This window comes from Pseudophryne corroboree, chromosome 10, assembly GCF_028390025.1.
Source record: "Pseudophryne corroboree isolate aPseCor3 chromosome 10, aPseCor3.hap2, whole genome shotgun sequence".
Taxonomy (NCBI): Eukaryota; Metazoa; Chordata; class Amphibia; order Anura; family Myobatrachidae; genus Pseudophryne; species Pseudophryne corroboree.
Window position 1 is genome coordinate 266410858 of NC_086453.1, and position 144179 is coordinate 266555036.

A 144179-nucleotide genomic window follows, 5' to 3' on the forward strand; every position below is an offset into this window, starting at 1 on the left:
TCGGCCAGCCACTGCCCTGTTTCTCCAGCCACTCCTGCGTTTTTACCTGGCACGCCTGCGTTTTTTAGCACACTCCCTGAAAACGCCATGTTGCCGCCCAGAAACACCCACTTCCTGTCAATCACACTACGATCACTCGAGCGTTGAAAAAAGTCGCTCGAGCTTGTGTAAATCTACTAAGTTTTGTGTTAAATAACCAAGCGCACGCGCGCTGAGTACCATGTGCATGTGCATCTTCCACCTAATCGCTCCGTTGCGAAAAATGGTAACGAGCGAACAACTCAGAATGACCACCTTTGGGAGAGGAGACAGCTCTTTATTCAGAGATAGGTGATAGAGATTAGGGGAAGGTTAAATGCAATATTTAGACAAAAGTGTATTTTTGATTCTTTGTGTTCATTGTTCAGTTAAAACAAACATTTATGGTTAAAACGTATTTCTTTATTGAATTACCAAAAAGAAAAATCAGTGACATGACTGATTTTATTTTTAAAAATCACAACACTGTCTCCATGGCAACAACAGACGTCATTACTTGTTATTGCAGGAAAGAGCATCTGCGAGGACATTGCATTCAGCAGAAAGTGGAAGCTGACAGCCAGGGAAATATAAATAAATTGATTTTTCTTTCTGCAGTTTGTTGTGTGTAGGAAAATTGTCTCAGCTTAGTATATTAGCTTTACATGGCTTGCCCCATCATAAGTCATCTGTGGAGCCTAATCAATAGTGTACAGCACCATAAGACTGACACTGACACAGATTCAGACAGGTCTTATGCTTTTTAGTGTTTAGGAAATTTGATGTTTATTATTCATATTTATTTTCTTTCCATATAAAAAATCTGGTTTACTTCTATGTTATTTAGAGACTCAGCCTGCCAGGCATCTGAATATTTTAAAGCACATCAAAGTGCCCTGCATTAGGTGGTGGGCTGACAATAAGGAATGTTGCAAGAAGCAAGGTGGTCAGGAGGTGATGTCATTTGTGTTTCAGACTTAAGGTGGCTCACCAGTTATGGGTTCAGGTGGAAAGATCCCCAGTTTATGGAGGCTTAAGTCCCAAGTAGGGTTCACATGTTACACTTTATCATTTCAGAAGAGCAAGTGTTTCACCTTTAACAGAGTGTCAAAGTCATCATGTTATTTTTCACTATGCCTGTGCTATGGCCCTCATTCCGAGTTGTTCACTCGCTAGCAGATTTTAGCAGCATTGCACACGCTAGGCCGCCGCCCTCTGGGAGTGTATCTTAGCTTAGCAGAATTGCGAACTAAAGATTAGCAGAACTGCTACTAAATATTTTCTTGCAGTTTCTGAGTAGCTCCAGACCTACTCCTAGATTGCGAACACCTCAGTCCGTTTAGTTCCTGGTTTGACGTCACAAACACGCCCTGCGTTCGGCCAGCCACTCCCCCGTTTCTCCAGCCACTCCTGCATTTTTACCTGGCACGCCTGCGTTTTTTAGCACACTCCCGGAAAACGCTCAGTTACCTCCCAGAAACGCCCCTTTCCTGTCAATCACTCACCGATCAGCAGTGCGACTGAAAAGCGCTGCACGAACAACAGCAAAACTGCTAAGTTTTTAGTTAAATAACTAAGCGCATGCGCGCTGCGTACCATGCGCATGCACATTTAGCAACAAATCGCAGGATAGCGAAAATCGGCAACGAGCGAACAACTCGGAATGACCACCTATGTGCGGGACTGGACAATCAACCAGATATTGTTGTTGGTGATCCAGTCAATTGGCCAGTGCCAGAGGTGAGGCTCATCAAGAACCTCACCAAGACTTTTTCCCCGTTTGCTTTTTGGCATTGGTGAAATTAGTGGGATGGTACCTATGCCACGCCGCTGCTGAATTGCAGGTTTAGAGCTCCTTACTGTTGGGACGACAAGGAGCTGGCTTTATTGCAAGGTTGTGGGGCAGGGGCATTGTTGGTGAAGGTTGATATGGTTGCTTACACTCCACCCTGATTCCTTGTGGTTAATGGGTTGTTGCATCTATGGATAATATTATGTAGATAACTGCCCATAGGCTGTGTGGTATTGTGCATGTTTGAACGAATTTAGAGGGTAATTCATATCTGATCGCTGCTGTGCGTTTTCAGACAGCGGGCGATCAGGTCCAAACTGCACATGCGTATGCACAGCACTGCACAGGCGCGTTGGACAACAACAGCGGGCATCGCGGGTCAGCGACGGGATGGTGCAAAAATGATTGACAGGAGGAGACTGTTTGTTGGTGGCAACTGAGCATTTACAGGGAGTGTCCGGAAAAATGCAGGCATTTCCAAGTGTTTTCAGGGAGGGTGTCTGACGTCAGCTCCGGCCCCGATCAGCTTGGTCTCATCGCGCTGGAGGAGTAAGTCCTGGGCTGCGCACAGACTGCACAAAGTGAGTTTTCGCAGCTCGGCATACACATGCGATCACATACTTGCACAACGAATTTACACTCCCCTTGGAGGCGGCGACTATCTGATCGCAGGACAGCAAAATTAGCAGCCCAGTGATCAGATCTGAATTACTCCCATGGTACTTTCTTGCATTGGTGCATTCAGGTGGGAACAGATAGCCATGGTGTTGCGCGTTATTTGAATGATTTCCTTATCATGGGGCCTGAGGACTGCCCAGTCTGTGGTGAGGTGCTTTTATCAGTACAAGCATTGTTCCATGTCTTACTTGGGCCTTGCTGTCGATTCGGTTGTGGGGTGTTGCCATTTACTGGTGGCAAGATACAGATTGATTGCTGCTTTCAAGCAACGTGACTGTGTATGATACTCATTGCATGATACGTGACATGATACTCATTGCATGATATTCATTGTTTGCATGCAGGGGCAGATTGGGATGGAAAAGCAGCCCAGGAAATGTATGGAAGCCAGTGGCGGTACTTGCCACGGGCAAGCAGGACTTTTGCCCGGGGCGCCGCCTTCCGGAGGGCGCTGGCGCCATCCGGAGGGCGCCGCACCGTGGCAAGATCCGCCACTGCTGCCCGCTGTGTCCCCCGTCCGCCTCCGCTGCCGTCCCCGTCGCCTCCTGTGAAGGGAACTAGACGCTATGCGTCTAGTTTCCCTTCGTGGAGAGTAACTGCTGAGCGGTGCGCGATGACGTCATCGCGCACTGCACAGCAAAGGTCCTCTCCAAGAAGGGAACTAGACGCATAGCGTCTAGTTTCTCTTCGTGGAGAGGACCTTTTGCTGTGCGGTGCGCGATGACGTCATCGCGCACCGCTCAGCATTCAAGCGGCGCTTTCAATGTACAGGGGGCGTGACTCACCACGTCCCCTGTATTAGGCCACGCCCCTTTCCTGCCCGGGGCGCTCTGCGCCCTTGAACCGGCACTGATGGAAGCAGCCTTAATGGGGGTGCAGTCTGATGAGTGGGTGGAGTCATTTGAGAGGGGCGAGGTTTTCCCTTATAGGGATTGTACACAATTGCTGCCTTCTTTGCGTCTTTTGCTGCAGTTGTGTCTGAGACCAGGGACGGATTTGGAACTAAAGGTGGCCCTGTGAAATTTTGTAGAAAAGGCCCGACATGGGCAGCACAAGAGGTATAACATGACAGCATCACTGGATGGCAAAGTTGCTCTACTGCAGAGATGCATGTAATAACAGAATGAATACGGACAATGCAGTGTACTGGGTGCCTAATTCAGCATGGAACGCTGCTGTGGCAGTGTTCGCATGCTTAAGCTCTGTGAAGTGTGCGCCAGGGACGTGCAGTCAGGGGAGGCAGTGCCTCCCCTGCCATTAATGATTAAAATAATATAAAGAAGATACTTATGACACATATTCTGTGTCATAAGTAATTTCTTTATATTATGCTAAGCATTTTTAAACTTTAAATCACTTTGGGAGGCACTGATAGCAGTTGGTCTGAGTAAGAAGCAGTGGCAAATGCAGGATTTCTAGAGCGGGGTTTCCAAACACAAACCACAATTTTCCACTCTGCGGAACAAGGGATTAAGTACAGGAGTCTAGGTGAGTGTTAGAATAACAGGGTTCACTACGCCCGACCGCCGGCTTACCGACAGCTTGGCGAGCGCAAATGAGCCCCTTGCGGGCTCGCTGCGCTCGCCACGCTACGGGCACGGTGGCGCGCTACGCGCGCCACACTATTTTATTCTCCCTCTATGGGGGGTTGTGGACCCCCACAAAGGAAAATAATTGTCGGTATTCCGGCTGTCGGGCTCCCGGCGCCGGTATACTGAGCGCCGGGAGCCCGACCGCCGGCTAACAGAAGACCACCCCGAATAACATAGTAGCGACCCTAAACATTGGTATTTTTATATACTGGAAACTGTACATTATAGGCTGTATCAAACATATTTAAATAATATAAATAAGTGGTCAGGAAAAAGTTAAACATCCCATAATAAATAAATACACAAACATAATAGAACCAGAACTGCACTTTCCAAACACACATTCTCCCACCTCATGGTAAGGCTCCTGTCTCTTATTCCTGGTAGCTACTCTCTGGTCCAGAGCACAGATCTGGTCCACACACACACACAGCAAACTTGGTAGAAGAAGCTGCTACCACTGGGCATGTGCAGCAGTTCTCCTCTGTCCCTTAAACTGCACAATGTGGCAGCAGCACTAGTAACTGTATTATACATCATTGCTATTGTGCTCATAATTTGAGCCACTTGCCAAGAGGAGGGGGGTTTCCGGGCAACCGGAAACCCCCCCTGCGTTTGCCTATGGGAAGTGACTGGGCAGCTCACCCCCAGATCACTTAGACTGCAGCTCACCCCCAGGTGATCTGGGGGTGAGCTGCAGCTCAAGTGATCTGGGGATGAGCTGCAGTCCAAGTGCTCTGGGGATGAGCTGCAGTCCAAGTGCTCTGGAGGTCAGCTGCAGTCCAAGTGCTCTGGGGGTCAGCTGCAGTCCAAGTGATCTGGGCCAGATCACTGAGACTGCAGCTCACCCCCAGATCACTTGGACTGCAGGGACAGGGAAAAATAAATAAAATAAATGTAATTTTTTAAAAATATATTTATATCATAGCCGCCCACCGCTGACTAACGCTCACTGCCGCACGCTGCACCGCCACTGAAAGCTGACCACCGCAGACCAGAACTGGCAGTGGTCAGAGGGACATCGACGCTGCAGCAACGAAGGACAGCTTAGTACCGTCGCATCCCCCACAGACAATGGCCTCCTCCGCCACCGACAACCACAGTCCCATCTGCACCTCCACTGCACATATCAGGTAATGTTCCCCTGCTGTCACTCTCTCTCCCTGTCCCTGAATTGTGTGTCATACCGTGTGCTATAATGTGAATTTCGGCTTATTCTGTGTGCTATAATGTGAATTTCGGCTCATACCGTGTGCTGTAATGTGAATTTCGGCTCATACCGTGTGCTGTAATGTGAATTTCGGCTCATACTGTGTGGTATAAGGTGAAAGGGGCACCAGTACTAGATAGTATAAGGGGTCCTATTACACTGAAGACACGCCCCTGTTTGAGTGGAAACACCCCCTTTTCCGGAGGCGCGCGCAATTGCAACCTTCACTTTTCCATACCCCCACTTCAAACCACTGTGTGTATATATATATATATATATATATATATATATATAGATAGATAGATAGATAGATAGATAGATAGATATAGTATGATTGGTGTGGACCGGCACTCCCACAAATTGGATACAGCAGCTCCGGTGCCCTCTAATAAATAGATGATGTAAGTCAAAATACTGGGTAATAAAGCGGCACTCAAAGACTTGAAGAAATGCAGTGTATTGTAAAAGTTACTCCATGCGTTCCCAGGGAACGCATGGAGTAACTTTTACAATACACTGCATTTCTTCAAGTCTTTGAGTGCCGCTTTATTAGCCAGTAGTTTGACCTATATATATATATATATATATATATATATATATAAAATCTAAGTGCCTCCCCAGCCAATGACCTCACCGCACGTCACTGGTGTGCGCACGCGCATAAGCCGTACTGTGCGTGCGCACACAGTGAGTTGCAACGGCATCTCACTTGTGCGAAAGCCTCTGCATGATTGACAGGCAGAGGCGTTCGCTGGGTGAGCCGCGGCGGCTGTGCGACATCACACGCAGCCGCTGCATATGGAAACATGGTGGGTAGCCATCTGCCTTCAAAGCTAGGCTGCGTGCCAGAGGGCTACCTTAAACATGCAAAAGCATCACCGCTGTGCAATGCTTTCACATGTGTGCGGGGGCTGGATCTGGCATGTGGGATTGACTTGCCCTCTGCTAGGCGTCCCCCTGCATGCTAGAGTAAAGAGTTGTAGATGTACATTTTTTAGCACATCTAGAACACATGCTGAATCAGGATCTGAGTGTGGTGGGCTGCCTGTCATGTGGTGGGTTGGGCCACATGACAACACACAAAACAGGCCCCACAGACACATTCGCCTACCAGGAATCTTCTTGGTGAGCCCAATGGCCAATCCGCCTCTGTTTGCATGTCTAAAGAAATGTGGACAATTGGACTTCACGGTTGTCATTCTTAAGGGTTTTAAATGCCACATGTGCCAGAGGTCTGTGTAGCATACAAACCTTGTCTTCCTTCTATCTGGCATATTATCAAGCTGGCATAGAGGTACTGGCCATGAAGCCCTTGGCTGCATCGACTTGTGGTCCAATTCGGATTAGTTCCTTAGGTCGTGAGCTTGTCATAAAATGCCTAATAGATGCATTTGTTTGGAATTGTTTCCAGAGCAGCTGGACTACATCGTTCTCTGCATTGGTGGCCATTGCTTATTTTTCCAAGCTTTATGGCTGTGGGTATCCCACAAAATCTTTTCTGATTTCTAGGGCAATAAAAGGGTGTGCACAGTTTGTAAAGACAGGCATTTACCCAATGGTCTGAAGCTCTTGAGAGCTTTGATCTGCGTGCTGGTGAAGGCGTCAAATGCTTTTTAAGACTTTTTGTTCTGCGTGACTTTTGTGTTGGCCTTTTTTTGACCGGTTAGGCTTAGTTAGCCTTGCCATAATAACCCTTTAATTTATTTTATTTATTAACAGTTTCTTATATAGCGCAGCATATTCCGTTGCGCTTTACAATTAGAACAACAGTAATAGAACAAAACTGGGTAAAAACAGACAGATAGAGGTAGGAAGGCCCTGCTCGCAAGCCTCCAATCTATAGGGAAATAGGCATAGATACACAAGGATAGATGCTACCTATTGCATAATGGTCCACCAGATTGCTAGGTTCTTAATGGGTTGTATGATGATACCCCACAAAGTTATCCAAGTGTCAGGAGGGTGTGAGACTAAAGAAAGACAAGATATGTGATGTTATGAATACTCTACAGAGGATGTAATTAGATAGGGAAGCAATGAAGGTTATGTGGGTGGGTCTGGAATTTGATAGGCTTGTCTGAAGAGGTGAGTTTTCAGGGAACATTTAAAGGTTTGGAGACTAGAGGCGAGTCTTACTATGCGTGGGAGGGCATTCCACAGAGTGGGTGAAGCCCGGATAAAGTCCTGTAATTTTGAGTGTGAACAGGTAATGCGTGTGGATGAGAGACGTAGATCTTGTGCAGAGCGGAGAGGTCGGGTAGGGAGATATTTTGAGATGAGTGAAGAGATGTATGTTGGTGCAGTTTGGTTAATAGCCTTGTATGTGAGTAAAAGTATTTTATATTTAATACGGTAGAATACCGGTAACCAATGGAGGGACTGACAGAGCGGATCTGCAGACGATGAACGTCTGGCAAGGAAGATTAGCCTCGCAGCTGCATTCAAAATGGATTGTAGTGGTGTGAGCCTATGTTTGGGAAGACCGGTCAGGAGACTATTACAATAATCAATGCGGGAGATAATGAGAGCATGGATTAGAGTTTTTGCTGTGCCTTGTGTAAGATATGGTCGTAGTTTGGATATGTTTCTTAGATGTATGTAACATGATCTTGAGACAGATTGAATGTGGGTAACAAAGGACAGTTCAGAGTCAAGAATGACACCTAGGCAGCGAGCTTGTGGGGTAGGGGTGAGTGCAGAGTTCTCAACAGTGATAGAGATATCAGGTTGGAAACTGCTATTGGCCGGTGGAAATATAATTAATTCTGTTTTGGAAATATTAAGTTTGAGGTGGCGAGATGTCATCCAAGATGAAATGGCAGAAAGGCATTCAGTGACACGGCCCAATACAGATGGTGACAAATCAGGGGAGGATAGGTAGATTTGAGTATCATCCGCATACAGATGGTACTGAAATCCGAAAGAGTTGATTAGTTTGCCAAGAAGAGATGTGGTATAGATAGAGAAAAGCAGAGGACCTAGGACTGAGCCTTGCGGTACTCCAACTGAGAAAGGTAGCGAAGGAGAGGTGGAATCAGAGAAACGAACACTGAAGGAGCGATTAGATAGGTAGGATGAGAACCAAGAAAGGGCTGTGTCCTGAATACCTAGGGATTGTAGTGTTTGTATGAGAAGAGAGTGGTCAACAGTGTCAAAAGCAGCAGAGAGATCAAGGAGAATAAGTAGAGAGTAATGTCCTTTAGATTTAGCAGTGACCAAATCATTCACTACCTTAGTCAGTGCTGTCTCTGTGGAGTGTTGGGCACGAAATCCTGACTGAAGTGGGTCCAGTAGGCTGTGTGAGTTAAGAAAGTGTGTGAGGCGAGTGTAGGCAAGTCTCTCAAGTAGCTTGGAGGGGCATGGGAGCTGAGAGATGGGACGGTAGTTAGAGAGAGAGTTCGGGTCAGAGTTTTTTTTTTTCAGAATGGGAGTATGGGAGTTTAATTCAGGATACCTATAATTTAAACAGGTTCTGTGGCTGCCTAAATTCAAGCCTGCATTTTACCTGGAATAAAGGGATATTGGGCCTGATTCATAGTGATACGCAGATGCGATTTTTGACTCAGAGGATATGCAAATTATGCTAATGTTACAGCTGCTGGGATTTGTAAAGAGACACCCAGCAGAGCCCTCACAGCTGTCCACAATTCCACAATTGCTACTCATTAGCAGCATCGACGCAGATCCAGAAAACATTGACTCCTCAAGTACGTCTATGGTGACTCAGAATGGCCACCACAATTGAGACGCCTGAGACGTGATTCCTTCATATGGCGGCTGATACACATCTCTAAAACGGTACAGACACTAGTGTTTTTGTCACCCCTCCCTCTTACCTCGATCATAACGTCTGCTTCCTGTCAATCACTTGCAAATGAATCCTCACTACGAGGATAAATGCAAATCAGTCGCTGCATGTGCATTGCGCTGTTTACCACTAAGCACTGAATTGCATAAACATCAGCATAGCGTACAACTATGAATCAGGCAAACCTAGGACTAGTGAACTAGTTGGGGCCATTAAGGATTCACTTGTTTCTGGCCTTCTGATTTGTAATTTCCTTGTTAAACCAGAGACTCCTTTACAAATTGGACAAAAGTTGTTGGAGTACACTTTTGGCACAAGTTGTTTCCGATATTTGCCTGGTTGCTTCAGCTACTTCATATCAACAGTACCTAGACCCTTCATGAGGCTCTCAATGGCTGGAGTATGTTGATGGGACCCCACTAACAAAGTTTTGCTGCTGCTAAATGGAATTATGTTTAGAGTTGTCTGCGTAATAGTATAGGACGCTTTGTTTTAGATTGGTGAGGCAATTTCTGCGGATGAGGCTGGTTGCTCTTACTCTACATATATTTGTAGCTCAGAGTTGCATTAGTTGTTGTGCTTACTAAGGGTGGATCACCCAAGACACATTGTGCTTTCTACCGTTGCTGTGGGGGCATAAAGGACATTTACCAAATGTTTCCCACTAAGAGTGCCAAATTGGCCATTGGTCTCCCAGAGCATTTTTAAGACGTTCACCTTCATTTGGGTTACCTGTCCACCCTCCCATTGCTGGCAGTCCTTGCGTTGGCTTACATGGTTGCACTATGACGGTATGATGTGGATTTCCCCAGTGTATCGGTGTGCATTTAGGAGGCACCAAAGTGGGTAAGGAAACATTTATTTGTAACACTCTGACATGGATATCCTATTAACTTGGATTTATGGGGATATATGTGGGATTTATGGGGATATATGTGGCTATATAGGTACCATCACCCATATACTGAAGACAACTTGGGTGAGACACCTAAATTTTCCCTAAAAGGAACCCTCACTTCTCACTAGCCGGCACAGTGCAACCAAAGGACAGCAACCTGTGGAGCACTGGGACCCAGGTGCAGACCTGCAGAGCAGGAGGAATCGAAGCTGCTGATTGGGTGGTGCAGAGCTGGAAGAGTAGGAGGCAGGGTTACCTCCTGAAGTGATTGCTGAGGAGTCTCCTGAGGTGACAAGGAGAGAGACGCTGTGAGGAGTGGTGCTCTGAGGTAACAATGCAGAGAGTGTGATGCTGAGGAGACCGTGATGGGGAGCGCACCCGGTGGAGCAGAGACGCTGCTGAGGAAAGCATAGCAGAGGGTGGGAGCTGAGAGCCACCAACCGGGAGCTGGGACCCAAACGCAGAGTGTCAGCGCTGATCAGGAGAGTGACCGGGGCCGCAGTAGTGCATCGCCCATATCTTAATCTCGGTAAAGGTGCCCCGAAACGACCGCACATGAGCCGGGTAAGAGGCGTGTATCTGCACTGGATTAACCCCAGGAGAGAGAGACTTGTACCAGTAGCTAGGGGCTAATCAGTCACCAGTTACCTGCACCCTAGTAGCGGCTGTTCAGTCACACTAGCCAGCCGGAGACTACCAACCCACCACAGCTTAGCTGACCTCCACAGCCCTAGTACTAATTGGGCATACCTCTGCATTAGAGACGTGAGGAAAGAGGGACAGATAGAGAGACAGTGCAAACAGAACACCCTAATTTCTCTGCGCTGTTTCATTGTCATTTAGATGCTGAGCTCCCTGATAGAGTTGAACATGTTCAGACAGCCCCGGGCAGCATAGCTTTTACTGAGAACTAAGCATCAAGATGGTCCAGCTCTCACCTAGCCAAGAGAGAAACTATTGAACCCTGCCTCACTACAGCTGCCAGTCAGCCTAATCCTTAACTGTTAGGAGCCCAACGCCTATACCTGCAGGAACTTGACTGGAAGGTTTCTATAATTGCTAGGGCCAAGAAAAGTCCCACCCAATCCAAGGAAGCTAATTCCATTTCAGGGCATAGGACAACCTGCTGGCTCATCACAGTCATTGCATGGCTTTACTCTTTATTGCTTGAATTGCTGTCATTTACCACTACGTCTTGCTTATCAGTGTGCTCCTGCTAGAGACTGCTGCTGTTAATGTCACATTTCAGGTAACATCCTACAACCTTTGTTAAGTGTTAGGGAACTGAACTGAGAACCTGCCTTCTATTGATATTTCATAACATGAAACTGCATGCTCTCCTATGCTATTAAGACTAAGCTGCTTGGCCTATTACTGCTGAATGCTTATTGACTGCGTCTCACCTCAGCCTTGTATAGTAAGGTACAGACTGACACCTAGTGTACATGGAAAGCTAGTACTATGTGACACTCCTATGAGTTATTTAGTGTACTGCATATTTCTAGGTTATTCCCAATTCTTATGCATACCCCCATGTGAATATCTTTACTATGAAATGCTTTCGCCATGTGTAGTACATTCGTGTTGTTGCATCCTAATTGATACTGAGCTGCTGATGTGATTATACTTTTATATTGTACTGTCATTGGGAATACTGTCCTAATATTTAACTAAAAGTCAAAGTTACAGTGGTGGTCACTCTTTTGTTCCTGAATAATAAATCTTTATGTCACCGTCCTAATGTGTGGTGACTATTGTGTTGGGTCCTCTGGGGTTCGGGTTCCTCGTTCCTCTGCCTAGGGTTCCAGTAGTGATATCCGGTTCCAGAGGTGATTCCGGGCAAGGGATCCAGGTACGTGGACCGACATCTGCATCTGCATCAACACTCCATAGTACTTACCTGTTACATATTGGTCTCCTATTACACATTAAGGTAGACTTAATGGAGGTCATGGGGTGCTGGGGTCACTTACAGGTCTTGTAGTCTTATATTATCCTGCAACGGGTGTAGAGATGGTCCATTGTGAGGTGGTAATTGTCAAGTTCAGCAGAAACTTAGTGGTACAGCAGTGATAAAAGTGGAGAAGTGAGTCAGTGGAGAAGTTGCCCATGGTAACCAATCAGCTGCTCTTTATACGTTTATAGTAAGCAAATTATAAATGTTACATCAATGCTGATTGGTTGCCATGGGCAACTTCTCCACTGGCTCACTTCTCTACTTTTATCACTGCTTAGTACATAACCCTATCCTTCTGTGGCTCATTTTGTGGTGCAGTGCAGTGGGAAGCTGTTCGTGATCCCCAAATACATTATGATGATGTCCATCTCTATCATTAGTAATTCTAATTATGGTGGCCAATCCCGGGATCAGGATCGGCGGGATCCCGGGATTTAGGGCCAAAAATAGCCAGGATTCAATCCCGGGATTGGAAGCTCCAATCCCGGGGATTAAGGGATCAGCGTTGAACGTCCACAGGACGCTCAGACGCTGCCCGGCTTCCTCCTTCCAGCTCCCCAGCGCAGCGTGATGTCACACTGCGCTGTCAGCCGCTGCTGAGAGCCGTCAGCAGCGATCAGAGGATGTACCCCTCCTGCCCGCCCCTGGTATATGGTGAGTTATATGTGCGGGGCGGATGGGGCGGGGTGGGGTGAGGGGGCAGCCACCTAGCTAAAAGCCAATCCCAGGTATCCCGGGAATCACCATTTTTCAATCCCGATACCCGGGATTGAAAAAATGGCCCGGGATTGGCTTCCCTAATTCTAATTAACATACAATGCATCCGGAAAGTATTCCCAACGCTTCACTTTTTCCACATTTTATGTTAGAGCCTTATTCCAAAATGGAATAAATTCATTTTTTTCCTTCAAAATTCTACACACAATACCACATAATGACAATGTGAAAAAAAGTTTTTCAAGATTTTTGCACATTTTACAGTAAAAAACTAAGAAATCACATGTACATAAGTATTCGCAGCCTTTGCTCAATACTTTGTTGATGCACTTTTGGCAGAAATTACAGCCTCAAGTCTTTTTTGAATATGATGCCACAAGCTTGGCACACCTATCTTTGGGCAGTTTTGCCCATTCTTCTTTGCAGCACTTTTGATGCTTCATCAGGTTGGATGGGTAGCATTGGTGCACATACATTTTCTGATTTCTCCAGAGATGTTCAATCGGATTCAAGTCTGGGCTCTGGCTGGGCCACTCAAGGACATTAACAGAGTTGTCCTGAAGCCACGTCTTTGCTATCTTGGCTGTGTGCTTAGGGTCGTTGTCCTGCCGAAAGATGAAGCGTTGCCCAGTCTGAGGTCAAGAGCGCTCTGGAGCTGGTTTTCATCCAAGATGTCTCTGTACATTGCTGCATTCATCTTTCCCTCTATCCTGACTAGTCTGCCAGTTCCTGCCGCTGAAAAACATCCCCACAGCATGATGCTGCCACTACCATCCTTCACTGTAGGGATGGTATTGGCCTGGTGATGAGCGGTGCCTGGTTTCCTCCAAACATTACGCCTGGCATTCACGCCAAAGAGTTACCATCGGGTTCTTGGTACCTCCCTGACTAGGGCCCTTCTCCCTCGATTGCTCAGTTTAGGTGGCTGGCAAGCTCTAGGAAGAGTCCTGGTGGTTTCGAACTTCTTCCATTTACGGATGATGGAGGCCATTGTGCTCATTGGGACCTTCAAAGCAGCAGATATTTTTCTGTACCCTTCCCCAGATTTGTGCCTAGAGACAAACCTGTCTCAGAGGGCTACAGACAATTTATTTGACTTCATGATTGGTTTATGCTCAGTGTGGGGCCTTATATAGACAGGTGTGTGCCTTTCCAAATCATGTCAGATCAACTAAATTTACCAAAGGTGGACTCCAATTAAGCTGTAGGAACATCTCAAGGATGCTCAGTGAACATCTCAAGGATGCTCATTGGAAACAGGATGCTCCTGAGCTCAATTTTGAGCTTCATGGCAAAGGCTGTGAATACTTATGTACATGTGATTTCTTAGTTTTTTACTTTTAATAAAGTTGTAAAAATATCAAAAAAACTTTTTTCACGTTGTCATTATGGGGTAATGTGTGTGGAATTTTGAGGGGGAAAAATTAGTTTATTCCATTTTGGAATAAGGCTGTAACATAACAAAATGTGGAAAAAGTGAAGCGCTGTGATTACTTTCCGGATGCACTGTATATGCACCTATGAGTACATTTGAGATTCAGTATGAAAGTAGATCTGAAATCACTGAACTGGTCAAACTGTGCTAAATTTAGTCCTGACGGGTAAAAATAGTAATTACCTCTGATTAGCAATGACATTACTTTCTTTTATATGTGGTCATTTATTTATTGTGTGTCCTCCAAAGTCCTGGGGTCTTATTTTGTTACAAACAGAGAGGGCTCTGCGTTGTAATGCCATCATATCTCCTTCTAAATGACAGTTAGTAGTTGAACAACTTCTCCACTTTGGGGTCTATGTACTAAGACTTGGAGAGAGATAAATTGGATGGAGGTAAAGCACCAGCCAATCAGCTCCTAATTCAAACACAGCTTGTAACATGGCAGTTAAGAGTTGATTGGCTGGTACTTTATCTCCGTCCACTTTATCTCTCTCCAAGGATTAGTTTGGAGACCCCAAATCTCTCATCAAGGTTTGATACATCACTATGGGAGAAGTAGCATGCCTTGGAGAGAGACAGAGTAGTTCCCCAAAGCAAACAGCTGTCATTTCAGAGACTGTGCTAGATAAATGACAAAAGCTTATTGGTTGCTTTGGGCAACTTCTCTACTTGATAGATCTCCAGGGGGTGGATTTACTAAAGCTTCTAAAAGAGAAACGTGTGGTGTTGTCCATAGCAACCAACCAGATACAAGCTATCATTTCACTATGGCATGATAGATTAAATATTATAGAAAATGGCAGATGGAATCTGATTGGTTGCCATAGGCAACACCTCCACTTTTCATTTTTAGAAGCTTTAGTAAATTTACCCCCAATTCTTGATACTGTCAATGTCGAAAAATATTGCAGTACACACATCACGTACAAACTACACACAGATGGCCTCCGCGCGTGTACTTGTTATGCCGTGCGTGCACATATCCGCAATTTGCGTATGGTCGCTCCCGCGGTCCTGCGCATTAGCGCGTGGTATGAGTATTTACGGTAGAGTTTGTGAACGCATGGAAAGCTATCAAAACACATTACATATTTAATTCAAATAATGCACAATGTACACATAGTCTCCCTGCACCACATCAGTAAGTTACAACAGTTTAAATGGTAACAGAACAACGGGATTCACCTTTACAGGATAGGAGGGGACAGAACAAGGTTATAAGGTGGTGTTTGGTATCCAGATGTAGGGTATTGTAAGGGTAATATTCCGGTGTTGGTTTGAAGAAGATTGCATGTTCCTGCGAATAGTTATGTGCAGGAGCAGAATATAGATATAAACTGTATTTACTGTACATTAAGTATGCGGCAGGAACCCAGAGGAGACCACCCACAAGTGCATCCTGAACACACATCGCCCACCTATTCAAACCGACCTATGACCTCTCCTGTACCGTAAATGACCATCCCTGTGTCCAATGGACAAAGATATTACAGTGTCCATTGTGTTAAGTTTTGGAAGATTGTATAAAAGATGACTGCTGCAGGCCTGGTCACACAAGACTCACAAAGTTATCTATCTAGATGACCGAGGACCAGACTGGGTAGCGCGGCGAAATCCAAACAAGTATGTATCATTGACTGTAGCCATTACTCTTTTGTATTGTATTGCTTTGTTATTGTAACCTCCTTTCAGTAATAATACGCTGTGGTGTCGGAACCCAGTAGTTTAATCACAATCTGGTGTCGTGTCTTCCTTTCCCTGCTAAGGTTTAAAGTGTATTATTATCGCATTGCATAGCTGTTAAGGGTTCACGGTGTATCATTAGGTGTGTACGCGCTGTGTGTACTTTGTATAGCCAGCACGGCGTTTGTACGCAAAGTCCGTACTCGGTACGGGACTCTGTATGCTAACGGTGTGAAAAGTCCGTAGGTTGCGGATTAAGTATAGGGGCCACAGCGGCTTCATTTAAAGTGTATGAAATGTTTTTTTCAATTGTTTGCTTTTAGTCCTGTATGAAAATCAGCATTCTCAATTGGGGGCATCGTCCGGTTTTCCACATACTCACAGCCTAACAGGTCACAGCAGACTTAATCTATCAGCAAAAGGGCGGACAGAAAGTATCCTACGTAACCTTTTCTTGGTCGATGGATACACTAAAAACCCTACTTGTGTGTTGATTAGATGACGTCTGCTCTGTATGGTTTGTAGAGATGCTGGTAGAACCCGTAAAACAAACAGGAAAAAAGCTATTTAAAAATCTGTGAATTTTTTTTGCCCGCCAAAAGCGTACACAACAAAAGGCACCCATACTTTGTATACCTTCTCACATTGTTGCCATAACACTCAGATTGCTAGATTCATTTAGATCTGTGTGAAACCGAATACATCTGTTGCTATATAGTTAAAACTAAAATAAATGTTTAAGGAAGTAAGTGTAAAGCAAAAACGCAGTCTGGCCTGGTTGTAAAGGTTTATACAGAAAAAAACTGTGTGTTGTGTTAAGTGAGCGATTATAGTTAGTATTGCTCACATTTATAGAAGTTGTGGGATTTGTTTTACTGCGGACGTACGGTTTTGTACACGTGTCTCGGACAAAGTACAGGACTGCGCACGCAGCGTAAGAGACACGCACGGTTGTGTGTTTACGCAAAGTGCATAAGAGTACGGGCGCTAAGTACAAATTACACAATAGTGTCGTTTAGCTAAAAGGTGGGACAGTAGCCATGCTACAATAGCACAAAACTGCCCGGTTTCTAAAGCAGATTAGTATAAAACTTTTGTTTAAAACTGTATTGCCTCTGGGGGTAAAGCTGCCTATCTGAATGAATTAAAATTTTCTGTACAGAAAAACAAAGTGTATTTGAGTGAGCGAACGTAGGAGTGAGTGGATATTCATACCAAGGGAATTCGGGATCCAGTTGTGTGGTACACCGAGTGAGTGGAGTCTTGGTGGTGTGAGGCGGCTGACTCGCGTTAGTATAAGGTTTAATACGTAAGTGGTGAGGAGACTTACACAGGAGCATGGTAGGGAACTGTGAATTGTGTTGTGACCCATATAGTTTTTGATACGCTCCGGCTGAGGTTTCGCAGCTTGTGATTCGATTCCAGTGGTCGTACGGCAGATAAGTAGCAAGTACCTATATGCTGTGCGATTGGACCGCGCGTTTGTGGGTGCGATATATGGCGCAACGTGATATCCTTTTTACAAGCTTTTGCGTAAAATCGCGGTATCATTAGCGCTGTATAGGGCATACGCAAGCGTGATTTGTGTATAATAAAGCGCATAGGGAGTTTTCGCTGGTCTCTCTCAGGAAAATCTCCAACAACAGATACTTTACTGGAAAGGGTAAGTTATTCCTAAAAACTTCCAGTAAAAATAGGTCAATAGGGGCCCTAAGTTGGGTACTGTTAGGCGCAGCGGTCCGTAGCCGGCCGCTGCACCTTCTCCCCTTTCTGCACGGCGCCTGGCAACGCTAGGGACGCCGTGAGCGCTGAGCCGCCGGGTCCCTAGCAACGCTAGGACGCCGTGCGCGCTGAGCCGCTGGGTCCCTAGCAACGCCAGGACGCGTGCGTGCCGAGCCGCCGGGTCCATAGCAACGGGGACGCCACAGGCGGACCGCGTTCCCCGTTGCTGATGTTTAATTAGTATCACACATGTTCTCTGGTCGTGCAGCAAGGCAGCTGCACGACATTTTGTGTAATTAGGCTCTGGACTCTGATTGGAGGGTTCCCTGTTTTAAGCCACCTCAGTGCCTCACACAGACGCCGGTGATAGCTTCCTGCATGCTGCTCATGTTTGGTGAACGTCTGTTCCTGGTCTGCTGTGCCCGGTCTTTCCAGTTCTCTGAGTTCCTGAGTCTTGGAGTAGCCGTCTTATCCTAAGGAGTTCTTCTGGTCCTCGTTTACCTGTGGCAGTCGATAGAGGATCTTGCTTGGTTTCGTGAGTGGCGGCTCCGCCGCGAGTTGCGGCCTAAACCGCTTTATATTGTTTTCTGTTATTGGAGCATTTGCGGAGGTATCCGCTTCCACAGTCCTCTCCGGTACTCGGCGGTGCCGTGTAGGAGAGTGGACAAGTGGATTATTTTGTTGTTCTTTTCCCTGGCCGAAATCCGCGCATACTTTGGTTTCAGCTTTGTTAGTAGCCCCTGGCTTTGTTGTTCAGTTAGAGGGCCCCTTGTTATCACCCTGTCTCGGTTCACTCTTTGTCTCTCATTAAGACCTGAGGGGGCATCAGAGTTGGCCAGACATAATCCGCCCTTCAAACGCGGCTGCCATGGGCCCAAGCAACCATAGTCTTGCAAGAGTGTACTGACAGCACGGGCGAGACAACGGAGATAGGGTGCCAGGGGCTATTCCCTTTCCATTCCCCTTTCCCAGCATTACGTTCTGGTATTCAGGTCCTACCGTATAAGATCACCCCTGACCTCAGTATCAGAATCATAACAGGTACATTGCCTTCGCTATCGACAGTGTATGGTAGTACTTGCCAACGTGGGCGTGAGCGGGTGAAGAGCGCTCGGAGAACTTTCACCATCACCTTATATTGAGTATTTTGATGTTTGTGGGAAAAGGCCCACAATTATGGGAACCAGTTGCTCAAGTAAGGGACGTTTAACCAGGGTTCAGGTTGAAGAGCTGCGGTCCAGGGGGTCAGCGAAGTTCAAAGGAAAAAGTATTATGTGTGGGAAATATAGTCCACACGCTGAAGACTTTTTGTCTGAATGACTGACAAAGATAGGGTACCATTCCCTAGGGTGGGCAGCTTTGAACCAGCGGTACTGCAGAATGTAAGCAGTAAAATATGTCTTCTTAAATCCAGAAAACAAAGGATTAGACATAACGATTGTTTAAAATTATGGCAACAAGAGGGGGAGATGCAAAGGGAACAAACTTGTAAAGCAGGTTCCAAACCTAGCAGGAATGGAGATACAAACACACCATTACCGACACAGGTCGAAGGGAAAAACATGGCTACAATCAATGGTACATCTGTAAATGATAGTAGTATGCAAGAGCAATGTATTAACCCTAACCTTTGCAAGTTGTATCCTGTTTTGAAGTCTATTCAAGGTCATAGGTCACTGGAAGATGAAGGATCCAGCCAAATCACAGCTCTCATTCAGGCAGTCGCTTTGCAGGAAACTAAGGTGGGGCCTGTCCACCCAGTTAGAGCAGTACCAGTGTTCCCCACTGAAAGAACTGGTGAGGTCACAGCTACCGGTAAGTGTGAGACAGTTCATTACACAGAGACAACAACACCTCACAGTAAACAGATTAGGAACGGAATGGTAGAATTACACCCTGTCTTGGAAATAGTAACTCCCAATGGGGGAACTGATAGTCAGGGAGTAGTCCTCACCAGAAATAATGCAATGTATTGCCCGTGGCCCAGAGATGAGCTGCGGTCAATCATTTCAGAATTCCCAGACCCTCGGAAGCATTTAGCCAGATGTCAGAAGTTTATCAGAGATCTGGGTAATGCGTATGAACCGACAAACAAACACTGGCGGATATTTTTGAAAGCGTGCCTACCCCCTAATATTAACACCCAAAAATGTATCACTGATTGTAGATTAGAGTCGGATAGTCGTATGACTGACAAACACAATCAGGAGAACTTAGAGCAAATTAACATGCAACTAGAGTTGTATTTTCCCACAACTGTTAAGTGGAGAAGAATTTTCTCCATAAAACAGAGGGAAAATGAAATGACATCTCAGTATTTCCATCGGGCCCTGCAAATAATGGATAAATACATTGGGGTATCAGATACAGGGAACAATGCGAATTACAGGGAGGTGGCTGTCTCTGTGCTAATGGACGGACTCAATAAGACAGTAAGGGACAGGGTACAAACATATTTGCCTAATTGGAGAGGGGTCACAGTAGCTTGTCTTAGAGAGTGCGCAATTGAACACCACAAGAATATTGTTAGGCGTAGAAAACAACAGGAGGAGAGGCTGAGGATTGAAAGTATACAGGCTCTTATACCAAAGTCTCATCAGCCTAAACCCCAAAACCCTGGTAGTAAGAAAAGGCCAATAATATGTTACACTTGTAAAAATAAAGGACATTTTGCCAGAGATTGTAAGAGTAGTAGAGCACATAGCCAATATAGACCCCTAGACAGAGAAAACAAGCCACGTTATTAAACACATAGACGGGATCAAGGGACATATAGTAAGGAATCACGAGCCATATAGAAAACACAGATTCGGTTAATGGGAAGAACGGAATAAATGCAACTTTACCCTTCTAACAAAATTTACTGGGGTTGAGAAGAGGTCTCTAAACTTTTGCTTCTTTCTCTAGCAGAAGTGACCTCTAATTAACTTAACAGAAGTTTTGTTAGAGATGGTATACATATAGCGTGCTCCCGCCCAGAAAGTACGAATTATGTTGGATACCCACGAAGACTAAAGTTGCATTTCACTGTTTTAGATGCATGTCCATCACAGGTAGAGGAAATTATCTCAAAGATATCGGGTTCCCTATGAACTTAGAATGGACAGGACACTGGATTGATGGCTGGGATAGTCCCAGTAGAGATATAACACACACAGAATTTTTTTTAGGGGAGCAGACTGAGTAGAGAATCATTCCCCCGTAGTGCCCAATCCAGATGTCAAATTTTGTAAAATCTTCTTTGTCTCTACAAACTTATCTGTTACTAAACTCTATGTGATTTGTCTTCAAAGTTTCCTCTTCATCTCTTGCGTTCACCGACAGGATCACAGTTCAGACGCCACATGCCTACTCGGTCTTTCAAAGCTCTGCCCAAATCCAGTATATCTCACCAGCATAAGGACACCAGTATTTATGCAGTGTGCCTGGTCATGCACAAAGGGTGCAGAATGAGAATACTGGTGAAGGGAGACTGTGCACAGACACGGATATGCATGATGGTGTGCCAGCCTGTTGGTGAATGCCAAACCTGACATTTCCAAATCTGACATTTTTCTTTTCTTTATTTACTATATCCCCCTCTCTTCTCTCATACAGAGACGGTTTACTTCACACAACTGATCAACACACAACAATTAATTGAAATGCAAGATTTGTGTTCTTTACAGGAAAAGGCGGTCTGGAGGTCAAAGGGGTATGGCCAGGAATCCTCAGGACTGTGGACAGGTGGACAAGGTAAGCCGGTGGCCCCCAGAGCATATCTTCCAAGCTTAGCTGAGGCGGCACACGGTCCTACTCATCTGGGCAAAGAGGGTATGTGCAAGCTGGTAAGAGCCTACTGGTGTGCGCCAGGATTCTCTTCTCATACAGGTAAGAGAGCAATGACATGCTTTACTTGCTTGAGGAAGAATATTGGAAAGTCAATACCAACAGAGCCATCCCATATCCCTCCGACAGATGGACCTTTTCAGGTAATACAAATCGATTTTATACAGTTACCACCCTGTAGGAATTTAAAATATGTGTTAGTTAGTATTGATGTATTTTCCAACTGGGTAGAAGCGTTCCCTGCTGCCACAAATACTGCTACGTTCACTGCAAAGAAAATTGTGCAGGAATTTGTGTGTAGATATGGTATCCCTAGAATAATTGAAAGTGACAGGGGTAACCCATTTTACAGGTGAAGTCTTTCAGGTCATGTGCAAACTGATGGGAATTAATAGCAAGCTGCATACTCCGTACCGTCCACAGGCGAGTGCAAAGGTGGAGAGAGTGAACAGCACTATTAAGAACAAGCTGAGCAAATTAATGGCTGAAACTGGATTGTCGTGGCCAGAAGCTTTGCCACTAGTGTTGTACAGCATCAGAACCACTCCCAGGTCTCCCCTTAACCTATCACCCTTCGAAATTCTTTTTGGTCGACAACCTCATGTAATGATAGACCCCCAGGATGATTTGAAATGTAATAATGAAGTGACTGTGAAATATTTGGTTGGGATGAGCCGGCAGCTGAGAAACCAACAAAGAAATTTAAAGCTGGTGATTCCTGACCTACCGAACAGTAATTGTCATGACATTGAGCCTGGGGATTATGTGATGATTCAAAATTTCTTACGCTCAGGTTGCCTCATAGACAGGTGGGAAGGACCATACCAAGTCTTGTTAACCAGCACGACAGCATTGAAGGTCGCCGAAAGAGAGACTTGGGTCCACTCGTCCCACTGCAAGAAGGTCGCTGACCCGGAGAGAACTCGTGACAAAGAGCAGAGTGTAGAGAATCTCGTATCACTGGAGTGTCTGTTCCGGGAAAGTTGAGAGGGAGGACTGTTGAAAGGCATTTCAGCACAGAGAGTAACAAGACCTAGAACGGTTGTCGTACCACTTTCTTTTTTCACCTCCCCCTGCATTTTTTCCTCTTTTCTCCTTCTTATTTTCCTCCTTTCCCCTAACGAAATGGATCGATCACAAGAGACTGCGTTTCGGGTTCTGTTAGTAATTCTGGTTTTGATAAGGACAGTTTGTTTTGGTGAGGGTCCCAGAGAGGTCAAGCAGCGATCTGGAATGGGTTCTGATGGCAAGTATGAATTTGTAGGATCTCAGGATCAGCACATCACTTTAGTAAAGGCTGGCATCAGTAAGCGCTCTGGTAGTCATGGAGCTCGGAGGCACTGTGAGGGGTTATTGTCTGATGAATATTGTATTTGTAGGAATTGTGAGAATATAATCGAGGATGGGTGCCTCCAGAGATGTCAGTCCAACCTTAATATCGACATGGACCGTCATCCGTTGAGTGATTACCACTCACTAGTGGGTAAGGTCTTAAACCAGACAGAAGGCTGGGTGTGCTCACAGGTACCTCAAGCTCAGAGCAAGTCAGGATTAGTACCATACCCTTTAGCAATAGATGAGGTACTCAAATTACGGGGTGGGAGACCGGTGGACAAGAAATTCAATATCTCTAGGCCCCCTAGTTTGAAGCTCCACCAGTATCATGTAGACAGGTCCTTATTGTGTTTTAATATTTCCAATTACTGAAAACCGGGAAATTGGGAAGTGACGTGGAATAACCAGACAATGACCTTTTTACACAGAGCTGATAGCATACCCATAGACTCTGAACTTGTACGCCAAATAGCCAAAAGTGAGAGGTATTTCCGGTATAGGTATACTTGTGGAAGCAAGACCATGTGGGTTGGAAAAGTATCGCCAGGGTATTGTGCTCATATCATCCAGCCCGATACTTGTACTGAGCAGATGGGAGAACTAGGGATTGGTTTCTTTACTTGGGAATTTTGTAATATGGTAATGTTATATTTTGTCCCCTATGTTCTCCCAGATGATGCCTATTTCATATGTGGGAGGAAGGCGTACAAGTGACTTGCCCCGAGCTCAGAGGGATTGTGTTATATTGGGAGAGTACTGCCAGAGGTCATGACCATAACCCATGATAAGATGAAAGACATTCAACGCAGTGCTCAGGCTCCTTATACTCGTACTCACTATGAACACATCATCAAGAGACACCTCATAGATAGGGCAGAGCACGCAGCCTCTGATTTGATCCACGAATCCACCGGGATTCAGTTCCTTCTCGCATTAGACATTACCCGTACTGCCAGAGGAACTATAAATTATAGGTATATCCATGCGCTAGAGAACTTGATAGATAATATCACTGAGATGTATGATGACACTTTCAGTTATACGGGAAGGGAGTTACAAGCTTACAAGAAGGAACTGATTCAGCATAGGATGGTCCTTAATTATGTCACAGCCGTGACAGGTGGGTACTGTGTTACTCTGGCAACTCAATATGGTGTGAAGTGCTGTACGTATATTACAAACAGCACTGACGACCCAACGGAGATTATCGATCGAAAGATGGACGATATCTTGCAGTTCAAGTGGGAGTTCAGGAGGAAGCACAACCTTACCTTAGCGACTGTGAGTAATGAACTGACCGGCTGGGTCTCATGGTTGAACCCACGCAAATGGTTCTCAGGTTTAGGAGAGTGGGCTCAGAATGTCATTATGAGTGTGGGGAAGTTTCTCCTTTGTATCCTGAGAGTCGTCATAATTATTGGTTCGATATTTAGGTGTGTTCGAATTCTAATGCGGTGCAAGCACGACACAACTCTGATGAGTCTGTTATAGCAGCAGATTTAATTTATGACCAATCCATAGAGACAGTGTTATGATAAGGATTGCAAATGAATTTCATGGCCTGTTTCTTTCACCCGTTTTTCTTTTGTTTCCCCCTCTGCCCAGATACATACATCCGGAAAAGACGTCAGCCCTACCCAAAATGTTTATGTGAATGTATTTTATATATGTGTCTTATCTTCATCTCTGCAACCTCCAGTTAATGGCACACATAGTCGACAGGTGATATCCACATATACTAGCACTCACATATGTTTCCCCCTCCATGTATCATCAACTAAATGTGCACCCCATTTGTTGGAACAAGAAGCCGAAAAGAGCTCGGTAGTGTTTGTTGGCCCAGTTACAGACCCTTAATACGGGATGAGAAGGATTTAATGAATACTTTGCAATACCTCGAAGCTTATTACATATACGGCACGATGATACATGCCCCTCAGACATGGAGTCATAGATACATGCTTTTTACTATCCCACTAGGTTATATATTTCCCACCTACAACTCTCCCCCGACCATCCAAACTCCTGTAGATATTGTGTAGATATTTTTCTGTTTATTGATTAGACAGTGGCAGTTATTGGTGACTGCCAAAGGGTGGACTGTCAAAGTCTAAAAATATTGCAGTACACAGATCACGTACAAACTACACACAGATGGCCTCCGCGCATGTACTTGTTCTGCCGTGCGTGCACATTTCCGCAATTTGCGTATGGTCGATCCCGCAGTCCTGCGCATTAGCGCGTGGTATGAGTATTTACGGTAGAGTTTGTGAATGCATGGAAAGCTATCAAAACACATTACATATTTAATCCATATAGTGCACAATGTACACATAGTCTCCCTGCACCACATCAGTAAGATACAAAAGTTTAAATGGTAACAGAATAAAGGGATTCACCTTCACAGGATAGGAGGGGACAGAACAAGGTTATAAGGTGGTGTTTGGTATCCAGCTGTAGGGTATTGTTGGGTAATATTCCGGTGTTGGTTTGAAGAAGATCGCATGTTCCTGCGAATAGTTATGTGCAGGAGCAGAATATAGATATAAACTGTATTTAATGTACATTAATTATGCAGCGGGAACCCAGAGGAGACCACCCACAAGTGCATCCTGAACAGACATCGCCCACCTATTCAAACCGACCTATGACCTCTCCTGTACTGTAAATGACCATCCCTGTGTCCAATGGACAAAGAGATTACAGTGACCATTGTGTTAAGTTTTGGAAGATTGGATAAAAGATGCCTGCTGCAGGCCTGGTCACACAAGACTCACAAAGTTATCTATCTAGATGACCGAGGACCAGACTGGGTAGCGCGGCGAAATCCAAACAAGTATGTATCATTGACTGTAGCCATTATTCTTTTGTATTGTATTGCTTTGTTATTGTAACCCCCTTTCAGTAATAATACGCTGTGGTGTCGGAACCCAGTAGTTTAATCACAATCTGGTGTCATGTCTTCCTTTCCCTGCTAAGGTTTAAAGTGTATTATTATCGCATTGCATAGCTGTTAAGGGTTCACGGTGTATCATTGGGTGTGTACGCGCTGTGTGTACTTTGTACAGCCAGTGCGGCGTTTGTACGCAAAGTCCGTACTCGGTACGGGACTCTGTACGCTAACGGTGTAAAAAGTCCGTAGGTTGCGGATTAAGTATAGCGGCCGCAGCGGCTTCATTTAAAGTATATGAAATGTCTTTTTAAAGTGTTTGCTTTTAGTCCTGTATGAAAATCAGCATTCTCAATAAGTAGTGAGTTTTCATAAAATATAATTGTGCAACTAAGGGAGGAATTCAATTGCCCATGGTAAAAGCTCATGGTAAAAGCAGGACTTTACTGCTACTCTTTTTTTTGGGGGGGTGGGGGGGGGAATTCAATTACAGTATATTTTTACCACCCGAAAAATGACCTGTTTTTTTAGGCAAAAACACATAGGATCTGTGATGAGTTCACGAACATATCTGTTTTCACAGCCGTGATCAAAAAAACAGGGCACTTATCAGGGATTTTGTTTGTGACCTTGGGGGATCCCAAAATAAAATCCCTGAAAAGTGCCAGTGTCTGGCTGCCTATGGGGCTAATTGAATAAGCCTGGGGGATCAATTAGCATACGGTAAATTACCGCAGGCAATTGAATTCCCCCCTTAGAGTAAATTGTGCACCCTTTCTATTATCACAGACGTGGGTTTGGACTCAAAAATCTAGGTGGAGGTACTAAAATATAGTTACAAACGTGTGCTTGGGATTAATCAAATGTGCTCATTGTCTGTAGCAGTAAAAATATTATGGGGACTTAACAAGAAGAGAAAATAGGATTTTAATTACCTATCGGTAAACCCTTTTCTCGTAGTCCATAAGGGATATTGGGGAGACTTAGGGGGTCATTCCGAGATGATCGTAGCTGTGCTAAATTTAGCACAGCTACGATTATTCACACTGACATGCGCGGGGACACCCAGCACAGGGCTATCCCGCCCCGCATGTCAGTGCTGCCCTACCCCCCGCAGAAGTGCAAAGGCATCGCACAGCGGCGATGCCTTTGCACTTCAAGAGTAGCTACCGACCAGTGCAGCTTTAGCGTGCTGGCCGGGAGCTACTCATCGCTCCCCGGCCCGCAGCGGCTGCGTGTGACGTCACGCAGCCGCTGCGGCCCGCCCCCCATTCGGTCCGCACACGCCTGCGTTGGTCGGACCGCGCCCATGAAACTGTGGCCAAATGCCGCTGTTCCGCCCACCCCCACCCCCCCTGCCCAGCGACAGCCAGGGACAGTAACATCACCATCTTCTACGTGAGGTACTTGTCTTCTACTGTCATCAAAGGTACAAACCAGGAGGACTGTAGAAATTCCAACACCACATTCATGTCCCAGGGTGCCGTTGGAGGCACAAAAGGAGGTTGGATGTGGAGAACTCCCTGCAAGAAGGTCTGAACTTCTGGCAACACTGTCAACTTCTTCTGGGAAAAAAAGGAGAGAAATGAAATCTGTACCTTAATGGAACCCAGACGCAAGCCCTTATCCACACCAGCCTGCAGGAAATGTAAGAAACGTCCCAAGTGGAAATCTGCAGGTGGATACATGCGTTCCTCGCACCAAGATATTATATTATATGATATCTCCAAATATGACGAAAGTGTTTTGACGTCACAGGTTTCCTGGCCTGAACAATGGTAGCAATAACCTTTTTGGAAAGGCCCTTGTGAGTTAGGATGTTCCGCTCAACCTCCATGCCGTCAAACGTAGTCGCTATAAGTCCGGGTAGACGAACGGTCCTTGTTGAACAAGATCGCTTCGTAGTGCAGTAAAGCTTCTTGTTGAGACGAGAAGCCATCATGTCTATTTGCAGGCAGCCCCACCAGTGGATGATCTGCTGGAACACCTGATGGTGGAGTCCCCACTCTCCCGGGTGGATCGCGTCATTCGTGAGCAGAGGAGAGGCCTGAAGCAGAGAATTGTAGACCGCCTGTAGTTTCAGAATGTTGATCGGAAGGAGTGCTTCGTGGGCTGATCACCTGCCCTGGAATTGCGCCCCTTGGGTGACAGTACCCCATCCTTGTAGACTTGCATCCGTCATGAGGAGGGTCCAATCCTGAATCCCGAAACTCCTGCCTTCCAGGAGATTGGAGGACTGCAGCCACCACAGGAGAGAAATCCTGGTCTGAGGTGACAGCCAAATCATCTGTTGCATCTGTAGATGTGATCTGGACCACTTGCTCAGGAGATCCAATTGAAATGTTCTGGCATGGAACCTCTCATATTGGATCGCCTCATAGGAGGTGACCATCTTCCCCAACAATCTGATGCAAAGATGGATGATACATGAGCAGGTTAGAGCACCCTGTGGACCACCTCCCGAAGTGTTCTCGCCTTGTACTCTGGGAGGAACACCTTCTGGGCCACCGTATCCAGTAACATCCCCAAGAACAGGAGCCGCTGAGTCGGTTCCAGGTGGGACTTCTGTAGATTGAGAATCCACCCATGGCGTGACAAAAGTTGGAGAGTGTGGTCGATATGGAGCAATAAAAGCTCCCTGGATCTTGCTTTTATCAGAAGATCGTCCAGGTAAGGGACAACATTGACCCCCTGGACCCAGAGTTGGAACATCATCTCCGCCATTACCTTCGTGAATACCCTCGGAGCTGTGGACAGGCCAAAGAGGGTAGTGCCTGGAACTGGTAGTGATCGTCCAGTAGGGCAAACCACAGAAAAGCCTGATGAGGTGGCCAAATTGGAATATGAAGAAAGGCGTCAATGATATCCTGCGAAACCAGGTAGGCGTCCTTGATATCCTGCGAAACCAGGAACTGTTCTTCCAGACCTGCAATCACTGCCCTCAGAGATTTAATTTTCAACTTGAAAACCTTTAGGTAAGGATTCAAGGACTTTAGATTCAAAATGGGCCGTACCGAGCCGTCCGGCTTTTGAACCACAAACAGGTTGGAGTAATAATAACTGTCTCATTGTGGTATCGGTACTGGAACAATGACATGGGACTGGACCAACTTTCGGATGGCCTGTTGCAATGTAACCTGCGTATCCTCCAAAGCTGGTAAGCTTGATTTGAAAAATCTTTATGGAGGAGCACTGTCGAACTCCAGCTTGTAGCCCCGAGAAATGAGGTCCCCTACCCAGGTAACCAGGCAGGAGCTTTCCCAGATGCAGCTGAAGTGATGCATTCGGGCTCCCACCTTGACATCTCCTCGGGGTGGGCACCGTCATGCTGAGGACTTAGTGGAAGCAGAACTGGTGCTATGTTCCTGAGAACCGGTGGTTGCAGGTCTTTTTGACTTAGCTCTGGCGCCTATATTTGCATTGGAGGCACCTCTGGCCCTAGAACGAAATCTGTTAGACCGAAAAGACTGAACAGACGGCCCCGGGTAGGAACGCCTAGCAGGCGGGGCCAAAGGGGGAGAAACATGGAGTTCCTAGCAGTGACTTTGGAAATCCACGTATCCAACTCAACCCCAAAGAGCCATTCCCTCAAAAAGGGGAGGGATTCCACACTGCGCTTTGATTCTGCGTCCGTGGCAAAAGTCCTAGCATTAGTATTCCCCATCTCTTTGAGTGAGTCACACAGGACGCGTGCAGTGTCCTGAATGTGCTTGATGAGAGTCACCATAGTGACCAGAGGCATAGGCCCTGAGAGGCCCCCCTGAATCTGAGTAGCCCACGTGTGAATGGCATGGGTCATCCAGCAACCTGCTATGACCGGCCTCTATGATATACCTGCTGCCATGTAAATAGATTTTAGTGTAGTCTCTATCTTTCTGTCCCCAGGATCCTTCATGGTAAAGGAGCCTGGGGCAGGCAGTACCACCTTTTTGGACAGTCGAGAGACTAATACGTCAACCCCCGGGGGTTCTTCCCAGAATTTCCTACCTTCAGGAGCAAATGGGAAAGTGCGCAAAAACGTTTTTGACACTTGGAATTTTTTGTCTGGATTTTTCTAGGCCAACTTAAATAGGTCATCTAACTCTGCAGAATCAGGAACAGTGACATTAGGCTTGTTTTGTGTAAAGAAAAATGACTGCTGTGACGCAGCGTTCTCTAGAGGGAGCTTTAACACGTCCTGTATAGCCAGAATGAGGGGTTCAATACCCTGAGCAGAATCAGGATCCCCACTAATGGGATCTAAGTCCTCCCCATCCTCCTGTATATCCTCATCTGAATCAGAGAGTAGGGCAGGTAAACTACGCTTTTGTGGACCTGCATGAGAGATGGAGGGCTGTGTAACATCTGCCCTGGCAGCTAAATCTGCAACAGCCTGTTGTAGTAGCTGAGTTTTCTGAACATTAGCAGACAGTTGTGATGACATATCAGACATCATAGTTTTAAGAGCCCCTAGCCAGGAGAGCTCTGGACCCTCTCCCCCAGCTGCTTCACTGAGTTGTGAAGATTGGCTGCATTGTTCACTTGAAACAGAATCAGTAGATAAGGGAGAGAATCTAGTGTGGCATGCACTACAGAGTTTGCGTTTACCTATGCTTACAGTAATCACAATGACATACACACAGACAGTACTACTGATCAAGCCTGCCCTTACTGTATGTGGAGGAGACACACAGAGAGAGACACCAGCACACCCCTAGCTGTACAGCCCCAGTGAGACTGTCAGCTAATTATATTACAGTGAAACACTAGTACAGTAAAATCTGTCCTGTAGAAGACCCATATTGGTAGAGATGTGCGGCTGGCACTTTTCGTGTTTTGGTTTTGGTTCTAATTCCATTTTCGTGTTTTGGTTTTGGCTTGGTTTTGCCAAAACCACCCTTTCGTGTTTTGGTTTTGGATCTGGATGATTTTTGGAGAAAAAAAACATAAAAACAGCTAAAATCACAGAATTTGGGGGTAATTTTGCTCCTACAGTATTATTAACCTCAATAACAAATATTTCCACTCATTTCCAGTCTATTCTGAACACCTCACACCTCACAATATTGTTTTAAGGCCTAAAAGTTGCACCGAGGTGGCTGTATGACTAAGTGACACAAGTGTGCGTCACAAACACCTGGCCCATCTAGGAGTGGCACTGCAGTTACAGACAGGATGGCACTATTCAAAAACTAGTCCCCAAACAGCACATAATGCAAAGAAGAAAAATAATTGCAATGAGGTAGTTGTATGACTAAGCCAAGCGACACAAACAATTAGGCCCATCTAGACGTGGCACTGCAGTGGCAGACAGGAGGGCAGATATATATATAAAAAAAGGCCCCAAACAGCACATGATGCAAAGAAGAAAAAGAGGTGCAATTAGGTAGCTGGATGGCCAAGCTAAGCGACACAAGTGTGCGGCACAAACACCTGGCCCATCTAGGAGTGGCACTGCAGTTACAGATAGGATGGCACAAAAAAAAAATAGTCCCCAAACAGTACATGCTGCAAAGAAGAAAAAGAGGTGCAAGATGGAATTGTCCCCTCCCACCCACCCTTATGTTGTACAAACAGGACATGCACACTTTAACAAACCCATCATTTCAGCGACAGGGTCTGCCACACGACTGTGGCTGAAATGACTGGTTTGTTTGGGCCCCCACCAAAAAAGAAGCGAACAATCTCTCCTTGCACAAACTGGCTCTACAGAGGCAAGATGTCCACCTCATCATCATCCTCTGATTCCTCACCCCTTTCACTGTGTACATCCTCCTCACTGAGTATTAATTCGTCCCAACTGGAATCCACCATCACAGGTTCCTGTGTACGTTCTGGAGGCAATTGCTGGTAAAAGTCTTCCCGGAAGACTGTATAATTCATTTTGATGAACATCATCTTCTCCACATTTTGTGGAAGTAACCTCCTACGCCAAACGCTGACAAGGTTACCGGCTACACTAAACACTCTTTCGGAGTACACACTGGAGGGGGGTCAACTTAGGTAAAATAAAGCCAGTTTGTGCAAGGGCATCCAAATTTCCTGCCAGTATACGTACGGACTGTCTGACATGCCTACTTGGATGCTGTCACTCATATAATCCTCCACCATTCTTTCAATGGTGATAGAATCATATGCAGTGACAGAAGACATGTCAGTAATAGTTGGCAGATCCTTCAGTCCAGACCAGATGTCAGCTTTCGCTCCTGACTGCCCTGCATCACCGCCAGCGGGTGGGCTAGGAAATGTTATCCTTTTCCTTGCAGCCCCAGTGGCAGGAGAAATTGAAGAGGAGCTGTTGACGGGTCACATTCCGCTTGAGTTGACAACTCACTAACCAGCAGGTCTTTGCACCTCTGCACACTTGTGTCTGCTGGAAAGAGAGATACAACTAGGCTTTAAATCTAGGATCGAGCACGGTGGCCAAAATGTAGTGCTCTGATTTCAACAGATTGACCACCCTTGAATCCTGGCAAAGCGAATGAAGGGCTCCATCCACAAGTCCCACATACTTTGCGGAATCGCTCCGTCTTATCTCCTCCTTTCATTTATCCAGCTGCTTCTGCAAAAGCCTGATGAGGGGAATGACCTGACTCAAGCTGGCAGTGTCTGAACTGACTTAACGTGTGGCAAGTTTGAAGCGTTGGAGAACCTTTCACAAGACGGAAATCATTCTCCACTGCGCTTGAGTCAGGTGCATTAACCCTCCTTTGCCTATATCGTAGGTGGATGTATAGGCTTGAATGGCCTTTTGCTGCTCCTCCATCCTCTGAAGCATATAGAGTGTTGAATTCCACCTCGTTACCAACTCTTGCTTCAGTTGATGGCGGGGCAGGTTCAGGAGTGTTTGCTGGCGCTCCAGTTTTCGGCACGCAGTGGAAGAATGCCGAAAGTGGCCCGCAATTTTTCCGGCTACCGACAGCATCTCCTGCACACCCCTCTCATTTTTAAAATAATTCTGCACCGCCAAATTAATTGTATGTGCAAAACATGGGATGTGCTGGAATTTGCCCAGTTGTAATACACGCACAATATTGGTGGCGTTGTCCGATATCACAAATCCCCAGGAGAGTCCAATTGGGGTAAGCCATTCTGCGATGATGTTCCTCAGTTTCCGTAAGAGGTTGTCAGCTGTGTGCCTCTTATGGAAAGCGGTGATACATAGCGTAGCCTGCCTAGGAACGAGTTGGCATTTGCAAGATGCTGCTACTGGTGTCACTGCGGGAGGCCATACATCTGCCCAGTGGGCTGTTACAGTCATATAGTCCTTAGTCTGCCCTGTTCCACATGTCCACATGACCGTGGTTAAGTGGACACTGGATACAACCGCATTTTTTAGGACCATGGTGACTCTTTTTCTGACGTCTGTGTACATTCTCGGTATCTCCTGCCTAGAGAAGTGGAACCTAGATGGGAATTGATACCGGGGACACAGTAACTCAAACATATCTTTAAGTGACTCTGAACTAATGGTGGATACCGGACGCACCTCTAACCCCAACATAGCTGTCAAGGCCTCAGTTATCTTCTTTGCAAAAGGATGATTGCTGTCATATTTCATCTTCCTCACAAAGGACTGTTGGACAGTCAATTGCTTACTGGAAATAGTACAAGTGGTCTTCCGACTTCCCCTCTGGGATGACGATCGACTCCCAGCAGCAACAACAGCAGTGGCAGCAACAGCAGGCGTACCACTCAAGGATCCTCCGGAGGAATCCCGGTTAGGAGAGGACTCCTCAGTCTTGCCAGTGACATGGCCTGCAGGACTACTGACATTCCTGACTGAGAAGGAAGTTGACGTTGAGGGAGTTGGTGGTGTGTCTTGCAGGAGCTTGGGTACAGGAGGAAGAAGGGATTTAGGTGTCAGTGGACTGCTTACGCTCTTACCCAAAGTTTCACAACTTGACACTGACTTCTGATGAATGTGCAGCAGGTGACGTATAAGGGAGGATGTTCCTAGGTGGTTAACATCCTTACCCCTACTTATTAAAGATTGACAGAGGCAACAGATTGCTTGACACCTGTTGTGCGGATTTGAGGAGAAATAATTCCACACCGAAGAGGTGGCTTTTTTGGTAGTTTGCCCAGGCATCACAATGGGCTTCTTCGTCCCAAGGACAACAGGTTTCTCCCCCGGTGCCTGACTTAAACAAACCACATCACCATCAGAATCCTCATCGTCAACTTCCTCAGCGCCAGCAACACCCATATCCTCATCCTGATGTACTTCAACAGAATCTTCAATTTGAATATCAGAAACTGGACTGTGGGTGCTCCTTCCAGCACTTGCAGGGGGCGTGTAAATGGTGGAAGGAGCCACCTCTTCCCGTCCAGTGTTGGGAAGGTCAGGCATCGCAACCGCCGACACAATTGGACTCTCCTTGGGGATTTGTGATACCATCTCAGAGCATACAGTTCTTTTCTGTGCTCTTTCCAGCTTAACTCTTTTAATTTTTCTAGCGGGAGGATAAGGGCTTCCATCGTCATGTAAAGCTGAACCACTAGCCATGAACATAGGCCAGGGCCTCAGCCGTTCCTTGCCACTGCTTGTCGTAAATGGCACATTGGCAAGTTTACGTTTCTCCTCAGATGATTTACATTTCTTTTTTTGTTTCTTTTTACTGAACTTTGGCTTTTTGGATTTTACACGCCCTCTACTATCACATTGGGAATCGGCCTTGGCAGACAACGTTTATGGTATTTCATCGTCTATGTCATGGCTAGTGGCAGCAGCTTCAACACTAGGTGGAAGTAGTTCTTCTTGACAATATGCGTCACAGGAATGACTGAAATTACTGATGACACAGGACACTACCAATGGTCTGATGCAGCCTAACAGATTGTTATAATTGTTATACTGCAGCAGTGGATATATATAGCAGCAGCGTATATCGCCACTGGAATTACTGATGACACAGGACACACACTACCACTGGTCTGATGCAGCCCAACAGCTTTTTAATAATACTATCATTGTAAGTAATTTGTTATACTGCAGCAGTAGATATATATAGCAGCAGCGTATATCGACACTGGAATTACTGATGACACAGGACACACACTACCACTGGTCTGATGCAGCCCAACAGCTTTTTAATAATATAATTGTAATTTGTTATACTGCAGCAGTGGATATATATAGCAGCAGCGTATATCGCCACTGGAATTACTGATGACACAGGACACTGGTTATATGGCAGCAGAGATCACCAACACTGTGACTGCCTGGACTAATGCAGCACAATACACTGACTGACTACACTGGACTGGTCTGCACAACACAGCCCCACTTTACAGCTACACTGGATATATGGCAGCAGAGAACACCAACACTGTGACTCCCTGGACTGATGCAGCACAATACACTGAGTGACACACTGGACTGGTCTGCAAAACACAGCCCCACTTTACAGCTACACTGGATATATGGCAGCAGAGAACACCAACACTGTGACTGCCTGGACTGATGCAGCACAATACACTGAGTGACTACACTGGACTGGTCTGCACAACACAGCCCCACTTTACAGCTACACTGGCTATATGGACTGGACTGAGCAGCACAACACTTGTCACCCCACTTTCCCGCCCGAATAAACAGAGACTCAGCACACTGAATAGTACACGTCCTCTCACTCTCCGAGACTGGAGTGAAAATGGCCGCGACGCGCTGCTCCTTATATGGAATCCAAATCCCACGAGAATCCGACAGCGGGATGATGACGCTTTGCTGAGTTCGGGTTTCCGAGTCAAGAGGGAAGATCCGAGCCTGGCTCGGATCCGGACTCGGAAGCCAAAGTTCGGAGGGGTTCAGTTCTTTGAGAACCGAACCCGCTCATCTCTAATTGGTACAATAGCGGCTCTCCCCCTTTGCTACACCCTGTACCAGTTTTCCAGCGTAACTTGGGAGTCAGGAAGAGCTGTGTGTGCTGATTGCCGCTGCAGTAAGCAGAGGAAGGCGCCAAAATGCCTCTGGTCCCACTCTGAGGTAGCTCCGCCCTCCCAATGGCGCCAGAGCTACAGTGTTTTTTTATACTGTCAATGTCTCCAATCATGCTTAAAAACATTGCACCAGGGCTAGTTTAAGCCATCCTGAGCCAGTTTACACGGGGGGCTCTAGCGGGTCCCCCCAGGAGGATGCTATATGCCACGCCCGCGTTCATCAGCACTTTGAACCGGGGGGCCCCGGCTTGTACTCACCACAGACGTCACCTTCAGGCTAATGTTAGGGGTGTGCGGCATGCTTTGATTGCGACAACCAAGGCGCAGTGTCCCGCTGAACAAACAACCTCTCAGGACGGTGGTCATGCAGCGGGGAAGCGCTGCACCTTGCAAGGCCGCTGACCATCCGCCCCCTAACTTCCCACGGTGCAGGTATACTGTTGCCCAAATAGCATACCAAAAATAACAAACATGGGGGTTAATTCCAAGTTGATCGCAGCAGGAAATTTTTTAGCAGTTGGGCAAAACCATGTGCACTGAAGGGGGGGCAGATATAACATGTGCAGAGAGAGTTAGATTTGGGTGTGGTGAGTTCAATCTGCAATCTAAATTGCAGTGTAAAAATAAAGCAGCCAGTATTTACCCTGCACAGAAACAAAATAACCCACCCAAATCTAACTCTCTCTACACATGTTATATCTGCCTCCCCTGCAGTGCACATGGTTTTGCCCAACTGCTAAAAAATTTCCTGCTGCGATCAACTTGGAATTACCCCCATTAAAAAGAAATTAAAGAAAACTTTCTGGAGCTCAGAGATGTGCATCCTCTCCTGAGGGCACTTTTTTATAAACTGCATAGAGGGGAGGAGCCAGCACACAGTGAAGAAATGTAAAGTGCACCGGCTCCTTTGGACCCCATCTATACCCCATTGTACTAAGTCTCCCCAATATCCCCTATGGATGCTAGAGAAATAATTATTAAAGCATAAAGGGGGTTATTCAGCGATAGACACAGATCATTGCATATGCAGCCAGATCTGCGTTCATCTCTGCACATGCTGGGGGCTGCACAGCACAGGGCAAGGCCTCCCGATGATTTGCGCTGCAGGCCGCAGATGCGGTCAGGTCTGAATTACCCCCAATGAAAGCTCATACCAATGCTTGTGTGCAGAGCCAGATTAAGGGGGGCGGCACAGGGGGGTGAGTACCCCACGAGCCCCCCTCTCTGGTGCATTGCTACTGGGAGATATATTTTTTACAGGCTGGTGGTGGGGGCTGGAGAACAGCAGACAATGATGGTAATTCAGATCTGATCGCTAGGGTGCGTTTTTTGCATCCCTGCGATCAGGTAGTCGCCGCCTACAGGGGGAGGGGGAATTCACTGTGCAGGTGTGCGATCACATGTGCAGGAGAGCTGCACAAACAGAACTTTGTGCAGTCTTTGCACAGCCCAGGACTTACTCAGCCGCTGCGATGATCGGGGCCGCAGCTGACGTCACAAATCCTCCCACAAAACACCGGGTCACTCCTGCGTTTTTCCGGACAATCCCTGAAAACGGTCAGTTGCCACCCACAAACGCCCTATTCCTGTCAATTTTCTTGCGATCGCCGGTGCAATCGGATTTTTCGCAGCATCCCATCTCTTCCCGGCGCTCCCCGCCGCGCCTGCGCATTGCTGTGCATATGCATGCGCAGTTTAGGCCTGATCACCCGCTGTGCAAAAACGCACAGCAGTGATCAGGTCTGAATTAGCCCCTATGTCTCCTGATAACAGCCTCAGAGCTGATGCAGAGCAGCTGCAGCTCCAGTCGAGAGGGCCCCTTGAAAGTATCCGACCCCCCTTATTCATTGACATGCCAGAACACTGCTGGCAGAACACGGCTGGGTGGAGTGGAGGGAAATTCAGGTATGAGAATAGAGGAAGGAGGCGGGGCTGTGTGTGCTGCGTGTCCATGCTGAGCTTCCATGAGGCAGAAGGTGATATGCATTGGAACTCCATTCGGAGTGCGACCTGGGAAGAGAATGATGTGCTGGTTGGGTGCATGGACATGAAGTATAATGTGGTCGGTCCTGGTGCTGTTGTGCTGGGTGCTGATCTCCAGCCTCTGTATTCTATCATTGCATCTGTGTAGTGTTACCCCTTAGTTACACTGCCATTCAGTACCCTCAGTTCTCTCCTATGCACCAGTGCTCTCTCCCTAATAATAATTCACCTTTTTATAAGGCTTAAACCCTCAGCTAATTTTATATTAGTGATGTGCACTGAGCCGGAGTGCACAGGCTGAGAGTGGTAATTGCATACCTTCCAACATTTAGATGGTAAAAGTTGGTGCAGGGGGCGGGGCCAGGCCTAAAGTGGGCAGGGCCATGGGTAAAGGTGGGGTGTCCATGGGTACAGGGGGTGTGAGACGTGTCAGCAGTGTCTCATCTATGGGACTGGCGAATTTTCCTGGGGGCTGATGGCTGCTGGTGCTGCCAGGGAAGGGTGGAAGGATCTGCCTGACACTGAGTAGCACTGCAGGAGTCTGTGACCGTGTTCCCGCAGCACTGCGATACATACAGTAACTAGACACTCCAAAAACTGGTACAATCGGTGTACCCCGTTTTAGCCGGTACAGACCATAAAAAAACGGTACTGTAACGGCTAAAATGGTACAGTTTGAGGGTATGAAATTGCTGCAAGCAGAATGCACTTTGCCAATATAAGGAACACTGGCTGTCGCTGCCCCTTCCCCACACACAAACACCTACTGGATGTCAATCATGCTATGTCTAAGGGGGCACATATCTGTAAATTCACACTTACAGTAAGAGCCTGATGGTTTGTGCATATCTCCAAATCTGTCCCATTCAACGTTTAAACCTGAATAAATCAAACTTGTTCCAGTCTGGTGGAAAATCTGACTAAATGATGCACCCAGATAGTGACATGTGTCAGGTCATCATATGATCCAGAAATGCATACATACAGGGGCTGGGATGTAAGGAAGTCCAAGTGTAGCGTCCATGTGGGATGCCAGCCAAACTCTGTTTTTTTTTTAAAAAGGGGAAATCATGTACAAGGCATGGTATAGCTGGGATACGGTCATTAGGTCGACACCACTTAGGTCGAAAGTCATTAGGTCGACCACTATTGGTCGACATGGTAATTAGGTCAACATGTACTAGGTCGACAGTTCAAAAGGTCGACATAAGTTTTTTTTTGGGGTTTTCAAAATAAATTTTTTGACTTTTTCATACTTTACGATCCACGTGGACTACGATTTGGAACGGTAACCTTGCCCGAAGTATGGCGAGCGACCAAAGGAGTCGTGGTGGGCCCCCTTGTCTTATGTGCCCCGGGTCCCCGAAGGCTTACTCCAGCCCTGCTCGTGTGTACGTTCATATATCATAATGTGTTTAGTGTTTCACTTGTGTTTATTAAGCGCTGTGATTTCTTGATTTTAGCTCTTCTTCTAAGTAGCTTACATGTAAATGCTATGAATATATACCGCTTTGTAGTATAGTACACAGGACTGGTAACCAGGTGCAGTACATCTAGGCAGGGGGGCTTCAGGATTGCTTTACCTGCCCAGTGCTAATGGCTGACTCGCTATAGCCTGTCCAATACGGCACATTAATCATGCTACCTGGAGCATGACAGGTAATTAGCAGGTTGTCGTGCTCACATGACTCTGAAATTTCAGAGTGCAGGCAAGTAGAATTGAGTAGTGGAATTAAAACACTGAATGCCTGTAATTATTACAGTGGATAAACTTCCTGAGTACCGGTGTTCTGCCTTTTGAGAACATGTTTTCAAGGTCAAACTGTGCTCTTTCCTTCGGAACTAATCCAGGAATGAAGGTAATATGTTCTTATCTTCTAAAAATCTTTTTAAAGCATTGTAAAGATTATAGTGTAATATTCATGAAAGGCAGGACTCAAACTCAAAATGTGGTTCTCTGCTCCGCAGAAATGACATGTTCAATTCCACTTATAAGACTGGGAAATATTCAACAAAGGACAGCAGGAAGATTTCAGAGAGATGTGATTGAAGGAGTTATATACTGGAGAGCATGGTCATTGGTGAGAATGTGTGCTAGTGGTGCTTTTACCATACATTACAGGTGAATGCAGAAACACAAGCTATGGGAAAGAATATAGGGGGTCATTCAGACCGATGGATGCAACTGCAATGTGATTGACAGGTGATGGCGTTGCGAGGGCGGGGTCATGGCGTTGTGGCGGAAGAAAAAAGGGGGGTGGGCCAGGACCATATTCGGGGCAGCCGCTTTTGTAATTTCTCTTACGTCCTAGTGGATACCGGGGAACTGTACTTTAGTACCATGGGGTATTGATAGGGTCCACTAGAGAATGGCACTTTAAAACCTTTAGTGCGTGTATGTGTGTGCTGACTCCTCCCCATTATGCCCCTTCTACCAGACTCAGTTTAGAAAAATGTGCCCAAGGAGCTGGGTGCATTTTTCTGGAGCTCCAAAGAGTGTCCTTTATTTTAGTTAAGTTCTTTTTTATTAGGTAGTACTGGTTGGCAGAGAGACAACCTGCTTCGTGGGACTTAGAGGGGGGACCGAACCAACCTCCTGAGGGTTAATGGTTCGTAATCCCAGCATACAGGACACTGAGCTCCTGAGGTGCTGTTTCACACACCATACTGTGTGTGCCCACGCCAGCAGCTAGCCGCCACCCTCTAACAGATGCCGAAGATTGCAGGTGCAGTGAGTGTCCCCGGTGTGGTTTGGCGGCATGTCACGCGGCGGTCACAGGCCACGAGCTGCGGTGCCCGCCGCGGACTGCACTGGCTCAGCGGGCTTAATGCTCCACAGTGCTCACTGTCAGTAGGCTTTGTGTGTACTGTATATCTTAAATTCAGCCAGTATAAGCAAGTTAGTGGGACCACGTGCCATTACAGGGGAGGGGCTTCCCGGAAAGCGGGATCAGAGGCGGGACGGCACCATTTCCTGCTGCTGCGGATCATCAAGGCTGCATGCACGCTGCTCCTCCACGGACCCATGTGGTTACAGACTCTCTACTGGCACCAGGGGGTCATAGCAGGGGGGAGCACATCAGCGGTAGCGCCGCTGCACATATATAAGGTGATACACATATTTTCACACACTGCGCTGCTGTGTTCTGTGTGCTGGTCTCCGTTTCTCTGTGTCACTTCAGGGGCTCTCTAGGGTCTATGTGTAGGTGTTTTTCAGTGGGTTTGCGCTGTACTACAGTTACGTACAATATGTCTGTTGACATGGTTATGTGTGCTGCTTGTTCTACCCCTTCTTCTGCGGGGTCCCTCATGTGTGAACAGTGCTCCTTTTCTCCGGCAGGGTCCACAGGTTATCCACAGGATAACAATGGGATATGATGGAGCGTCAGCGGATTGGCACCAATCGATCATAGCTTTCTGGCCTCCCAGGATGCAAACGGGCCCGTCCATATATTCCCGCCCACTGGCTCAGGCAAATCAGTTTTTTGTTTGGTGCGGCAGGAGCCGGACCATGGTCAGAGGGCTGCTGTTTTTTTAGCAGCCCTAAGCTTTCTTATTTTATTTTTATAGTCTTACTATTTATTTTTGAGTGATCTTTCTAAACAACGTCTTATACACATATTAGAAAGAGTTGCTCCAACAACTCTCCGCCGAGTCGGGACAACGCTTACCCACGAGTACAGTGCTGTTTCGGCGGGCGTCTGTGTCGGATATACTAGCAGGTCCATCAGACGTTACCAGGCTGTGGCCGGAGCACGGAGAGAAGGTAAGGCATCGGTTCTGCTTAGCTAGATGGAATACGGACACAGCTGCACTGTTTTGGGAGGAGACTACCAAACAGTAGCTGATGCGCCGCCACCGCGGGTGCTCCAGCGCTAGGCCTTAGGGATCATAGGCTCCAGGAATAGCATGAGGCCGCGATCCCTAGGGTTGATCCCAGCAGGGGGAGTCAGACGCTCTACTGGTCGCCCCTCCCCCCGGTTCATGACCAGTTTCCGCCAAGTCTCCCACCATGAACTGTTTCCTCGCTTCCATCCCAGACGCTACCACGAGGGGACCCAGTCGCAGCATAGGCGGCTGTGTGACTGGTGCGTCCATGTTCACTGAGCGTCTGTGTTCACTATAGGTTCATGGAGCGGCAGTGTACACTAGTAGCGTCTGGATCCACTCAGCGTTCGCTAAAGTATTGATCGATCCTGGAAGCGAGGTGAGTCTCCCTGTATCCCACTCTACTGAGTACGGGTCATACAGCACTAAAATCTCTATCTACCTGTTTTGAGTATGAATAGTTAGATAAGTGCCTATTGCATATGAGTCTGTATACATTTACTGTTGTTTCTCTCGCATTGCATCTGAATACGCTAGATCAGTTTAAACATGATCAGTAATTTGTTCTCCTACATACTTAAAAGTTATGTTTGTAGTTGATGATGTGCTCATATTGCTAATTATACTAATGTATAACATGTGACTGACTGCTAGTGTGATTGCTGACTTTATTATATGTCTGTTAATTGTCCTTTCTGATCCTCAATGCTGGTGCATGGGTAGGGTCAGATTGTATGTCACTTTAAATACTTTAAAGTGATTACAGTCACAAATTGTGTAGTACACTGTGAAAGTGCTGATTATTTATCATGTCTAAGAGCGGCAAAGGTGAGGAAGGTACACTCACAGCAACACCAACACTCATTTTATTTTGTCTTGCAAAAATGTATTATCCTCTCAGGATCTGGATCAGGATGGTTTGTGTACAAATTGCTTTAGTATCAGCAAAATACAAGGCAGATCCTGGTACAATGTCAGGTACAAAGGGCTCCACCTTGGGTTATGTTTGCACAGACCTAATCCAGTTTAGCTGAACGGATAATTCCTACCCCATCTGTACCGGGAATAGGTTACACTATTAACCCTTACATGCAGCTCCCTATCTACCATATATCATTTCCACCAGCACCTTCTCAAGAAAAACAGGTGGATAAACCGAGGGTAAGTAAATCTTCACCTTCACAGGCTACACATGAGGCAGAGGAAGATTCATCGGAAGATGAAAGCCTGATGGTGCGAGCCTCCACCTCGGTGACCCCAGGGTAGGGTGACGACTTCTTCAGTTTGCACAGATTTGACAACAGTCTACAACAGATGCCTGGGTGCAGGAAGCGGTGTCTCTGGGTTATGATTTTCCCTTCAAGAAGTATCCTCCTCGAAGGTTTTTCTGTACCAGCCTGTCTCGAGTCGAGGCAAAGGCCAGGAACTTTGCAAGAAGCAGTTCAGAAATTGCTTCAGTCAGGAGTAATTAATCCAGTTCCCCCTGCACAATGAGGACAGGGTTTTTACTCCAACCTATTTTTGGTTCAGAAGCCAAATGGATCATTTCGGCCCATTCTCAATCTCAAAATGCTGAACAAATACATTTGGGTACCTCGGTTTCACATGGAGATGTTACGTTCCATGATTTTGGCCATGGAGCCAGGAGATTATATGGTATCCCTGTATATACAGGATGCTTACCTACATGTTCTTATAGCACTGTCCCATCAGTGTTATCTCAGGTTTGCTATCCTCCAACAGCATTTTCAGTTCCAGGCCCTACCCTTTGGGTTAGCCACAGCACCCAGAGTATTTACCAAGATTATGGTGGTAATAGCTGCATATCTCCACCAGCAGGGGATAAGAATTTTCCCATATCTCGACGATCTTTTAATCCAGGCACAGTCACAGGAGTTGCTCATATGTCATCTCCAACAGACAATAACTTGTCTGCAGAGACATGGGTGGCTCATAAATTGGGCAAAATCATCTTTAGTTCCGTGACATCGGATGACTCACCTGGGGGCTGTACTGGATTCAGGTCTGCAGAGAGTAATTTTACCTCGGAACAAGATATCCAAGGTACAGTCAAGGTTTCAAGACTTGCTGCACAGTCAAACGGTATCCATTCACGCAGCAATGCGAGTGATGGGTTTTGATGGTGTCAACATTTGACATGGTGGAGTATGCACAATTCCACTCAAGGCCTCTGCAGCGTCTGATTGTTGCCAAATGGAATGGATTACATCATTATTTCGGTAAAAGTAACAAGGTCATTAGCCCGGTGGCTACAGACAACCCATCTGGACAAGTGGAGACCCTTTTGGATATCAGATTGGGAGATTCTAACAACAGATGCCAGTCTCTATGGCTGGGGAGCAGTGTCCGGAATATTTGTTCCTCCAGGGACTATGGACCAAAGAAGAAAGTTGCCTGTCAATAAATGTGTTGGACTTCGGGCCATATGCATGGCACTGATTCAGGCAAAGGACATTCTTCAAGGAAAACCAGTCCAGATGCCCTCGGACAATACGATGGCAGTAGCGTACCTCAACCATCAGGGAGGAACTCGCAGCCAAAAAGCAATGACGGAGGTAAGTCACATACTAAGGTGGGCAGAACTTCATCATCCAGCCTTGTCCGCAGTATTCATTCCGGGAGTCCTAAACTGGGAAGCGGACTTTCTCAGTCTACACACCATTCAAGCAAGCGAATGGGCTCTTCACCCGGAGGTCTTCCAGACTCTAGTAGACAAATGGGGGTTGCCAGAGATAGATCTCATGGAGTCCCATCTGAACAACAAAGTGGCCGCATACGGGTCAAGAACAAAGGGAGGAATCATTGTGAACGCCTTGTCGGTGAGATGGGACTTCCATCTGGCTTATGTGTTTCCTCCGATCACCCTGTTACCCAGGGTGGTGAGGAAAATAAAGCAAGGAAAGGGTGCCATGATACTAATAGCTCCGGCTTGACCCAGAAGGCATTGGTACACAGATCTGCATAGAATGTCAATTTAGGTTCCACTTCTGCTCCCTCAACGTCCAGATCTACTGATGCAGGGTCCTTGTTATCACAGACATCGAGACCGACTGTCTTTGACGGCGTGGCTCTTGAAACCTCTATCCTGAAGTCAAGAGGATTCTCACAACAGGTAATTCAAACAATGCTCAGAGCAAGGAAACCTTCGTCAGCTCGTATTTATCACCGAATATGGCAAGCCTATATTCATTGGTGCAGTGAAAGAAATGTGGACCCTAAATCTTTCAGAGTTTCCAGGGTCTTAGCATTCCTTCAGGCAGGAATGGATAAAGGTTTGAGGGTGGCCTCCTTGAGAGTGCAAGTATCGGCATTGACTGTATGGTTCCAAAAGAAAATTCCCAATTTGCAGGATGTGCGTACTTTCTTCCAAGGGATGCTGCGCATTCAACCTCCGTTTGTTCCGCCTACAGTGCCGTGGGACTTATGTGTAGTCCTGAAAGCCCTTCAAGTCGCCCCAGTTGAACCACTTGATAAAGTGGATCTTAAATGGTTGACAGCTAAAGTACTCTTTCTGCTGACTATGGCATCAGCTAGCAGAGTATCACATTTAGGAGCGCTGTCATGTCATTCCCATTTTCTGATTTTCTATCCAGATAAAGCAGTTCTCAGAACTAGATCTGGGTATCTTCCTAAGGTGGTGTCTAAATTACACCTTAATGAAGAAATTGTAGTTCCGGCTTTTCAGGTATCGGGACTTTCTGCGGGAGATGCATCTATATGGACCGTACCAGTGGCATCGGAAAGACAGATTCTCTCTTCATTCTCTACGGATTTCACAAGAGCAGATGGCCTGCTAGTAAGCAGACGTTGGCAAGGTGGCTTCGGATGACGATTTCAGAAGCATATTCTCAAGCTGATCTCCCTGTTCCGGCTAATGTCTCTGCTCACTCTACTCGTAAGGTAGGTCCCTCATAGGCAGCACAGCGTGGTGTTTCAGCAGAACAGATTTGTAAGGTAGCCACATGGTCTTCCATTAACACATTCATTAGACATTATGCCTTGGATACTTTCGCATCTCATGACGCTGAATTCGGGCAAAGGGTTCTCCTGTCCAATCAGGAGCGTCCTCACCACTAAATTGCTTTGGAAAATCCCATTATTATCCTGTGGATAACCTGTGGACCCTACTGGAGAAATATACGTTATGGTAAGAACTTACCATTGACAACGGTATTTCTCCTAAGTCCACAGCTTCCACAGGGATCCCACCCTGACGCACCTGATTTGAGGATCCTTCTACTTACTAACCTCTTCCTTCTTGTACGGAAGGGTGTGCATGTGTGTTCTTCTCGCCTGGTTAGGGCTCTACATGATGCTCCTGCCTAGTGCTTTGGAATACAACTGATTTGCCTGAGCCAGTGGGCGGGGATATATGGACAGGCCCATTGCATCCTGGGAGGTCAGAAAGCTTTGATCGTTTGGTGCCATCATATCCCATTGTTATCCTGTGGAACCTGTGGACTTAGGAGAAATACCGTTATCAACGGTAAGTTCTTACCATAACGTATATATAGCCACAGGGACACAGTTCACAGGCACCTGACTGGCTAGATACTTTTAAGAGCATGATTCACAATGTGAATTCAGAATTAGCTGCAGCTAAGAAGGAGCGACAGGTGTTAAAACGTTTATTGATTGTATGGCCAAAGCAGCAGATACCAGAAAGGCTTCTCAGCTCCCTCTGTTGGTTTCACATAAACACTCACTGCCACAGGTGCTCCAGTCTGATTCTGACCAGCCTGATGTGGATAATGATGATATGGATGAGGAGAGCTCTCTGTCCCCCTGGGTGGAGGCCCTCATTTATGCTGTAAGAGAGGTTCTTCACATACCCGATCAGGAAGCAGAACCAGATGAGGAGTTGTACTTTAATGTTAGACCCAAGACCTCATCCACGTTTCCTGTGTCTAAGGAATTAAACTCCCTGGCCAGGGAGGTATGGGTGAACCCTGACAAGAAATTCAAAACTCCTCAGAGGTTTTTATCTACTTTTCCCCTCCCAGCTGAGGACAGCAAGGTATCGCAAAAAACCCTGTCAGTCGATACGTCTGTGTCCAGACTAAGAAATTGGAAAGACAAATACTACCAAAAGGTAGATGATCGTGCGCTATGTGGTGCTGTGGCTCTAATGCTGCTGCTAAACCTTTTGGGGTAGTCACACCCAAACAGAATTCACAGAAAAAAAAAACACAAAATAGCAGCGCTAACGTAATAATAATACATATGAAGGATTGAGTGATAAAAACTTCACATTTAATGAATTGACGAATTAAACCATGTTAAAACATGTATACCAAGCCCATAAAATCAATTGAAACTAAGGGTCTTAATTAACTGCCTTTAGTGTTGTAGTCCGTTCCTGTTATAATGAACTGGATTTGCAGATGGGTGAATTTGTGTGAGAATAGACTGACAGCGCAGTCTCACCAAACAACTTTACCGGAGCCGCTAGAGGTATAGTCCCTTGAAGATGTCTTTGGTATATTTCAAATGTCTAAATGTAGGGTCCTCATTATGATGCAGTGTCCTCTTTAGAAGTAAAGGTCGGTGATGCTCCAGAACTTTTATCACCACGATTTTTCTGCTGAAGTCAAAGTCCAGTCTTGGTCCGGATCTACACAGGTTGTGATGGTGAAAAATATTGACCCAGAAATGTTACTGACGCGTTTCGCTGCAGGCACTGCAGCTTTATCAAAGGATGTTTAGACAACTGAGCTGGTCAGATATTTATACCCTTAGTAATTAACAAACACTCTACAGCTGTTCACTCAATCCTTCCATTACATTAAAATATTATACAAAACATACATAACTCGTTTTATTCAGATTGTACATATAATCCTAGGACAGACTCAGATGATAAAATTCCATTTTTTATTTCATATAGCCAATAAAAAACCTTATTTAGGGAATTTAATAAATTCATGTTCCAAATATTTCCGGGTTAATTAGACATGTGACCGCGGCTTCCCATCCTCATTCTTAATTAATATCTAAAATAATTAATATATCAAACCATCTTGACGTATATACATATAGATTTATTATTTATACATAAGCAAATATATAAAACATTAACTCTAAATGGATTCCATATATTAAATAACCACTTCCGGGTTCATAATCTGATATCTCTTCCGCTCCGTGGAGCGCATACTAGTTCCGCTATCTTGCCTAAGTGAGAAAGTTACATCCTCAACTCCCGATCATGTGACCACCACGTGACCGGTCACATGACAGGAAGAAAAAAGGTGATGTGTATCATCAGAATAATCCCGGTTATACGTGTCAATTTCCTAGTCACGTGACCGCCCCATGACCGGTCACGTGGCATTAGGAGCCTCGCATCATGCAGCCAATCATGGAAATCGGGAAAATACGACTGTTTACCAAAGACGGTTGTCATGACAACTGTCAGCTACTTACTTTCATTTATAAAAACGTGATCTCAGAGGTATATTTACTGATCTTATTAGTTCAAAGTACTAGATATAAAGCTCTTTTAGGGAAATAAGGTGCAGCTTTTATTTAACTATCTTTTATAGAACACTGAGCATGACGATCATTCAAGCACTAACAATATATAATGATAATCAGTAGTACAATCTTATCGTATGCTTTTACACATTTTACTCAACAAAACTATATAAAGTACATTGCAAAACACATAGCCTTTCGCAAGAGGGGGGCAGATATTCGAATTCATAATAAGCGCATCCTGTTCGGTCATGGGGCGGTCACGTGACTAGGAAGTTGACTCGTATAACCGGGATTATTCTGATAATACACAACATCACCTTTTTTCTTCCTGTCATGTGATCGGTCACGTGGTGGTCACATGATCGGGAGTTGAGGATGTAACTTTCTCACTTAGGCAAGATAGCGGAACTAGTATGCGCTCCACAGAGCGGAAGAGATATCAGATTATGAACTCGGAAGTGGTTATTTAATATATGGAATCCATTTAGAGTTAATGTTTTATATATTTGCTTATGTACAAATAATAAATCTATATGTATATACGTCAAGATGGTTTGATATATTAATTATTTTAGATATTAATTAAGAATGAGGCTGGGAAGCCGGGGTCACATGTCTAATTAACCCGGAAGTATTTGGAACATGAATTTATTAAATTCCCTAAATAAGGTTTTTTATTGGCTATATGAAATAAAAAAATGGAATTTTATCATCTGAGTCTGTCCTAAGATTATATGTACAATCTGAATAAAACGAGTTATGTATGTTTTGTATAATATTTTAATGTAATAGAATGATTGAGTGAACAGCTGTAGAGTGTTTGTTAATTACTAAGGGTATAAATATCTGACCAGCTCAGTTGTCTAAACATCCTTTGATAAAGCTGCAGTGCCTGCAGCGAAACGCGTCAGTAACATTTCTGGGTCAATATTTTTCACCATCACAGCCTGTGTAGATCCAGACCAAGACTGGACTTTGACTTCAGCAGAAAAATTGTGGTGAGGATACTGCATCATAATGAGGACCCTACATTTGGACATTTGAAATATACCAAAGACATCTTCAAGGGACTATACCTCTAGCGGCTCCGGTAAAGTTGTTTGGTGAGACTGCGCTGTCAGTCTATTCTCACACAAATTTACCCATCTGCAAATCCAGTTCATTATAACAGGAACGGACTACAACACTATGGGGGTCATTCCGAGTTGTTCGCTCGTTGCCGATTTTCGCAACGGAGCGATTAAGGCGAAAATGCGCATGCGCATGGTACGCAGTGCGCATGCGCTAAGTATTTTTGCTCAAAACTTAGTAGATTTACTCACGTCCGAACTAAGAATTTCCATCGTTGAAGTGATCGGAGTGTGATTGACAGGAAGTAGGTGTTTCTGGGCGGAAACTGACCGTTTTCTGGTAGTTTGCGGAAAAACGCAGGCGTGCCAGGATAATTCGCGGGAGTGTCTGGAGAAACGGGGGAGTGGCTGGCCGAACACAGGGCGTGTTTGTGACGTCAAACCAGGAACGAAACGGGCTGAGCTGATCTCAGTGTAGGAGTAAGTCTCGAGCTACTCAGAAACTGCTAAGAAATTTCTATTCGTAATTCTGCAAATCTTTCGATCGCTATTCTGCTAAGCTAAGATACACTCCCAGAGGGCGGCGGCCTAGCATGTGCAATGCTGCTAAAATCTGCTAGCAAGCGAACAACTCGGAATGAGGGCCTATAGGCAGTTAATTAAGACCCTTAGTTTCAATTGATTTTATGGGCTTGTTATACATGTTTTTAACATGGTTTAATTCGTCAATTCATTAAATGTGAAGTTTTTATCACTCAATCCTTCATATGTATTATTATTACGTTAGCGCTGCTATTTGGTGTTTTTTTCTGTCTAAGAAATTGGTACTGCCGGTGCCAGGGGCTATATCCCTAAAAGACCCTGCTGAATGTAAAATTGATACTACTCTCAAGGCAATATTTACGGCAGTGGGCGTAGCACAGCGCCCCATGATAGTTTGTGGTTGGATTTCTAGGACAATAGTTAAGTGGTCTGATAATGTTATTAATGGATTACACATTCTGCCCCAGGATGAGGTCATTACTCTGCTGCAACACATACAGGTTGCTGCAAATTTTATGAGCAAAGCTATAAAGAAATTGTGCAAGATAAATGGCCGCACTACTGCTATGGCAGTTTCGGCACGCAGAGCTTTGTGGTTACGTCAATGGTCAGCGGTCGCAGATTCCAAAAAGGGTGTAGAAAATCTTCCCTTTACAGGTGATGCCTTGTTTGGGGACGAGTTAAATAAATGGATCTCCCAGGAAACGGCGGGTAATTCTACCTATCTGCCGATGGCTGCGCCACCTGCCTGACGTTCTTACACAGGTCCCTCCATGCAGTCCTTTTGTGTGGCAAAATTCAGAGGCAGGGACCGAGGGGTCTCCACCACTCCCAGAGGATCTCGTGGTAAGTCCCGTAAACCTGCAATTGCTGCGTCCCTGGACCAGACTACCGGATACCCTGCCGCTAAGCCTTTGGCGTGACGGTTTTCCCCAGCAGCAAGGCGACTTTCAGGTAGGTGCTCGCCTTCAACACTTCACCCACGTGTGGGCAAAGTCCTGCCGGGATCTCTGGGTGAGGGACCTCATTTCCCAGGGATACCGGCTGGAATTTCAAGCACTTCCACCTCACAGATTTTTCAAATTGGGCTTACCAGTTTTACCCGCAACAAAATTTACCTTGCAAGAGGCTATTCGAAAACTTTTGCAGACAGGGGTGGTGTTTCCAGTACCTCCTCTATTACACAACATGGGTTTTTACTCCAGTCTTTTTGTTGTTCCAAAACCAGACGGTTCGGTGCGACCCATCTTGAACCTGAAGTCTCTAAACCCGTATCTGCGGGTGTTCAAATTCAAGATGGAATCCCTGCGGGCAGTGGTATCCAGTCTGGAGAAGGGGGAATTCCCGGTATCTCTGGATGTCAAGGATGCTTACCTACACATTCCCATGTGGCCCCCTCATCAGGCTTACCTCAGGTTTGCCATATTGGACAACCATTTCCAGTTTCAGGCCTTCCCCTTTGGACTAACCACAGCTCTGAGGGTCTTCCCCAAAGTCATGGCGGAGCTGATGCTGCAACTGCGCATGATGGGAGTCAACATTGTCCCCTACTTGGACGATCTCCTGATAAAGGCCATGTCCATGGAGCATCTACTGTACAGCATCGATCTAACGACTCGCCTACTTACGGAGATTGTAAGCTCCACTGGCGCAGGGACTGATGTGAATAGGCAAATATTCTCTGTACAGCGCTGCGGAATATGTGTGCGCTATATAAGTAACTGGTAATAATAATAATCATGGGTGGATCCTAAATTTTCAGAAATCTCACCTGGAACCGACCCAACATCTTCAGTTCCTGGGAATGATACTGGATACAGTGTCTCAAAAGGTGTTTCTTCCGATGAACCAGGCCTTGGCTATCCAGGCTATGGTTCGCTCAGTGCTCTGTCCTCACAAGGTCTCCATACATCTTTGCATCTGCTTGCTGGGCAGGATGGTTGCTGCTTATGAGGCAATCCAATACGGCAGATTTTATGCCCGGCCATTTCAGCTGGATCTGTTGGACAAATGGTCAGGGTCTCACCTTCACATGCATCAGGAAGTGACCTTATCTCCGAAAGCCCTGATTTCTCTATTATGATGGCTACAAGTTCCTCACCTGGTAGAAGGCAGGAATTTCAATATCCACTTGTGGATTCTACTGACAACTGATGCCAGCCTCTGAGCTTGGGAGGCTGTGACCCAAGTGGCCCAGTTCCAGGGGATATTGTCAGTTCAGCAATCTGCTCTGCCGATAAACATTCTGGAACTCAGGGCAATTTACAATGCTGTTTGGCAAGCTTCCCATCTCCTGAAAGATCAGGCAATCCAGGTTCAATTGGACAACGCCACGGTGGTGGCGTACATAAACCGACAAGGGGGAACAAGAAGCAGTGCGGCGATGCGAGAAGTGTCAAAAATACTCTTCTGGGCAGAGGCCAATGCAATGTCCATCTCAGCCATATTTATTCCAGGAGTGGACAACTGGGAAGCAGACTTCCTCAGCAGACATGACTTCCATCCGGGGGAATGGGGCCTACATCCCCAGGTGTTTCAACAGTTAATTTACTGGTGGGGCTGTCCGCAGATAGATCTGATGGCTTCTCGTCTCAAAAAGAAGCTATGCAGTTACTGTTCCAGAACGAGGGATCCGCAGGCTGTCGCAGTGGACGTGCTGACGACACAGTGGACATACAAGTTTGTGTACCTGTTCCCTCCTCTACCGTTAATCCCATGGGTTCTAAAAAGACTAAGAAGGGAAAGCGTTCAAGCAATTCTAATTGCCCCGGATTGGCCTCATCGGGCGCGGTACTCGGACCTCCTATGGCTCTGAAGGATCCCTGGCCTCTGCTGCTCCAAAAGGATCTTCTTCAATAAGGTCCGTTCGTCTATCCAGACTTACAGTGGCTACGTTTGACAGCTTGGAAGTTGAGAGGGAGATTCTAGCCAGAAACAGGTCTTCCCTCCAGGGTTATTTCCACTATGGTCCAGGCCAGGAAGATGGTTACGTCAAAACATTATCATCGTATCTGGAAAAAGTATGTTTCCTGGTGTGATAGTAAAAAGGTTTCTCCTGTGGAATTTAGAATTGGTCGTTTTCTACTTTTCCTGCAAGCGGGAGTGGATATGGGCCTACGTTTAGGCTCCATCAAAGTGCAGATTTCAGCCTTTCTATTTTCTTCCAGAAACAACTTGCCATGTTGCCGGAAGTACAAACTTTCCTAAAAGGAGTTCTTCATATGCAACCGCTCTTCGTACCTCCCATGGCTCCGTGGGGTCTCAATGTGGTTCTGTCCTTTCTTCAGTCGGATTGGTTTGAACCCTTACATAGGGTGGAATTGAAATTTCTTACCTGGAAGACAGTGATGTTATTAGTATTGGCGTCTGCCAGACGTGTCTCTGAATTGGGGGCCTTATCCTGTAAGAGCCCTTATTTGATTTTTCATGAAGACAGGGCGGAACTCAGAACCTGACCTCAGTTTTTGCCAAAAGTGGTATCAGCTTTTCATGTGAATCAACCCATTGTGGTTCCGGTGTTGTCTGACACTTCTGTTGTTCCAGAGTCCTTGGATGTGGTGAGGACTCTTATGTCAAACAGACTGCTCATCATCGGAAATCTTACTCACTGTTTGTACTTTGAGGCCACCAAGATTGGTCGTCCGGCTTCTAAGCAATCAATTGCTCGTTGGACCAGGTTGACCATTCAACAGGCCTATACTTCAGCGGCTCTGCCTTTAACGATGTCTATTCAGGCCCACTCGACAAGATCTATGGGCTCTTCCTGGGCGGCTGCCCGGGGGGTCTGGGCCTTGCAGTTGTGCCGAGCTACTACTTGGTCTGGTTCGAATACGTTTGTTAAGTTCTATCGGTTCGACATCTTGGCCAAGGATGACCTTCAGTTTGGTCAGGCGGTTTTACAGGGGTCTCAGCACTCTCCCACCCATTTTAGAGCTTTCGGACTTCCCCATGGTACTAAAGTACAGTTCCCCAGTATCCACTAGGCCGGCAAGGGGGCGTGGCCTCGTTTGAATGGGCGTGACCTCATTTTAATGGGCGTGGCCTCATCTGAAAAGACTACCTCACACCCCAGTTTTTGACCCTGCACCAACAGATCACGCCCACCATAGGAAAAAAAATTCTACCATATTAAGCCCCACACAGTAATGCCCCCTGCACCATATTATGCCACACACCGCAATGCCCTTGATACATTAAATCCCCACATTACGACAGGCAGAGTCCCCATTTTACACATTACGGTAGGCAAGAGTCCCCATTTTACACATTACGGCAGGCAAGAGTCCCCATTTTACACATTATGGCAGGCAAAAGTCCCCATTTTATACATTACGGCAGGCAAGAGTCCCCATTTTACACATTATGGCAGGCAAAAGTCCCCATTTTATACATTACAACAGACAAGAGTCCCCATTTTATACATCACGGCAGGCAAGAGTCCCCATTTTATACATTACGGCAGGCAAGAGTCCCCATTTTATACATCACGGCAGGCAAGAGTCCCTATTTCACACATTACGGCAGGCAAGGGTCCCCATTTCACACATTATGGCAGGCAAGAGTCCCCATTTTATACATTACGGCAGGCAAGTGTCCCCTTTTTACAGAGAGAGAATACTTACAGAGACGATTCCCGCTCTTTGGACCGCCTCACCAGTCACTCCTCGTGCCGGCCGCCTCTCCCTCTTCGTAGCTTGGCTCCCCCTCCTCCGCAGTACGTCGCTCGGGGAGGGGGGGCGGAGTTTCATGGAATGATGTGGTTGCGTCGTGACATCACGACGCAACCGTGTCATTCCGCGAAACTCCACCCCCCCCGAGCTGGGTACTCGGGAGGACGGGGAAGCAGGGAACCAGAGTCAGTGCCACAGCGGGCGCCCCATGCGATTGCACGGCTCGCCTGCCCCAAGAAACGGCACTGGTGTCTGATTAGCTAACCCCCTGTAAGCACACAGGAACGCCTTACACATTTCTAATACACTTTTTGGTGCGTGTGTCTGACTGTACTGCAACTCAGACGCAGATTAAAAACATTGCACCAGAAAACTGAGGCCATGGGAAAATTTGTAGAAGTGGCCTCACATGGGCCGCACCAGAGGTATACTGTGTAACCATGGAGGCAGCACCACCCCTCACATATCAACAAACAAAACAGGCCCGACATGCGCATCAGCCCACCGGGGCTCTTCCCTGAGGGCCGATGTGGCCATACACCCCTGCATGCAACCATCCCTGTTGGTCTTTTGTCTAGATTTCATGGAGCATAGACTATGCAGCAGCTTTGTTTGGATGATTTGAAACAACTGATTGCCATGGTGAACAGTTTGGGGTAAATTTACTGGCCCTCATTTAGGTTCAGTCATTGCTGCAGCACTTGCCATAAAGTACCAATGTTCAGTACTTTGCACATGGCCAGGACCTGTTCTGTGCGTGCTTCAACGGGTCCTGCGATGTAGGAAAGCTGACCGGAATCAGATCAGACTGTCAGTGGTTGACGATGTGATGCTGTTTTGGGGGTGGGGAGGGGGCAGCAATGTGTTACCGCCATTTAGGTCGAGGGAAGAGCCAGGGATCCCCATCATTGGTTGGAGAATTTCTGGCCTCTGCGATGGGCGGCTTGCATGTCCCCATGGGTGCCGCAAGCCATCCGGTGGGAAGTCAATAATCCTAGGATACAGGTTGGATCACTACTGCAGCAGGATACCTCCTTCCAAGGAAGCAGCAGCAATAGCCACTCGGACCACATCTGAATCAGGCCCACTTTGTGTCCTGCAATTTTCCATCAGATCTGCAAAACAGAGATTTGCTAAAGGCAAATCCAATCACAGGAAAAACACAACTTTAGATATCAATAGATCATTGCACTGACTATCAATTATTTAACCTAGAAAACGATAAACCCCGTACTGGCTGACATAGCAACTGTTCCCATACTCTTCGCCAGTCACAGCTTCCCCATTCATTTCAATGGCAGTGTCTGCCAGTGACCTGTCATTATCGTGTAGGCACTGTACACAGTGAGGGTCATTCCGAGTTGATCGTAGCTGTGCTAAATTTTGCACAGCTACGAACATCTTCCCTGACATGCGGGGGGACGCCCGCATGTCAGTGCCGCCCCCCCCCCCCCGCAGAAGTGCAAAGGCATCGCACAGCGGCGATGCCTCTGCACTTCAGGAGTAGCTCCCGACCAGCGCAGCTTTAGCGTGCTGGCCGGGAGCTGCTCCTCGCTGCCCGGCCAGCAGCAGCTGTGTATGACGTTATGCAGCCGCTGCGGCCCGCCCCCCCGTTCGGTCCGGCCACGCCTACGTTGGCTGGACCGCGCCTACGTTTCGCCCCCTCCCGCCCATCAATCGCCTCTGCCTGTCAATCAGGCAGAGGCGATCGCTGTCCTGCTACGGCCTTCGGCCGTCCGGCATGCGCAGGCGCACTATGGCGCCGGCGCATGCGCAGCAGGGACCCGTACACTCTGCTGCGTTAAAACGCAGCGAGCGAACGGGTCGGAATGACCCCCAGTGTGCGTGTCTGGTGGACTGAAGAGGAGGCCATCCAAGGGTTTATTAAGCATGTTACATTTTAATATAATTTTTATCATATTTAATTGAAATTAAAATGCTACTATAGCCAATGTCTGTGTCCAGTGTGAGCAGGCATGAAGGGCAGGCTAAAACAAACATTACCTGTGCTTTATCTATTAATGCCGCACCACCACCGCTAGGGGCTGGTTGATTCTCTGGAGGGGACCTAATTCCCGACGTGGGCTGAGCAGTTTGGGTCTGGTTGCAGTTATGGCAGATGTATGTCTGCTGGGTTGGGGTTGGGAGGCCGGCGCTCAGGATCCTGGTGGTCAGCATACCGACCTCGTGATCCCGGCAGCAGAATGCCGGCAGGGGCGAGAGCAAAAAAAGCCCCTTGCAGGTTTGCTGCACTCACCGCGCAGCGGGCTTGGCGGCTCGCTGCGCTCATCACAGGTTCTATTCCCACTCTATAGGTGTCATGGACAAGTGGGAATAGTCCCTGTGGGTCAGCATTCTGTCTGCCGGTATTTTGATCGCTCGGGATCCCGGTCATCGGCAAGGTGACCGATGGGATCCCGAGCGCCGATCATATTACCACATCCCCCTCTGCTATAGCATCAGCACCCTGGTTGGTCCAGGCTGGTGCTAGTTATATGAAAATAGCGGGAAACACACATACCCCCACCCCTATTTTCCCATGGTTTTGCCTTAGGTGTCTGGTCTGTGTAAAAGCCGACCATTAGTAAATCTGTGGATTCTATTCTCTATGTTTAAACATTGATAGTTGGTCTGATGTTCCAAAGTCAGTTTATATTGGTGGTTTTTCTATCGGTTTTGCCTTTAGTAAATGGTCAGTTTGCAATACCCCAAAAATCGCCCTAAACCGATGCTATAGTAAATTTGCCCCCAAGTCTTTGGCAATGGTTTGCTTACCAATGCTTTTTTTGAATGAACTGATTTAAGGGTGTGTGGTTTAGAGGCTCTGGGTTGTGCACTGATTGTAAGCTTGCGAGCCGGGACCTCTTTCCTCTGTGTGTGTCTGTTATTACCCATTCTTGTTTTATTACTGTTTTGTTCCCAATGGTACAGCACAGAAGTGATATAAGTAAATGTTAATAAATAATAAAATACATTGGAAATTTCTGTTATGATTTTAAGAATCGGCCATTTGTTCCATATATCAAAAGCAGAATGGTAAATCTCATTTTGGCATCTGTTACTGACAACTGCTTACACCAGTCCTTAATACACAGTTACAGCTTAGGGACATGACCACGCCTGCTGTCATACCATATTCATGCTTCCCCCTGTCCTAAGCCACCCAGTGCAAAGTGTTGGGAGGTAGAGTATGCTAATGTGGTAATACAATTAAAAAAGTTTTTTATATATTTGTAGTCCTGCAAGAAACCATAGAGTGTGAACTGACCTCCATCAGGCCTGGATTTATCAGTCCTGGGTTTTAAATACCATGAAGAAAAGGGGTAAAGACTACGGAGGAGATGTATCAAAACTTGGAGAGAGAAAATGTGGAGTGAGCAGGGCCGGTGCAAGGTTTTCCGGCACCCTAGGCAAAACTTAAGCCTAGCCCCCCCCCCCCAGCCCCCATATTTACGTTAGAGATGAGCGCCGGAAATTTTTCGGGTTTTGTGTTTTGGTTTTGGGTTCGGTTCCGCGGCCGTGTTTTGGGTTCGACCGCGTTTTGGCAAAACCTAACCGAATTTTTTTTGTCGGATTCGGGTGTGTTTTGGATTCGGGTGTTTTTTTCCAAAAAACCTAAAAAAAACAGCTTAAATCATAGAATTTGGGGGTCATTTTGATCCCAAAGTATTATTAACCTCAAAAACCATCATTTCCACTCATTTTCAGTCTATTCTGAATACCTCACACCTCACAATATTATTTTTAGTCCTAAAATTTGCACCGAGGTCGCTGGATGACTAAGCTCAGCGACCCTAGTGGCCGACACAAACACCTGGCCCATCTAGGAGTGGCACTGCAGTGTCACGCAGGATGTCCCTTCCAAAAAACCCTCCCCAAACAGCACATGACGCAAAGAAAAAAAGAGGCGCAATGAGGTAGCTGTGTGAGTAAGATAAGCGACCCTAGTGGCCGACACAAACACCGGGCCCATCTAGGAGTGGCACTGCAGTGTCACGCAGGATGTCCCTTCCAAAAAACCCTCCCCAAACAGCACATGACGCAAAGAAAAAAAGAGGCGCAATGAGGTAGCTGTGTGAGTAAGATAAGCGACCCTAGTGGCCGACACAAACACCGGGCCCATCTAGGAGTGGCACTGCAGTGTCACGCAGGATGGCCCTTCCAAAAAACCCTCCCCAAACAGCACATGACGCAAAGAAAAAAAGAGGCGCAATGAGGTAGCTGTGTGAGTAAGATAAGCGACCCTAGTGGCCGACACAAACACCGGGCCCATCTAGGAGTGGCACTGCAGTGTCACGCAGGATGGCCCTTCCAAAAAACCCTCCCCAAACAGCACATGACGCAAAGAAAAATTAAAGAAAAAAGAGGTGCAAGATGGAATTGTCCTTGGGCCCTCCCACCCACCCTTATGTTGTATAAACAGGACATGCACACTTTAACCAACCCATCATTTCAGTGACAGGGTCTGCCACACGACTGTGACTGATATGACGGGTTGGTTTGGACCCCCACCAAAAAAGAAGCAATTAATCTCTCCTTGCACAAACTGGCTCTACAGAGGCAAGATGTCCACCTCATCATCATCCTCCGATATATCACCGTGTACATCCCGCTCCTCACAGATTATCAATTCGTCCCCACTGGAATCCACCATCTCAGCTCCCTGTGTACTTTGTGGAGGCAATTGCTGCTGGTCAATGTCTCCGCGGAGGAATTGATTATAATTCATTTTAATGAACATCATCTTCTCCACATTTTCTGGATGTAACCTCGTACGCCGATTGCTGACAAGGTGAGCGGCGGCACTAAACACTCTTTCGGAGTACACACTTGTGGGAGGGCAACTTAGGTAGAATAAAGCCAGTTTGTGCAAGGGCCTCCAAATTGCCTCTTTTTCCTGCCAGTATAAGTACGGACTGTGTGACGTGCCTACTTGGATGCGGTCACTCATATAATCCTCCACCATTCTTTCAATGTTGAGAGAATCATATGCAGTGACAGTAGACGACATGTCCGTAATCGTTGTCAGGTCCTTCAGTCCGGACCAGATGTCAGCATCAGCAGTCGCTCCAGACTGCCCTGCATCACCGCCAGCGGGTGGGCTCGGAATTCTGAGCCTTTTCCTCGCACCCCCAGTTGCGGGAGAATGTGAAGGAGGAGATGTTGACAGGTCGCGTTCCGCTTGACTTGACAATTTTCTCACCAGCAGGTCTTTCAACCCCAGCAGACTTGTGTCTGCCGGAAAGAGAGATCCAAGGTAGGTTTTAAATCTAGGATCGAGCACGGTGGCCAAAATGTAGTGCTCTGATTTCAACAGATTGACCACCCGTGAATCCTTGTTAAGCGAATTAAGGGCTCCATCCACAAGTCCCACATGCCTAGCGGAATCGCTCCGTGTTAGCTCCTCCTTCAATGTCTCCAGCTTCTTCTGCAAAAGCCTGATGAGGGGAATGACCTGACTCAGGCTGGCAGTGTCTGAACTGACTTCACGTGTGGCAAGTTCAAAGGGCATCAGAACCTTGCACAACGTTGAAATCATTCTCCACTGCGCTTGAGACAGGTGCATTCCACCTCCTATATCGTGCTCAATTGTATAGGCTTGAATGGCCTTTTGCTGCTCCTCCAACCTCTGAAGCATATAGAGGGTTGAATTCCACCTCGTTACCACTTCTTGCTTCAGATGATGGCAGGGCAGGTTCAGTAGTTTTTGGTGGTGCTCCAGTCTTTTGTACGTGGTGCCTGTACGCCGAAAGTGTCCCGCAATTCTTCTGGCCACCGACAGCATCTCTTGCACGCCCCTCTCGTTTTTTAAATAATTCTGCACCACCAAATTCAAGGTATGTGCAAAACATGGGACGTGCTGGAATTTGCCCATATTTAATGCACACACAATATTGCTGGCATTGTCCGATGCCACAAATCCACAGGAGAGTCCAATTGGGGTAAGCCATTCCGCGATGATCTTCCTCAGTTGCCGTAAGAGGTTTTTAGCTGTGTGCGTATTCTGGAAAGCGGTGATACAAAGCGTAGCCTGCCTAGGAAAGAGTTGGCGTTTGCGAGATGCTGCTACTGGTGCCGCCGCTGCTGTTCTTGCGGCGGGAGTCCATACATCTACCCAGTGGGCTGTCACAGTCATATAGTCCTGACCCTGCCCTGCTCCACTTGTCCACATGTCCGTGGTTAAGTGGACATTGGGTACAGCTGCATTTTTTAGGACACTGGTGACTCTTTTTCTGAGGTCTGTGTACATTTTCGGTATCGCCTGCCTAGAGAAATGGAACCTAGATGGTATTTGGTACCGGGGACACAGTACCTCCAACAAGTCTCTAGTTGGCTCTGCAGTAATGATGGATACCGGAACCACGTTTCTCACCACCCAGGATGCCAAGGCCTCAGTTATCCTCTTTGCAGTAGGATGACTGCTGTGATATTTCATCTTCCTTGCAAAGGACTGTTGAACAGTCAATTGCTTACTGGAAGTAGTACAAGTGGGCTTACGACTTCCCCTCTGGGATGACCATCGACTCCCAGCAGCAACAACAGCAGCGCCAGCAGCAGTAGGCGTTACACGCAAGGATGCATCGGAGGAATCCCAGGCAGGAGAGGACTCGTCAGAATTGCCAGTGACATGGCCTGCAGGACTATTGGCATTCCTGGGGAAGGAGGAAATTGACACTGAGGGAGTTGGTGGGGTGGTTTGCGTGAGCTTGGTTACAAGAGGAAGGGATTTACTGGTCAGTGGACTGCTTCCGCTGTCGCCCAAAGTTTTTGAACTTGTCACTGACTTATTATGAATGCGCTGCAGGTGACGTATAAGGGAGGATGTTCCGAGGTGGTTAACGTCCTTACCCCTACTTATTACAGCTTGACAAAGGCAACACACGGCTTGACACCTGTTGTCCGCATTTCTGTTGAAATACTTCCACACCGAAGAGCTGATTTTTTTGGTATTTTCACCAGGCATGTCAGTGGCCATATTCCTCCCACGGACAACAGGTGTCTCCCCGGGTGCCTGACTTAAACAAACCACCTCACCATCAGAATCCTCCTGGTCAATTTCCTCCCCAGCGCCAGCAACACCCATATCCTCCTCATCCTGGTGTACTTCAACACTGACATCTTCAATCTGACTATCAGGAACTGGACTGCGGGTGCTCCTTCCAGCACTTGCAGGGGGCGTGCAAATGGTGGAAGGCGCATGCTCTTCACGTCCAGTGTTGGGAAGGTCAGGCATCGCAACCGACACAATTGGACTCTCCTTGTGGATTTGGGATTTCGAAGAACGCACAGTTCTTTGCGGTGCTTTTGCCAGCTTGAGTCTTTTCAGTTTTCTAGCGAGAGGCTGAGTGCTTCCATCCTCATGTGAAGCTGAACCACTAGCCATGAACATAGGCCAGGGCCTCAGCCGTTCCTTGCCACTCCGTGTGATAAATGGCATATTGGCAAGTTTACGCTTCTCCTCCGACAATTTTATTTTAGGTTTTGGAGTCCTTTTTTTACTGATATTTGGTGTTTTGGATTTGACATGCTCTGTACTATGACATTGGGCATCGGCCTTGGCAGACGACGTTGCTGGCATTTCATCGTCTCGGCCATGACTAGTGGCAGCAGCTTCAGCACGAGGTGGAAGTGGATCTTGATCTTTCCCTAATTTTGGAACCTCAACATTTTTGTTCTCCATATTTTAATAGGCACAACTAAAAGGCACCTCAGGTAAACAATGGAGATGGATGGATACTAGTATACAATTATGGATGGACTGCCGAGTGCCGACACAGAGATAGCTACAGCCGTGGACTACCGTACTGTACTGTGTCTGCTGCCAATATAGACTGGATGATAATGAGATGTAGTATGTATAAAGAAGAAAGAAAAAAAAAAACACGGGTAGGTGGTATACAATTATGGATGGACTGCCGAGTGCCGACACAGAGGTAGCTACAGCCGTGGACTACCGTACTGTACTGTGTCTGCTGCTAATATAGACTGGATGATAATGAGATGTAGTATGTATAAAGAAGAAAGAAAAAAAAACCACGGGTAGGTGGTATACAATTATGGATGGACTGCCGAGTGCCGACACAGAGGTAGCTACAGCCGTGAACTACCGTACTGTGTCTGCTGCTAATATAGACTGGTTGATAATGAGATGTAGTATGTATAAAGAAGAAAGAAAAAAAAAACCACGGGTAGGTGGTATACAATTATGGATGGACTGCCGAGTGCCGACACAGAGATAGCTACAGCCGTGGACTACCGTACTGTACTGTGTCTGCTGCCAATATAGACTGGATGATAATGAGATGTAGTATGTATAAAGAAGAAAGAAAAAAAAAACCACGGGTAGGTGGTATACAATTATGGATGGACTGCCGAGTGCCGACACAGAGGTAGCTACAGCCATGGACTACCGTACTGTACTGTGTCTGCTGCTAATATAGACTGGATGATAATGAGATGTAGTATGTATAAAGAAGAAAGAAAAAAAAAACCACGGGTAGGTGGTATACAATTATGGATGGACTGCCGAGTGCCGACACAGAGGTAGCTACAGCCGTGGACTACCGTACTGTACTGTGTCTGCTGCTAATATAGACTGGATGATAATGAGATGTAGTATGTATAAAGAAGAAAGAAAAAAAAACCACGGGTAGGTGGTATACAATTATGGATGGACTGCCGAGTGCCGACACAGAGGTAGCTACAGCCGTGAACTACTGTACTGTGTCTGCTGCTAATATAGACTGGTTGATAATGAGATGTAGTATGTATAAAGAAGAAAGAAAAAAAAAACCACGGGTAGGTGGTATACAATTATGGATGGACTGCCGAGTGCCGACACAGAGATATCTACAGCCGTGGACTACCGTACTGTACTGTGTCTGCTGCTAATATAGACTGGATGATAATGAGATGTAGTATGTATAAAGAAGAAAGAAAAAAAAACCACGGGTAGGTGGTATACAATTATGGATGGACTGCCGAGTGCCGACACAGAGGTAGCTACAGCCGTGGACTACCGTACTGTACTGTGTCTGCTGCTAATATAGACTGGATGATAATGAGATGTAGTATGTATAAAGAAGAAAGAAAAAAAAAACCACGGGTAGGTGGTATACAATTATGGATGGACTGCCGAGTGCCGACACAGAGGTAGCTACAGCCGTGGACTACCGTACTGTACTGTGTCTGCTGCTAATATAGACTGGATGATAATGAGATGTAGTATGTATAAAGAAGAAAGAAAAAAAAAACCACGGGTAGGTGGTATACAATTATGGATGGACTGCCGAGTGCCGACACAGAGGTAGCTACAGCCGTAAACTACCGTACTGTGTCTGCTGCTAGTATAGACTGGATGATAAATAGTGATATAAAAAATATATATATATCACTACTGCAGCCGGACAGGTATATATTATATAATGAGGGACCTGCTGGACACTGTCTGTCAGCAGAATGAGTTTTTTAATTTTTATAGAATAAAAAAACACCACACAAGTCACACGACGAGTGTACTTTTTCAGGCAGACAATCACAATATACTATACTGGTGGTCAGTGTGGTCAGGTCACTGGTCACAGTGGTCAGTGGTCAGTCACACTGGCAGTGGCACTCTGGCAGCAAAAGTGTGCACTGTTTAATATGTACTCCTGGCTCCTGCTATAACCTATAACTGCTCCCCAGTCTCCCCCACAATTAAGCTGTGTGAGCACAGTCAGATATTATACATAGATGATGCAGCACACTGGGCTGAGCACAGATATGGTATGTGAGTGTGACTGAGTCACTGTGTATCGTTTTTTTCAGGCAGAGAACAAGAACAGAACGGATTATTAAATAATAATAAATTATAAAACTGCACTGGTGGGTCAGGTCACTGGTCATCAGTCACTAGTATAACTCCTCCTAAGCTCCAGTAAGTAAATGAAGTGTCTCACTCTCACTCTCCTATCTATTTTAATTTCTAAACGGAGAGGACGCCAGCCACGTCCTCTCCCTATCAATCTCAATGCACGTGTGAAAATGGCCGCGACGCGCGGCTCCTTATATAGAATCCGAGTCTCGCGATAGAATCCGAGCCTCGCGAGAATCCGACAGCGTGATGATGACGTTCGGGCGCGCTCGGGTTAACCGAGCAAGGCGGGAAGATCCGAGTCGCTCGGACCCGTGTAAAAAAACATGAAGTTCGGGCGGGTTCGGATTCAGAGAAACCGAACCCGCTCATCTCTAATTTACGTTATGTCACAGTAGTGCCTCTTATTGATGTTTCATCACACAGTAGTGTCCCGTATTCATGTTATGTCACAGTAGAGCCCATTTACATTAAACCACACAGTAGAGCACATCCATGTTATGCCACACAGTAGTACTCCCTGCAATGTGCTTTGATGGCTCCCAGGGTACACGTTATACATAACAATAAAACTACATTATATATGTATTATATATACATATATATATATATATATGAATCCAACCTTTTTATAATACAATATATCCTTTTCATGAAACCCAGTGAGTTCCTATTATGTTTTCTTCTTTAATTATAGTTGCAAATGCTAGTCACTCCCCTTCGTGTATATATATTTATTGATTCTGTGCCCCATATCGCCTTTCCTGTTTATAAATTAAATAAAAAAGTATATATATATATATATATATATTTATTGTTGAAGTTCAGAACATGGGACCTCCGGGTTAGCATAAGTAAACTGTTTCAGAACAGTAAAACGTACCCTTTCTCACCACAGGTTACTATTCCTATTACATGTCCACGTGGACAGTTAAACTGATAGCTCAGTGTTAATTTCAGTTTCTTTCTCTATACTCTCGTCTCCAGCCACCTCTGCACTTCTGCCTGCCTGGCACTGTTGGGCTGAGGTAAATTGTCACTGGCTTGTGGGAGTCGGAAACTACTTGGTGAACACGCTGACACAACGGGGGTTGATCGCTCACTAGCTACTTTTAGCAGCCGTGCAAATGCATAGTCACTGCCTATAGGGAGTGTATTTTCGCTTTGCAAGTGTGCGAACACCTGTGCAGCCGAGCTCTGCAAAAACATTTTGTGCAGTTTCAGTAGGTCTGGACTTACTCAGCCCTTTCGATCACTTCAGTCTTTTTGTTCCCGGAATTGACGTCAGACACCCGCCTTGCAAACGCTTGGACACGCCTGCATTTTTCCAAACACTCCCAGAAAACGGTCAGTTGCCACCCACAAACGCCTTCTTCCTGTCAATCTCCTTGCGATCGGCTGTGCGAACGGATTCTTCATTAAATCTATCGCTCAGCAACGATACATTTTGTACCCGTACGATGCGCCTGCGCATTGCGGAGCATACGCATGCGCAGTTTTGACGGTTTTTTACCTGATCGCTGCGCTGCAAAAATCAACAGCTAGCGATCAACTCGGAATGACCCCCAAGATTCTCCTGCTGCTAACAGGGTGGTGACATAAGGAATCCAGGTGGGGTGCTGACAATGGGTCACACTGTGTCACATCAACAAGAATTATACCCTCTAATACAGGTCACAAAGCGGTGTGTGAGTAACATGTACCAGCAATGTCCCTGCTTACTTGTGTTGAGCCTCCTCTGGAATGGACACCAGAATCCCATTAGGGCTCCCTCTGGATGCTGACTCTGCAGTGTTTTCTCTTCCAGGCTCACCCCGTTTGCAGCTGCTTGCTGTTTCCCTTATATGGGCAGGCTGAGGTCACTGCAAAGCCCTGTTCTCTGCGGAGCTTTCTCTCCCTCCCCTGTCAGGGATTCCCTCACTGAAGCTGCCCACACACTCCTTATATGGGCACTAGGGTCACAGTTCATCTCTGCTCCCGATGCTCGCTCTCTCTCACAGGGGAAATCCCTGCTGTCAGTGCCGGGAGCCACACACTGATACGCAGGCTTCCAGAGCACTCTGGGGCTGACACACAGGACTTCAGCCTCTGCTGTCTGCCTCAGTTGAACGGAGCCGATCAGCGCTCCTCACAGATCCTCCTGTGACAGCACGCTCTCCCCAGAGAGTCCCCTTCCTCCGGGCAGGGCCGGCAACAGAACTCTCGGGGCCCCGTACAGTGATATCTGTGGGGCCCCATCTAATTTTATATATACATATATATATATATATATATATATCCACACACAGAGGCTCCAGCAGGGGCTATGCTGCAGACAAGACCAGCACTCCATTCATAGCATAAAGTTATTTAATGTCATCCAAGACACGACTAGTGCAAAGTCAGCATATGGCATATTGGAATATTCTCACAAATAACGTCCATGCTGGGGACATGTGTCCAACCCAGCTGTGGCTCCCTCAGTCTGTCTGTCCCCAATGACTACATGCTGCATTCCCAGCTCCCCTACCCTATGCCAAAGCAATATATACTAGAGATGAGCGCCGGAAATTTTTCGGGTTTTGTGTTTTGGTTTTGGGTTCGGTTCCGCGGCCGTGTTTTGGGTTCGACCGCGTTTTGGCAAAACCTCACCGAATTTTTTTTGTCGGATTCGGGTGTGTTTTGGATTCGGGTGTTTTTTTCCAAAAAACCTAAAAAACAGCTTAAATCATAGAATTTGGCGGTCATTTTGATCCCAAAGTATTATTAACCTCAAAAACCATAATTTCCACTCATTTTCAGTCTATTCTGAATACCTCACACCTCACAATATTATTTTTAGTCCTAAAATTTGCACCGAGGTCGCTGGATGACTAAGCTAAGCGACCCAAGTGGCCGACACAAACACCTGGCCCATCTAGGAGTGGCACTGCAGTGTCAGACATGATGGCACTTCAAAAAATAGTCCCCAAACAGCACATGATGCAAAGAAAAAAGGAGGCGCAATGAGGTAGCTGTGTGACTAAGCTAAGCGACCCAAGTGGCCGCCACAAACACCTGGCCCATCTAGGAGTGGCACTGCAGTTTTCTAGCGAGAGGATGAGTGCTTCCATCCTCATGTGAAGCTGAACCACTAGCCATGAACATAGGCCAGGGCCTCAGCCGTTCCTTGCCACTCCGTGTCGTAAATGGCATATTGGCAAGTTTACGCTTCTCCTCAGATGCTTTTAATTTTGATTTTTGGGTCATTTTACTGAACTTTTGTGTTTTGGATTTTACATGCTCTCTACTATGACATTGGGCATCGGCCTTGGGTAAGATAAGCGACCCTAGTGGCCGACACAAACACCGGGCCCATCTAGGAGTGGCACTGCAGTGTCACGCAGGATGGCCCTTCCAAAAAACCCTCCCCAAACAGCACATGACGCAAAGAAAAAAAGAGGCGCAATGAGGTAGCTGTGTGAGTAAGATTAGCGACCCTAGTGGCCGACACAAACACCGGGCCCATCTAGGAGTGGCACTGCAGTGTCACGCAGGATGTCCCTTCCAAAAAACCCTCCCCAAACAGCACATGACGCAAAGAAAAAGAAAAGAAAAAAGAGGTGCAAGATGGAATTGTCCTTGGGCCCTCCCACCCACCCTTATGTTGTATAAACAGGACATGCACACTTTAACCAACCCATCATTTCAGTGACAGGGTCTGCCACACGACTGTGACTGATATGACGGGTTGGTTTGGACCCCCACCAAAAAAGAAGCAATTAATCTCTCCTTGCACAAACTGGCTCTACAGAGGCAAGATGTCCACCTCATCATCATCCTCCGATATATCACCGTGTACATCCCCCTCCTCACAGATTATCAATTCGTCCCCACTGGAATCCACCATCTCAGCTCCCTGTGTACTTTGTGGAGGCAATTGCTGCTGGTCAATGTCTCCACGGAGGAATTGATTATAATTCATTTTAATGAACATCATCTTCTCCACATTTTCTGGATGTAACCTCGTACGCCGATTGCTGACAAGGTGAGCGGCGGCACTAAACACTCTTTCGGAGTACACACTTGTGGGAGGGCAACTTAGGTAGAATAAAGCCAGTTTGTGCAAGGGCCTCCAAATTGCCTCTTTTTCCTGCCAGTATAAGTACGGACTGTGTGACGTGCCTACTTGGATGCGGTCACTCATATAATCCTCCACCATTCTTTCAATGGGGAGAGAATCATATGCAGTGACAGTAGACGACATGTCCGTAATCGTTGTCAGGTCCTTCAGTCCAGACCAGATGTCAGCATCAGCAGTCGCTCCAGACTGCCCTGCATCACCGCCAGCGGGTGGGCTCGGAATTCTGAGCCTTTTCCTCGCACCCCCAGTTGCGGGAGAATGTGAAGGAGGAGATGTTGTTGACAGGTCGCGTTCCGCTTGACTTGACAATTTACTCACCAGCAGGTGTTTGAACCCCAGCAGACTTGTGTCTGCCGGAAAGAGAGATCCAAGGTAGGCTTTAAATCTAGGATCGAGCACGGTGGCTAAAATGTAGTGCTCTGATTTCAACAGATTGACCACCCGTGAATCCTTGCTAAGCGAATTAAGGGCTCCATCCACAAGTCCCACATGCCTAGCGGAATCGCTCCGTGTTAGCTCCTCCTTCAATGTCTCCAGCTTCTTCTGCAAAAGCCTGATGAGGGGAATGACCTGACTCAGGCTGGCAGTGTCTGAACTGACTTCACGTGTGGCAAGTTCAAAGGGCATCAGAACCTTGCACAACGTTGAAATCATTCTCCACTGCGCTTGAGACAGGTGCATCCCACCTCCTATATCGTGCTCAATTGTATAGGCTTGAATGGCCTTTTGCTGCTCCTCCAACCTCTGAAGCATATACAGGGTTGAATTCCACCTCGTTACCACTTCTTGCTTCAGATGATGGCAGGGCAGGTTCAGTAGTTTTTGGTGGTGCTCCAGTTTTCTGTACGTGGTGCCTGTACGCCGAAAGTGTCCCGCAATTCTTCTGGCCACCGACAGCATCTCTTGCACGCCCCTGTCGTTTTTAAAAAAATTCTGCACCACCAAATTCAAGGTATGTGCAAAACATGGGACGTGCTGGAATTGGCCCAGATTTAATGCACACACAATATTGCTGGCGTTGTCCGATGCCACAAATCCACAGGAGAGTCCAATTGGGGTAAGCCATTCCGCGATGATCTTCCTCAGTTGCCGTAAGAGGTTTTCAGCTGTGTGCGTATTCTGGAAACCGGTGATACAAAGCGTAGCCTGCCTAGGAAAGAGTTGGCGTTTGCGAGATGCTGCTACTGGTGCCGCCGCTGCTGTTCTTGCGGCGGGAGTCCATACATCTACCCAGTGGGCTGTCACAGTCATATAGTCCTGACCCTGCCCTGCTCCACTTGTCCACATGTCCGTGGTTAAGTGGACATTGGGTACAGCTGCATTTTTTAGGACACTGGTGACTCTTTTTCTGAGGTCTGTGTACATTTTCGGTATCGCCTGCCTAGAGAAATGGAACCTAGATGGTATTTGGTACCGGGGACACAGTACCTCCAACAAGTCTCTAGTTGGCTCTGCAGTAATGATGGATACCGGAACCACGTTTCTCACCACCCAGGATGTCAAGGCCTCAGTTATCCGCTTTGCAGTAGGATGACTGCTGTGATATTTCATCTTCCTCGCAAAGGACTGTTGGACAGTCAATTGCTTGGTGGAAGTAGTAAAAGTGGTCTTACGACTTCCCCTCTGGGATGACCATCGACTCCCAGCAGCAACAACAGCAGCGCCAGCAGCAGTAGGCGTTACATGCAAGGATGCATCGGAGGAATCCCAGGCAGGAGAGGACTCGTCAGAATTGCCAGTGACATGGCCTGCAGGACTATTGGCATTCCTGGGGAAGGAGGAAATTGACACTGAGGGAGTTGGTGGGGTGGTTTGCGTGAGCTTGGTTACAAGAGGAAGGGATTTACTGGTCAGTGGACTGCTTCCGCTGTCGGCCCAAGTTTTTGAACTTGTCACTGACTTATTATGAATGCGCTGCAGGTGACGTATAAGGGAGGATGTTCCGAGGTGGTTAACGTCCTTACCCCTACTTATTACAGCTTGACAAAGGGAACACACGGCTTGACACCTGTTGTCCGCATTTCTGGTGAAATACTTCCACACCGAAGAGCTGATTTTTTTGGTATTTTCACCAGGCATGTCAACGGCCATATTCCTACCACAGACAACAGGTGTCTCCCCGGGTGCCTGACTTAAACAAACCACCTCACCATCAGAATCCTCCTGGTCAATTTCCTCCCCAGCGCCAGCAACACCCATATCCTCCTCATCCTGGTGTACTTCAACACTGACATCTTCAATCTGACTATCAGGAACTGGACTGCGGGTGCTCCTTCCATCACTTGCAGGGGGCGTGCAAATGGTGGAAGGCGCATGCTCTTCACGTCCAGTGTTGGGAAGGTCAGGCATCGCAACCGACACAATTGGAGTCGGACTCTCCTTGTGGATTTGGGATTTCGAAGAACGCACAGTTCCTTGCGGTGCTGCTGCTTTTGCCAGCTTTAGTCTTTTCATTTTTCTAGCGAGAGGCTGAGTGCTTCCATCCTCATGTGAAGCTGAACCACTAGCCATGAACATAGGCCAGGGCCTCAGCCGTTCCTTGCCACTCCGTGTGGTAAATGGCATATTGGCAAGTTTACGCTTCTCCTCCGACAATTTTATTTTAGGTTTTGGAGTCCTTTTTTTACTGATATTTGGTGTTTTGGATTTGACATGCTCTCTACTATGACATTGGGCATCGGCCTTGGCAGACGACGTTGCTGGCATTTCATCGTCTCGGCCATGACTAGTGGCAGCAGCTTCAGCACGAGGTGGAAGTGGATCTTGATCTTTCCCTAATTTTGGAACCTCAACATTTTTGTTCTCCATATTTTAATAGGCACAACTAAAAGGCACCTCAGGTAAACAATGGAGATGGATGGATTGGATACTAGTATACAATTATGGACGGGCTGCCGAGTGCCGACACAGAGGTAGCCACAGCCGTGAACTACCGCACTGTACTGTGTCTGCTGCTAATATATAGACTGGTTGATAAAGAGATAGTATACTCGTAACTAGTATGTATGTATAAAGAAAGAAAAAAAAACCACGGTTAGGTGGTATATACAATTATGGACGGGCTGCCGAGTGCCGACACAGAGGTAGCCACAGCCGTGAACTACCGCACTGTACTGTGTCTGCTGCTAATATAGACTGGTTGATAAAGAGATAGTATACTCGTAACTAGTATGACTATAAAGAAAGAAAAAAAAACCACGGTTAGGTGGTATATACAATTATGGACGGGCTGCCGAGTGCCGACACAGAGGTAGCCACAGCCGTGAACTACCGCACTGTACTGTGTCTGCTGCTAATATATAGACTGGTTGATAAAGAGATAGTATACTCGTAACTAGTATGTATGTATAAAGAAAGAAAAAAAAAACACGGTTAGGTGGTATATACAATTATGGACGGGCTGCCGAGTGCCGACACAGAGGTAGCCACAGCCGTGAACTACCGCACTGTACTGTGTCTGCTGCTAATATAGACTGGTTGATAAAGAGATAGTATACTCGTAACTAGTATGTATGTATAAAGAAAGAAAAAAAAACCACGGTTAGGTGGTATATACAATTATGGACGGGCTGCCGAGTGCCGACACAGAGGTAGCCACAGCCGTGAACTACCGCACTGTACTGTGTCTGCTGCTAATATATAGACTGGTTGATAAAGAGATAGTATACTCGTAACTAGTATGTATGTATAAAGAAAGAAAAAAAAACCACGGTTAGGTGGTATATACAATTATGGACGGGCTGCCGAGTGCCGACACAGAGGTAGCCACAGCCGTGAACTACCGCACTGTACTGTGTCTGCTGCTAATATATAGACTGGTTGATAAAGAGATAGTATACTCGTAACTAGTATGTATGTATAAAGAAAGAAAAAAAAAACACGGTTAGGTGGTATATACAATTATGGACGGGCTGCCGAGTGCCGACACAGAGGTAGCCACAGCCATGAACTACCGCACTGTACTGTGTCTGCTGCTAATATAGACTGGTTGATAAAGAGATAGTATACTTGTAACTAGTATGTATGTATAAAGAAAGAAAAAAAAACCACGGTTAGGTGGTATATACAATTATGGACGGGCTGCCGAGTGCCGACACAGAGGTAGCCACAGCCGTGAACTACCGCACTGTACTGTGTCTGCTGCTAATATAGACTGGTTGATAAAGAGATAGTATACTCGTAACTAGTATGACTATAAAGAAAGAAAAAAAAACCACGGTTAGGTGGTATATACAATTATGGACGGGCTGCCGAGTGCCGACACAGAGGTAGCCACAGCCGTGAACTACCGCACTGTACTGTGTCTGCTGCTAATATATAGACTGGTTGATAAAGAGATAGTATACTCGTAACTAGTATGTATGTATAAATAAAGAAAAAAAAACCACGGTTAGGTGGTATATACAATTATGGACGGGCTGCCGAGTGCCGACACAGAGGTAGCCACAGCCGTGAACTACCGCACTGTACTGTGTCTGCTGCTAATATAGACTGGTTGATAAAGAGATAGTATACTCGTAACTAGTATGTATGTATAAAGAAAGAAAAAAAAACCACGGTTAGGTGGTATATACAATTATGGACGGGCTGCCGAGTGCCGACACAGAGGTAGCCACAGCCGTGAACTACCGCACTGTACTGTGTCTGCTGCTAATATATAGACTGGTTGATAAAGAGATAGTATACTCGTAACTAGTATGTATGTATAAAGAAAGAAAAAAAAACCACGGTTAGGTGGTATATACAATTATGGACGGGCTGCCGAGTGCCGACACAGAGGTAGCCACAGCCGTGAACTACCGCACTGTACTGTGTCTGCTGCTAATATATAGACTGGTTGATAAAGAGATAGTATACTCGTAACTAGTATGTATGTATAAAGAAAGAAAAAAAAACCACGGTTAGGTGGTATATACAATTATGGACGGGCTGCCGAGTGCCGACACAGAGGTAGCCACAGCCGTGAACTACCGCACTGTACTGTGTCTGCTGCTAATATAGACTGGTTGATAAAGAGATAGTATACTCGTAACTAGTATGTATGTATAAAGAAAGAAAAAAAAACCACGGTTAGGTGGTATATACAATTATGGACGGGCTGCCGAGTGCCGACACAGAGGTAGCCACAGCCGTGAACTACCGCACTGTACTGTGTCTGCTGCTAATATAGACTGGTTGATAAAGAGATAGTATACTCGTAACTAGTATGACTATAAAGAAAGAAAAAAAAACCACGGTTAGGTGGTATATACAATTATGGACGGGCTGCCGAGTGCCGACACAGAGGTAGCCACAGCCGTGAACTACCGCACTGTACTGTGTCTGCTGCTAATATAGACTGGTTTATAAAGAGATAGTATACTACTAATATTATATATACTGGTGGTCAGGTCACTGGTCACTAGTCACACTGGCAGTGGCACTCCTGCAGCAAAAGTGTGCACTGTTTAATTTTAATATAATATTATGTACTCCTGGCTCCTGCTATAACCTATAACTGGCACTGCAGTGCTCCCCAGTCTCCCCCACAATTATAAGCTGTGTGAGCTGAGCACAGTCAGATATATATATACATTGATGCAGCACACTGGGCTGAGCAGTGCACACAGATATGGTATGTGACTGAGTCACTGTGTGTATCGTTTTTTTCAGGCAGAGAACGGATATATTAAATAAAACAAACAACTGCACTGTCTGGTGGTCACTGTGGTCGTCAGTCACTAAACTCTGCACTCTCTTCTACAGTATCACAGCCTCAGGTCAATCTCTCTCTCTCTCTCTCAACCCTAATCTAAATGGAGAGGACGCCAGCCACGTCCTCTCCCTATCAATCTCAATGCACGTGTGAAAATGGCGGCGACGCGCGGCTCCTTATATAGAATCCGAGTCTCGCGAGAATCCGACAGCGTCATGATGACGTTCGGGCGCGCTCGGGTTAACCGAGCAAGGCGGGAGGATCCGAGTCTGCTCGGACCCGTGAAAAAAACATGAAGTTCGTGCGGGTTCGGATTCAGAGAAACCGAACCCGCTCATCTCTAATATATACCCTCACCAATCCACTCTTACCCCGGGGAGAGATTCACCTGCGCTGCACTTTCCACTATCCAGACCCGCACACCACACAGCAGGTACCATGCGGCCCTCACACCCCACCAGAAGAGGCCAGCACAGGGCACAGGAATCCTGCCCAGCGGAGCTGCTGCCATGTCCCATAACTGCTTGCAACAGATAGGGACCGGACTAGCAGGTGCACACTTGTGCCGCATAATGACTGTGTGTATGAGGCTCCTGTCACTCTGAGGCTCCATTGTAGAGAGCACACCCCCTTTTTCATTTTGTACTTTTGTACTAAGCCCTTAGGGAGCCCTGGCACTCTTCACATGGCCAGCTGTCTCAGTCCTATACAGCGCAGACTTGCTACCCCCGACCTCCTGTTTACTCTGAGGCTGCGCCCACACCACCTACAGCTCGCTGCCCTATTTGGACAAGACGGCTCACATCCCTGAGGGTCACTAAGTGGCATATCCTTGGGGCCCCCTCTGACCCTTTGGGCCCGGTACAGTTGTCCCCTTTGACCCCCCCTGTCGCCGGCCCTGCCTCCGGGCACACTGCATTTTAACCCCTCGCCTCAGGAGTCCCCGGATGTTTCCGCACTGACTCTCTCCCCATTGGCTGTACAATCAGGTAGGAGGGGTGGCCCCTTTTACACCGCTTGTTGCAGTAAGGATTTCAGAAGGAGGTGGGAAGGAGGATAAGGCTGCGGGCTGCGTTTTTTTGTGTAGCTGGCAGCACAGGGTCACACTGCTGCCATTTAACAGCACTAAAACTGATTCAGGAGGAGCATGCCGCCCTCTAGTGGCTGCCGCCCATAGGCAGCTGCCGGCCCTGGGAGTGAGATAAGGTACTAACCCATTGGTTCATGTCATTTTACAGGCGGTTTTGATAAATGCCAGTTAGGAGCTGATTGGTTGGTATTTATCTACATCCACTTTTTTACTCTCCAAAGCTTAGTACATGGGCCCCTTTTTCTTTCTCCAAGCTTTAATAAATCGATCTCTATGTTTTAGAAAATGTATCTCTAGCTCACTTTATTCATGTTGTATGGTTCCATCACAATTTCATACAGTAGCTATGGAAACGAACTGCCCGTCAGGAAGTCTTTTAGTGTATATCCAAGCTAGATATTTGGCTTATTTGACATAATATTCTGTAACTGTGTGCTAAAGAAGAGATGGTGAATATGTGCAATGTATTACCTGCAATCCATCAAACAATGCATATATTCAATAAGGGATCAATGATCTGTATTTGGCGTGTAACTGGTTTCCCACCGTGATATGACGCCGAACTGTCTGTTTCTGATCCAATCCCCTTTCTCTCACTCTTACGTTAAACCCCTGTTTCTGCTCTGTTACATGCTTTCTCTCTGAACTCCTCCATTGATTACAAAGAATGTCAGTCTACATGCTGTAATCTGTATTATTATAGTTTCTAAATTTGAAATATTAGGAGGTACATGGAATATAAACTGTGCAAATGATACAATAATTAGGATAATTTATCTTCTAGGACAAATTATGCTTTTTTTACGCACCAAAGTCTTCTGTGATCATATAAGTAACAACGCCATGATATTTTTGATTTTTTTTATTAAAAAAACTTTCGGACAAGGTGCAGTTCATCCTTAAACAAAATTAGGACAGGTAAATTAGCTGACTCAGATGGCATCAGAGGCGGATTGGCCATAGGGTTAACAGGGAAGATCCCCGGTGGGCCGACGCACCCGTAGGGCCTGTTTTGTTTGAGGACATGTGGTCCTTTTTATAGACATAATGAATAAGATGCAAAATAATTTGCATATATGAAAATGACTTTGCCACTTAGCCTGTGATTGCAGATGATCTAGTGTATGCTCTGTCTGCCTGCTTGGCTGACATATAAGATTGAGTGAATAGTGATTGGGATACAGTTGGTGTAATAAGCAAGACAATATATCTTGCTAAAGAATGATATAGTTTCCTAAATTCTGAATGTGTATCATACAATGTGCTCAGAATATTTAATTTTATTTCTTTTTCACTTCCCCCTTGATGCTGGACATGCCCACTATCTGTAAAGTCTTGGGGGGAGGGTGCTGCTGCCACGGCCCATGGCTAGACCTTACACCTCTGGTGCTGCCCATGTGGGGCCACTAGTACAAATTATCCAGGGGGCGCTTTTTGTTCCCAATCCGCTCCTGGATGGCATATATCCACCCACATGTGCTAATGGGAATAAGGGGTCTATTTACTAAGCCTTGGATGGAGATAAAGTGGATGAAGATAAAGTACCGGCCAATCAACTCTTGGCTGCCATGTCACAGGCTGGGTTTGAAAAATGACAGTAAGGAGCTAATTGGCTGGTACTTTATCTCTGTCCACTCAGAGGCATCTTTTACGTCTTGTGCACCCGGTGCGGCGCCGGCAGAAAAGGGGCGTGGCTTCTCAAGGAGTGGGTGGGGCTTTGCATCCCGACCCCTGTTTTTCGTCAGTTGGGGGGTTCGGGAGGTGCGGGCTGCCTCCCGCGGAGTGCTGTTTCTGCAGTGCAGGCTCCTGCTCAATGACAGGAGCCGAGTGCTGCACATAATGTAACAGTGCAGCACTCGGCTCCTGTCACTGAGCAGGATCCGGCATTTTGGTGTCACCCCTCGGCGGGTGACACCCAGTTGCGGGCCGCACCCCCCACACCCACCTTGTGACGCCACTGCGTCCACTTTATCTCCATCCAAGGTAAGTAGTAAATAGACCCTTAAATTTAGTAGTAGAGAGGACTTTTTTTGTTTATTAATGAACTCACTTGTAACCAGATAATCATGTGCATATCTATAATGGGTGCACATGGGTCCTGGGTATAGGTGGCCCACACTGCACACCATGATGCACCTATTCACTTATTTCTCCGTTGGCGCCACAGATGTAATTGGTAATATGGAGTGGATGCCATGTTTCCAGAAACCTGCGCATGTGCTCTACTGAAATCACAGGGAGAGTGGCGCCTGCACAGTAGACTCTGGCACAGTACCAGGGTCTACTGGGGACATGTGCTGGCAAGAGAGGGGGGAGCCTGCACAGACTGCACACAGGCCCCCTGAATCACCCCTTCAGATCAGTATCACAAGATGATGCAAATATACTCTGATGATGGCTGACAACAATGTGGTACAGTAATGTAGGCAGGGTCGCCATCAAGGGGGATAGCCAGGACTTGAGTGAGAATAAAGTGAGATAGAATTGGCATCTGTCTCACCGGATTCTACTACTAAAGTAATAACTACTAAAAAAAACTACAAGTCCCAGCAGCCTCTGCTGTCCGGGAGCAGGAGAAGGACCCATGTTAAAGGATGAGATCTCCCTATGGCCCTGCCCCTTCCATCTGAAACTGTAATAATCAGCGGCAGCTCCTACCTAACTGTGGAAGGAGAGCTGCCGCTACCCATGCCTGCCCGGAGAGGAGAGGAGACAGCTTGTCAGCCAGGTCCCAGCACCTGCGCACTGAATCTGGCAGGTGCCAGCGGCAGCGGCGGCCGGTCTGTGCATGCGCAAACCCCCGGCTTCTAAGAACTGCATCGATTGCAGCTCATAGAAGCCGGCTAAGGCTGATGATCAGGCAGGGAATGGCTTCCTACAGGAAGCCAGCTCTCTGCTAATCACAGCCTGGTCTGGCAGTACCGGAGGGAGGAATCACCTCCCAATGGGACTGCCTGTAGTGTCTGTGACTGACAGTGAGGACTTGTAATAGGAAGTCACTGCCAGTCACAGTGAAGCCAGTGCAGTCACGGACTGCATCTGGCTTCACTGTCACTGAGCTCAGGTGGTGGATTTTCCAGGGGGAACTGCAGTCCTGTAGCTCATAGGTAAAATCTGCCACTGGTAGTAATCCATCTGCACTTGTAATACGATAAAGAAAATTACATGTCTCCACTGCAGGAGGTCGCCAGCCATTTTCTTGTATACCAGCCCGGCAGCAATATGTTCCCTGGCCATGTAATTAAGTTAGGAGTGGCGCCCATTTTCCCTTGGCCTGAGCTCTGTCTTCCTTCTATCATTCCCACAAGGAAGCAAGAACAGAGAGTATCAGTTGCTGTGTCTAGCAGCAGATAGTAATGATATTATTATTATTCAATAGACTGAGCAGGCTCTGATGTCAGGTTGCTGTACAATAAGAGGAGCAGGCACTGATATTTTGTTATAGTACAGCCGGGTCAGACTCTGGTGCTGCATTATCATTGTACAGTTGAGTTACACTCTAGTGTCCTATTACTATAACATACCCTCCAACATTTTAAACATAAAAATCGGTACAAATTAGTAAAGGCGTGGTCACGGGTAAAGGGGACGTGGCCATGCCCCTTTTCCTATACTTTCAATTGAAGTTTGGAGAGCCAAAAATCAGTACAGACCATAAAAAAAGGTACTGTACCTGCCAAAAAGGTACAGTTGGAGGGTATGCTATAATACAGGTGGGGAAGACTCCGTTCTTACTATAATACAGGGGGCGTAGACTTCATTAGTACTATAATACAGATGGTGCAGACTTTGCTGTTACTATAAACCAGGTGGGGCAGACTCCGCTGTTGCTATAATGCAGGTGGTACAGACTCTGTTGTTACTATAATACATGTGGCGCACTCAATGCTGTTATTATAATACCGGTGACACATTCTCTGCTGTTACTATAATACAAGTGGCGCACACTCCACTGTTACTATAATACAGGTGGCGTAGACTCCGCTGTTACTATAATACAGGTGACGCAGACTTTGCTGTTATTATATTACAAGTGACGCAGACTTCGCTGTTACTATAATACAGGTGGCACAGACTACTCTGTTAGTATCATACAGGTGACGCAGACTACTATGTTACTTGTAATTAGAGATGTACTCCGGACATTTTTCAGATTTTGTGTTTTGGTTTTGGATTCGGTTCCGCGGCCGTGTTTTAGATTCGGACGCGTTTTGGCAAAACCTCCCTGAAAATTTTTTGTCGGATTCGAGTGTGTTTTGGATTCGGGTGTTTTTTTTCAAAACCCCCTCAAAAACAGCTCAAATCATAGAATTTGGGGGAAATTTTGATCCTATAGTATTAACCTCAATAACCACAATTTCCACACGTTTCCAGTCTATTCTGAACACCTCACACCTCACAATACTATCTTTAGTCCTAAAATTTGCACCGAGGTCGCTGGATGACTAAGAAAAGCGACCCAAGAGGGCGGCACAAACACCTGGCCCATCCAGGAGTGGCACTGCACTGTCAGACAGGATGGCACTTAAAAAAATTGGCCCCAAACAGCACATGATGCAAAGAAAAGGGAAAAAGAGGTGCACTGTGGTCGCTGGACGGCTAAGCTAAGTGACACAAACACCTCAATATCACAGGAATTATTAGTTCTAATCAATGGTATTATTGGTCCAAATCACTGGAAGAAAATGACAAAATCACTGGAATTATTCGTTCTAACTTCTAATCAATGGTATTATTGGTCCAAATCACTGGAAGAAAATGACAAAATCACTGGAATTATTCGTTCTAATCAATGGTATTATTGGTCCAAATCACTGGAAGAAAATGACAAAATCACTGGAATTATTCGTTCTAATCTAATCAATGGTATTATTGGTCCAAATCACTGGAAGAAAATGACAAAATCACTGGAATTATTCATTCTAATCAATGGTATTATTGGTCCAAATCACTGGAAGAAAATGACAAAATCACTGGAATTATTCGTTCTAACTTCTAATCAATGGTATTATTGGTCCAAATCACTGGAAGAAAATGACAAAATCACTGGAATTATTCGTTCTAATCAATGGTATTATTGGTCCAAATCACTGGAAGAAAATGACAAAATCACTGGAATTATTCGTTCTAATCTAATCAATGGTATTATTGGTCCAAATCGCTGGAAGAAAATGACAAAATCACTGGAATTATTCGTTCTAACTTCTAATCAATGGTATTATTGGTCCAAATCACTGGAAGAAAATGACAAAATCACTGGAATTATTCGTTCTAATCAATGGTATTATTGGTCCAAATCACTGGAAGAAAATGACAAAATCACTGGAATTATTCGTTCTAATCTAATCAATGGTATTATTGGTCCAAATCACTGGAAGAAAATGACAAAATCACTGGAATTATTTGTTCTAATCAATGGTATTATTGGTCCAAATCACTGGAAGAAAATGACAAAATCACTGGAATTATTCGTTCTAATCTAATCAATGGTACCGTATTATTGGTCCAAATCACTGGATGAAAATGACAAAATCACTGGAATTATTTGTTCTAATCAATGGGATTATTGGTCCAAATCACTGGAAGAAAATGACAAAATCACTGGAATTATTTGTTCTAATCAATGGTATTATTGGTCCAAATCACTGGAAGAAAATGACAAAATCACTGGAATTATTCGTTCTAATCAATGGTATTATTGGTCCAAATCACTGGAAGAAAATGACAAAATCACTGGAATTATTCATTCTAACCAATGGTATTATTGGTCCAAATCACTGGAAGAAAATGACAAAATCACTGGAATTATTCGTTCTAATCAATGGTATTATTGGTCCAAATCACTGGAAGAAAATGACAAAATCACTGGAATTATTCATTCTAATCTAATCAATGGTATTATTGGTCCAAATCACTGGAAGAAAATGACAAAATCACTGGAATTATTCGTTCTAATCAATGGTATTATTGGTCCAAATCACTGAAAGAAAATGACAAAATCACTGGAATTATTCTTTCTAACTTCTAATCAATGGTATTATTGGTCCAAATCACTGGAAGAAAATGACAAAATCACTGGAATTATTCATTCTAACCAATGGTATTATTGGTCCAAATCACTGGAAGAAAATGACAAAATCACTGGAATTATTCGTTCTAATCAATGGTATTATTGGTCCAAATCACTGGAAGAAAATGACAAAATCACTGGAATTATTCATTCTAATCTAATCAATGGTATTATTGGTCCAAATCACTGGAAGAAAATGACAAAATCACTGGAATTATTCATTCTAAACAATGGTATTATTGGTCCAAATCACTGAAAGAAAATGACAAAATCACTGGAATTATTCTTTCTAACTTCTAATCAATGGTATTATTGGTCCAAATCACTGGAAGAAAATGACAAAATCACTGGAATTATTCGTTCTAATCAATGGTATTATTGGTCCAAATCACTGGAAGAAAATGACAAAATCACTGGAATTATTCGTTCTAATCTAATCAATGATATTATTGGTACAAATCACTGGAAGAAAATGACAAAATCACTAGAATTATTAGTTCTAATCAATGGTATTGTTGGTCCAAATCACTGGAAGAAAATGGAATGGATGGATACTTGCAGTGACACAGAGCTGCAAGATACAGCAATGGCCTACTGTACAACTATATACTGTTAGTCACCAAAATGCTGCACTGTAATATTAGAAGCTATAGAAAAGTATATATATTATTGTATATATCAGTACAGACAGAGCAGTGTAACTGTGACCCATGTGTCCTGACAAGCAGTATAGAAGCTATAGAAAAGTATATATATTATTGTATATCAGTAGTAGTACAGAGCGGTGTAACTGTGACACATGTGTATCCTGACAAGCAGTATAGAAGCTATAGAAAATTATTTTAAATTATTGTATATATCAGTACAGAGCAGTGTAACTGTGACACATGTGTGTCCTGACAAGCAGTATAGAAGCTATAGAAAATGATTTAAAATTATTGTATATATCAGTACATAGCGGTGTAACTGTGACACATGTGTGTCCTGACAAGCAGTATAGAAGCTATAGAAAATGATTTAAAATTATTGTACATATCAGTACAGAGCGGTGTAACTGTGACACATGTGTGTCCTGACAAGCAGTATAGAAGCTATAGAAAAGTATATATATTACTGTATATCAGTAGTAGTACAGAGCGGTGTAACTGACACATGTGTGTCCTGAAAAGCAGTATAGAAGCTATAGAAAAGTATATATATTACTGTATATAATATATCAGTACAGAGCAGTGTAACTGTGACCATGTGTCCTGACAAGCAGTATAGAAGCTATAGAAAAGTATATATATTATATACTGGTGGTCCCCAGTCCCCACAATGCAGCACACTGATCAGATATTTGCAGCACACTGAGCACAGATATGGAGCATTTTTCAGGCAGAGAACGTAGATATTTTCAGCACACTGAGCACAGATTATTTGCAGCACACTGAGCACGGATATTTTCAGCACACTGAGCACAGATTACGGATCTTTTCAGGGAGAGAACGCTGCCACGTCCTCTCTGTTCAATCTCCAAAGCACGAGTGAAAATGGCGGCGACGTGCGGCTCCTTATATAGAATACGAATCTCGCTAGAATCCGACAGCGGGATGATGACGTTTGGTCGCGTTATGGTTAACCGAGCAAGGCGGGAAGATCCGAGGCTGCCTCGGAACTGTGTAAAATGGGTGAAGTTCAGGGGGGTTCGGATCCCGAGGAACCGAACCCGCTCATCTCTACTTGTAATACAGATTGAGCAGACCCCACTGCTACTATAATACAAGTAGCACAGACCCGGCTATTACTATAATACAGGTGGTGCACTCTATGCTGTTACTATAATACAGGTGGCACATGCTCTGTTGTTACTATAATGCAGGTGGTGCAGACTCTGTTACTACTATAATACATGTGGCGCACCCTATGCTGTTACTATAATATATGTGGCGCACAGTATGTTGTTACTATAATTCAGGTGGCGCACTCTATGCTGTTACTATAATTCAAGCGGTGCACTCTATGCTGTTCCTATTATACATGTGGCACACTTTATGCTGTTACTAATACAAGTGATGCAGGCTCTGCTGTTACTATAAAACAGGTGGCACAACTCTGCTGTTACTGTAATAAGGGTGGCACACTCTATGCTGTTACTATAATACAGGTGGCACATTCTCAAAAATTAGACAACCACAAGAATAAGATGGAATTAAAGAATATTAGTTCACAGTTGACCATATCTTACAATACGCATGTAGTAATTCAATAGGACAATCAATCTATTTACAGATATATGCATATTCCAATAACACAACAATAATGAGGGTGATAAGGAGAGTGATGAAAAATACAATTCTCAATGACAGTGTCACAACTGAGGGTTTAGGCTGACGGGAGGAAGCCTCAGTTGTAGGGGCTGAGATTAAGTTAAACCTGGGAGGTTTAATCAGACACCTGGACATGTAAGTGCAGATTGATTACCCGAAGGTGTGACCATGACAACCAGTTTAAAATTCAAAATAAAAGTTTATTTAACAGACTCCGTGAAATGACAAGCAGCATTCAAAGTAAATCAAAGACAGTGGCAAATAACACAGTTCCTGGAACACGTAACCGTAGAAGGTATTGCAGAGCACTGGTAGGTTAGAACAGATGTTAAAGTCCTTTGATAGAAATCCTTACCAGGCCTGGTTGTAGTAGTGGAGATAGCCGAGGAACATGCCAGTAGTTGTAACAGGTGAATCTGGTAATTTGAGTAAGCTGCTGTATAAGCTGGATGGAACCAGCCAGGTGGTAAAACACGGAGTGGATGCTGAATGGAATCAGCCAGGTAATGAAACACAGAGTGAGTGCTGAATGGAATCAGCCAGGTACTAAAGTCACGGAGTGGGTGCTGGATGGAACCAGCCAGGTGATGAAATATAGAATGGATGATGTGAGATGCTAGTGAGCGTAGAAACAGAATAGCTGATAGTCGATTACCAGTGGTAGTGGATACTGCTGGTAAGATAGGATCCGCTGGATCAGCACCGGTGTTTGGTAGAAGCTGGAATCAGTTGAAAGCTGGCTGCTTGGAAGCAGATAGTAGATAGCTGGAAACTGGACAGCCACGGAAGGCTGTAGAGTCAGGCTGCACTGCAAGATGGAAAGCAGGTGCGGGTCTCTTTGTGGATGCTGGAGACAGGAACTGGAACCTGGAGAAACAAGCCACAGGAGAGAGAGACTGGAACAAGGTATGACATTCAAAGCACTGACATCTATCTGGCCCAGACACAGGATACTTATACCTGCTGCTATGCAGGCATTGGCTGGGCAATTATGCAGATTCCAGAGACGGTGGATTGGAGGAATTGGAGCATGTGATCAAATCCAACATGGCTGCACCCATGCTGGAATCTGGAGGGAAAACTGGTTTGAAATGAAATGTGCAAACATAGTGATAATGGCGGCGCCGGCCGCGGAGGACAGGAGACGCCAGATGACTGTTAAATGCTGAGACACTTGAAGGGCAGCAGAGGCCGCGGCAGGCATGATACATGATTCTGAGAACCTGCAGCAATAACACAGTAACGGCGGCGGAGGCCGCGGAGGACGGGAGACGCCATGTTGGATTCAAACATGGCGCCGCTGTGGTAGTGTCTCAGAATGACAGGAGGGATGTGCAGAGTGTTGACACAGATGAGATCCGGATTTGGAACGCTGGGCCAGTCTCAGAAGACACCTAAACGACAGGTAATGGCGTCCAGATACCCGGATCGTGACAGCACCCCACCCCCCCCTTTAGTAGTGGCCCCAGGACACTTCTTAGGCTTTAAAGGAAACTTTGAGTGGAAATTTCGGACCAAGGCAGGAGCATGGACGTCTGAGGCATTGGTCCAAGAGCGTTCTTCAGGACCATAGCCCTTCCAGTCAATGAGATACTGTAACTGACCGTAACGGAAACGTGAGTTCAAAATCTTGGCCACCTCGTACTCGACTCCCCGTTGAGTCTGAACTTTGGGAGCTGGAGGAAGTGTGGAATGAAACCGATTCAGGATCAGCGGTTTCAACAAGGAAACATGAAATGTCCTGGGTATTTTCAAGAAGGGTGGTAACTGTAATCTGTAGGCAACAGGATTGATGACTTGTTCAATCTTGAAGGGACCAATGTAGCGAGGTGCAAATTTCATGCTGGGAACTCTCAACCTCAAATTCTTCGTGGACAACCACACACAATCACCCACCTTGAGAGCAGGAACCGCTCTACGCTTCCTATCGGCAAACTTCTTATACCTGGATGAGGCTTTAAGCAGGGCTGCGCGGACGTTCTTCCAGTTATTTGAAAACTGACGCAAGGTGACATCCACTGCTGGAACAGAAGTTGCGGGAAGCGGTTGAAATTCTGGAACTTTAGGGTGGAATCCATAATTAATGAAGAATGGTGTCGAAGAAGATGAGGAATGGTATTGATTGTTGTGGCTGAACTCGGCCCAAGGAAGGAGTTGAACCCAGTCATCTTGAGAGGAAGACACATATATACGGAGGAAGGCCTCCAAGTCCTGATTCACCCTCTCGGTTTGACCATTGGTCTGAGGATGGTAAGCTGTGGAAAACTTTAACTTGACTTGGAGGGCTTGACACAAACTTCGCCAAAATTTGGCTACAAATTGTACTCCACGATCCGAGATGATCTCTTCAGGAAGACCGTGAAGTCGGAAGATCTCTTGTATAAACACTTGAGCCAAATTGGAAGCTGACGGAAGACCGGTGAGAGGGATGAAATGTGCCATCTTGGTGAACCGGTCAACTACCACCCAGATGGTATTAAACTTGTTGCAGATAGGTAGATCGGTAACAAAGTCCATCGACAAATGGGTCCATGGTCGACGGGGAACAGATAATGGAACCAGTTGCCCCGCAGGCGACTGGCAGGAGACTTTGTGTTGGGCACGCTTTGGGCAGGAGGCAATAAATTCCATAACGTCCTTCTTCAGAGTTGGCCACCAGTAGGACCTAGAGATAAACTCCAGGGTTTTCTGAATGCCTGTATGTCCAGCAAAACGGGAAGCGTGGGCCCAATGCATGAGCTTCTTCCTTAGAACTGGCTTAACAAAACTTTTCCCTGGCGGGGGCGTAGAGTCCATCCCTACCGTGGAGAATGCCAACGGATTAATAATAGGATGCTTGTCTGCAGACTCGGACTCATTTTCTTGCTCCCATGAGTGGGAAAGGGCATCGGCCTTACGATTCTGAGAACCCGGACAGAACTGGAGTTTAAAGTCAAACCTAGAGAAGAAAAGTGCCCATCTGGCCTGACGAGGGTTCAGACATTGTGCGCCTTTGAGATATAAAAGATTTTTGTGGTCGGTAAGTATGGTGATTGAATGAGAAGCTCCCTCCAACAGGTATCTCCACTCCTCCAGAGCGAGCTTGATGGCTAGCAACTCCTGATCGCCAATGGCATAGTTGCGCTCAGCTGGGGAGAACTTCCGGGAGAAGAAACTGCAAGGATGTAGATGTACATCTTTGGCCCTCTGGGATAACACCGCTCCTACTCCAACGGAGGAGGCATCTACCTCTAAGATAAAAGGAGAGTCGGTGTCGGGCTGTTTCAGAACTGGTGCAGAGATGAACCGTTGCTTCAGAAGGTGAAAGGCCTGCGTAGCTTCTTCGGACCACTTGGACGGATTAGCACCTTTCTTAGTTAATGCAGTGATAGGCGCCACAATGGTGGAAAAGTCTCGTATAAACTTTCTATAATAATTGGCGAACCCTAAGAACCTCTGGACCCCTTTGAGGGTTAAGGGTATAGGCCAATTCTGGATTGCTTGGAGTTTCTCAGGATCCATCTCTAGTCCGGAACCGGACACAATGTAACCTAGAAACGGAATGGTTTTAACTTCAAACATACACTTCTCCAATTTACAATAGAGGTGGTTGACACGGAGACGGGAAAGAACCTCCTTTACCCAGAAACGATGATCTTCTAGATTATTAGCAAAGATGAGGATGTCATCTAGATAAACCACGACATGGCGGTATAAGATGTCCCTGAAGATCTCATTCACGAAGTGCTGGAAGACTGCTGGAGCGTTGCTCAATCCGAAGGGCATGATGGGGTACTCATAATGTCCGTCACGGGTGTTAAAGGCGGTCTTCCACTCGTCACCCTCACGGATCCGGATGAGATTGTAGGCACCCCTCAAGTCCAGCTTTGTAAAAATGGTTGCACCACTAACTCTATCGAAGAGTTCTGTAATCAGGGGTAAAGGGTATCGGTTCTTAACGGTAATGTCGTTCAGACCTCTGTAGTCGATACACGGACGCAGACCACCGTCTTTCTTCTTAACAAAGAAGAAGCCTGCGCCGGCTGGAGAAGAAGATGGTCGGATGAAACCCTTCGCCAGGTTCTCTTTGATGTACTCTTCCATGGAGTGTGTCTCAGGCAGAGACAACGGATAAGTTCGGCCTCGCGGTGGAACCTTCCCTGGAATGAGGTCGATTGGGCAGTCCCATTCTCTATGAGGAGGAAGGATATCAGCAGAGGCTTTACTGAACACGTCCGTGAAGTCTTGATATGGAGGAGGTGGAACATCAGATGACCTGGGGAAGGAAGAACAAACAGCAAGAACTTTGGCTAAACAAGTCTCAGCACAGGAGGGACCCCATGCCAGTATTTGCGTAGTCGTCCAGTCAATTGATGGGTTGTGGAGACGGAGCCATGGAAGGCCTAAAACCACTGGATGTGTGGCTCTTGGAATCACTAGAAAAGAAATATACTCAGAATGAAGAACTCCCACTCTCAGACGAACTGGAAGAGTCCTTAAGGAAATGACTGCGTCAAAAATCTTGCTGCCATCCACGGCAGTCAAAGAGATGGACGAGGACAGTCTCTCGGTGGGTAGGGACCACCGTTTAACATAAGCTTCGGTTATGAAATTCCCAGCTGCTCCGGAATCAAGGAGGGCAATGACGTTCCTGTAACGTTGAGCAATTTGGAGCGACACTGGGAGGTTACAATCATGAGGAGATGGAGGGAGATCATTACTCCTAGCCGGCCCTCTCCTTGGCGAGCTAGGATCTGGAGTTTCCCGAATGTTTGGGACAGGCGTTGATAGTGTGCGACGGAGCTGCACAGTAGAGACATAGAGACTCGGAGAGGCGTCTTCGGCGCTCAGCGGGAGATAGACGGGAACGACCAATTTGCATAGGCTCATCCTTGGATGGAGATGGTTGACGAGGAGGAGGAGCAGAAGATTTAGGAGCGGATGATCTTCCTCGCTCGGTTGCTCTCTCTCTGAACCGTAGATCAACCTTCGTGCATAGTGAAATTAGCTCATCCAACTTAGAAGGCAAGTCTCTGGTAGCTAACTCATCTTTAATGTGTTCTGACAAGCCATGCCAGAATGCAGCATACAGGGCCTCGTCGTTCCAGGCCAGTTCAGATGCCAGGATTTTGAACTGTATAAGATACTGTCCCACAGTACGTGTTCCCTGGCGTAGACGGAGAATCTCAGATGAAGCAGAGGAAACCCGGCCCGACTCGTCGAAGATGCGCCTGAATGATGCTACAAAGTCAGTATAGGAGGACAGCAGGGGATCAGACTTCTCCCATAACGGTGATGCCCAATCAAGGGCTGAGCCACTGAGGAGAGAAATAAATAATATAAGCAACTTTGGTACGGTCACTGGGGAAGTTGCCAGGTTGAAGCTCAAAATGGATTTCGCATTGGTTGAGAAATCCCCTGCAGAACCTTGGAGATCCGTCAAATTTTGCTGGCGTTGGAAGATGAAGACGTGGTATGGAAATGGGTAAGGTGGGTGGGGTTACAGCTGGAGTCACTGTGGTGGACGCATCAGACGTGACAGGTCCACGGAGGGTCGTCTGAATCCCATCCAGCCGAGTAGAGAGATCCTGGAGACAGCGGATGATGTGACCTTGTGCAGCCTCCTGATGTTCGAGTCTGGCTGACAGTTCTTGCATAGGTCTAGCCGCTTGATCCTGGTCTCCGGCTGGATTCATATGGTCAGTGCTTACTGTCACAACTGAGGGTTTAGGCTGACGGGAGGAAGCCTCATTTGTAGGGGCTGAGATTAAGTTAAACCTGGGAGGTTTAATCAGACCCCTGGACATGTAAGTGCAGATTGATTACCCGAAGGTGTGACCATGACAACCAGTTTAAAATTCAAAATAAAAGTTTATTTAACAGACTCTGTGAAATGACAAGCAGCATTCAAAGTAAATCAAAGACAGTGGCAAATAACACAGTTCCTGGAACACGTAACCGTAGAAGGTATTGCAGAGCACTGGTAGGTTAGAACAGATGTTAAAGTCTTTTGATAGAAATCCTTACCAGGCCTGGTTGTAGTAGTGGAGATAGCCGAGGAACATGCCAGTAGTTGTAACAGGTGAATCTGGTAATTTGAGTAAGCTGCTGTATCAGCTGGATGGAACCAGCCAGGTGGTAAAACACGGAGTGGATGCTGAATGGAATCAGCCAGGTAATGAAACACAGAGTGGGTGCTGAATGGAATCAGCCAGGTACTAAAGTCACGGAGTGGGTGCTGGATGGAACCAGCCAGGTGATGAAATATAGAATGGATGATGTGAGATGCTAGTGAGCGTAGAAACAGAATAGCTGATAGTTGATTACCGGTGGTAGTGGATACTGCTGGTAAGATAGGATCCGCTGGATCAGCACCGGTGTTTGGTAGAAGCTGGAATCAGTTGAAAGCTGGCTGCTTGGAAGCAGATAGTAGATAGCTGGAAACTGGACAGCCACGGAAGGCTGTAGAGTCAGGCTGCACTGCAAGATGGAAAGCAGGTGCGGGTCTCTTTGTGGATGCTGGAGACAGGAACTGGAACCTGGAGAAACAAGCCACAGGAGAGAGAGACTGGAACAAGGTATGACATTCAAAGCACTGACATCTATCTGGCCCAGACACAGGATACTTATACCTGCTGCTATGCAGGCATTGGCTGGGCAATTATGCAGATTCCAGAGACGGTGGATTGGAGGAATTGGAGCATGTGATCAAATCCAACATGGCTGCGCCCATGCTGGAATCTGGAGGGAAAACTGGTTTGAAATGAAATGTGCAAACATAGTGATAATGGCGGCGCCGGCCGCGGAGGACAGGAGACGCCAGATGACTGTTAAATACTGAGACACTTGGAGGGCAGCAGAGGCCGCGGCAGGCATGATACATGATTCTGAGAACCTGCAGCAATAACACAGTAACGGCGGCGGAGGCCGCGGAGGACGGGAGACGCCATGTTGGATTCAAACATGGCGCCGCTGTAGTAGTGTCTCAGAATGACAGGAGGGATGTGCAGAGTGTTGACATAGATGAGATCCGGATTTGGAACGCTGGGCCAGTCTCAGAAGACACCTAAACGGCAGGTAATGGCGTCCAGATACCCGGATCGTGACAGCACCCCCCCCCCCCCTTTAGGAGTGGCCCCAGGACACTTCTTAGGCTTTAAAGGAAACTTTGAGTGGAAATTTCGGACCAAGGCAGGAGCATGGACGTCTGAGGCATTGGTCCAAGAGCGTTCTTCAGGACCATAGCCCTTCCAGTCAATGAGATACTGTAACTGACCGTAACAGAAACGTGAGTTCAAAATCTTGGCCACCTCGTACTCGACTCCCCGTTGAGTCTGAACTTTGGGAGCTGGAGGAAGTGCGGAATGAAACCGATTCAGGATCAGCGGTTTCAACAAGGAAACATGAAATGTCCTGGGTATTTTCAAGAAGGGTGGTAACTGTAATCTGTAGGCAACAGGATTGATGACTTGTTCAATCTTGAAGGGACCAATGTAGCGAGGTGCAAATTTCATGCTGGGAACTCTCAACCTCAAATTCTTCGTGGACAACCACACACAATCACCCACCTTGAGAGCAGGAACCGCTCTACGCTTCCTATCGGCAAACTTCTTATACCTGGATGAGGCTTTAAGCAGGGCTGCGCGGACGTTCTTCCAGTTATTTGAAAACTGACGCAAGGTGACATCCACTGCTGGAACAGAAGTTGCGGGAAGCGGTTGAAATTCTGGAACTTTAGGGTGGAATCCATAATTAATGAAGAATGGTGTCGAAGAAGATGAGGAATGGTATTGATTGTTGTGGCTGAACTCGGCCCAAGGAAGGAGTTGAACCCAGTCATCTTGAGAGGAAGACACATATATACGGAGGAAGGCCTCCAAGTCCTGATTCACCCTCTCGGTTTGACCATTGGTCTAAGGATGGTAAGTTGTGGAAAACTTTAACTTGACTTGGAGGGCTTGACACAAACTTCGCCAAAATTTGGCTACAAATTGTACTCCACGATCCAAGATGATCTCTTCAGGAAGACCGTGAAGTCGGAAGATCTCTTGTATAAACACTTGAGCCAACTTGGAAGCTGACGGAAGACCGGTGAGAGGGATGAAATGTGCCATCTTGGTGAACCGGTCAACTACCACCCAGATGGTATTAAACTTGTTGCAGATAGGTAGATCGGTAACAAAGTCCATCGACAAATGGGTCCATGGTCGACGGGGAACAGATAATGGAACCAGTTGCCCCGCAGGCGACTGGCGGGAGACTTTGTGTTGGGCACACTTTGGGCAGGAGGCAATAAATTCCATAACGTCCTTCTTCAGAGTTGGCCACCAGTAGGACCTAGAGATAAACTCCAGGGTTTTCTGAATGCCTGTATGTCCAGCAAAGCGGGAAGCGTGGGCCCAATGCATGAGCTTCTTCCTTAGAACTGGCTTAACAAAACTTTTCCCTGGCGGGGGCGTAGAGTCCATCCCTACCGTGGAGAATGCCAACGGATTAATAATAGGATGCTTGTCTGCAGACTCGGACTCATTTTCTTGCTCCCATGAGTGGGAAAGGGCATCGGCCTTACGATTCTGAGAACCCGGACAGAACTGGAGTTTAAAGTCAAACCTAGAGAAGAAAAGTGCCCATCTGGCCTGACGAGGGTTCAGACATTGTGCGCCTTTGAGATATAAAAGATTTTTGTGGTCGGTAAGTATGGTGATTGAATGAGAAGCTCCCTCCAACAGGTATCTCCACTCCTCCAGAGCGAGCTTGATGGCTAGCAACTCCTGATCGCCAATGGCATAGTTGCGCTCAGCTGGGGAGAACTTCCGGGAGAAGAAACTGCAAGGATGTAGATGTACATCTTTGGCCCTCTGGGATAACACCGCTCCTACTCCAACGGAGGAGGCATCTACCTCTAAGATAAAAGGAGAGTCGGTGTCGGGCTGTTTCAGAACTGGTGCAGAGATGAACCGTTGCTTCAGAAGGTGAAAGGCCTGCGTAGCTTCTTCGGACCACTTGGACGGATTAGCACCTTTCTTAGTTAATGCAGTGATAGGCGCCACAATGGTGGAAAAGTCTCGTATAAACTTTCTATAATAATTGGCGAACCCTAAGAACCTCTGGACCCCTTTGAGGGTTAAGGGTATAGGCCAATTCTGGATTGCTTGGAGTTTCTCAGGATCCATCTCTAGTCCGGAACCGGACACAATGTAACCTAGAAACGGAATGGTTTTAACTTCAAACATACACTTCTCCAATTTACAATAGAGGTGGTTGACACGGAGACGGGAAAGAACCTCCTTTACCCAGAAACGATGATCTTCTAGATTATTAGCAAAGATGAGGATGTCATCTAGATAAACCACGACATGGCGGTATAAGATGTCCCTGAAGATCTCATTCACGAAGTGCTGGAAGACTGCTGGAGCGTTGCTCAATCCGAAGGGCATGACGAGGTACTCATAATGTCCGTCACGGGTGTTAAAGGCGGTCTTCCACTCGTCACCCTCACGGATCCGGATGAGATTGTAGGCACCCCTCAAGTCCAGCTTTGTAAAAATGGTTGCACCACTAACTCTATCGAAGAGTTCTGTAATCAGGGGTAAAGGGTATCGGTTCTTAATGGTAATGTCGTTCAGACCTCTGTAGTCGATACACGGACGCAGACCACCGTCTTTCTTCTTAACGAAGAAGAAGCCTGCGCCGGCTGGAGAAGAAGATGGTCGGATGAAACCCTTCGCCAGGTTCTCTTTGATGTACTCTTCCATGGAGTGTGTCTCAGGCAGAGACAATGGATAAGTTCGGCCTCGCGGTGGAACCTTCCCTGGAATGAGGTCGATTGGGCAGTCCCATTCTCTATGAGGAAGAAGGATATCAGCAGAGGCTTTACTGAACACGTCCGTGAAGTCTTGATATGGAGGAGGTGGAACATCAGATGACCTGGGGAAGGAAGAACAAACAGCAAGAACTTTGGCTAAACAAGTCTCAGCACAGGAGGGACCCCATGCCAGTATTTGCGTAGTCGTCCAGTCAATTGATGGGTTGTGGAGACGGAGCCATGGAAGGCCTAAAACCACTGGATGTGTGGCTCTTGGAATCACTAGAAAAGAAATATACTCAGAATGAAGAACTCCCACTCTCAGACGAACTGGAAGAGTCCTTAAGGAAATGACTGCGTCAAAAATCTTGCTGCCATCCACGGCAGTCAAAGAGATGGACAAGGACAGTCTCTCGGTGGGTAGGGACCACCGTTTAACATAAGCTTCGGTTATGAAATTCCCAGCTGCTCCGGAATCAAGGAGGGCAATGACGTTCCTGTAACGTTGAGCAATTTGGAGCGACACTGGGAGGTTACAATCATGAGGAGATGGAGAGGAGATCATTACTCCTAGCCGGCCCTCTCCTTGGCGAGCTAGGATCTGGAGTTTCCCGAATGTTTGGGACAGGCGTTGATAGTGTGCGACGGAGCTGCACAGTAGAGACATAGAGACTCGGAGAGGCGTCTTCGGCGCTCAGCGGGAGATAGACGGGAACGACCAATTTGCATAGGCTCATCCTTGGATGGAGATTGTTGACGAGGAGGAGGAGCAGAAGATTTAGGAGCGGATGATCTTCCTCGCTCGGTTGCTCTCTCTCTGAACCGTAGATCAACCTTCGTGCATAGTGAAATTAGCTCATCCAACTTAGAAGGCAAGTCTCTGGTAGCTAACTCATCTTTAATGTGTTCTGACAAGCCATGCCAGAATGCAGCATACAGGGCCTCGTCGTTCCAGGCCAGTTCAGATGCCAGGATTTTGAACTGTATAAGATACTGTCCCACAGTACGTGTTCCCTGGCGTAGACGGAGAATCTCAGATGAAGCAGAGGAAACCCGGCCCGGCTCGTCGAAGATGCGCCTGAATGATGCTACAAAGTCAGTATAGGAGGACAGCAGGGGATCAGACTTCTCCCATAACGGTGATGCCCAATCAAGGGCTGAGCCACTGAGGAGAGAAATAAATAATATAAGCAACTTTGGTACGGTCACTGGGGAAGTTGCCAGGTTGAAGCTCAAAATGGATTTCGCATTGGTTGAGAAATCCCCTGCAGAACCTTGGAGATCCGTCAAATTTTGCTGGCGTTGGAAGATGAAGACGTGGTATGGAAATGGGTAAGGTGGGTGGGGTTACAGCTGGAGTCACTGTGGTGGACGCATCAGACGTGACAGGTCCACGGAGGGTCGTCTGAATCCCATCCAGCCGAGTAGAGAGATCCTGGAGACAGCGGATGATGTGACCTTGTGCAGCCTCCTGATGTTCGAGTCTGGCTGCCAGTTCTTGCATAGGTCTAGCCGCTTGATCCTGGTCTCCGGCTGGATTCATATGGTCAGTGCTTACTGTCACAACTGAGGGTTTAGGCTGACGGGAGGAAGCCTCAGTTGTAGGGGCTGAGATTAAGTTAAACCTGGGAGGTTTAATCAGACCCCTGGACATGTAAGTGCAGATTGATTACCCGAAGGTGTGACCATGACAACCAGTTTAAAATTCAAAATAAAAGTTTATTTAACAGACTCTGTGAAATGACAAGCAGCATTCAAAGTAAATCAAAGACAGTGGCAAATAACACAGTTCCTGGAACACGTAACCGTAGAAGGTATTGCAGAGCACTGGTAGGTTAGAACAGATGTTAAAGTCCTTTGATAGAAATCCTTACCAGGCCTGGTTGTAGTAGTGGAGATAGCCGAGGAACATGCCAGTAGTTGTAACTGGTGAATCTGGTAATTTGAGTAAGCTGCTGTATCAGCTGGATGGAACCAGCCAGGTGGTAAAACACGGAGTGGATGCTGAACGGAATCAGCCAGGTAATGAAACACAGAGTGGGTGCTGAATGGAATCAGCCAGGTACTAAAGTCACGGAGTGGGTGCTGGATGGAACCAGCCAGGTGATGAAATATAGAATGGATGATGTGAGATGCTAGTGAGCGTAGAAACAGAATAGCTGATAGTTGATTACCGGTGGTAGTGGATACTGCTGGTAAGATAGGATCCGCTGGATCAGCACCGGTGTTTGGTAGAAGCTGGAATCAGTTGAAAGCTGGCTGCTTGGAAGCAGATAGTAGATAGCTGGAAACTGGACAGCCACGGAAGGCTGTAGAGTCAGGCTGCACTGCAAGATGGAAAGCAGGTGCGGGTCTCTTTGTGGATGCTGGAGACAGGAACTGGAACCTGGAGAAACAAGCCACAGGAGAGAGAGACTGGAACAAGGTATGACATTCAAAGCACTGACATCTATCTGGCCCAGACACAGGATACTTATACCTGCTGCTATGCAGGCATTGGCTGGGCAATTATGCAGATTCCAGAGACGGTGGATTGGAGGAATTGGAGCATGTGATCAAATCCAACATGGCTGCGCCCATGCTGGAATCTGGAGGGAAAACTGGTTTGAAATGAAATGTGCAAACATAGTGATAATGGCGGCGCCGGCCGCGGAGGACAGGAGACGCCAGATGACTGTTAAATGCTGAGACACTTGGAGGGCAGCAGAGGCCGCGGCAGGCATGATACATGATTCTGAGAACCTGCAGCAATAACACAGTAACGGCGGCGGAGGCCGCGGAGGACGGGAGACGCCATGTTGGATTCAAACATGGCGCCGCTGTAGTAGTGTCTCAGAATGACAGGAGGGATGTGCAGAGTGTTGACATAGATGAGATCCGGATTTGGAACGCTGGGCCAGTCTCAGAAGACACCTAAACGGCAGGTAATGGCGTCCAGATACCCGGATCGTGACAGCACCCCCCCATTTAGGAGTGGCCCCAGGACACTTCTTAGGCTTTAAAGGAAACTTTGAGTGGAAATTTCGGACCAAGGCAGGAGCATGGACGTCTGAGGCATTGGTCCAAGAGCGTTCTTCAGGACCATAGCCCTTCCAGTCAATGAGATACTGTAACTGACCGTAACGGAAACGTGAGTTCAAAATCTTGGCCACCTCGTACTCGACTCCCCGTTGAGTCTGAACTTTGGGAGCTGGAGGAAGTGCGGAATGAAACCGATTCAGGATCAGCGGTTTCAACAAGGAAACATGAAATGTCCTGGGTATTTTCAAGAAGGGTGGTAACTGTAATCTGTAGGCAACAGGATTGATGACTTGTTCAATCTTGAAGGGACCAATGTAGCGAGGTGCAAATTTCATGCTGGGAACTCTCAACCTCAAATTCTTCGTGGACAACCACACACAATCACCCACCTTGAGAGCAGGAACCGCTCTACGCTTCCTATCGGCAAACTTCTTATACCTGGATGAGGCTTTAAGCAGGGCTGCGCGGACGTTCTTCCAGTTATTTGAAAACTGACGCAAGGTGACATCCACTGCTGGAACAGAAGTTGCGGGAAGCGGCTGAAATTCTGGAACTTTAGGGTGGAATCCATAATTAATGAAGAATGGTGTCGAAGAAGATGAGGAATGGTATTGATTGTTGTGGCTGAACTCGGCCCAAGGAAGGAGTTGAACCCAGTCATCTTGAGAGGAAGACACATATATACGGAGGAAGGCCTCCAAGTCCTGATTCACCCTCTCGGTTTGACCATTGGTCTGAGGATGGTAAGCTGTGGAAAACTTTAACTTGACTTGGAGGGCTTGACACAAACTTCGCCAAAATTTGGCTACAAATTGTACTCCACGATCCGAGATGATCTCTTCAGGAAGACCGTGAAGTCGGAAGATCTCTTGTATAAACACTTGAGCCAACTTGGAAGCTGACGGAAGACCGGTGAGAGGGATGAAATGTGCCATCTTGGTGAACCGGTCAACTACCACCCAGATGGTATTAAACTTGTTGCAGATAGGTAGATCGGTAACAAAGTCCATCGACAAATGGGTCCATGGTCGACGGGGAACAGATAATGGAACCAGTTGCCCCGCAGGCGACTGGCGGGAGACTTTGTGTTGGGCACACTTTGGGCAGGAGGCAATAAATTCCATAACGTCCTTCTTCAGAGTTGGCCACCAGTAGGACCTAGAGATAAACTCCAGGGTTTTCTGAATGCCTGTATGTCCAGCAAAGCGGGAAGCGTGGGCCCAATGCATGAGCTTCTTCCTTAGAACTGGCTTAACAAAACTTTTCCCTGGCGGGGGCGTAGAGTCCATCCCTACCGTGGAGAATGCCAACGGATTAATAATAGGATGCTTGTCTGCAGACTCGGACTCATTTTCTTGCTCCCATGAGTGGGAAAGGGCATCGGCCTTACGATTCTGAGAACCCGGACAGAACTGGAGTTTAAAGTCAAACCTAGAGAAGAAAAGTGCCCATCTGGCCTGACGAGGGTTCAGACATTGTGCGCCTTTGAGATATAAAAGATTTTTGTGGTCGGTAAGTATGGTGATTGAATGAGAAGCTCCCTCCAACAGGTATCTCCACTCCTCCAGAGCGAGCTTGATGGCTAGCAACTCCTGATCGCCAATGGCATAGTTGCGCTCAGCTGGGGAGAACTTCCGGGAGAAGAAACTGCAAGGATGTAGATGTACATCTTTGGCCCTCTGGGATAACACCGCTCCTACTCCAACGGAGGAGGCATCTACCTCTAAGATAAAAGGAGAGTCGGTGTCGGGCTGTTTCAGAACTGGTGCAGAGATGAACCGTTGCTTCAGAAGGTGAAAGGCCTGCGTAGCTTCTTCGGACCACTTGGACGGATTAGCACCTTTCTTAGTTAATGCAGTGATAGGCGCCACAATGGTGGAAAAGTCTCGTATAAACTTTCTATAATAATTGGCGAACCCTAAGAACCTCTGGACCCCTTTGAGGGTTAAGGGTATAGGCCAATTCTGGATTGCTTGGAGTTTCTCAGGATCCATCTCTAGTCCGGAACCGGACACAATGTAACCTAGAAACGGAATGGTTTTAACTTCAAACATACACTTCTCCAATTTACAATAGAGGTGGTTGACACGGAGACGGGAAAGAACCTCCTTTACCCAGAAACGATGATCTTCTAGATTATTAGCAAAGATGAGGATGTCATCTAGATAAACCACGACATGGCGGTATAAGATGTCCCTGAAGATCTCATTCACGAAGTGCTGGAAGACTGCTGGAGCGTTGCTCAATCCGAAGGGCATGACGAGGTACTCATAATGTCCGTCACGGGTGTTAAAGGCGGTCTTCCACTCGTCACCCTCACGGATCCGGATGAGATTGTAGGCACCCCTCAAGTCCAGCTTTGTAAAAATGGTTGCACCACTAACTCTATCGAAGAGTTCTGTAATCAGGGGTAAAGGGTATCGGTTCTTAACGGTAATGTCGTTCAGACCTCTGTAGTCGATACACGGACGCAGACCACCGTCTTTCTTCTTAACGAAGAAGAAGCCTGCGCCGGCTGGAGAAGAAGATGGTCGGATGAAACCCTTCGCCAGGTTCTCTTTGATGTACTCTTCCATGGAGTGTGTCTCAGGCAGAGACAATGGATAAGTTCGGCCTCGCGGTGGAACCTTCCCTGGAATGAGGTCGATTGGGCAGTCCCATTCTCTATGAGGAAGAAGGATATCAGCAGAGGCTTTACTGAACACGTCCGTGAAGTCTTGATATGGAGGAGGTGGAACATCAGATGACCTGGGGAAGGAAGAACAAACAGCAAGAACTTTGGCTAAACAAGTCTCAGCACAGGAGGGACCCCATGCCAGTATTTGCGTAGTCGTCCAGTCAATTGATGGGTTGTGGAGACGGAGCCATGGAAGGCCTAAAACCACTGGATGTGTGGCTCTTGGAATCACTAGAAAAGAAATATACTCAGAATGAAGAACTCCCACTCTCAGACGAACTGGAAGAGTCCTTAAGGAAATGACTGCGTCAAAAATCTTGCTGCCATCCACGGCAGTCAAAGAGATGGACAAGGACAGTCTCTCGGTGGGTAGGGACCACCGTTTAACATAAGCTTCGGTTATGAAATTCCCAGCTGCTCCGGAATCAAGGAGGGCAATGACGTTCCTGTAACGTTGAGCAATTTGGAGCGACACTGGGAGGTTACAATCATGAGGAGATGGAGAGGAGATCATTACTCCTAGCCGGCCCTCTCCTTGGCGAGCTAGGATCTGGAGTTTCCCGAATGTTTGGGACAGGCGTTGATAGTGTGCGACGGAGCTGCACAGTAGAGACATAGAGACTCGGAGAGGCGTCTTCGGCGCTCAGCGGGAGATAGACGGGAACGACCAATTTGCATAGGCTCATCCTTGGATGGAGATTGTTGACGAGGAGGAGGAGCAGAAGATTTAGGAGCGGATGATCTTCCTCGCTCGGTTGCTCTCTCTCTGAACCGTAGATCAACCTTCGTGCATAGTGAAATTAGCTCATCCAACTTAGAAGGCAAGTCTCTGGTAGCTAACTCATCTTTAATGTGTTCTGACAAGTCATGCCAGAATGCAGCATACAGGGCCTCGTCGTTCCAGGCCAGTTCAGATGCCTGGATTTTGAACTGTATAAGATACTGTCCCACAGTACGTGTTCCCTGGCGTAGACGGAGAATCTCAGATGAAGCAGAGGAAACCCGGCCCGGCTCGTCGAAGATGCGCCTGAATGATGCTACAAAGTCAGTATAGGAGGACAGCAGGGGATCAGACTTCTCCCATAACGGTGATGCCCAATCAAGGGCTGAGCCACTGAGGAGAGAAATAAATAATATAAGCAACTTTGGTACGGTCACTGGGGAAGTTGCCAGGTTGAAGCTCAAAATGGATTTCGCATTGGTTGAGAAATCCCCTGCAGAACCTTGGAGATCCGTCAAATTTTGCTGGCGTTGGAAGATGAAGACGTGGTATGGAAATGGGTAAGGTGGGTGGGGTTACAGCTGGAGTCACTGTGGTGGATGCATCAGACGTGACAGGTCCACGGAGGGTCGTCTGAATCCCATCCAGCCGAGTAGAGAGATCCTGGAGACAGCGGATGATGTGACCTTGTGCAGCCTCCTGATGTTCGAGTCTGGCTGCCAGTTCTTGCATAGGTCTAGCCGCTTGATCCTGGTCTCCGGCTGGATTCATATGGTCAGTGCTTACTGTCACAACTGAGGGTTTAGGCTGACGGGAGGAAGCCTCAGTTGTAGGGGCTGAGATTAAGTTAAACCTGGGAGGTTTAATCAGACCCCTGGACATGTAAGTGCAGATTGATTACCCGAAGGTGTGACCATGACAACCAGTTTAAAATTCAAAATAAAAGTTTATTTAACAGACTCTGTGAAATGACAAGCAGCATTCAAAGTAAATCAAAGACAGTGGCAAATAACACAGTTCCTGGAACACGTAACCGTAGAAGGTATTGCAGAGCACTGGTAGGTTAGAACAGATGTTAAAGTCCTTTGATAGAAATCCTTACCAGGCCTGGTTGTAGTAGTGGAGATAGCCGAGGAACATGCCAGTAGTTGTAACTGGTGAATCTGGTAATTTGAGTAAGCTGCTGTATCAGCTGGATGGAACCAGCCAGGTGGTAAAACACGGAGTGGATGCTGAATGGAATCAGCCAGGTAATGAAACACAGAGTGGGTGCTGAATGGAATCAGCCAGGTACTAAAGTCACGGAGTGGGTGCTGGATGGAACCAGCCAGGTGATGAAATATAGAATGGATGATGTGAGATGCTAGTGAGCGTAGAAACAGAATAGCTGATAGTTGATTACCGGTGGTAGTGGATACTGCTGGTAAGATAGGATCCGCTGGATCAGCACCGGTGTTTGGTAGAAGCTGGAATCAGTTGAAAGCTGGCTGCTTGGAAGCAGATAGTAGATAGCTGGAAACTGGACAGCCACGGAAGGCTGTAGAGTCAGGCTGCACTGCAAGATGGAAAGCAGGTGCGGGTCTCTTTGTGGATGCTGGAGACAGGAACTGGAACCTGGAGAAACAAGCCACAGGAGAGAGAGACTGGAACAAGGTATGACATTCAAAGCACTGACATCTATCTGGCCCAGACACAGGATACTTATACCTGCTGCTATGCAGGCATTGGCTGGGCAATTATGCAGATTCCAGAGACGGTGGATTGGAGGAATTGGAGCATGTGATCAAATCCAACATGGCTGCACCCATGCTGGAATCTGGAGGGAAAACTGGTTTGAAATGAAATGTGCAAACATAGTGATAATGGCGGCGCCGGCCGCGGAGGACAGGAGACGCCAGATGACTGTTAAATGCTGAGACACTTGGAGGGCAGCAGAGGCCGCGGCAGGCATGATACATGATTCTGAGAACCTGCAGCAATAACACAGTAACGGCGGCGGAGGCCGCGGAGGACGGGAGACGCCATGTTGGATTCAAACATGGCGCCGCTGTAGTAGTGTCTCAGAATGACAGGAGGGATGTGCAGAGTGTTGACATAGATGAGATCCGGATTTGGAACGCTGGGCCAGTCTCAGAAGACACCTAAACGGCAGGTAATGGCGTCCAGATACCCGGATCGTGACAGCACCCCCCCATTTAGGAGTGGCCCCAGGACACTTCTTAGGCTTTAAAGGAAACTTTGAGTGGAAATTTCGGACCAAGGCAGGAGCATGGACGTCTGAGGCATTGGTCCAAGAGCGTTCTTCAGGACCATAGCCCTTCCAGTCAATGAGATACTGTAACTGACCGTAACGGAAACGTGAGTTCAAAATCTTGGCCACCTCGTACTCGACTCCCCGTTGAGTCTGAACTTTGGGAGCTGGAGGAAGTGCGGAATGAAACCGATTCAGGATCAGCGGTTTCAACAAGGAAACATGAAATGTCCTGGGTATTTTCAAGAAGGGTGGTAACTGTAATCTGTAGGCAACAGGATTGATGACTTGTTCAATCTTGAAGGGACCAATGTAGCGAGGTGCAAATTTCATGCTGGGAACTCTCAACCTCAAATTCTTCGTGGACAACCACACACAATCACCCACCTTGAGAGCAGGAACCGCTCTACGCTTCCTATCGGCAAACTTCTTATACCTGGATGAGGCTTTAAGCAGGGCTGCGCGGACGTTCTTCCAGTTATTTGAAAACTGACGCAAGGTGACATCCACTGCTGGAACAGAAGTTGCGGGAAGCGGCTGAAATTCTGGAACTTTAGGGTGGAATCCATAATTAATGAAGAATGGTGTCGAAGAAGATGAGGAATGGTATTGATTGTTGTGGCTGAACTCGGCCCAAGGAAGGAGTTGAACCCAGTCATCTTGAGAGGAAGACACATATATACGGAGGAAGGCCTCCAAGTCCTGATTCACCCTCTCGGTTTGACCATTGGTCTGAGGATGGTAAGCTGTGGAAAACTTTAACTTGACTTGGAGGGCTTGACACAAACTTCGCCAAAATTTGGCTACAAATTGTACTCCACGATCCGAGATGATCTCTTCAGGAAGACCGTGAAGTCGGAAGATCTCTTGTATAAACACTTGAGCCAACTTGGAAGCTGACGGAAGACCGGTGAGAGGGATGAAATGTGCCATCTTGGTGAACCGGTCAACTACCACCCAGATGGTATTAAACTTGTTGCAGATAGGTAGATCGGTAACAAAGTCCATCGACAAATGGGTCCATGGTCGACGGGGAACAGATAATGGAACCAGTTGCCCCGCAGGCGACTGGCGGGAGACTTTGTGTTGGGCACACTTTGGGCAGGAGGCAATAAATTCCATAACGTCCTTCTTCAGAGTTGGCCACCAGTAGGACCTAGAGATAAACTCCAGGGTTTTCTGAATGCCTGTATGTCCAGCAAAGCGGGAAGCGTGGGCCCAATGCATGAGCTTCTTCCTTAGAACTGGCTTAACAAAACTTTTCCCTGGCGGGGGCGTAGAGTCCATCCCTACCGTGGAGAATGCCAACGGATTAATAATAGGATGCTTGTCTGCAGACTCGGACTCATTTTCTTGCTCCCATGAGCGGGAAAGGGCATCGGCCTTACGATTCTGAGAACCCGGACAGAACTGGAGTTTAAAGTCAAACCTAGAGAAGAAAAGTGCCCATCTGGCCTGACGAGGGTTCAGACATTGTGCGCCTTTGAGATATAAAAGATTTTTGTGGTCGGTAAGTATGGTGATTGAATGAGAAGCTCCCTCCAACAGGTATCTCCACTCCTCCAGAGCGAGCTTGATGGCTAGCAACTCCTGATCGCCAATGGCATAGTTGCGCTTAGCTGGGGAGAAGAAACTGCAAGGATGTAGATGTCCATCTTTGGCCCTCTGGGATAACACCGCTCCTACTCCAACGGAGGAGGCATCTACCTCTAAGATAAAAGGAGAGTCGGTGTCGGGCTGTTTCAGAACTGGTGCAGAGATGAACCGTTGCTTCAGAAGGTGAAAGGCCTGCGTAGCTTCTTCGGACCACTTGGACGGATTAGCACCTTTCTTGGTTAATGCAGTGATAGGCGCCACAATGGTGGAAAAGTCTCGTATAAACTTTCTATAATAATTGGCGAACCCTAAGAACCTCTGGACCCCTTTGAGGGTTAAGGGTATAGGCCAATTCTGAATTGCTTGGAGTTTCTCAGGATCCATCTCTAGTCCGGAACCGGACACAATGTAACCTAGAAACAGAATGGTTTTAACTTCAAACATACACTTCTCCAATTTACAATAGAGGTGGTTGACACGGAGACGGGAAAGAACCTCCTTTACCCAGAAACGATGATCTTCTAGATTATTAGCAAAGATGAGGATGTCATCTAGATAAACCACAACATGGCGGTATAAGATGTCCCTGAAGATCTCATTCACGAAGTGCTGGAAGACTGCTGGAGCGTTGCTCAATCCGAAGGGCATGATGAGGGCATGACGAGGTACTCATAATGTCCGTCACGGGTGTTAAAGGCGGTCTTCCACTCGTCACCCTCACGGATCCGGATGAGATTGTAGGCACCCCTCAAGTCCAGCTTTGTAAAAATGGTTGCACCACTAACTCTATCGAAGAGTTCTGTAATCAGGGGTAAAGGGTATCGGTTCTTAACGGTAATGTCGTTCAGACCTCTGTAGTCGATACACAGACGCAGACCACCGTCTTTCTTCTTAACGAAGAAGAAGCCTGCGCCGGCTGGAGAAGAAGATGGTCGGATGAAACCCTTCTCTTTGATGTACTCTTCCATGGAGTGTGTCTCAGGCAGAGACAACGGATAAGTTCGGCCTCGCGGTGGAACCTTCCCTGGAATGAGGTCGATTGGGCAGTCCCATTCTCTATGAGGAGGAAGGATATCAGCAGAGGCTTTACTGAACACGTCCGTGAAGTCTTGATATGGAGGAGGTGGAACATCAGATGACCTGGGGAAGGAAGAACAAACAGCAAGAACTTTGGCTAAACAAGTCTCAGCACAGGAGGGACCCCATGCCAGTATTTGCGTAGTCGTCCAGTCAATTGATGGGTTGTGGAGACGGAGCCATGGAAGGCCTAAAACCACTGGATGTGTGGCTCTTGGAATCACTAGAAAAGAAATATACTCAGAATGAAGAACTCCCACTCTCAGACGAACTGGAAGAGTCCTTAAGGAAATGACTGCGTCAAAAATCTTGCTGCCATCCACGGCAGTCAAAGAGATGAACGAGGACAGTCTCTCGGTGGGTAGGGACCACCGTTTAACATAAGCTTCGGTTATGAAATTCCCAGCTGCTCCGGAATCAAGGAGGGCAATGACGTTCCTGTAACGTTGAGCAATTTGGAGCGACACTGGGAGGTTACAATCATGAGGAGATGGAGAGGAGATCATTACTCCTAGCCGGCCCTCTCCTTGGCGAGCTAGGATCTGGAGTTTCCTGAATGTTTGCGACAGGCGTTGATAGTGTGCGACGGAGCTGCACAGTAGAGACATAGAGACTCGGAGAGGCGTCTTCGGCGCTCAGCGGGAGATAGACGGGAACGACCAATTTGCATAGGCTCATCCTTGGATGGAGATGGTTGACGAGGAGGAGTAGCAGAAGATTTAGGAGCGGATGATCTTCCTCGCTCGGTTGCTCTCTCTCTGAACCGTAGATCAACCTTCGTGCATAGTGAAATTAGCTCATCCAACTTAGAAGGCAAGTCTCTGGTAGCTAACTCATCTTTAATGCGTTCTGACAAGCCATGCCAGAATGCAGCATACAGGGCCTCGTCGTTCCAGGCCAGTTCAGATGCCAGGATTTTGAACTGTATAAGATACTGTCCCACAGTACGTGTTCCCTGGCGTAGACGGAGAATCTCAGATGAAGCAGAGGAAACCCGGCCCGGCTCGTCGAAGATGCGCCTGAATGATGCTACAAAGTCAGTATAGGAGGACAGCAGGGGATCAGACTTCTCCCATAACGGTGATGCCCAATCAAGGGCTGAGCCACTGAGGAGAGAAATAATATAAGCAACTTTGGTACGGTCACTGGGGAAGTTGCCAGGTTGAAGCTCAAAATGGATTTCGCATTGGTTGAGAAATCCCCTGCAGAACCTTGGAGATCCGTCAAATTTTGCTGGCGTTGGAAGATGAAGACGTGGTATGGAAATGGGTAAGGTGGGTGGGGTTACAGCTGGAGTCACTGTGGTGGACGCATCAGACGTGACAGGTCCACGGAGGGTCGTCTGAATCCCATCCAGCCGAGTAGAGAGATCCTGGAGACAGCGGATGATGTGACCTTGTGCAGCCTCCTGATGTTCGAGTCTGGCTGCCAGTTCTTGCATAGGTCTAGCCGCTTAATCCTGGTCTCCGGCTGGATTCATATGATCAGTGCTTACTGTCACAACTGAGGGTTTAGGCTGACGGGAGGAAGCCTCAGTTGTAGGGGCTGAGATTAAGTTAAACCTGGGAGGTTTAATCAGACCCCTGGACATGTAAGTGCAGATTGATTACCCGAAGGTGTGACCATGACAACCAGTTTAAAATTCAAAATAAAAGTTTATTTAACAGACTCCGTGAAATGACAAGCAGCATTCAAAGTAAATCAAAGACAGTGGCAAATAACACAGTTCCTGGAACACGTAACCGTAGAAGGTATTGCAGAGCACTGGTAGGTTAGAACAGATGTTAAAGTCCTTTGATAGAAATCCTTACCAGGCCTGGTTGTAGTAGTGGAGATAGCCGAGGAACATGCCAGTAGTTGTAACTGGTGAATCTGGTAATTTGAGTAAGCTGCTGTATCAGCTGGATGGAACCAGCCAGGTGGTAAAACACGGAGTGGATGCTGAATGGAATCAGCCAGGTAATGAAACACAGAGTGGGTGCTGAATGGAATCAGCCAGGTACTAAAGTCACGGAGTGGGTGCTGGATGGAACCAGCCAGGTGATGAAATATAGAATGGATGATGTGAGATGCTAGTGAGCGTAGAAACAGAATAGCTGATAGTTGATTACCGGTGGTAGTGGATACTGCTGGTAAGATAGGATCCGTTGGATCAGCACCGGTGTTTGGTAGAAGCTGGAATCAGTTGAAAGCTGGCTGCTTGGAAGCAGATAGTAGATAGCTGGAAACTGGACAGCCACGGAAGGCTGTAGAGTCAGGCTGCACTGCAAGATGGAAAGCAGGTGCGGGTCTCTTTGTGGATGCTGGAGACAGGAACTGGAACCTGGAGAAACAAGCCACAGGAGAGAGAGACTGGAACAAGGTATGACATTCAAAGCACTGACATCTATCTGGCCCAGACACAGGATACTTATACCTGCTGCTATGCAGGCATTGGCTGGGCAATTATGCAGATTCCAGAGACGGTGGATTGGAGGAATTGGAGCATGTGATCAAATCCAACATGGCTGCGCCCATGCTGGAATCTGGAGGGAAAACAGGTTTGAAATGAAATGTGCAAACATAGTGATAATGGCGGCGCCGGCCGTGGAGGACAGGAGACGCCAGATGACTGTTAAATGCTGAGACACTTGGAGGGCAGCAGAGGCCGCGGCAGGCATGATACATGATTCTGAGAACCTGCAGCAATAACACAGTAACGGCGGCGGAGGCCGCGGAGGACGGGAGACGCCATGTTGGATTCAAACATGGCGCCGCTGTGGTAGTGTCTCAGAATGACAGGAGGGATGTGCAGAGTGTTGACACAGATGAGATCCGGATTTGGAACGCTGGGCCAGTCTCAGAAGACACCTAAACGGCAGGTAATGGCGTCCAGATACCCGGATCGTGACAGACAGTTTCTATATTCCTATCTTTCCCTAATATTGATGTTTCAGTCTTCACAAGCAAATTACGCTGGAGCTCTCTTTTGATTCTAAAGTGCCACAGTTTTGCAATGGAGTGATAACGGCACTTGTAAAGCAGGTAAAAGCAGGAATAACTTTTGAAAACTCCATCACGACTAGCCTGCATCATTGCCCATCTCCACAATCCAAGCCCCCTCCTTCCTTCTTGGTGACTAAAGACACAATATGTTTTTGAAATTATTATTTTACTGTATTTATTGAGGGAAAAAAGTTATCCAACATCTATATCACCCATGGGAAATATAAATTGTATTGCAGTGTTTCACATCACTGTGGACAAATTGTGTCCCACTCTTCTTTGCAGAATTGCATTAAACCTGCCACATTGGAGGGTTTTCAAACATGAACTGCCTGTTTAAGGTCTTACTACAGCATCTCAATTGGATTTATGTCAGGACTTTGATGAGGCCACTCCAGAACCTTAATTTTGTTTCTTTTGAGACATTCAGAGGCATACTTGCCAACATCTGCATTCTCCTCTCCTGAAGAAGCCCAGACAGGAGTGAAAGGTGGGTACTGTTGGGGGCAGAGCTGAACCAGTGGCTTCATTAGTCTCAACCCCGTTGCTGTAAAAGGCTGTGATTTGTATAGGTGGGGCTATAATGACTTAATTACAATAGAATCGCGTCATTAGGATCCACCTCCTCCGATGGACCGGGTACAGTAAGTATCTCCCCCATTCTGCCCACTTCACTAGGAAGTGGGCGAGATACGGGAGGATTGCCCACTCTTCCGGGGTGTGGGGGACTACCCGAAAAATCTGGTGTCTCCTGCAGGATCTGGGAGCGTAAGTAAGGTGGACTTGCTCTTGGGCTTCACATCATTGTATTGCTGCATAACCCAGTTATGTTTGAGATTCAGATTACAGTCTGATGAAGGACATTCTCCCTCTGAATTAGAATTCATGTTTCCATCAAATACTGTATAGCAAGTTGCCCAAGTCCTGAAGCATTAAAGCATCCCCACACTATTACACTACTACTACTACTACTACTACTACTACTACTACCACCACCATTAAGGTTGGTATGGTGTTTTTATTGTGGAATGCTGTGTTTGCTTTACGCCAGATGTATTGGGACCCAAGTTCCATTTTTGATTCATCAGTCCACCGAACATTAGCCCAAAAGGCTTAGGGGTTATCAGTGTGTGTGTTTTTGGCAAATGTCAGACGAGCCTTTATGTTCTTCTCGGTTAGCAGTGGTTTTGGTCTTCATTTTTTTTTAGGTGGAACCCTAGTGAAGGGGACAGAATGGGAAGAAAAATACAGTAAATCTGGGGGACGTGAGAAGAGGGCGGGGCCTAATGCGGCTGTACTATGCTAATTGCATCACTTTAGCCCCGAACATATGCAAATATGCATGAATCATAGTATGTTACCATGAGAGATGGGGCTTATTGATGCCAACCCCCCCCCCCCTCCCCCACTGGAAAAACCTTTCTCCGCCTACCTGCATCTCCTCTCCAGACTTCTCCCGGAGAAGAGACTTCAAATATAGGTAAGTATGGTCTAGTCAAATTGAACACAATTATCTTGTCTTATATTTAATATACTGTATGTTGAAACAATTGAGTGTGACAAAATATGCAAAAATAAAAGAAATCAGAAAGGGGACGAAAACTTTTTCATTTCACTGTATCTCTCAATACTGTTTGTTCCCAATAATTCTCAGTAGCCTCCAACAGTTCTCAGTATCTCCTAATGGTTCTCAGTATCTCTCAATAGTGCTTAACAGTTCTCAGTATCGCAGTAGGGGCGTCTCCCTTTTACAGCTTTTTACTCATACACAGCCTCCTCGGATCTCAGGTGCAGCTCCCAGTGCTGACACACTGTCTGTGGATCTCCGCTTAACTCTGCCGGAGCTCAGGAGCAGTCCCCAGTGCACAATCAGTGGATATTCATTGGCACTTTGCACTACTTCAGCGTCGTCGCTTGCAAAGTCTCTCTTTGCAGAACGGTGGTACCTCACCCCACTCTGCTGATCTGCTCCTCAACATCTCTGCAACTTCACTGTACATATGCAACCAGCAAATCACTCTTCTGATGCTGATTTGTACCTTTCTGGGATTGTTGTGACTCCACCTAGTGGCAGCCACGTAAACTACAATGTCCATTGGCTCCTATGGTGGTATCAGTATCTAGTAACTGTCCGAGCATACAGTTGTTATATTACTTTCTGCACATCAGCGATGCACACAATTGCTATATATTTTTATATTTTCATGTTTCATTATCAATCCTGATTACTAACACTGCATACAGTATTTCCTAAAATACAGATTTTGCATTACTTTTATAAACTGTGTTGCTGACTTTGCTGTTGCTCAGTGGTTGCCCCACAGTAGCTTATAGAGTATAAAGTATATGAAAATGCTGTGTGCGCACTTTGGCTGCACCTTTCCTCCTGCTTCCCTTTTTTAGCCTCACATCCTTCCATTGTGTCTGAGGAGTTGGGAACTGAAGCTATTAACCTTGAGGTTTCTCGGTGCTCCGGAGCACTGCCCTGCTGGGATAAAAGCTCTACGCTGAAGCTCTGCCGGCAGGAGGTAATTCTAACCTTCCGTGTTGTGATCAGATGATGCCTCACAGCTGAAAAGCGGAATTACTTATGCTAAGAGTGACATTCAAGACATGTCAGCTATTCAAACTCTTGCACAATTAAGTTTTCCAACCTTGTGACTCATACAATACTCTTAATAGTCTTAACTGCGTTGTATTTAAAACTTTTGAACGCAGTATGTAGTATGAAAATATTGATCTAATTCAGAATGGCCTACATGTTGCCCCGAGCAACAAAACAGTTAAAATTGCCAAATACACCAAGATATTGGGCCTAATTCAGAGGTGGTTGCTGCAGCGGCAGCGAACGCAGGCTGAAGCCCTGTGCTGTGTGCGCACGCGCAGCAGCCGCACTGCACGTGTGCACAGAGTGAGATGCGAAGGCATCCCACTGGTGCGATCACCTCTGCCTGATTGACAGAGGTAGCAATTACAAAGATAGCTACAGAGACAGCAATTACACAGACAGCAGCTAAAGAGGCAGCAATTACATAGTGAGCAGGTACAGTACAGAGACAGCAGCTATAGAGGTAGCAACTATAGAGACAGAAGCTATAGAAGTAGCAACTACAGTGAGAGCAGGTACAGAAACAGCAATTACACAGACAGAAGCTATAGCGGTAGCAACTACAGAGATAGCAGATACAGAGACAGCAGCTATAGAGGTAGCAGGTACAGAGACAGCAATTAGACTGCAGCTATAGAGGTAGCAACTACAGAGATAGCAGGTACAGAGACATCAATTACACAGACAGCAGCTATATGGAGGTAGCAACTACAGAGCTAGCAGAGACAGCAATTACACAGACAGCAGCTATAGATGTAGCAACTACGTAAATAGAGAGCAATTACACAGACAGCAGCTATAGAGGTAGCAACTGCGTAAATAGAGAGCAATTACACAGACAGCAGCTATAGAGGTAGCAACTACAGAGCTAGCAGATACAGAGACAGCAGCAATAGAGGTAGACGATACAGAGACAGCAATTAGACAGCAGCTATAGAGGTAGCAACTACAGATATAGCAGGTACAGAAACAGAAAATTACACAGACAGCAGCTATGGCGGTAGCAACTACAGTGATAGCAGATACAGAAACAGCAATTACAGGGGCAACAGCTTAAGAGATAGCAACTACAGAGATAGCAGATACACAGACAGCAGCTGTAAGCAGGTACAGAGACAACAATTACACAGACAGCAGCGATAGAGGTAGCAACTACTGAGATAGCAGAGACAGCCGTTATAGAGGTAGCAACTACAGAGACAGCAGGTACAGAGACAGCAATTACACAGACAGCAGCTATAGAGGTAGCAACTACAGAGATAGCAATGACACAGGCAGTAGGTATAGAGGTAGCAACCACAGAGATAGCAGAAAAAACAATTACAGAGAGATCATGTACAGAAAGCAGACACAGAGATAGCAGAGACATAGGGGGTAATTCAGAGTTTAGCACAACAGCAAATTTGTTAGCAGTTGGGCAAAACCATGGGGGTCACTCCGAGTTGATCGCTAGCTGCCGTTGTTAGCGATCAGTGAAAAAAATGGCTAAACTGCGCATGCGTATGCACAGCAATGCGCACGCGCCTCGTACGGGTACAAAGTCCATTGTGGTTTTGCACTGGTTCTAGCAACGATTCCAATTGCACAGCCGGCCGCAAGGAGGTTGACAGAAAGAGGGCCTTTCTGGGTGTCAACTGACCGTTTTCAGGGAGTGTTTAGAAAAACGCAGGCGTGGCAGAAAAAACGCAGGCGCGGCTGGGCATTCACTGGGCAGGTGTGTGACGTCAAAAGCCATCCCTCCGTCGTTAGAATCAACACGCACGAAGAGTAACTACAGGGCTGGTCTTGTTTTGCACAAAAAGATTTTGCTGGCGCTCTGCTGCACAGGCGTTCACACAGAGCCGGCCCTAGGCATAGGCAAACTAGGCAAATGCCTAGGGCATTTGGTATGCTTAGGGGCACCAGCAGCTTCTGCTGATTAAAATGATATGCGGCATGCCTATATTCTGTGGAAATCACTGTAATGTAGCATTTCGTATGCAGTCGCACACAGAATATAGGCATGCTGCATATCATTTTAATCAGCAAAAGCTGCTTGTGCATCCTAGCCACATAGTAATGCAAATAAGACGCATTTTCATAAACAAAAGGCACCCCAACGTTAGCAGAGCTGCCAGCTGACTCATGCCAGGCATGTCCTGCAGAACTAGCGGCGGTGCTAGGGGGCACCAGCCAAAATCTTGCCTAGGGCATCATATTGGTTAGGGCCTGCTCTGCGTTCACACTTCTGCAAAGCGAAAATACACTCCCCTGTGGGCAGCGACAATGTGTTTGCATGGCTGCTAAAAACTGCTAGCGAGCGACCAACTCAGAATGACCCCACATGTGCACTGCAGGTGTGACAGATATAACATTTGCAGAGAGAGTTAGATGTGGGTGGGTTATTTTGTTTCTGTGCAGTGTAAATACTGGCTGCTTTATTTTTGCACTTCAATTTAGATTTCAGTTTGAACACACCCCACCCAAATCTAACTCTCTCTGCAAATGTTATATCTGCCCTCCCCCCACCCCCTCCTGCAGTGCACATGGTTTTGCCCAACTACTAACATATTTGCTGCTGCGACCAACTCAGAATTAGGGGGGTAATTCCAAGTTGATCGCAGCAGGATTTTTGATAGCAATTGGGCAAAACCATGGCCCTCATTCCGAGTTGTTCGCTCGGTATTTTTCATCGCATCGCAGTGAAAATCCGCTTAGTACGCATGCGCAATGTTCGCACTGCGACTGCGCCAAGTAACTTTACTATGAAGAAAGTATTTTTACTCACGGCTTTTTCTTCGCTCCGGCGATCGTAATGTGATTGACAGGAAATGGGTGTTACTGGGCGGAAACACGGCGTTTCAGGGGCGTGTGGCTGAAAACGCTACCGTTTCCGGAAAAAACGCAGGAGTGGCCGGAGAAACGGTGGGAGTGCCTGGGCGAACGCTGGGTGTGTTTGTGACGTCAACCAGGAACGACAAGCACTGAAATGATCGCACAGGCAGAGTAAGTCTGGAGCTACTCTGAAACTGCTAAGTAGTTAGTAATCGCATTATTGCGAATACATCGGTCGCAATTTTAAGAAGCTAAGATTCACTCCCAGTAGGCGGCGGCTTAGCGTGTGTAACTCTGCTAAATTCGCCTTGCGACCGATCAACTCGGAATGAGGGCCCATGTGCACTGCAGGGGAGACAGATATAACATGTGTAGAGAGAGTTAGATTTGGGTGGGTTATTTTGTTTCTGTGCAGGGTAAATACTGGCTGCTTTATTTTTACACTGCAAATTAGATTGCAGATTGAACACACCCCACCCAAATCTAACTCTCTCTGCACATGTTATATCTGCCTCCCCTGCAGTGCACATGGTTTTGCCCAATTGCTAACAAAAATCCTGCTGCGATCAACTTGGAATTACCCCCTAGGCCCCTAGACAACAATTACAGAGAGAGCAGGTATAGATATACTGTAGCAAGTACAGAGGTATAATGGAGGTAGTAATTACAGAGATAGCAGATACAATGATAGAAATAGCAACTACAGAGCGGGCATGAGGAAATTTTGCCTTGTTTGCTCATACTTTAAAAGCAGTAATGATTGAAATGATTGCTGCTTTTAAAATATGGGCAAACCTGCTGGTATGCGGATGTTACTTAAGGCCCCCCAGATAGCAGATACAGAGATAGCAATTAGACCGTAACTATAGAGGTTATGGTTCAAAAGATACAACACTTTTTTGTTGCAGGTAACTGAAGATGGCTTTGATAAAAGAGGAGAGAATTGAGGTAATTTTGATGTCTGGAGAACTAAGTTTCCGTGCTATAGCTGCAGATTTTAACAACCGGCACCCAGAAACTAGACCTCCAATTTCACATAACACTGTCAGGTGCCTAATTTCCCAATTCAGAAAAACTGGGACTGTGGCTGACAAGTCACGGAGTGGTCGTCCAAAAAGTGCTACTGACAAGACAACCTCAACAATGGTTTTGGCTCTTCACGAAGGATGCCAAAACCATTGTTGAGGGTGTCTTGTCAGTATCACTTTTTGGACGACCACTCCATGTCTTGTCAGCCACAGATTGCCCGCGCGGGATGGGGGCGTGCCAGCGCAACAAGCCCTTTGCGGGCTCGCTGTGATCACCACGTTGCGCTCACCACACTGCGGGCTCCGTGGTGAGCTGAGCTCACCACAGATTCTATTCCCACTCTATGGGTGTCGTGGACACCCACGAGTGGGAATAGTCCCTGACAGCCGACATACCGACTGTCGGGATTCTAAGGGGGCGGGATGTAGGGGGAGGTATTGTAACCGGTGTCCTCACAGACAGCAGTGCACCCCTGCCTCATGACAGCAGCATATCACTGTCTCACTGATAGTGGCATATCACTGCCTCACTGACAGTAGCACATCCCTACCTCACTGACAGCAGCACATCCCTACCTCACTGAGAGCAGCACTTCCCTACCTCACTGACAGCAGCACATTCCTGACTCATTGACAGAAGCACACCTTGCCTCATTGACAGCAGAACATCACTGCCTTACTGACAGCAGTATATCACCGCCTCACTGACAGCAGCACATCCCTACCTCACTGAGAGCAGCACATCCCTACCTCACTGACAGCAGCACATTCCTGACTCATTGACAGAAGCACACCTTGCCTCATTGACAGCAGAACATCACTGCCTTACTGACAGCAGTATATCACCGCCTCACTGACAGCAGCACATCACCGCCTCACTGACAACAGCACATCCCCGCCTTACTGACAACAGCGCATTTCTTCCTAACTGACATTAGCGCATTCCTGCCTCATGACAGCAACACATCACCGCCTCACTAATAGCAGCCCATCACTGCCTCACTGACAGCAGCCCATTACTGCCTCACTGACAGCAGCCCATTACTGCCTCACTGACAGCAGCCCATCACTGCCTCACTGACAGCAGCACATCACTGCCTCACTGACAGCAGCAGATCCCTGCCCCACTGACAGCAGCAGATCCCTGCCTCACTGACAGCAGCACATCCCTGCCTCATTGACAGAAGCACATTTGCCTCACTGATAGCAGCACATCACTGCCTCACTGACAGCAGCACATCACTGTCTCACTGAAAGCAGCACATCACTGTCTCACTGACAGCAGCATATCACCGCCTCACTGACAGCAGCACATCCCCGCCTTACTGACAACAGCGCATTCCTTCCTCACTGACATTAGCGCATTCCTTCCTCACTGACATTAGCGCATTCCTGCCTCATGACAGCAGCACATCACCTGCTCACTGACAGCAGCAGATCCCTGCCTCACTGACAGCAGCAGATCCCTGCCTCACTGACAGCAGCACATCCCTGCCTCATTGACAGAAGCACATCTTGCCTCACTGACAGCAGCCCATCACTGCCTCACTGACAGCAGCACATCACTGCCTCACTGACAGCAGCACATCCCTGCCTCACTGACAGCAGCACATCCCTGCCTCACTGACAGCAGCAGATCCCTGCCTCACTGACAGCAGCATATCTCTGCCTCATTGACAGAAGCACATCTTGCCTCACTGACAGCAGCATATCACTGCCTCACTGACAGCAGCACATCCCTGTCTCACTGACAGAAGCACATCTCACCTCACTGACAGCAGCACATCCCTGCCTCAATGACAGCAGCACATGACTGCCTCACTGACAGCAGCACATCACTGCCTCACCGACAGCAACACATCATTGCCTCACTGACAGCAGCACATACCCACCTCACTAACAGCAGCCCAACACTGGCAGCAGCGCATTCCTGCCTCACTGACAGCAGTGCACCCCTGCCTCACTGTCAGCAGCACATCACTGCCTCACTGACCGCAGCTTATCCCTACCCCACTAACAGCAGCACATCTCCACCTCACTGACAGCAGAGCATTGCAGCCTCACTAACAGCAGCACATCACTGCCTCACTGACAGCAGCTCATCCCTACCCCACTGACAGAAGCACATCTCCACCTCACTGACAGCAGAGCATTGCAGCCTCACTAACAGCAATACATCCCTGCCTCACAGACAGCAGCGCTTTGCAGCCAAACTGACAACAGCACATCCCCGCATCACTGACAGCAGCACATCACTGACTCATTGACAGCAGTGTATCACTCTGTCAATGACAGCAGCGCATCCTATGGTCACTGACAGCAACCAATGACAGCAGTACACCACCTCAATGATAGCAGCACATCCCTGTCTCACTGACAGCAGCACATCCCTGCCTCATGACAGCAGCACATAACTGCCTCACTTACAGCAGCACATCACCACCTCACTAGCAGCAGTGCATCCCTACCTTACAGACAGCAGCACATCCCTGCCTCACTGACAGCAGCACATCCTTGCCTTACTGACAGCAGCACATTACCGCCTCACTTGCAGCAGCCCATCACTGGCAGCAGTGCATTCCTGGCCAGTATTGTGCTAAGAACCTCATTTTCACTCCATGTTAAATTATAGAGTTTTTTATAGTTGTTCTGATTACTTGGAGTGTGCACCTGCATTTTCTTTTTTTCTGTATGGTATGCATGGCTGTCAGACAAAAAGATATACTAAGTGCTGAATTCGATTAGCACGTTTGCTACCGCAACAGCTTCGAGTGGTGTTGTTGGATGTTTCTCAGAGGCTGATTCCTGCTCGCAGCCTATAAAGGTGTGAGTAGAGATCCACCTACTGTAATTGATTGGGCATAAGACCAGCGCAGGCTGTCAATGGCAGCTGGCATGTAAATAAATCACTCGTTATGTGTGTGATGAACATAGGAAATACCTGGCTTGCATGATAAGGCACAAAAAAAACAAAGGATATGCCTATTGTATTGTACAGGTTGAGTATCCCATATCCAAATATTCCGAAATACGGAATATTCCGAAATACGGACTTTTTTGAGTGAGAGTGAGATAGTGAAACCTTTGTTTTTTAATGGCTCAATGTATACAAACTTTGTTTAGTACACAAAGTTATTAAAAATATTGTATTAAATGACCTTCAGGCTGTGTGTATAAGGTATATATGAAACATAAATGAATTGTGTGAATGTAGACACACTTTGTTTAATGCACAAAGTTATAAAAAATATTGGCTAAAATTACCTTCAGGCTGTGTGTATAAGGTGTATATGTAACATAAATGCATTCTGTGCTTAGATTTAGGTCCCATCACCATGATATCCCATTATGGTATGCAATTATTCCAAAATACGGAAAAATCCCATATCCAAAATACCTCTAGTCCCAAGCATTTTAGATAAGGGATACTCAACCTGTATAAGTAAAAATAAGATATACTGTGGAAAAAGGAAGTCTGAGAAACACAACATATTATAAAGCACCATGGGGGTAATTCCAAGTTGATCGCAGCAGGAATTTTTTTAGCAGTTGGGCAAAACCATGGGGGTAATTTCAAGTTGATCGCAGCAGGAAATTTTTTAGCAGTTGGGCAAAACCATGTGCACTGCAGGGGAGGCAGATATAACATGTGCAGAGAGTGTTAGATTTGGGTGTAGTGTGTTCAATCTGCAATCTAATTTGCAGTGTAAAAATAAAGCAGCCAGTATTTACCCTGCACAGAAATAAAATAACCCACCCAAATCTAACTCTTTCTGCACATGTTATATCTGCCTCCCCTGCAGTGCACATGGTTTTGCCCAACTGCTAAAAAATGTCCTGCTGCGATCAACTTGGAATTACCCCCCATGTCTGTTATGTATTTCCCACATAGTACTGTGGGGCATGTGTACTAAGCCTTAAAAAGTGATAAAGTGGAGAGAGATGAACTACCGATTAATCAGCTCCTAATTGTCATTTTTCAAACACAGCCTGTAACATGGCAGTTAGAAGCTGATTGGATGGTACTTTCTCACTCAGCTTTATCGCTCTCCAAGGCTTAGTACAATTCCTCCATTTAGTTTATTGAATTTCAACTAGGGAGGCCAATCCTGGGTCATTTTTTCAATCCCAGGACTTGGTATTGAAAAATGCTCAATCCCATGATTCCCGGAATTGCAGTAGGGATCAGTGTAGGGAGCAGGGAGAGTGGATGTGGAGGGCACTGAAGAAGGGTGTAGGGAACAGCAAGGGAGGTTGGGTGTAGGAAGTAGTGAGGATGTAGGGAGGAGCAAGAGAGGGTGGGTGTAGGGAGCAGCACGGGAAGGTGGGTATAGGGAACAGGAAGGGTGGATGTAGGGAGCAGCGCAGAGGGAGGATGTAGGGAGCAGAGAGGGAGGTTTGGTATAGGGAGCAAGGAGGAATGGTGCAGGGAACAGTGAGGGAGGCCAGGGGGATGTAGGGACTCAGGAGTGTGCTGCGTACTTACTATTAAGCGGGCAGTCATGGACACACTGACAGCGCCAGCAGCTTTTCAAATGTAGCACTGGCAACCAGAACTGGCAGTCCGGCAGCCAATCAGGAGCCGCTGCTGTGGCCGCTTCCCTGAATGGCTGCTGGTCCACCAGCTACGATTGGCTGGCGGCTAGCGCTTCATTTGAAATGCCGCCGGCACGGTCAGTGTGTCCATGGCTGCCTGCCTAAACTTTAAATACCCCACTGCCACCCGAGCCACACAGCCGGGAAGTGCTGTGCTATAATGCTCAGTGCTGCCCCCCAAACTGTGCAGGCGCTACCTAATCCCATGAATCCCGGGATTGGATGCTCCAGTCCCGGGATTCAAATTCCAGCATTTTTGGGACAGAATCCCGGGATCCCGCTGATCCTGATACCAGGATTGGCCTCCCTTAAATTCAACCCTATTATATTAGCAGTATCTTCAGTGTTAGGTATTGCTCGCTATCTATTTAATAGTCTATTTTATGAATTTTAATGAATTTGGTTATTTTCTGTTAGCTACTTTGTTATATAAATGCATAGTTTGGAGACTTTACATTAGAAGCATTGAGATCTATACAATTTATCTTTTCGGGCGGTGACCGTGTTCTGTATATGTGCATTATGTTTATTCAAGTTTGCTAAAGAAAAACTGTAGATGTTTTTCATAACAGAATTAAAAAGTAAACAGGCAGGTATGAGATCTTAATATAGTAATTTCATATTTTCCTAGAATTTAATTCATACCATCATCAGAATCTATCCTTAATTCTTACCTCTAGCAATTGTCATTGTTTCCATGGCAAATGTTTAAATCATTTGTATATTTATTTTCAACAAGATTTGGTTCTGATTTGTAATTCAGATAAATCTTTAAGAGTTTGGGATTCAGTCAAATCCTGAGTTAGTAGATTTGATGCATCCTTAAGCTGGACCAGGTGGGGGTACTAGAGAACCAGAGGACAATGGACAATAAAGTTAATATATATTAACCACTTAAAAGACTAATATTGTTTTCCAAAAATGCCCACAAAATTCTTGATGTTTTTTTATTATTATCAAACTAGGTAAATGATAAATATTTAAATCTGATTCCATATAATTTTTTTTTTTAACTAAAATGCTAAATCAAGTTTCAAAGGAGATTTATGGTAAGACTTACCATTGTTAAATCTCTTTCTGCGAGGTACACTGGATTCTACAGAGAATAACATTGGGGTGTAGAGTTGGATCTTGATCCGAGGCACCAACAGGCTAAAGCTTTGACTGTTCCCGTCAGGGTGGACGCCCTGTGGAATCCAGTGTACCTCGCAGAAAGAGTTTTAACCATGGTAAGTCTTACCATAAATCTCCTTACACTGGTATTCCACAGGGTATAACATCGGGGATGTCCTAAACCAGTTCCTCATGGGAGGGGATGCACTGTAGCGGGCACAAGAACCCGGCGTCCAAAGGAGGCATCCTGGGAGGCGGAGGAATCAAAGATATAGAACCTGATGAACGTGTTCACTGAGCACCACGTAGCCGCCTTGCACAATTGTTCTAGGGCTGTGCCACGGCGAGCCGCCCAAGAAGGTCCAACAGACCGAGTAGAATGGGCAGTGCAGGATTAAGGTCCACATGGGCCTGGAGCTGAAACTTATGAAGGGCCTATTGTGTGCTTCGGAAGGAGGTGTGACAAGCGCTGCTGTGGTGTGACTAGTAATGTGACCAGTTTGGTATAAATAGGGTGTGTGGCCTGTGCCATGAGTGTGACTATCACCGTGGAGGTCATACAGTAGTTAGTGCTTATCTTTAACCACTTAATTGTTAACTATAACAAGAAAAAGTTTGTGACCACTATATAATACAGAGCATCAGTGACCACCATATCATACAGGGAGCATCGCAGTGACTGCCATATAATACAGAGAGGTGTATCAACATGCAAAGAAGGTGGAAAGGGGAGCAAAGATGGGGCAATACAGAGCATATGTGGAAAGATTAGAAAAGATAGGGCAATACAGAGTAGACCGGCAACTGAGGGCTTCTGGGACACACTTATCGACACAGACACCACTTACTGACAGACACACTGATACAGGCACACAGACACACACCACTTGACACACACACCACTGTCAGAGACTTACTGACAAACACTTACTGATACACACAATTATAGACACAGACATCACTTACTGACAGATAGCCCTTATGAACACAGACATCGCTTACTGGCACATACATACTTAATGACAGACGCCCATTACTGACAAAGATACAATTTACTGACACAAACATACAGGCACAAACACCCCTGACTGTCAGATACCACTTACTGACACAGACACCCCTTACTAACACAGATTATCCTTACTGACACAAATGCACTGACACAGGCACACTTACTGACACAGGCACACTTACTAATACAAACACACTTACTGGCACAAACAGCCCTTACAGACACAGACACCCTCACTGACACAGACACCCTTACTGACACAAACACCCTTACTGACAGACACACATACATAAACAGACACCCTTTATTGACACAGACACACCTTACAGATACCACTTACTAACACAGACACCCCTTCCTGACACAGATTCCACTTACTGACACACGCACTTATTGACAGATGTTACTTACTGACAAAGACAACACATAAACTTACTGACACAGACAACGCTTACTGACAGACACCACTGTCTGACAGACACATACACAAAACACAGATAAACTTACTGACAGACACCACTTAAATATGGGAGAGGAGACCCCAGGGCCTGGTGTATGCTGCAACTCGCCAGGTTTTGCACACCTGCTCTGCTCATGGAGGCATGGGCATATTGGGATGGAAAACTAGCCAGGGACATTTCTGAAGTAGCCCTAAACAGGGGGTAGAGTCTATGAGGGGGCAGAGTCTGATGGCATACCTAGTTGGGTCTAATGGTATCTAAGGGGCATGTGAAAATGTGTAATGACATATATGGGCATAGGAAGGTGTCTGAAAGCATGTAAGGGACATCTGGATGATTTGATGGCATATAAAAAAATGTGCTAAAGCTGAGACTTTGCCTCATGACCCGCATATCCCGCTATGGCCTCCGGCACCTCCTCTTCTCTATCACTCTGCTCCATTCCTCACACTAAAGCCCCTTCTCTCCTCCATCACCTGTTCCCTCCCTCACACTCCGGCCCCACCTATCCTCCATCCCTCATACTCCAGCACCTCGTCTCCTTCATCCCTCATACTCCGGCACCTGCTCTCCTCCATCACCTGTTCCTTCCCTCACACTCCGGCGCCCCCTCTCTTCCATCCCTCATACTCTGGCACCACCTCTCCTCCATGACCTGCTCCTTCCCTCACATTCTGACTCCCCCTCTCCTCCATCCCTCCCCCTCTTGCTCCCCCTCTTCTCCATAACCTGCTTGTGTCCTCACATTCTGGCTCCCCCTCACCTCCATCCCTCATACTTCGGCACCTCCTCTCCTTCATCCCTCATACTCCGGCACCTCCTCTCCTCCATCACCTGCTCGTTCCCTCACATTCTGGCTCCCCCTCTGCTCCATCCCTCACACTCCGGCCCCCCCTCTCCTCCATCCCTCATAGTCTGGCACCTCCTCTCCTCCATCACCTGCTCATTCCCTCACATTCTGGCTCCCCCTTTCCTCCATCCCTCATACTCCAGCACCTCCTCTCCTTCATCTCTCATACTCCGACACCTCCTCTCCTCCATCACCTGCTCCTTCCTTCACATTATGCCCCCCCCCCCCCCCTCTCCTCCATCCCTCACACTCCGGCTCCCCCTCTCCTGCATCCCTCACACTCTGGCGCCTTCTCTCCTCCATCACCTGCTCATTCCCTGACATTCTGGCTCCCTCTCGCCTCCATCCCTCATACTCCGGCTCCCCCTCTCCTCCATCCCTCATTCTCTGGCACCTCCACTCCTCCATCACCTACTTGTTCCCTCACATTCTGACTCCCCCTCTTCTCCATAACTTGCTTGTTCCCACACATTCTGGCTCCCCCTCTTCTCCATAACCTGCTTGTTCCCTCACATTCTGGCTCCCCCTCTTCTCCATAACCTGCTTGTTCCCTCACATTCTAGCTCCCCCTCTTCTTCATAACATGCTTGTTCCCTCACATTCTGGCTCCCCCTCACCTCCATTCCTCATACTTTGGCACCTCTTCTCCTTCATCCCTCATACTCCGGCACCTCCTTTCTTCCATCACCTGCTTGTTCCCTCACACTCCGGCTCCCCCTCTCCTCCATCCCTCATACTACGGCACCTCCTCTCCTCCATCACTCTGCTCCATTCCTCACCTTCTGGCCCATCCTCTTCTCCATTACCCACCTTACTTTACAGCTACAGCGCTCAGTAAAGGTCACAGAGAGCAGGTCTACAGTATTGCAGCCACACCTCCTCACATTTCCATGCCTGCCCTCTCTACCCCTGCAGGCTGTGCAGCCAGTGTGAAAAATAAGAGAAACAGGAAAATTATGCAGGAATGCTAATACTGGTTATTAAATAAGCCGACTCTGGAAACACAAATTAGGTAAATACATTAACATTGGTCTCTCTCTGGTAATACACTTTTTCTATGCTCAGGCATCGTATAGGTCAGCACTTTATGACTATTTGAGCTACAAGTGTGTGGGTGGGGGTAGCTATCAATCCATAGCCTGTGCTCCCCGCCATCATACACGGCACACACTCCTAGCACTGTGGTGTGTTTTCCTGCTCAATGCATAGAAGGAGGAGACGAGAGAGTGGGAGAAGTGTCTGGGAGAATCCCAGGCTGCGTCTGAGCTAGATGAGTCCAGCCAGTGGCGGAACTAGCGAGCGGTGGGCCCAGGTGCGACAAAATGCTTTGGGCCCCCCATCCCATTCAAGTCCACCCCCTCACCCCTGGAGAGGATCTGGTGAGGGGGACCTGCTCAGGGCCAGAGAAATGGATACCTAGCAACAGTGCCGTAACTAGACATTTTAGCACTGTGTGCAAGAAACGGCATCGGAGCCTCACCCCTGCATGCAAAACAGGGGCAGTGCACGCCGCAGGGGCGCGCTTAAAAATACATAGTGGTGTTGCTTCATGGGGAAGGGGTGTGGCCACAAAATAATACCAATTCATAAAACGGTGCACAGTAGTCTCCATTATTCAAATTACGCCGCACAGTAGCACCACTACACCAGGTAGAGACCCTTTTACACCTTACAGCGGACAGATTCCTCTTTTTACACATTACAGCAGACCGCGTCCCCTTTTTACACATTACAGCAGACAGCGTCCCCCTTTTTACACATAACGGCAGACAGCGTGCCCTTTTTACACATAGCGGCAGACAGCGTGCCCTTTTTACACATAGCGGCAGACAGCGTGCACTTTTTACACATAACGGCAGACAGCGTCCCCTTTTTACACATAACGGCAGACAGCGTGCCCTTGTTACACATAGCGGCAGACAGCGTACACTTTTTACAAATAACGGCAGACAGCGTGCCCTTTTTACACATAGCGGCAGACAGCGTCCCCTTTTTACACATTACGGCAGACAGTGTGCCCTTGTTACACATAACGGCAGACAGCGTGCCCTTGTTAAACATAGTGGCAGACAGCGTACACTGTTTACACATAACGGCAGACAGCGTGCCCTTTTTACACATAACGGCAGACAGCGTCCCCTTTTTACACATTACGGCAGACAGCGTGCCCTTTTTACACATTACGGCAGACAGCGTGCCCTTGTTACACACTACGGCAGACAGCGTGCCCTTGTTACACATTACGGCAGACAGCATCCCCGTTTTTACACATTGCGGCAGGCAGATTCCCCCTTTTTATACATTACGGCAGGCAGATTCTCCCTTTTTACACATTGCGGCAGACTCCCCCTTTTTACACATTACGTCAGGAGGATTCCCCCTTTTTACACATTACGTCAGGCAGATTCCCCCTTTTTACACATTGCGTCAGGCAGATTCCCCCTTTTTACACATTGCGGCAGGCAGATTCCCCCTTTTTACACATTACGGCAAGCAGATTCCCCCTTTTTACACATTGCGGCAAGCAGATTCTCCCTTTTTACACATTGCGGCAGGCAGATTACCCCTTTTTACACATTGCGGCAGGCAGATTACCCCTTTTTACACATTGCGGCAGACAGTCCCCCTTTTTGTAGATGGAAAGAAAGAAAGAGAAAGAAAGAAAGAAAGAAAGAAAGAAAGAAAGAAAGAAAGAAAGAAAGAAAGAAAGAAAGAAAGAAAGAAAGAAAGAAAGAAAGAAAGAATTATACTTACCCTCTCTGCTGGCTCAGGCTCCTCGGTGCAGCTTCTGGTCACGACTCCCGGGCAGGAGAGAAGGAGGAGGAGGGAGGTGGAGGCGCTGCTGCTGCTGCCCCTCTGCTACACTATAGGCTGTTCTCGGAAGACAGCCTATAGTGAAGCAGAGGGACAGCAGCAGCAGCGCCTCAACCAGTAACAAAGCGCTGCTGCGGCTCCCTCCTCCACCTCCCTCCTCCTCCTTCTCCCCCCGTACCGCTGCGCTGTTCTTCTCTCCTGTCCGGGCGGCTGTGTGCTGCGGGCAGCGGTTGCCCGCAGCACACAGCGGCATGTAATGAGTCAGTTTGACTCATTACATGCTTTGGGCCCCTGGACAGTGGCGGGCCCCAGTGCAACGCACTGGTTGCACTGGCGGTAGTTCCGCCTCTGAGTCCAGCACAGGCCAGAACAGATGCTCCGCCGATGGCTAAGGGCACAGGGCTGTGCCCTCCATACTATGGAGCTCTACGCTTTGGAGGGGGCAGGTCAATACCATAGGGCCAGAAGAAAATGTGACAAGCAGCAGCGTTAATTAAAGTGGGCTATTGCTACCTATCACCGCACTTCAACAATAACAATGGCTCAACATTGTATTATTAATGTATGTCACATTAACCTTACTGTTATTACTTAGAGCACAGAATAAAGTTATTTTAGTGTCTCACTGTTTAAAATCACCACTGAATTGCATTTTCTGGCCAAGAAAAATTATCATTATTATCAGTTATTTATATAGCGCACACATATTCCACTGTGCATTACAGAGAATATTTGGCCATTCACATCAGTCCTGGCCCCAGTGGAGCTTACAATCTATGTTCCCTACCTCATGTACTGTACATGCACACACTTACACAATAAGGTTAATTTATGTCGGGAAACAACTTGTGGGAGGAAACCGGAGTACCCGGAGGAAACCCACACAAGGTGAGAATATACAAACTCCACACAGACCCAAGGTGGGATCAAACCCACAATCTCAGTGCTGTGAATAAATGGAGTCATCTATAATTAATTGTGCTTTTATTAATTTATGCCACATGAGCCCTTAGGCAAGGGCCACACATAGCGGCCAAGCGAGTCCTGCTTGGCCGGAGGGGATTTTGTGTGCACACACGGATCCTGTTCTGCACAATGCTGCAGAACAGGATCCGGCCAGTGACACACAGGATTTCAGCTGCACTGTGTAAAAACATACATTGAAATGTATGTGTTCACATTGAAATCCCGCCGTCCTGTCATCCGGGCCTGTTGGATCTGGCGGCAGTGGGAATGCTGCACATGTGTGGGCGCCTGCATAGGCACCCATGTGCAGTCTCCTTGTGGCCGCTATATGTGGCACTAGCCTTACATATTTATGTTGTCACCTGCCCCAGTTATATTTATTTATGCTATAACCACATCACCACTTTTATATTTTAGTTGCACCTGCTGACCCCCTTTATATTGAACTTGTGAGCCTGTGCCACCTTATATGTTTATTTCACTTATGCAAATTATCCCTTCTTTATATATATTGGGTTTCCTGTCCCCTCCTCTATAATATAATTATTTAACTTATGCCCCCTGTCCTGTTACATTATACTAGGTGCTTCATCGCGCCGTACGGGCGCTCTTCACACCGTCGCAAGGGGCTACGCCCCCTTAACCCTTGCATGCCTTTCTGGGGTTCAATATTTGTATTATATGGAGTATTACCTGCATTCCTTTGTTAGTGGTTAAATATTGCACAATGAAAGGGCGTGCGATGGTGAAGGAGGCGCAGCCCCTTGCGATGGCGTGAACAGCACCTGCAGGGCACAATGTACAGAATGTAGCGGGTGCGGGGGGGACTGCGGATGGGGGAGGGTGTCTGTAGATGCAGCGGGTGGAGGCGGGTGGAAGTGGGGGGGGCCCGGATGGGGAAGGGTCGGGAAGTGCTGCGGGTGGGGGAGGGGCAGAGGAGTGGGGGCTGCAGATCGGGGAGGGGTCCGGAGGCACTGCAGGTGGGGGAGGGGCAGGGGTGCCACGGGTGGGAGCGGGGCAGGTGTGGGGATGTTGCGGATGGGTGAAGGGTTCCGGAGGTGCTGTGGGATGGGAAGGGGCGGGGGGTGGGGTAGGGGTCCGCAGGCGCCGTGGGTAGGGGAGGGGCAGGTACGGGTGGTGCGGCGGATGGGGAAGGAGGTCCGGAGGTGCTGTAGGTGGTGGAGGGGCAGGTGCGGTGGTGCCATGGGTGGGGGAGGGGGGGGGGGGGGCGCGGATGGAGGAGGGTGTCTGCAGATGCTGCGGGTGGAGGGGGGCAGGTGTAGGGGGAGACATATATGGGGGTGGATGGTGGAGGGGGTCTGGAGGTTCTGTGGGTGGTGAAGGGGCGGAGGAGTGGGAGACGCGGGTGGTGTAGGGTGTCTGGAGGCACAGTGTGTGGAGGAGGGGTGGAGTGCCGCATGTGGTGGAGGGGAAGGTGCAGAGGTGTGGTGCATTGGGGAGGGGTCTGGAGGCGCTGCGGGTACTGTACCTGCCAAAAAGGTAGTTGGAGGGTATGCAGTGACAGGGCCAGGACAGGGGTGACAGTGTCAGAACAGGGGTAACGGGGCGAGGACAGGGGTGACAGGGTCGAAACAGGAGTGACGGGGCTGTTGGGATCTGCTGCTGGTGGAGACTTGGCATGGCTGACTCTCTTAGGCTGGAGTCCTGCTTCCTCTGCCCGTCCACATCCCTCCCCCCCTCCTCAGTCACACACCGCAGACCTCGCGCAGCTGCTGGGCACTGTGGTAAGGGGAGACTGGGAGTGGCTGGTTAGCCCCCAGGAGACGCTGCGGCTGGAGGGAGGAGGGGGTCATAGCGTGCACGCGGCGCGGACCTCGCGGCTGCTGGGCACTGTGATAAGGGGAGACTGGGAGTGACTGGTTAGCTCCCAGGAAACGCTGCGGCTGGAGGGAGGAGGGGGTCGGAGCCTGCAAGCAGCTCAGACTTCTGCAGTGCTACCCGCCGGCTAAAGTGTGTGAAGAAGCTGGGCGCATCTCACTGCGGGTGGCAGCGCTGCAGCTAGTGGTGGGGTTGCCGATGCTGGAGATAACAGAGGCAGTACGGAACCTGCACAGCGGCAGGTGCCCCACAAAACTGCAGCTAAGAAGCGTGGAGTGTGCCAGAAAGTGACGCTCCTCCGCGCCAGAGAGACCCTGCTGAGTATGCTGATGTGGGGGGTCAAGCACACAGTGAGCCGATGCCCATCTGTCTGTACGGCATACCCCCTCACACACCCCCATACCTCCCAACTGTCCCGATTTACGCGGGACAGTCCCATTTTTTGGGGTCTGTCCCGCTGTCCCACCCTCGGGTCGCAGTGTCCCGCGGTGGGGGGGGGGGGGGGGCAGTTGGAAAGCTACTGTACTCGCTGTTCTGCTTAGCAGTGCAGCGGTGAATAGTGGAGACAGAGGGAGAGTGGGCATCAGGGGGTACGGATTAAGGAGGGGTTCCAGCAGCAGAGCCGGATTAAGGGGGCGGGGGCAGGGGGTACGTACTGTTGGCCCCACAGTTTTAGGGGGCCCCCCAGCTCGAGTAGCTCTGTCCCAGCTCAGAAGCTCCCCCGTCCTGCCAGCAACAGCGGCAGCATTGTGCTACAGTCAGCACACGCTGCTGCGTATTGGCAGGTCTGTGGTGTTGCAGGGAGGCAGCAGTCTCCCTGCTTTCTTCTGCCTGTGCGGGTGTGTAGGGGGGAGTGACCACCTCCTCTGGATTTAGCCCAAGCTGAGGGGCCAAAATTCCATTAAAAAAAAAAAATTCCGGAATTTGCATGAGGGGGCGTGGCCTCGCGTCCCACGATTAGGCCACGCCCTCAACCCCACAGCAGGCACAGCAATGAGATAGGGCTCCCCTGTCTCAAGTGCCCTGGGCCCCCCGGACTCATAATCAGCCCCTGGGGGCATGCCAGCAGCTCACAGAGCACTGGGCATGCCCCCTCTCTGACGAAAACGGGGGCCCTCCCGTGAAGCCACGCCCCCTTTTCGCTGGTCACGCCCCCTTTTTGACGCATGTGTGTCCCTCCTTCTGCCTGAAGAAAGCTCCTGAAGAAAGCTTGGAGGTATGCACCCCTGCCTGTGCCATGCCCATACTATCTGCTTCTGCTCCTAGTCTCCTATAGATTTGGCCAGATCTGTGACTCATTTGACTAACTCCGCCCAGTGTTGTGACTCCGCCCACCGTTAGCAAATGAGTCACAAAGTCACAGATCTGGGCTATTATATAGGAGATATGTACTGAAGTACTGACACCACCCCACCACCTACCTTGCTCTTCTGCTGTCCTATTACATTCATTATGTGCTGCACCACCAGACAGGGTAAATGGTGAATAGGCTACTGTGCAGCCAGTGCCACATCAGATGAGGGGCGGAGCTTTGGGCCGGGTGGGGGCGGAGCCTCGTACGGGTCCGGGGGCGGGTCTTCAGGCCGATTCAGGCAGGTTAGTGGGAGAGCCAGTTTCGTGGTCTGAACTCGGAACTTCACCCAGCTGGTTTGGTATGGAAGTAACTGAGCAGCCGGGAGATGAGGGAGCTGAGCTGCTGGTGATGACAGGAATATATTTTCCTGTCAACACTGGCTGCATTGCATTGGAGCCTATGGGCCTATTTTCAATGGGGGGCCTGGAGCTGCAGCTCCATGCGCCCCATTGTTAATCCGGCCCTGAGAATGGGCCTTGATAGCAGCAGGAGCCGGAAGTCCAGCCTGCGCATAAGCTTGTGCAATCACCATTCTAATCCATCTGGCCAAAGTTTGCTTATTCGCAGGCCAGCAACGTTTGTGAAAACCAAAAAGGACAAAGAGAGAATCAGATCTCCTAAGGGAGGCTGTTCTCTTCACATAGATACGGAGAGCCCCCGTACCACATCCAAAGACCGCTCTTGGATGACAAACCAGGAGAGATAAAGGCCGGAACCACAATCTCTTGGTTAAGGTGGAAAGACGACACCACCTTAGGTAGATAACCAGGGCGAGTTCTAAGAACCGCACGGTCACGGTGAAAAATCAGAAAGGGTGACCGACAGGATAAGGCACCCAAATCTGAAACCCGTCGAGCAGAGGCAATAGCCAGCAAAAATAAGACCTTATGCGTAAGCCATTTATGGTCCAGAGACTCAAGAGGCTCAAATGGAGACTCTTGTAGGGCATTCAGAACAACAGACATATCCCATGGAGCCACAGGAGGAACATAGGGAGGTTGAATCCGTAAAACACCCTGAGTGAAAGTGTGAACGTCAGGAAGAGACGCAATCTTTCTCTGAAACCACACCAACAAGGCAAATATATGAACCTTGAGGGAGGACAGACGAAGGCCTAAGTCCAGGCCCTGTTGCAGAAAAACCAAAAGTTTGGCTTTACTGAACTTGTATACATCGTAATTCTTAGTCGCACACCAGGTGAAGTAAAAATTCCAGACCCTATAATAAATCCGAGCCAAAGCTGGTTTACGGGCTTTCAACATAGTTTGAATGACCGCCTCAGAAAATCCTTTGGCCCTCAGGAGTGAAGCTTCAAGAGCCACACCGTCAAAGCCAGTCAGGCCAGATCCTGGTGGACACAAGGGCACTGAACGAGGAGGTCTGGGCATTGCTGAAGCAGAATAGGACGCTCTATCGAGAGACAGTGCAGGTCTGAGAACCAATGCCATCTGGGCCACGCTGGAGCGTTTAGAAGTAGTATTCCTCCTTCTTGCTTGAACTTCCTTATTACCCTGGGCAGGAGTGACACCGGAGGGCACACCTACGGCACCTGAAAGTTTCACGGAATTGCCAGTGCGTCCAAGAACACTGCTTGAGGATCCCTTGTGCATGCTCTGCTTGCTCTGAAGTCCGGAACCTTGTGATTGTGTTGAGACGCCATCAGGTCTACATCTGGTAGGCCCCACTTGTCCACTAGGAGTTGAAAGACTTCTGGATGAAGGCTTCACTCTCCGGCATGTACATCCAGACGACTGAGGAAGTCCGCTTCCCAGTTGAGGACCCCCGGAATGAACACTGCCGATATGGCTGACAGATGGCATTCCGCCCATTGAAGAATCTTTGACACTTCCAACATTGCCATGCGGCTTCGCGTGCCGCCTTGATGATTTATGGATGCCACCGTGGTTGCATTGTTTGACTGTACTTGAACAGGCCTGTTCTGTACCAGAGGCAGAGCAAGTTTCAGAGAATTGAACATTGCCCGCAATTCCAGAATATTTATCAGGAGGAGAGATTCCTCCCTAGTCCACCAACACTGAAGAGTGTTGCTCCAAAACCATGCCCCAACCCCGAAGACTGGCATCTGTCATTAGGGGGACCCAGTTGAAGATCCAGAAGGGTCGACCCCTGCTCAATTGTTGGTCCTGTAGCCACCAGCTCAGTGACAGACAAACCTCCTGAGTCAAGGAGGTCATGTGAGATCTGATCCGGAGAGGCAGACCGTCCCACTTGGCAAGGATTAGCTTCTGCAGAGGGCGAGAGTGAAATTGAGCGTACTCTACCATGTCGAAAGCTGACACCATGAGGCCTAGTACTTGCATCGCCAAGTGTATCGACACTCGTGGGCGAGAAAGGAAGCATCTTATCCTGTCCTGAAGCTTCAGGACCTTCTCTGGAGACAAGAACAAATGTTAGTTGTGTGTGTCCAGTAATGGCCCCAGGTGTACCATGCTCTGAGCAGGGACCAGCGAGGATTTCTTCCAATTGATGAGCCACCCATCGGCTTGTAGGAATTGGACCGTCAGTTCCAGATGACGGATGAGAACCTCTGGGGAATTCGCCAGGATCAGCAAGTCATCCCGATAGGGCAGGATCCTGATGCCTTGACGACAGAGAATGGCCGTCATGACTGCCATGACCTTGGTGAAGATCCGAGGAGCTGTAGTCAGTCCAAAAGGCAAGGCTTGGAATTGATAATGTAGGTTGCCAATAGCAAACCGCAGATATTGCTAATGCGACATGGCAATAGGTATGTGTAGGTCAGCATCCTGTATGTCCAGGGATACCATATAGTCCTTGGGCTCCAAAGCTAGAACAATAGAACAAAGAGTTTCCATGCGGAATTTGGATACCTTCACAAATTTGTTCAAAGATTTGAGGTTGAGAATGGGCCGGGAGGATCCATTCGGCTTTTTAGAACTAGGAACAGTGTTGAATAGTACCCCCTGCCGCTCTGAGACTGAGGCCCCGGCACTATCACTCCTGTGTCCAGGAGGGATTGTACAACCAAATGTAGAGTTTTTGCTTTTAACGGATCCGAAGTAATAACCGTTTAGCACAACTGGCGAGGGGGACGTGTCTTGAAAGAGATGGCGTATCCTTGAGAGACGACTTCCCGCACCCAGGCGTGTGAAGTGGTCTGTAACCATACCTGGGCGAACTGCAGAAGTCGGCCTCCTACCCTGGGGTCCCCCAGGGGGAGGTCCGCCCTGTCATGCAGCAGGCTTGTCTGATTTGGAAGCTGTCTGATGGGCGGCCCAAGAACGTTTAGGTTTGTGCTTAGAGGTTTTGGAAGCACGAGCTTGTCTCGGGTACGCCTGATCCTTTGCTGTATCTGGAGGTCGAAAGGAACGAAAGGTGGTACTCTTAGCCTTCGGAGCCGAAGGATTAGTACTTGGGAGACATGCAGTCTTGGCAGACGCCAAGTCAGTCACAATCTTGTTCAGATCTTCCCTAAATAGTATATCTCCCTTAAAAGGGAGCACCTCCAAGGTCTTTTAGAGTCCAGGTCCACCGACTAGGACCGCAACCACAGAATCCGGCGAGCCAGTATGGACGTAGTAGACGCTTTGGCCGCCATAACACCGGCATCAGAGGCCGCCTCCTGAATGTAATGGGAGGCTGTGGTAATATATGATAAACACTGTCTGGCATTATCAGGAAAACTCAGAGGTAGCTCTGCCTCAACTGCTTGAACCCAGGCTTCAATACCTTTTGCAGCCCAAGAGGATGCCATAGTGGGTCTATATAGACTTAAAGCAGCCCTCCACATACACATCCGTCGGTTCCTTCAGAGAGGTGACGGTGGTGAAAGGCAGAGTAGATGACACCACAAGACGGGCTACATGTGAGTCCACTGGTGGTGGGGTTTACCACTTGGTACTTAACTCTGCAGCGATAGGATAACGAGCTAGCATCTTTTTAGACACGGAAAATTCCTGACGTATGTCAATTAAATGGTCAGAATGTGGTGGTAAGACTAATTTAGTAACCTTTTCTGACATTTGAACTTATCAGGTTTCTTAGCCGTATCTGGAGGGTCAGTCTCATCATCAATCTGAAGAATCAGTTTGATAGCCTCCACTAGGTCAGGTACATCAACCTGTGTTGTAGATTCCCCATCAGAAGCAGTTGTATCAGTGTCTGATAGATCATAATATTCCCCATCTTCATCGGATGAAGTATCCGAAACATGAGTGGATTGTGAGGAAGAAATGGCCCGCTTAGATGACCCTTTGGTCCTAGGAGGGCGAGGGTTAGGTGTTTGTGTAACCAAGGATTGATTTAATTACTGTAACTGAGTTGACGGAGTATCCGCTCATGGCGGATTAACTACAGGGACAATATCCCACAGGGGGCATAAGTCTTGTTACCAGCGTAGTCAGCATATTAGAGAAAGCAGCCCAAGGTGGGTCGTGGTTTGCCACTGGTGCTCCAGGCTGACTAGGGGGTGCAGAACACCCAGTACCTGGACCCTCAGCTGAAATATTTTCCTCAGGTAAAACTGTGGCGTCAGCACTGCATGAGGCAGGAGCGTCCACGGAATTCTCGCCCTGTGTAGCAGACATTACTTAGAAAAGTAGCCTTAGGCCGTAGTAGTACAAAATAGCCAGACAAACACAGTACCGGACAAAAAAAAAACCCTGTGTAATGTGACTGCAAATGCAAAGCACAAAACAGAGGATTTAAGAGGTATAGGGTGACTGAAAATACACAGAGAAAAATACAAAATAGTATATCCTGTGAAACACTATATATATGACCCTGACGCACTTAGCCCCCATCAGGGTACAGAATATAGGGATAGCAATACGTGTGAGATACACTGAATGGAAACCACTCAGCAGCTATTGGCACACACAGTCACATGTACAATGTAGAAATTATTACATACAACAATAAAACTGCACTGGACTAGTAATACTACATAAAGCTATGTATGTATACAGATATAACAATGCACAGTAAACACTGGATGTATATCACAGAAAACTTGTACTAAATATTCATACAGTATGCACTGGTTCTTAACTAACACTATCTAAACGACATGTAGAATACTTAAGTGCCCTGTAAATGCACAGCGCTGATGAGGCAGGCGGCTTTACAGAGGAGACAGTGCCCAACAGTCCCAGAATCAGCGCAGCTCTGTGTAATGGCACCCAAACGCTGACAGGAAGTGAGGGAGAGAGATGCAGCTCCAGAGCGGGAACATCTGCTGTAGATGGCGCCTGGGGCAGGGGGAGGGGATACAAGTCAGCGCCTTATACCCTCTGCTGGGCTTCACCATCGGGTACTATGGAGCTTATGTGAAACGGATATTAGTAAATCCGACCTGTGGTCCTTGCCCTGGTGGATATAGTGGGGTCTTTGCACGGCCACAGTGTCCACGCCAGCGGTGCGGTCCGTCTCTGGAGACCGCGTCCTGATCGAGATTTCGGTGGGTCCCGCCTGGGGAACCCTCTTACCTCCTGCCTAGATTTGCGGCCACGTGATCCAGGAGAGCTGCGGCAGTATGTGTGTGCCTGATGAAACCGGAGCGCCTCCGCTGTAAGTACCCGGCAACCAGGGCAGGGGAGTATACTATACAGTGCCGCTGGGGGAGGTGAGGGAGCCGCAGCACGATATGTCAGCATGACATATAGCAACTAGTGCCTGTGCTGTGGCCCTTGAAGTCTTATTTCTTCTCAGAAAAGCTCTTTTTAGGGCTGCTTAGAGCAGCCCATCCTGTTAGCTGCCTGCGTGGCAGGCACCAACTTACAAACTGAGCTTCGGTGCCTGGATGCGGGGCTATAGAGGAGGCGGTGCAGTGCATCCTGGGAACAGTCAAAGCTTTAGCCTGTCGGTGCCTCAGATCAAGATCCAACTCTACACCCCGATGTTATTCCCTGTGGAATACCAGTGTACCCTGCTGCAGAAATAGGTATTATGTACGTAATTAAATCATAAATAAGTAAATAAAAAATATTATTTGTAAGCACATTTTTGAGAACAATTGTTTTATTGTTTGAAAAACGTTACTATCTATCTATCTATCTATCTATCTATCTATCTATCTATCTATCTATCTATCTATCTATCTACCGACATACACTGCTCAAAAAAATAAAGGGAACACTAAAATAACACATCCTAGATCTGAATGAATGAAAATAAGAATTTACTTACCGATAATTCTATTTCTCGGAGTCCGTAGTGGATGCTGGGGTTCCTGAAAGGACCATGGGGAATAGCGGCTCCGCAGGAGACAGGGCACAAAAAGTAAAGCTTTAGGATCAGGTGGTGTGCACTGGCTCCTCCCCCTATGACCCTCCTCCAAGCCTCAGTTAGGATACTGTGCCCGGACGAGCGTACACAATAAGGAAGGATTTATGAATCCCGGGTAAGACTCATACCAGCCACACCAATCACACTGTAAAACCTGTGATCTGAACCCAGTTAACAGTATGATAACAGCGGAGCCTCTGAAAGATGGCTCACAACAATAATAACCCGATTTTTGTAACTATGTACAAGTATTGCAGATAATCCGCACTTGGGATGGGCGCCCAGCATCCACTACGGACTCCGAGAAATAGAATTATCGGTAAGTAAATTCTTATTTTCTCTATCGTCCTAGTGGATGCTGGGGTTCCTGAAAGGACCATGGGGATTATACCAAAGCTCCCAAACGGGCGGGAGAGTGCGGATGACTCTGCAGCACCGAATGAGAGAACTCCAGGTCCTCCTTAGCCAGGTTATCAAATTTGTAGGATTTTACAAACGTGTTTGCCCCTGACTAAATAGCCGCTCGGCAAAGTTGTAAAGCCGAGACCCCTCGGGCAGCCGCCCAAGATGAGCCCACCTTCCTTGTGGAATGGGCATTTACATATTTTGGCTGTGGCAGGCCTGCCACAGAATGTGCAAGCTGAATTGTATTACACATCCAACTAGCAAAAGTCTGCTTAGAAGCAAGAGCACCCAGTTTGTTGGGTGCATACAGGATAACAGCAAGTCAGTTTTCCTGACTCCAGCCGTCCTGGAACCTATATTTTCAGGGCCCTGACCACATCTAGCAACTTGGAGTCCTCCAAGTCCCTAGTAGGCGCAAGACACCACAATAAGCTGGTTCAGGTGAAACACTGACACCACCTTAGGGAGAGAACTGGGGACGAGTCCGCAGCTCTGCCCTGTCCGAATGGACAAACAGATATGGGCTTTTTTGAGAAAAAAAAACCCACCAATTTGACACTCGCCTGGTCCAGGCCAGGTCCAAGAGCATGTTCACTTTTCATGTGAGATGCTTCAAATCCACAGATTTGACTGGTTTTAAACCAATGTGTTTTGAGGAATCCCAGAACTACGTTGAGATCCCACAGTGCCACTGGAGGCACAAAAGGGGGTTGTATATGCAATACTCCCTTGACAAACTTCTGGACTTCAGGAACTGAAGCCAATTCTTTCTGGAAGAAAAATCGACAGGGCCGAAATTTGAACCTTAATGGACCCCAATTTGAGGCCCATAGACACTCCTGTTTGCAGGAAATGCAGGAATCGACCGAGTTGAAATTTCTTCGTGGGGCCTTCCTGGCCTCACACCACGCAACATATTTTCGCCACATGTGGTGATAATGTTGTGCGGTCACCTCCTTTCTGGCTTTGACCAGGGTAGGAATGACCTCTTCCTGAATGCCTTTTCCCTTAGGATCCGGCGTTCCACCGCCATGCCGTCAAACGCAGCTGCGGTAAGTCTTGGAACAGACATGGTACTTGCTGAAACAAGTCCCTTCTTAGCGGCAGAGGCCATAAGTCCTCTGTGAGCATCTCTTGAAGTTCCGGGTACCAAGTCCTTCTTGGCCAATCCGGAGCCATGAGTATAGTTCTTACTCCTCTACGTCTTATAATTCTCAGTACCTTAGGTATGAAAAGCAGAGGATGGAACACATACACCGACTGGTACACCCACGGTGTTACCAGAACGTCCACAGCTATTGCCTGAGGGTCTCTTAACCTGGCGCAATACCTGTCCCGTTTTTTGTTCAGACGGGACGCCATCATGTCCACCTTTGGTAATTCCCAACGGTTTACAATCATGTGGAAAACTTCCCCATGAAGTTCCCACTCTGCCGGGTGGAGGTCGTGCCTACTGAGGAAGTCTGCTTCCCAGTTTCCATTCCCGGAATGAAACACTGCTGACAGTGCTATCACATGATTTTCCGCCCAGCGAAAAGTCCTTGCAGTTTTTGCCACTGCCCTCCTGCTTCTTGTGCCGCCCTGTCTATTTACGTGGGCGACTGCCGTGATGTTTTATCCCACTGGATCAATACCGGCTGACCTTGAAGCAGAGGTCTTGCTAAGCTTAGAGCATTATAAATTTACCCTTAGCTATATTTATGTGGAGAAAAGTCTCCAGACTTGATCACACTCCCTGGAAATTTTTTCCTTGTGTGACTGCTCCCCAGCCTCTCGGGCTGGCCTCCGTGGTCACCAACATCCAAAACTGAATGCCGAATCTGCGGCCCTCTAGAAGATGAGCACTCTGTAACCACCACAGGAGAGACACCCTTGTCCTTGGATATAGGGTTATCCGCTGATGCATCTGAAGATGCGATCCGGACCATTTGTCCAGCAGATCCCACTGAAAAGTTCTTGCATGAAATCTGCCGACTGGAATTGCTTCGAAGGAAGTCACCATTTTTTTACCATGGCCCTTGTGCAATGATGCACTGATTTTAGGAGGTTCCTGACTAGCTCGGATAACTCCCTGGCTTTCTCTTCCGGGAGAAACACCTTTTTCTGGACTGTGTCCAGAATCATCCCTAAGCACAGGAGACTTGTTGTCGGGATCAGCTGCGATTTTGGAATATTTAGAATCCACCCCTGCTGTTGTAACAGTATCCGAGATAGTGCTACTCCGACCTCCAACTGTTCCCTGGACTTTGCCCTTATCAGGAGATCGTCCAAGTAAGGGATAATTAAGACGCCTTTTCTTCGAAGAAGAACCATCATTTCGGCCATTACCTTGGTAAAGACCCGGGGTGCCGTGGACAATCCAAACGGCAGCGTCTGAAACTGATAGTGACAGTTCTGTACCACGAACCTGAGGTACCCTTAGTGATAAGGGCAAATTTGGGACATGGAGGTAAGCATCCCTGATGTCTCGGGACACCATATAGTCCCCTTCTTCCCGGTTCGTTATCACTGCTCTGAGTGACTCCATCTTGATTTGAACCTTTGTAAGTGTTCAAATTTTTTTAGATTTAGAATAGGTCTCACCTAGCCTTCTGGCTTCAGTACCACAATATAGTGTGGAATAATACCCCTTTTCTTGTTGTAGGAGGGGTAATTTAATTATCACCTGCTGGGAATACAGCTCGTGAATTGTTTCCCATACTGCCTCCTTGTCGGAGGGAGACCTTGGTAAAGCAGACTTCAGGAGCCTGCGCAGGGGAAACGTCTCGACATTCCAATCTGTACCCCTGGGATACTACTTGTAGGATCCAGGGGTCCTGTACGGTCTCAGCGTCATGCTGAGAGCTTGTCAGAAGCGGTGGAACGCTTCTGTTCCTGGGAATGGGCTGCCTGCTGCAGTCTTCTTCCCTTTCCTCTATCCCTGGGCAGATATGACTCTTATAGGGACGAAAGGACTGAAGCTGAAAAGACGGTGTCTTTTTCTGCAGAGATGTGACTTAGGGTAAAAAACGGTGGATTTTCCAGCAGTTGCCGTGGCCACCAGGTCCGATGGACCGACCCCAAATAACTCCTCTTCCTTTATACGGCAATACACCTTTGTGCCGTTTGGAATCTGCATCACCTGACCACTGTCGTGTCCATAAACATCTTCTGGCAGATATGGACATCGCACTTACTCTTGATGCCAGAGTGCAAATATCCCTCTGTGCATCTCGCATATATAGAAATGCATCCTTTAAATGCTCTATAGTCAATAAAATACTGTCCCTGTCAAGGGTATCAATATTTTTAGTCAGGGAATCCGACCAAGCCACCCCAGCTCTGCACATCCAGGCTGAGGCGATCGCTGGTCGCAGTATAACACCAGTATGTGTGTATATACTTTTTATGATATTTTCCAGCCTCCTGTCAGCTGGCTCCTTGAGGACGGCCCTATCTATAGACGGTACCGCCACTTGTTCTGATAAGCGTGTGAGCGCCTTATCCACCCTAAGGGGTGTTTCCCAACGCGCCCTAACTTCTGGCGGGAAAGGGTATACCGCCCATATTTTCTATCGGGGGGAACCCACGCATCATCACACACTTCATTTAATTTATCTGATTCAGGAAAAACTACGGTAGTTTTTTCACATCCCACATAATACCCTCTTTTGTGGTACTTGTAGTATCAGAAATATGTAACACCTCCTTCATTGCCCTTAACGTGTGGCCCTAATAAGGAATACGTTTGTTTATTCACCGTCGACACTGGATTCAGTGTCCCTGTCTGTGTCTGTGTCGACCGACTAAAGTAAACGGGCGTTTTAAAACCCCTGACGGTGTTTTTGAGACGTCTGGACCGGTACTAATTGTTTGTGGCCGTCTCATGTCGTCAACCGACCTTGCTGCGTGTTGACATTACCACGTAATTCCCTAAATAAGCCATCCATTCCGGTGTCGACTCCCTAGAGAGTGACATCACCATTACAGGCAATTGCTCCGCCTCCTCACCAACATCGTCCTCATACATGTCGACACACACGTACCGACACACAGCACACACACAGGGAATGCTCTGATAGAGGACAGGACCTACTAGCCCTTTGGAGAGACAGAGGGAGAGTTTGCCAGCACACACCAAAAACGCTATAATTATATAGGGACAACCTTATATAAGTGTTTTCCCTTATAGCATCTTTTTTATATATTTCTAACGCCAAATTAGTGCCCCCCCTCTCTGTTTTAACCCTGTTTCTGTAGTGCAGTGCAGGGGAGAGCCTGGGAGCCTTCCCTCCAGCCTTTCTGTGAGGGAAAATGGCGCTGTGTACTGAGGAGATAGGCCACGCCCCTTTTTCGGCGGCCTCGTCTCCCGCTCTTAACGGATTCTGGCAGGGGTTAAATATCTCCATATAGCCCCCGGAGGCTATATGTGAGGTATTTTTAGCCAAAAATAGGTTTTCATTGCCTCCCAGGGCGCCCCCCTTCCAGCGCCCTGCACCCTCAGTGACTGCCGTGTGAAGTGTGCTGAGAGGAAATGGCGCACAGCTGCAGTGCTGTGCGCTACCTTAAGAAGACTGAGGAGTCTTCATGCCGCCGATTCTGGACCTTCTTCTTGTTTCAGCATCTGCAAGGGGGCCGGCGGCGAGGCTCCGGTGACCATCCAGGCTGTACCTGTGATCGTCCCTCTGGAGCTAATGTCCAGTAGCCAAAGAAGCCAATCTATCCTGCACGCAGGTGAGTTCACTTCTTCTCCCCTAAGTCCCTCGTTGCAGTGATCCTGTTGCCAGCAGGACTCACTGTAAAATAAAAAACCTAAGCTAAACTTTTCTAAGCAGCTCTTTAGGAGAGCCACCTAGATTGCACACTTCTCGGCCGGGCACAAAAATCTAACTGAGGCTTGGAGGAGGGTCATAGGGGGAGGAGCCAGTGCACACCACCTGATCCTAAAGCTTTACTTTTTGTGCCCTGTCTCCTGCGGAGCCGCTATTCCCCATGGTCCTTTCAGGAACCCCAGCATCCACTAGGACGATAGAGAAATATTCTTATTAAATACTTTGGGGGTCATTCCGAGGTGGTCGCTCGGTAATTTTCTGCGCATCGCAGCGATTTTCCGCTTAATGCGCATGCGCAATGTTCGCACTGCGACTGCGCCAAGTAAATTTGCTATGCAGTTAGGAATATTACTCACGGTTTTTTCATCGTTCTGGTGATCGTAATGTGATTGACAGGAAGTGGGTGTTTCTGGGCGGAAACAGGCCGTTTTAGGGGCGTGTGGGAAAAAACGATACCGTTTCTGGGAAAAACGCGGGAGTGGCTGGAGAAACGGAGGAGTGTCTGGGCGAACGCTGGGTGTGTTTGTGACGTCAAACCAGGAACGACAAGCACTGAACTGATCGCACTGGCAGAGTAAGTCTCGAGCTACTCAGAAACTGCACAGAGATGTCTTATCGCAATAATGCGAATCTTTCGTTCGCAATTTTAAGATGCTAAGATTCACTCCCAGTAGGCGGCGGCTTAGCGTGTGCAATGCTGCTAAAAGCAGCTTGCGAGCGAACAACTCGGAATGAGGGCCTTTGTTCTTTACATAGTTGAATCTGCTGACAACAAAATCACACAAAAATTATCAATGGAAATCAAATTTATTAACCCATGGAGGTCTGGATTTGGAGTCACACTCAAAATTAAAGTGGAAAAACACACATACAGGCTGATCCAACTTTGATGTAATGTCCTTAAAACAAGTCAAAATGAGGCTCAGTAGTGTGTGTGGCCTCCACATGCCTGTATGACCTCCCTACAACGCCTGGGCATGCTCCTGATGAGGTGGCGGATGGTCTCCTGGGGGATCTCCTCCCAGACCTGGACTAAAGCATCCGCCAACTCCTGGACAGTCTGTGGTTGGTGGATGGAGCGAGACATAATGTCCCAGATGTGCTCAATTGGATTTAGGTCTGGGGAACGGGCGGGCCAGTCCATAGCATCAATGCCTTCGTCTTGCAGGAACTGCTGGCACACTCCAGCCACATGAGGTCTAGCATTGTCTTGCATTAGGAGGAACCCAGGGCCAACCGCACCAGCATACGGTCTCACAAGGAGTCTGAGGATCTCATCTCGGTACCTAATGGCAGTCAGGCTACCTCTGGCGAGCACATGGAGGGCTGTGCAGCCCCCCAAAGAAATGCCACCCCACACCATTACTGACCCACTGCCAAACCGGTCATGCTGGAGGATGTTGCAGGCAGCAGAACGTTCTTCTTGGAGTCTCCAGACTCTGTCACGTCTGTCACATGTGCTCAGTGAGAACCTGCTTTCATCTGTGAAGAGCACAGGGCGCCAGTGGCGAATTTGCCAATCTTGGTGTTCTCTTGCAAATGTCAAACGTCCTGCACAGTGTTGGGCTGTAAGCACAAGCCCCACCTGTGGACGTCGGGCCCTCATACCACCCTCATGGAATCTGTTTCTGATCGTTTGAGAAGACACATGCACATTTGTGGCTTGCTGGAGGTCATTTTGCAGGGCTCTGGCAGTGCTCCTCCTGTTCCTCCTTGCACAAAGGCGGAGGTAGCGGTCCTGCTGCTGGGTTGTTGCCCTCCTACGGCCTCCTCCACGTCTCCTGATGTACTGGCCTGTCTCCTGGTAGCGCCTCCATGCTCTGGACACTACGCTGACAGACACAGCAAACCTTTTTGCCACAGCTCGCACTGATGTGCCATCCTGGATGAGCTGCACTACCTGAGCCACTTGTGTAGGTTGTAGACTCCGTCTCATGCAACCACTAGAGTGAAAGCACCGCCAGCTTTCAAAAGTGACCAAAACATCAGCCAAAAAGCATAGGAGCTGAGAAGTGGTCTGTGGTCACCAGGGGTTAAAGTGAGCCGGAATGGGCCGGAACTGCGTTCCGTCAGTTCCACCAGGAGACGGAACGCAGTTCCGCCTCCCCCGGCTCACCTAACCCGATGTCCCGGGCTGCGCTGCAGGGAGATGCCGGGCGCCCGCTGAGATCGCGTTACCAGCGGGCGCCCGTCTCCCTCTCCGCAGCGGCAGCCGGAGGCAGGAGCTCAGTACTGAGCTCCGGCTTCCGGCTCTGTCAGTGCGCGCTATGGGAGAGACGTCATGACGTCTCTCTCATAGTGCAGAGGAGCGGGCGGCGAGAGAGGACTGCGGCGGGAGCGGGGCTAGGTAAGTATAGTTCTTTCCCTCCCTCCTTCCTTCCTATATGTGTACCACAGGCGTTTCTACTGGGGGCCTTTACTACTGGGGCAAACTACAGAGGGGCAAACTACTGGGGGGCTCTAGTACTGGGGGCTTTACTGCTGGGGCAAACTACAAGGGGCAAACTACTGGGGGGCTCTAGTACTGGGGGCAAACTACTGGGGCAAACTACAGAGGGGCAAACTACTGGGGGGCTCTAGTACTGGGGGCCTTTACTACTGGGGCAAACTACAGAGGGGCAAACTACTGGGGGGCTCTAGTACTGGGGGCAAACTACTGGGGGCCTTTACTACTGGGGCAAACTACAGAGGGGCAAACTACTGGGGGGCTCTAGTACTGGGGGCAAACTACTGGGGGGCTTTACTGCTGGGGCAAACTACTGGGGGCATTACTACAAGGGGGCAAGCTACAAAGGGGCAAACTACTGGCAGCATTACTACTGGGGGCTAAACTACAAGGGGGCATAATTACAGGAGCTAAACTACTGGGGGTATAACTACAAGGGGGCAAACTACTGGGGACATTACTAACTTTGGCAAACTACATGGGGGCTAAACTACAGGGGCTAAACAACTGGGGGCACAACTGCAGGGGGCATTACCACTGGGGGCTAAACTACATGGGGCAAACTACATGAGGGCAAAACTACTGGGGGCATTACCACTCAGAGGCTAAACTAGAGGGGGGGGGTTGTAAATTGCTGGGGTCATAACTGCAGGGGCATTACCAGTATGGGCATGACTACTGGGGCTAAACGACTAGGGGCAATACTACACAGGGGCATTACCATTAAGGGCATTACTGATGGTGTGCACAGCTAATGAGGGCATTGTAAAGGGGGCACTTCATAAGGGGCACTACTGTTGGGGGCATTGCATAAGGGGCACTACTACTGTGGGCATTGTATAAGGGATGCTACTGCTGGGGGCATTACTGTATGGGCCGACAAAGAAGCTGCGTTCCCGGTCCGCCCTCCGTCGCTCCGCCCCTACCATCGCCGCCGCACTGGAAGCCCAGGTTCCAGACTCCCAGCTGCAGCGGATCTGGGACCAGGCCGGCTTTATTATCCCTGCCGCTGCATCGAGCTTCTGTGACCGCGGCACTACTAGTTCAAATCTGTCGCTGATTGGCTGCCGGTCCGCAGCAGTTTTGAAATATTAGCGCCGTGGTCACAGGAGCTCGATGCGGCGGCAGGGATAATAAAGCCAGCCTGGTTCCAGATCCACTGCAGCCACCCTCAGCCTCTTCTGCCGCCCCGCCCTCGGACCTCTGCGCACCCACAGCCTCCTCCTCCACACTATCTCCGAGGCCCACAGCCTCCTCCACGTCACGCCTACCACAGCCTACTCATCCACAGCACCGCAGACCACCGCCGCTGCTAAACAGGTAATCTTACCCTGCTGCCTTTCTCTCTCCCTAGTCCCTACTGTATTCCCCTGCTGTCACTTTCCATGTCCCTGCTGTCACTCTCCCTGTCACTCTGTCACTCTATAATGTGAATTTCGGCTCATTCTCTGTGCTATAATGTGAATTTTGGCTCATTCT